This window comes from Molothrus aeneus, chromosome 5 (assembly GCF_037042795.1).
Source record: "Molothrus aeneus isolate 106 chromosome 5, BPBGC_Maene_1.0, whole genome shotgun sequence".
Lineage (NCBI taxonomy): Eukaryota > Metazoa > Chordata > Aves > Passeriformes > Icteridae > Molothrus > Molothrus aeneus.
The window spans coordinates 35363390-35507568 of record NC_089650.1 but is presented as its reverse complement, the minus strand read 5'-3'; the positions used below and the strand labels follow the sequence as shown (position 1 = coordinate 35507568).

Genomic DNA, 144179 nt, shown 5'->3' with positions numbered 1-144179 from the left:
TAGCTTTCAGAAAATATCTGCAATTAAATGTGATACTTTGAATTCATTTCAAAATACCTGACTTGGTATGGCACACTTCCAAAGATAATTTCATTTGGGTTTTTCTTTCTGTACCTGGGAAGAAAATGCTGAAACTTTCTTCTCCTAAGTGGCTTCCACTGAAATCAATGGAGCAAACTCAGAGGTACAGTCTGCTGAAGGTTTTTCTCTTTTCTTTCCATACACCAAATCTAAATATAGGGCCATTGGCTGATCATCTCTGCTAAGAGTTCTGAAAAGGAGCATTTCTTATAATCTTTTGTTTTCAAGTCAGTGGCTTGAGCTTGGCCATGTGAGTGGTGGTTTGATGTCATTCATGAAAACCATCAATTGTCAGTTATGGCAAAATCTGAATAGACTTTGTTGTTTTTTAATCTGGAATGGCAGCAAAAGGTTTTGTGATAAAAATCTCCACCTGCAGATGTGCTGAATGTCACCAGCATCAGTTGCAAGGAGCTGTCAGAATCTAACCCTCAATGACAATATCAGGTGAAGAGATAAAGTTGTAACTGTCATATACTGAAAGTTCTGTTGACATGAGGACCAACATTCCTGATGACCTCAAGAAAAGGAAAACAATTATCTTGTTCTGAACAGAAGAATGGTGAAAGCATTAACCTAAATAGCAGTGTCATAGTGAATTAAAACCAGCAGTCATGGTACTTAATTGTTTTTAAAGGTTACTTCAGGCAGGTGTTCCACCAGTTCTACAATCATAGCCAAGTTGAAATTCTCTCAGCAGACAAAACAGTCCTTCATCCGTGTCAGGATGTAAAGCTGCAGGAGAGAAGCCATATTAGTAGTAGGTAGGTTTGCAAATATCCATTTAAAAATAGAAATGTGCCGGGAAAACCTCTTTCTTTTGAAGAAAAGAAACTTATGCTGCAAGTTTCAATCTGGGTTTGTATTTGCATATACAAAAAAGTAGAGTTAACATTTTCAGAATATCCCAGTGGTCCCAGTTTTAAAAAAATTTTTTAATGGGTGAATCTCTCTGACTACACAGTGTCCAGTGTAGCAGCATGGTAAAGACAGACTGTGACTAATTAACACCCATTTGCAGAATTTCTGGGGCCACTAAGGCAAGTGGAAAACTATACCCCACCTTTTATTTGGAGAAAATTTGCCTCCAGTGTGGCATTAACTTCCCGCAGAGCATTTTCTCTGGTGGAAAATATCTAGATATTAAATATTCCATATGCAATCACCTGATGACGAACAAATCTAAATTTTCCAATTGAAAAGTATCAAATTTTCCAAATATTTTACACTTTTGTTGAAAAAAAACAAGACCAAAACCAGGAGAGTTTCAGTCTGCTCTGGTCTTATCAGAAATTAAACTTTGTAAAAATAATACCAGGAAGATGTCTGGGAATCATTTGGCATGTTAATTGAATACTGCAAACAGGATCCAAAAAGTCAGTCCATCTTGACTGCATTATCACAGCTGATACATTATTCTTAGCTTATAGAATGATCTTTTTGGGGATTTTCTCCATTTTTCAGTCTCTCCTTTAAGTGTGGGTCATGCTGGCAGCCTCTGTGAAGTTGTTGCTTTTTCAAATTTAGTAAAATTATTTGACATTTAATGTTTGATTTTTTCCCCCTCTGCTCCTTCCCAGACATAGTCATCCTCAAATAAACGATTTGCTGTTAAAGAAGATGTTACATTGGTTTCTGTCATAACATGCTGTATCTATCCTCACTTCAACTTTAAAATGTAATTCTAATGTAGCAGCTCTTACAGGTGATTTTCCTCCTAGTTTACATCTGCATTTGCTCCACCCCTGGTGCTCACTGAACACTGAAAACATCATATTAAGAAAGCTTAAAGAAGCCATATTTATCACATTTTTTCTGTCTATAAAATATTTAATCTTCAACAAATGATGCTTTTCTAATCCATTTCTTACATTCCTTGAGATGCATGGCTCATCTCTCAGACATCATTCTCATTGTGTTTTGAATTGGATTATTTAAGGAGCACTGATTAAGTCCCTAAAAGCCTTTATTGGCATACTGTCATTTCTGCTACACTCAGAAGTTTTCTTTTCTTCCTGGGCCCTTTGGGTAATCCCAATGGCAGAAAGGCTTATTGGAAGAAGGATGTGTGGCCGAAAACAAGACCAGGGCCCACATATCACACAGACAGCAGGATCATCTACCGAGGTTCCAGAGTAAAGGTTCTATATTAGCAAGAGCTTTTATCAACGTTTCTTATCAGAAGAACTCATAGGTGATCCTGCTATTATTTTAAAGCTAATCTAACAGTTTCCAGGAAATAGTGGCAGAAATGCCACATTTTTCCATGTTCCTGGGAAGTAGAGCACTTCAGGGTTTCAGATTTCTTCCTACCTCCTCACCAGGGCAAGTCAAATCTTTGATCTCTGGGTGGGAAGAATGCAGATTTTATGGCATGACAGTTTCTCTGAAGACTTGAATGCTGACTTTCTTTTCAGTATTGGCCTGAATCCATTAAACCATACATGAATGCACAATACTAGAAAATTTCCACTGCAGTCTGTTCTGTGGCTGAATCAGTTCAGAAAGATTGAAGTTAACAATTATTTCTGTTGTGTTTTGGTCAATAAATCTGCTGCTCCAGATTAATTCCTGGTACAACTCCAACACTGCAATGTGGAGAGATGCTGTTTTGTTTTTTTTTTTCCCTGAATTAAATTGTCTAACCAAAAAGATGACAAATCTTCAAAAGTACTTTGCTTAAGCAAGGCTGAAAATGTCATTTAACAAAGATGAATTTTAATTTAAAAGAATTTTAATTTAAAATCTACTGCAGGTTTGCTGACAACTGATTGTTACGTCTATCTATTCTGGGTTAAGACAATAATCATAAATCAAGGTGAAAGACAAGATCAGTTAAATAAAGCTACTTGGAAACGCTTATTTTTTCAGATACACCTTCCAGGGCTCCTAGGCAGTGCCTAGAATGCCTAGTCCAACAATGAACTGTTGACAACTGTGTGATGACTTGGGCAGATGAAGGAATGGCAATGAGTGAAAACTGCCCGGTTTCTCCTCTAAGTGCTCCTCTATTCTTCTGTTTTATTACTGCTTTGCCTCTGGCTTCAAGACCCAAGCAGAGCCAGCTGGAGTGGGCAGGCAAATTTACAGATGTTAACTCATGCCTTTGGCATTTTCTTTCACCAGAGTCAAGGATATCATCTGCAGTCTTCTAAAGGCTGATGTGTGGTTTGGAGATGAAAGATAAAACTTACCGGAGGATCCAGTGTACTGATTAATAACCTAGGACATGGTGCTTTAGAAAGTATACTCTGATTTTTTTTTTTTGTTTTCCCGAAAAGGTGGGAAAACCACTGTCTGCGTTGCCGAAGGGACTCCACACGGTGGGACAGTCACCACTAGGTGGCAGGAACCTGATGCAGCAGAAAACGTCTCAAAAATGCTAAACATGAGTGCTTTGCTGAGCAGCTGCCATCCAGCGATCAGCCCCACCACCACGCCAGCCATCAGCCCAGGACTCGTCTGGAGAGCCCGCTTCGATCTGAACAGTCTTCTGAATAATGGGGAAAGGAGGATGTGTTTGGAGCAGAACCTCAGTGTTGCCTCCTCCCCCCAAGCAAAAGGAAAATCCATTTCTCTATTTCTGCAGCATTTAAACTATTTAAAGCATTTTTTTTCCCCCACACTTGGAGCTGCAGTGATGTGGACAGTTAGGACCACATCATAAAAATAAGGTTAGCTGGCTGCCACGTCGTGGTCCCATTGCCTTTGGCTGTGGCCACACAGCTCACTCAGTGCCACCTTGTGTTTAGGCCCCATGGTTTAAAGTGAAATATCTCAGCAGTGCTTTGCCCCCAGGTCAGCACTGACCCTGCACTGCAGCTCTGGGGAGAGAGAGCTGCTCTCCTGCTGTCCTCTGAGCACGCTGTCAACCTGGAAAACTCCAAATTATTGCTCTCCAAATAGGTATTACAGATCCCAAGATAATTCCAGCTAAAACAAGTTATCCTCAAGATTTCTTTAGGGATATGCACTCTAGTATTCTGCTGATTTCTTATTCAGATTTGCTAGTATCTAATCCATTCCTTTAAGCAGCATTTCTAGGTAAATATGGTAATTGATTTCTCCTAAAATACAGAAAAGCTGGCCTTGCTATTTACAACAAAGAAGACTAAGAGCCACAGAAATACATTTTGGTTAGGTTTGCAAGTCTTGATTAAGCTTCTCTAACAATTTATTTCTACATTATAGATGTAGAAGGCACTTTAAAGAGAGAGAATATCTGCTTTAAATGTGGTATCATACATGCAGAAGGCACTCAAAATAAAGAAAATGAAGGCCCTTGTACTAAAGCACCTATGCTTTAAATGAGATTAAGTGCAGGATAAGATGACAATAAACAAAGGGCTGGATGAAAAGCTGGCAGTGGTGAACAGTCAGACTTAATAATATGACCATATCTTATTTCCTCCTCAGATTTTTTTAATACAGTAAATTTATTGTAATAGGATTTCTGGACAGCATCCACTTGAAAGCCTGCACAGAGGTTAGCAACAGAAGACTGCAAAAAAAAAAAAATGAGGCATGTCAAAAGATTTTAAGGAAGTCTGAGGCTGCAGGAAGAAAAAAGATCAGAGACTGTTCCTTTAAAAGTAGGTTTAACAATTGCCATTTCTTCACAGACAGCATACTTTAATATATTATTCTAAGTTCCTGAGTCATTTGTGTCAAATGTGAATTTGGTTTGGTTTCCTGGAAGTGTGATGCTACACCCAAACATTACAGTCAGGAGGTTATGCACATGAAGCCAGTCAGAAACTGTGAGGGTAAGAAAGAGTTCCTTACAGGAAACTTGATTTTTTGGCAGAAAACAAATTTCTCAATTTTGGCCAATGAGGTAAGAAAGGGGGGAAATACACTTTTATGTGTAACATAGAGGAAAGCAAACTATTTCTAAGAAAAACCATCATTTTGTTAAAGCCTGAGTTTTCATTAATACAAGCTTCAGTCATCAATTCTCAAACACTTCTAAGGCATTTTGTGTATTCTCACACTGCAAGTCCCTTGCCCAAGAAGTACTGCAATTTACATGCAGTTGTCAATTATATGCCATTTAGCAACAGATTTGTTGTGGATACTTAGGAACCCTGAAGCTTGAAGCTTGCACAGGGCAGGAGCTTGCTCAAGGGCCTTTGCTTGTAGCAGGATTTCAGCTCAAGGAGAGATGTTTCACCATCCTATTCCCCTGTCTGTGGAGCAGAGCTTGGTCTCACCCTATTTCCCATTGGAAGTACCCAGCCTTTGTGAGACACCCAGCTCCTCTGGTCCCACAGCAGTGACAGGGGCACAGGGAGTAGACCTTGAAACAGTACCTGCAGGGCCAATTACTGGGACTCAGTATTTGCAAAATAAATAAAACTAAATTTAAAAAAAAAAAAAAAGCCTGTCAGTTCACATCAGGGATGCACCATCAAAACTCTGCAAATGCAAAACATCCAATATTCACACTCTTCCTATCTAAAGAGGGGTGGGAATTTGTGCTGTTTCACAGACAATTAGTCTGTGCTATTTTTGAGATCAAAAGAGAGAGGCACTCGTTGCATCCAGACCCTGGAAAGTGCAGCCCTGGACTTCCTCATAGAAATCTGCTTTTCCCCTTTCCAGCCCCACCCTTCACATGCCCCAACCCAGAGTGCACAAAGATACAGCATTTCTTTTCTGTTCAGCTTTCCTGAGCAAAATGGCACATTTGTTAGTGTTAATCCTAGTACATTTGGGTCTGTGTTACAATGAAAAGAACTCATTTTGACCAAATCTTCCTAGGACAATTGCTGGGCTTATTAGATCTTTCCTCTGTTACAGCTAAAAATCTATCTAGAGATCAGCAACTGGAAATCTGTTGTCCCAGAAGAAGCAATAGGATCATTACTATTTCATATTCCTGAAGGAAAGTGTTCTCTGAGGTCAAAACATTGCATGATAGTGCAATGAAGGTGCTACACCAAACATCTGTACTCATTTCCATTAACTGCGAGTGCACTGGATCAGTATTCAAACACTGTCATTTGTTCTCTGCGATACCACCAAGCATCTAAAAACTGTCTCTAAAACCTGGGTGGTTAATGTGAACCAGGCATTTTTAAATAGATCAGCTGGCCCACCCATGATTATAAGCCTGAACATAAGGCAGCATGTTTTACAAGGTCAGTTCCAATTAAAGCTCCTCTCCCAACCCAAATATCTTTAATCTCCAAAGACTACTTGTATGCATCATTTCATTTATGCAAGTCTGTTGTGTGATTACTTCCAATTACTTCCCTGCCCACGTAGCTTTCTCACCCTCATCCGTCACGGTTAGGAGTACACACGTGGGGATGTAAGTGGCCCTTGTGTACTACAGCTGCTTTCCTCAGGTGCTCCTTTGCAAGGCAGCCTTCACAATGTGATTTAATACTTGAGAACCAGCTGGCATGTGGGGGAAGGGGAAGGAACTGCTCAGACGATGATGCTTGGTAGATCATGTTCCTGCTATTTTTGTTACTAGTTTCACTTTTTCTCTCTACAGTGTATTCACAAGCATAAAGTTGCAGAGTTGCTAAAAAGAGCACAGGAGAAGGGTTTTTGATAGTAAAAATAAAATGAGATTTTAGTCTTAAACGTGGATTAGTGTCAAAACTCCTGATCTCTACTGGAGGAAGGCTCAAATGTCAAGGGTAGATCTTGATCTTAATTCTCTGCATGGAAATCTGAAGTAGCTCCACACTTTGTCAAATGTTTTGGTGGAAACTTCAGTGAAAGCACAGTGTGAATCAAAGTGCCCAATCCAGGACCAAGAAGGGAAATTTGTTCCAGCCCATTTTAATTAAAAAATAAGTTTTAAAAATAGTAATACTTTAACATTTTTAAAATGTATTCTAACTTTAACAGCAAAGGTCAGTCAGGACACAGACCACTGTAGTATTTGAACAGAGAAGAAAGGCATCTGTCTCCAAACTCTACCACAATATACTGATTTCTTTCTTACTTTTCAACAGGCATAAGAAACGATGGGCTTCTGCAATTGTTCTATGCCAGGAAAGGGGAGTGATTCCGTCTGATTCAATATTTGAAAGCTTTGCATCAGCCCCACAGGACAAAGGAAGGTGGGAAGCAGCCAGTCTCCTGACCTGCATGCCCTTTCTCTGGGGAGCTCTGGCCCAGCACCAAGCTGCCACGTACCCCTTGGTGCATCAGAAGAGGAAGGGCGGGGAGGGAGATGGCCAAGCCTGTGGTGCTCCCATCCCATCTGTCATCCAGTCCAGTGGAACACTCACTCCTCAGGAGAGCAGAGCAGCCTTCGGGCTATAACTGGCTTTTCTGAGACATCTCTGCTCAGCTCGGGTGTGCCCAAAAATCAGAGCCAGTGGAGTTACAGCGGTATGCATGAGAGCAAATTATGGCCCTGGCTTTTTAGTCTCATTGTTTTGTGTTGGTGATGCAATATGACTAATTTGTTAGGAATAATAGTGCTGCACTCAAATCTGCCCCTCTCAGAAATAGATTCCTTGCAGGCTCATTAAGGGTAACTGTTTTAGGAAAACAAATGCAATTTGCCTTAGTTCCTGGGAGCAAAATGACTTTAAAGTAACAGATACTCCTTTCAAATTATACCATCTTGCTGGTGTATTAGGTGTAGTATTAGGTGGCATCATGCCTCATTTAAATAGCGCTCCTCAAAAAAAAATCTAAAGACATATTTTATAACAATATTATCTACCTTAAACCGACATTGCCTGCTAAGGCCTGGAGTTTGCTGGTGTGGGACTGTCAATGCAGTACTATAGAAATTATTGGGGTCTGTGTGCTCCCAGTTGGGATTGGGGATGAGTTAGGAAATTCTTCTATTTCTCTCTGGCTATTGTGTCAAGTATGTGAATTTCTGGCGAACTTTTCTTTCGTTGGCATAGAAAGATGAGGATATCTGTATTAGTTCACCTCACCCGAAACACAAGAGCCCAGAAAGGTTTTACCTGTGTGTGTCCTCCTACAGGTTCAGTCTTCATTATTTCTACAGGTATACAAATCTAGCCTTGGATGTTAAGCATGGGTTTCCTAGGAAAGGTGGTGATTGGAAGAATATGAATAAGAGTGTCATAAAATGGCAAATGTTCTGGTACAATATTCACTTCAAGATAGAAGGAATTCCTTTGAATATGGAAATATTTTTGAGAATGCCAGAGAAATTTTCCATTGCCCTTATAACAGTCGATCTGAAAATTCTGCCTCACTGCTTCCCATAACTTTTCAATTTGAAAATTTTTTAAGGTCATATTAAAAAACAAGAGGTACTAGTAAAGATACCTTGCTAATTTGGTATATTTATTACACATGCCTGCATAATTAATTTAGATTTTGAGGAGAAAATGAACAAGTGTATACATTTGAATGAAACAACACAGAATATATTTATCATCAAAATTTGCTGCATTGAGTATATTTTTTCTACTCTTACAGAACATCTCCAAATCATGTCTGATCTCTGCTGGAATTCATACAATGAGTAAATTAGCAGACAAACTGTACCTGAAGTGTTATCCCCAAAAACACACTTGTTTGGAGACCATGTGTGTGCTTACTTTCTGCAGGAGCTGCACATGTCCTGCAGAGTCAGTAGTTATACTTGTTATGACTAAGGTAGTAGGCCTTTGGAGCAGATGTTTGTATTGATCTGATTTCGAGGACACACATCACTGTAGTGTCCAAGTCACCTTAGGCAGCATATTTCAGGACTATGTATAAAGAATATTGATTTTTGGATGCCTGTTTCTAAATGGAGAAAATGCAACAGCTGCATCTTTCTTCTCCCTGAACTTGCATCTGATAGTTCTAATTCCTTCCATGCAGACTGGCTATAAAGCACTTTCTTATATTGTTCCCTCTGCGTGTTTCCAGTACTTGATCCCACAGAAGTCAACAGCATGATCTTCATGTGCACAAGATCAAACCTTGAAGATGTATACTAAGACCAAGGTGAAGGAGATAATTATGCACTAATCCTGCTTCACACTTTCATACTGAAAGCCCCTTTCTGCTAGTAAACTGTGTACAGTGCTTTGTCCAGATAAAAATACTTTGGAAGAAGCCATGCTGTTGCAAAGGATCAGACAGAAAATATCTGTCCCTCACACATTACCCCTACAAATTCATTCCTGATTCCCTGGGCATCATCATAGAAACAGAAAACAGAGTGAAAAAAAGAAACGGTCCCGTGAGAAGAAAATGTATCACAGCCTAGTCACTTAGATCTCAAGGAAGAAACAAAGATTTATGCTGTTATTGGCATCCCTTGCACCTTGGACACTGGTATTCAAGATGGTCTAGCTGAAAATTATGTCCTTCACAGATTTTCACAAGTGCAGCTTGCAAACATGAGCACAGTATAAGCTCAGGTTTAAATTGGCAGTAAGTTGTGGTGTGGAGGCTGTTGTGTGACGGTGGCCAGTGACACTTGTGAATGGCCACTGCAAGGAGTGAACATTGCACATGGCCTTGTGTGACACACTTTGCTCTGCTTCTTTGAGCAACAAAGGAATGGCCAGACTAAATAAAGTTCAAAGAGTGGGCCCAGCTCACCATGCAGAGGCATATAGCATATTTAAATTTACACCTCAAATTTTTATCCAAACTGCTCATCTAAGCTGCACTGATGGATACAGGGTACTTGCATTAAAATCTTCACCTTGTTGACAAATAATAGGCTATTTAAAAAGTCTTGCAATTGTAGCACTTCTGTTAGATGATGTATGACTAAGTTAGGTGATTATGGAGAGGGATTTGTTATGTTCTCTGTTAGTGTAGGAAACCCATCCACTATGCTTTAGCAAGACATATGGAAGGTTTTAAAAGTGCCTTTGGCATTGGGACCTAATATGAAATATATTGCAGCATAAAGTTCTTTCATAAAATGTATCCTGGTTTATCACAGCAACATTAGGAAATCAGCAGAGATTATTATTGTGAGCAAAAGGTGCCGAATTTGGCACAGCTTTTGATTGCCTGAATGGATCTATGCGATTGCTGCTGCGCTTAATTCTGTTTGTGACTAAATGCAAGTTGCTTTCTATGGGAACATGAATTGTGCCCTGTGTATTATTTACATGTGTTGAAAGAAGCATTGATATACGATAGGAGCCAGTATAAAACCACCAGGGGAAGGCTATTACGACACGCTGAACTCATTAGGCAAATTTATCTTGTATTATTTTTAGTAGAAGTCCAGATGACTGTGTATCCCCATTACATCTCCCTGAGCTTCCAAAAAAATTTAAAAGGCCTAAATTATCAAATTATTTGTCTTTAAAAACCAAGTAAGTTTCATTGACAATCTAACACAACTCTGAGGGGCCATGGAGTCTGCCTCTGTAGCTCAGTGGCTGCATAAGTAGGAAGACCCAGACCAAATCACACCTTCAGGCTGTATATCCTGCCTTCCCAACTGAATTAAGGCAGAGTTCCCCCTTAATTAAGGCAGAGTTACTCTGTGTGTAAGGAAACCCCTGCAGCAGAAGAGGTAGTACAGTAAAAGAAGTTGAAAGCTGGTCTCCAATAGAGGATGTGTGGAGTCAAGCATCCTCAGGCAGCAGAAGACATCCAGCCTGGGTTCACCACATCTTAGGAATGTTTGTCTTCAGGAGAAAGAAAGGAAGCAGAGATGTGGCAGCAAGAGTTCTTGAGCAGAGACATATGTACCACAGCATCCCTTAGGAGGACAGACTCCCTAATTGCAGTAGCTTTTATAGCTCCTCTGGCCAGGTACCTTATTGTCCTTCATCTCCATGAACTGCAATGGCTCAGAGCTATGACTTCAGCAGGTGACAGCTGATAATTTATGAAGCATTTCATCTTGGCCTGTAGCAGGGATTTTTCTATACTGTAGTGAAAATCAAAACTCAGTTGTAATGAGAACACCATTAGTATCTACACAGAGCTCCCAGCTGAACATCTCCCATTCCTCTGCACCAGTGCATGCTCCACTCTGGCATCACACTTCCACAGTCATCTTCCCCATCACTGGAGTGTGGAGCACCCTCAGGGTGCCAGCTAACCATCATCTTCTTCCAGCACCCTTTCCTCTTCTCCAATGCTGTTTGCTACATGACATTTGAAAGTAAAACAGGCAAGAGCACCCTGACTGATTAGGCTCTATCCCACTGGCTCCTGACATCTTTTCACTTGGAAAACAATGAGATACTGACTGTGGCTGGGGAAACTGGGACCTGCTGGGTGAGTTACACAGCAATTATATCCATTTCAGGATAACTCAGGTACACATCATTAGTCCTGGTGTATCATTGATTTTATTGAAATTAAATCCTGGAGGTTTCAGGCTTGGATGAAATGTCAAATATCAATTAAAACAAAAAAAAAAATCTCAGACATTCACAAAATAGATGGTTCCTGGAGATGCTTTAGTAACTCTTCTGCCCTCCCCTGCTTTTTGATCACCAGCTCCAATGAACATCAAACTGAAATCTGCCTCTCATAGTATAAAAATGTCATCCAAAATGGCTGCAAATCACTAATACTTCAACCTTACCTGCTAAATTTATGCACCTTAGCTATACACAGGGAGAGATAGATATGCTGTGCCAGCGCAGGTCAAGGACAACACGCTAGGTAAAATTGTAGTAGTAAAATTATAGTACATAATAGGAGATGCTTCTCAGGAGTCAGACAAGCTTTGACACAGAGGAAAAAATAAGGTAGTGCAGCTGATGCCTTTCTGTCCCTCCTTACTAGTGCTGGTGTCTGAGCTCTGTGAACCACTTGTGTTGACTGGGGCTTGTCTGTGGACTTAATGCAAAAGGCCATGCTGGCTGATGCTAAAAGCCAGGCTCTGGGCTGGAAGATCCCATAATCCTGTTCTTACCTCCTTGACTTTCCTGTGTTGGGTGAATGTGTCATCCAGACCCTTCACTGGGAATTAGATCCATTTGTTATGTTAACTGACCCAAGAAGAGCTCACTACACCACTACCACTATCATGCTCACACAGGAGAATCTGTGTCGGCTTCCAGTGCACAGGTGCAATCTATCGTCCACATCCTAGGAACAGCTTCTCTCCCTTCTTCTGCTCCTGCATGGAAGAAAGAAACAGTATTTTCATAAAGGACGTGTTAAACATCACTGATTGGGCTTGAGACATCTAGAGGGTGAACATTTAAAATACTCATCTTGTGCTTATCTTGTTAGACACTGTTTGAAAACCAATAGTTTACTAGCTGTGTTTGTTGTTTTCTCATTTAATTAGGGACTTAGCTCAACGTTCCAGTATCAACAGAGCCAGCAAATATTTAAATGAGATTGGCATGCTTATTTCTTCATTGCTTTGCTAGAGGGGGAGAAGACACTTTAGTGTCTGTCTTTCCATTTAATATTTTATAACAAAGCAAAAGAGTCATGTTATTTAAATTGTCCATGTGTGTGTTGAAAAGAAGGATGGTAGAAAGCAAGGCAACAGGAGGCTAAAACACCTTGTCTCTGCATTATATGGGAACACAGCTGGATTATAGCAAATTGATGTCCTAAGCAAAATACAACACAGAGTCCCCTGAGGCTTTCTCTGCTCCCCCAAGGACATGCAGCATCTCCACTGCTACACAGAGCTGCACTGACAGGGGAGTTTTCTTCTCTGGCAGGCAGAGGCTTACCCACCACCCACTTCTGGCACCATGCTGCCACCCATGGGGACATCCAACAGCATTTTCCTGGGCCAGGGTAGCGTGGCCTGAGATGTCATAGTGCTCCAGCAACACCTTCCAGCAGCAGTGCAGTTCTCTTGGCTTTTAAAGTTTGCACTTTAATTTGCCTTGGGCTGGTCTTCAGAGTGCCAGTGGGCTCAGGCATCATTGCATCCATTGTGCACTCATCCTTCATGGATTTTCCTTCTGACCCTGAGATCTAGAGATATGTATGAGATTCTGTTCAGATGCAGTCATGCAGCTCCCAGACAGGGAGACTGAGATTTGCACCCAGTAGCAGAGGCACCATATCTAGCATGGGGGCAGTTGGGAGCATTTGCTGTGGATCCATTTCATAGAGGGTGAGATGTACCCCAGCTATGAACAGAAAGTACAGGTGGCAGCAGTGGCAGACCCTTGCAAGGCTGGGCTTCCTTCCTTCATTCCAGCATCCCCCTGGCACACTGAAAGACTGGGAATGGAAGACTGCTTCAGATGTAAAGCATCCATTTGTATTTAATAGCTAGCATTGATTTCCAATTTCATATCTGCTGCACAGTAGCCACTGGCCACATTAAAATTCATCATCGTCTTCACTGCACCTTCCAATTCAGACTCTACCATCACCTTTAATGAATCAATCCATGTCAGCATACAATGTATATTTTTTAACTATTCTCAGTGACTTTATGAAGTTAAATCAGCTGGACTTTGAACAGCCTGATTTTAGTTTGTGGGTCTAGGAAGATTTTAATATAAAACAAACTGTTCAATTACATGTTCAACCTGTATTGAAAAACTTGGTATTGGACTACTCTCTGTCCTTAAACCACACATGTTTAATGCATGATAATAGTATTTATCCATTATCATGAAGCTTTGTTGCTCCTTAAAGCAACGTGGAAAACACCGATCGTCTGTGTTATTCTTTGCCAGTGTTTAGGTGCAGCTCTCTGCATTGGTCACTCTTTACCCAAATTATGAGCCTGCACCAGCCCAGTCTGCCCAGGAGCTGGATATTTGGAAGGATAAAGGGAACCCAGGTTTATTTGTTCCAGAAAGGGAAGCAAATTATTAGTTCATGGCTCTGTAGCTTTGCAGCCAGCATTAGGGTTTGTTTCTGTGTCAGAGGGTTGCCGACCTTGCTATCCAATGGCCTTGCTGGTAACACCAGCGGAAACACTGGGAATGTCAGTGATGCAGAAGAAGGTGACCTGGGGATTTTCCAGCCTGCAAAAAGAAATGTGGCATCTTCGGCCCAGGGATCAATAGAGGCTGCTGCTCGCTTTGTTCCGCATGACCTGGAACCACCCTGCTTTTTTCACCTTGTTTCAGGGCAGCGCTGAGGCATGTGTCAGTGTGTGGTCTCCTCAAAGGCTTATGCAAGGAAAAGGTTGAAATCTTCATTGCAAAGGATTGTGAAAGACTCTGACAACTGACAGCAGCAAACTCACTTGGTTGCTTGGTGCCACGTGTAAATGAGGTTTTTTGTTTGCAGAAGGGCAGCTCTGCTTTTATCATGTTCTCCTTCAAGAGATTAATTCTCCCTAGATTTAATGTTAGCACAGTGAGTCGAGAGATACTACTCATCAATTAAAAATTCAATAAAAATAATGTCATTACCATAATCCTTCAGACTGGGAAACACGGAGTCGAGAGCTGTACCATCCTGGCCTGTGACAAAAGCCCCAAAGACTGTCAGCTGTGGTGTTAATTGATTGGTGTCATTTATAAGTAATCTAACAATCCTGAATAATTTATTTTGCAGTGGCATGTGCTGAAAATATACAGCTGCCAAGATATTTGCACAGATTCAGGAGAAATAGTGCTAAACAGGGTGCAAGGCAAAGATTAAGATTCAGTGATCTTCTTAGGAGTACTTTATCACGTGCTCTGCTCTCCAGTGCTTTTATTACAGCAGTAGTGTATAGATCTGACAATAGGAATGTATAGACCTGGGTGGCCAACACTTACAGGCTCGATATTCTCTTTCACAGCAGATTGCCAATAATGAACTTTAAAAGCGAGGAAGGTGGAAGCCAAGCAGGAAATACACAGTGCTGAGGACAGCCCTGCCGAACCACAATAAAAATTGACTGCTGTGTTTCCACAACAAGGATGCTGATGATGGGAAAGAGTCGAATGATTTAATCTCTCTCCAGCCAAAATGGAATAAAAACTCTTGCCATTGCCTGAGCAGGTTTTCCAGGGGTCACCTCGTGGGGAGTGACTCTCGTCAATACACATTGTTTTTACAACTGCATGAGAAGCCCCAGCTGACACACTTTGAAATGAAGAGGAAGCACCCCAGAGAGCCTGAAGGACTGAAGAGTCTGGTAGCCAAAGCCAAATCCCTTCCCTTATGGATGCACAAATGAAAAGTTCATGTGAGCTCTTATTTGCTCAGGCAAAGCTGCCATTACAGCGAAAGGCTGACGATCTGGGCCTTTTTCAAGTCCACATCACCCCTCACCCAGGATGAATCCTACCCTCACAGGCCAAGCCCTGCTCCTTTTAATTTCTCTAAAGGGCAGAAGGCTTGTCCCTAAATTCCATTTTGCTGGAATGATTAACTGCATTTCTGGGAGTTGCTTTGAAAAATTGTGTATGTGCATTGTAACTGAACCCTAATGCATGTTTGCAAAAGAACATGGAACTCAACCCCAAAACACACAAGATGAAAGGATGGGCTCCTTACAACATCATTTCTGTGCTGTATCAAATTTTAAAAGTAGAGAGTTTTATTCTTGAAACCAGATTCATGTGGCTAGCTTAAAATTGCATTTGTACAAAACATTTGTATTTTAACAAGTGTGGCAGGGTGGGGGATTTTTTCCTGAACATAAGCTTTTGAAGTGAAATGATCATGCAGAAATCCTAACTTTCATTTCACAAAGTTTTTGGTTCTTCAATCTGCTCTTGGAATGGAGCCTAAAAATACAACCAAATATAACTAAATGCCTCAGAAAGTAGAATGGCAGGAAAAAGAGCATACAAACTTTTATTTTAAAATTCTTTTTTTTTCCTTCCTCCTGTCTTAGACCCCATTTTGGGACCAAGAGGGTGAACCTACTAACCCTGAGTACAATGAGCTCTGCCATCTCCGTGGGACTTTTCCATCTGCACTGCATTTTGAGAACCATGCTTGTTTGAGGAGAATGCTGACTGCAGGCAGCAAATCCCATTTTGCTCCAGAGAAGTTAACAGAGAGCTCTCCCTGACTTCAGTCAATGCTGGATAACATCCAAAGAGAGTGAGGGCAGCAGGGAATATACTTGTTGTCATTATTCATGTTGGTTGTGTAAACAGTGCTCACTTGTGACTGAGAATATGTGACTTTTTTCTATAATTTTAAGGGGGAAAAGACATTTACCAAGAAAATAATCATTACTGCACACTGCTCATTTTTTCAATTGCTCTGCATGTAAAAGCATGCATTGGTACAAATACAACTGATCTGGTTAAGTGTTTTTAATACACCAGGGAGTAAATTGTTTGGGATGAAAGAAATTCATTATCCACAGTTTGCAGGGCTGAAAGTCTGGCTGTTTTAATGTTACTGCCGAGTAAAAAATTTAAAAGTGCATGCTGTGGCAAGCTGAATGTGTCTTTAGATTCTAGTCTAGTACACTAAGCATATTAATTAGATTACTGCTCACTCTTTCAGTAGTGCTGAACCCCCAACATGGTTAGTCAGATAACTAAAGGTAATCAGCCAAAGAACAGACAATTTTCCCTAGATTATTTTTCCATTAATTTAATTCACAATGGGAAAATCTCATGGTTTCCTTCTAGAATAGGGATGGGCAAGGCATAAGTGGTAAAGACAGAATATCTGAAGAGGTCACAGATGAGCCCAAGAGCTGATGTATTTGCCCTGGAGGCGGGGAGTGTCTCAGGCTGTGGACTGCAGCAGTGTGTGTGCTCCCACTCCAGGCTGTGCAGGTTAGACCCTCTCCTCCCCCTGCAAACAGAGGCCTCCTCTACACAGCAAACACAGCCAGGCCTTACACAGACCTTGAGTGTTTGGACAAGAGATTCTGCGATAAAAACTAAAGGACCTTCTCAACTAGGCTTGCACATCAGCTTTTTTCTCTAGGACCTTTGGTTTTGTCTATACTACCCTCCAGCTTGTGCATGATAAAGGAGAGAGAGACATATTTATTTACTTACTTATTTGTTTGATTTCACCCCTACTTTGGCAAAGCTTCACGATTCAAAAAACTCAACTTGCAATATCTGAAGCAATTCCTCTTCATTAATACCATGGGAGGAACATCTTGAGAAATTAAATGTTTCCCACCTGGGCTTTTGTATGAGGCTGCTGCCAGATCCCCTTTGAGCCCTGGGGTCAAGACATTGAAGACAAATCATTTCCAGTTCATTTCAAAGCTTTGTGGGGTGGGATGGCCCATGGTTAAGCATACAGCTCTTTTTATAAAGTTAGGTTTGAAAGTGCTCAGTTAGTTGGCGTCAAAAGAAATTAATTTCTAAGATTATTTTTTTTTAATAGCCCCAGTCTGTCTTTTTAGAAAAGACTGGTTGTAAAGCTATGGCATTGCTGTGCACAGCTTGCACTAGAGATGAGATAGAACTGTAGAATTCCTATATAAGGTTTGTGACTGCCTTGGAAAAATTGTATCCCTGTCAATAAGGCCCTAACATAAGAGCTCCCTGCAGCTCTCTGCCTTGCCCTCTGCCAAAATGTGCCACCCCTGCAGCAGAGCTGGTTAGGAAGCTATGCCTGCACTGCAGGGCTGGGCTGAGGCAGCAGGGAGGGAGCTGGGCCAGTGCTGATTGCAGCTGACAGCAGCAGCCCTGAGGGGCCCACGGTGGCTGGGAGGAGCGGGAGAAGCCTCAAGGGAGCTGAGCCAGGAGCAGGACCCCATTGCAAGGCTGGGCTGGCTGCTCAGCCAGCACTGTCACCAACAGCTGCCAGCATCAGTCCTGCACTGGAGGGAGCTGCTCTCATAGTGAGAGGGTCTGCCTGCACCTCAGCTGCCCCAGTTAGCTGGCTGCTGGGTAACACAAACTGCAGATGAGGAAAAATTAGCAACATCACATCCACAGAAGTACCCACAGCACCAGCCCACCTTTCTCTCCTCCCAGGATGCCGTCCTGCCTGGTTCCCCAGGCTCACCCAGGAGCTAAATTAAATTAAGCACCCTACAGACATTCCCAGGCAGCCCCCGCAATTTTCTGTTTAGGAAAACCCTGCATTTCATCATGAACCCAGTGATGCTGCCCGAGCTCAGCATGTCCCTGAGTGAAGCCCTTTGCTGAGCTCAGGTGGCTTTGCTATCCCTGCAGCTAAAGGCACCTTGGCAGAGATGCTGCAGGGACCTGAGGTCACTGTGTATTGGTGGCACTTCCTTGTGCAGCTCTGGAGTTACTGCCTGGCCCTGAGTTGGGCTGCACATTCACATGGTGAATGGGAACAAGGGCTGGACAGAGAGTGTGTCTCTCATCAGTATTTGAGCCTCACATCTCTTTCACTCCCTTTCTAACTGAAGGGGATGTTTTGCACTTGCACAGAAGATGATAAAACCAATGAAGTGAAAAGCCATTAATTTGGATGTATCTTGTCTCAGTTTCTGGGTACCTACACAGAGGTGCTGGGCTGTGACTGACACTCATGGCCAGGAGCCGGCACCATTCCAACAAGCATCAGTGGAAAAGTGGTGCCTCACAAACCCTATCTGGGAAAACAGGCAAGCAAACCCAAATTTAGAAACAAAAAGTAGGGGCACACAAAGCTAGTAGTGATGGTAAAACTGAAGGAGGCTGTGTCTGCTAAGGGCTGCACTGGTGCTAAGCCTAGGGCTCACAGAGATCAAAATTTTTGTCATTTGTTTCACTAATCCTAGTTTGGGGGGTCCTTGGTTAAAATCAAGTGGAAAGCCTAAACATAAACAGGTGCAGAAGTGCTTCACATACATGCCTCAGACAGATTTTTTTTTCAGACCCATCCTGAGAAACTGGGTTTGGGCAAGCAGGGGTAGAGGAAGAAGGGTGTCCTTTCCCTGCTCATGCAGTATGTTCTCTAAGGTCTGTTCTTCTGTCTGCTTCCCTGAGTGTACTCAGAAATGCAGAAAGCTCAGTAATTTTGGTGTCCTGACCTGGTATCACTGCCAGTTTTATCTCCAGCCCCCTGCTCCAAAGGCTTTGGCATTTGCTATTGCCAAAGATGACTGTCCTGTCCTCTTCCCCTGGTCTGTCCAGCTGGACAGAAGGCTGCAGGATTTGTTCCTTCATGAAGAAAACAATAAGGAGCTGAAAATGCAGTGCCTGTTTGCTCTGTTAGTGCCAGCAGTGCCCCAGGGGGATGCCATTTCACACAGGAGAGTCATGTGAAAGCATGGCCCTGCTTCAGCCTGAAGCTGCAGCCCTGGCCCTTACCAGGTACTGACTACCTATGAGGACAATAGCAAAAGGAATTTTGTTTGCTGAGCTAATGACAGACTTTATTATAGAGCAACTGTACCATACCAAACATGTTTAATAATTAAGCAATGAGATATGACAAGAGGCAAATTCCAGCACAATTTTTACGTGCTTGGATTGTACGATAAGGCTGAAGGCCAAGGAATTTTAAACAGATGCTCAAACTATTTTGCATTTGAATCACCTATTCCGTCTACTTTTCCACACTCTTTAGCACAATGGTGCTATTCCATCATAAATATTGTAAGCATTAAATTTCTTATGGTCAGAGACCTTGGAATCTGTTCTCCAAGTGATATATGTGTATCACTGGCATGCAGAACATGGAATGCACCCCTTTGTCCATGATTAAGTCTGGAATTGATTTTCAGACCACAGTTAACAGGTCTGAAAAATAGGTTTGCTGATGGAATTGCTGACAGATTAACTACGTCGATGCAAGGGAACATCAGCTCAGTGTCATGGTTGCTAACTCTCAAATATTTTTCCTTACGCCTTAAAAAAGAAAAGAACTTGAGATTTTGAGACAATGCTTGTTCTTATGTGCTGCAAATTTGATAAGAGTTCTGTTTACTTCATACTTGTCTCTCTCCTTTAGAACTTGAACACATAATTATGAAATGCAATCATTTCCACAGAAACACCACACTAATGCAGCATCAGTTCTGAGACTTTAATCCTGTAAAATCAGGCAAAGACAGACTGAAGAGTCTCACAGTAGATTTAAAACAAGATCTTTGTGGTGTGTTTTGCAAGGACTTTCTTTATGCAGAGGACATAATACTGGGTAGTGTGACGTACTGTACAGCAAATATTTGCTTTTGAGATAAGCATGGAGGCTTGAAATGTCTTATGAGCTAATTGAAATGAATAAGGCTGAGCTGGAATTCAGGGTGAGATGTGTGTGGCAGCAATGAGGAAGCTGCCCAGCTACTTTGCCACTTCTTCTCTGAAGATCAAACCTCTGGTTGACAAGATACTGTAGCTTCGGGCTGCTGACCCCTCCCCACCTCTGCTTTGGGGAATCCATACCTGCTGGAATAATATAAGCCATTCCTGGTGTTTATAGGTTTACTAATATTTAAGAGTGTGTACTTCATCAGGACAATTAAAAGTAGAATTATGCTCTTTGGAATGGCTGGAATATGTTGTTCAGAGGAAAAAGTGCAAACTTCAAAATTAAATGTTGAACATTCTGTAATGTAGTCACTCACATATGTCTGTAATGTTCATTAGAGACACCAAAATGTAATTGTGATTCCTGCCCTCAAAAGCTTCCACTTGAGCAGACACCTGAAGTTTGGGGTGCACTGGAAACTCATAGGAGGCAGCCTCATCTCAAGGCAGAGCCACCATGCAAAGACCAGCTGTGGCCGTGTGGGAGGGGGGGGACACAGACCAAGCTGATGGTCACCAGTGCCACCTCAGCACTGGTGAAGATCTGATTACCATACAGAGGGGCAAGGGTGAGGAAAGAAGGCATCAATTAAGATGTGATCATCTGACTGTGTGGTTACGTATTTGCACATCTTCCTGTGTGCTCAGCCAGCTGTGTGTATAGAACATCTGGAGTTGTGAGGCAGAGTACAGCTGGGACATGGTCCTTTCCTGATTCCTGCAGATAATCAGCTTTTGCCCTGAGGCACTACACTTTGCGAAAATCTTCCTCAAATCCAATTTTAAACAGACTGTAAGATCATACTGCAACACTGGTTGGCCAGGACAGCATATAACTCCAGGCATGCTGTGTGCCTTGCAATGCATTTCACTGGCATAGTGAAGAAAGAAGGCAGTTATATTAAAAACAACTACAGCCATGTCTTTCTATGGGGCTATTCTTTATATTATATTTAGATATCTAAACTTTTATCATTTTCTTGAATAAGTAAGGGCTGTTTCAAAGAAGCTTGAGGAAAATGGCTGCATTTTAATACAGTCTAATTGAATTTTATGGTTATCTCTGAGGATTCCTGGTCGTAAAAGCTAATTAAATTATACTGATCTACATATTCAAGAACCATTCTATTTCTTACCCTTGAAAGAAAAAAAAGAAAGCCAACCAAACTGGAGGGTTATACTCATGATTAGAATACGTCAGTTTGATTTGCTCACTATTACAGGATATATTTAACTTTCTTGAACAAGTAACTGTCCTTATGAGTTTGAAGAATGTTGGTTAAGTGATTTCAGATCTCTCATTCTGCAAATGTAGAAAGATCTGTACACTCAATTTATAATTCTACGTTCGTTTCATAATTCCCAAGTGAAAAAGTTTAAAAAAAGGCAAAAGTAAATCATCTGAATCTGCATGATAGGGTCTTTTTATAAAGTAGACTTTTTTGCATTTTCTCCATTATCTTTATTATCTTTTTTTTAGGTGTCCATTTTTTAATTTTTACCTTTTAGTTCCATGCACCTCGTAAGAGATACTGACTTATTTGTATTAACAGTTAAACATAGGAGGCAACCTCATCTAATCTGTAAAAATAATACTGTAAAAAATTGCTATTTTTTTATCTGAACTCCTGTTCTTTTTCTGCATTTATTACCTGCACATTGCCATATTTCCAAGATATTTAAGTACCAAACAAACCAGATGAGTGCTGAGTAAGATTTTATGAAGCAGGCAATATTTCTCAAAGCCTTAGTAGAAGTTTAAAGCTATCTTTCAGCACCTAAATACCTTTCAAAACACAGCCTAAGGCAATAAGAAAAAATTCTCTCTTAGAATCATGGCCATTTGCCCTGACAGAAATTGCAGAAACCAGTTCCTCTAGAGTTGGTATTCATATATTTCAACCCTTTTATTTAGAGACCTTCTGACAAAATGCACCATACTGATCTATGCCTAAATGCCTTAATCCAGCTAAAAGCAGCACAGTGCACACTAAAGAGTGTTCAAGAATTGCCCAGCAGTAGCTGAGACTCCAGCGGGTTCTACCCACCATGGCAGGGGACATGAAATGCTCTAGACACCAGACTGAAGTGGCAACATCCTCATTCTGCTTTTTCTGTTATGAATGGCTGAACAGCTCTGACCATCTCTTTCACCTTCTGCTGTCTCTCCCCCCTTCTCTCAACTTCTGTGGCTCCAAGTATTCGGGGCACTGCTGTTACCATCTTGTTTGTATCTGAGAATTGCCTGGCAATGCAAGGCACAAGCATTGTCATTTCTACCACTTTCCCTTACTGCTGACCCACTCGTTTTTCCCAGCTCCAAGCAGCTTTTAAAAACACTCCTAACATGATTTTTAAAATGTTCATTTACTAAACATAGAGTAGTAACAAGAAGACAGCAACAAACCAATGCAGTTTGCACCAATAAGTATCAGCACCATCAAATCCCTCTGTGAAGACCCTCAGAGCTGTGGGAGTTTGTAATGAACATGAAAACCTAAAGATCTCTTCCAACTAGAAAAAAAGAAAAAGAGGAGCCAATTCGTCAAAAAAAAAGGAAAAACCCCCACCTTTTTCTACAATGTCATGCAAAAAACTTACCAGTGGTTTGCAAAGCACCATGAACTTTGAAAGAATAGCATGTGAACAAAAGGAGGTAAGGCTTCTGCTGCTTTGCTAATTTAACCAAACTGTGAAAGGAAATGGTGAGGGGCCAGCCTAAAGATTAGTCTCTGCCTGTGTTTCATACTGTTTAAGACCTTACTGAGCAACAGGTGCCACTTCTTTAACAGGAGTTGTTAACTAGCTATTAGCCATGTTAGGCTGAAGAACTGGGGTCTATGTTTCTTCAGCAAGGACAGACCAAAGCAAGAATATTGTGAAACAAAGAATAAGGACTCCCACTGAAACATGCACCTCTCACATTCTTGTCAGCATGCACATACAGCACCACAGTGGCACCACAGCCACCCACTCTGCACTGCCTTGTCTACTCTGAATTACATAAAATTCAGGATTCTGAGCATTGTCTGAGATGTTACTGACAAAAGCAGACATTTCCAGATGCAAGAGGTCCCTGTTTACAGAGACCATACCCAGCAATGCTTCTCTGCAATCCAGCTGGGGAGTTGCAGTCCCAGCTCCTGCCAGGGCTTCCCCAGGATGCTGCTGGGCCAGCACCTCCCTGCGGGGCCTGCAGGGTCCCACCAGGGGGACAGGCAGGGCAGGACTTCACCCCAGGCAGGGAGCAGGGCAGCCAGGGGCAGCTGGGCTCCACCAAGGACCCAGATCACTGGCGCCTCTGTGGAGGTGGAGAGGCAGGTCCAAGGGCCAGCCAGTCTAAAGGTCCTTGAGGGTCAAGAGGGTCCATTACTGGGCAAAGCCATAGGCCAGCATCACAGCTCATATGGAAGTGTAAAATCACAGGCTAAAATGGGGCCCATGGGCAGAGGTCTGGTCCCTGGAGAGGCAGGGCAGGGACAGTGAGGCTGTTAGTGCACCCACAGTGTTTATCAGTCAGGAAACCTTGCTTACTCTGCTCTCCTTGAGGATCTGGGGATTTTCCTGTGGTCTTCATGCCTTTCCTGTCTTCCCAGGATTTCTGTCATCTTTCTTGCTGAAGTCCTTGTAGGCACACAGATGCACAACAGAGGTTATCTCCTGCACTGTCCTTTTGCATCAGCACACCCTTGGGCATTCCCACTCCAGCCCCACTGTGACTTCAGTAGGGGTGGAGGTCCCTTCCTTTCTGCATGAGCTGGTAGCTTTTTTTAGGTTTATCTTGGAGGAAAAGCAGCTGATTATGCTCACAAAGTTTAACCCAATTCAGAAAAATATTAGCAGGGGTCAAGCAATCTCAGGTACGTATGTCTTAGTTGTATTTACCTAACAGCAAGCCCTTCAGGTTCTAACAAACAGTAACAATTCAAGGGTCAGGTTTCAGTAGTGAATTTGTGCACATAAAAAGAAAGTGTATCAGCTCTGCAAGAGGCCTGGTAATCCAGAATATCTTTGTTTTCACCTGGGAAATCTGAGCCCCAGGTTTGTCCTCAGCAGGGCTGAGCTGCAGGTGCTGCTGACAGTTGTAGCAGTGTGTGCTGTGCCTCTCCAGAGAATCTGAGTTCTCATCAGGCAGGTCAATAAATATGGCTGATAGATTTTAATTGACTCGTTTCACAGACCCATTACGTCCGTGTTCATAAATGGATCACTAGGGAAGAGATTCACAACTTTTCTTATTAAAAATGTCTGAAGCTGTTCACCACCACTTTGCCATAATACAGAAGGAAACTGCTCCAGACAGAGGTATTTCTTTTTAGCAAAGCTGCTCACCTGTGCTGTTTGATCTAAGGACAGTTATCTGGCATTAGCACACAGGATCTGATAAACAAGGGTGCATAATAAGATCAGAGCCCATGGTGCTGACAGCAACATGGTCCATCCACAAAAACTTGCACAGTGCTTAGTGAGCACCCAGAGGCCATGCCCCACTGATCATATTCTGCTTCTAATCTCCCACACACCCTCACCCACAATATTGCTTCACTTTTATGTCCTTCCCACAAGGCACCACAGTTTCTGTAACAATTGATTTTTGTGGCTCAAATGCATTTCTGAATGCAAAACCAGATTGCAAAAGAACTGCTGAGGCAATGGCAGTCACTGCTTTGGATTCCTGCACAGATATCTTCTAATGCACCCCTGAGAACAAGGGGAAGTGTGCCCTTCTAGCACAAGGGCTGTAATGTAACTAGAAAATTTTGTGATCTTCTAGGAAAATGAAAGTTTTACAAGTCATCAATTTACTGTCTGATTGTACAATGCCTGAGTGACAAGAGAGTACCAGTTTTTAAAAAGCAACTCATATTTGGAAACCTCCCTTCCTATTGGAATTGGGGTATACTGGTCACTTAAACAGGCTTTAGGAACCTAAATGCCCTTTAGGGTCTAGTGCTTGGATGCTTCTTGTCAGATAATGGCCAGCCCACAGGGATTAATGACATGGGTTTGACACTAAATTCATTAATCCTGAAACTAGGTATGAAAGTTATGGGGAGGATTCTGTGCAGGACAGACAAACCTCCTCCTCCTGCATCATCCAGGTGTTACAAGTACATCAAACCATGGTTCATCTCTCAGGAGCTCAGTAGCCCCTATTAAAATTCTGGTAGTGATCATAAGGATGTTTCTATGGAGACATCTAAATCCAGAAAAAAAATTTAATATGTTGACCACTACCATAGCTGATCTGTAGTGTGCCAGAGAGAGAAGAGGTCTTCATACCAGGAATGATGGTCTTTGTACCAGACCTTCTTTAAGTAGCACATGAGAAAGCAGCTCTGTCTCTCAAAACCCTAGAGTTTAAAGCTAGGAAAAGATGCAGCAGATAGGCAGAAGAGAAGACAGGAGAACAAATTTAAGGAAATGAAAAGGCAAATATTTGTCAGTCTACAAGGTCTCATGCAAACTTATGGAGATAATATGGAAAAAGGAGAGTTTTAAAGGAGAACTGAAGAGACATTGTGAGGCAGCTATGCAGATGTTTCAGGGAGAGCTTCTCTTGAGTGTTTGGGACAGCACAGACAGAGCATGCAGGCATGAGTTAAAGAGCCAGCAGGAGGCCATGGGTATTGGTACAGCCAAAGGCACAAATGGGCTCCTCAGCCCTGAAGGAGGTGGTAGGTGGGATGAGGATAAGCTGTGCTTCTCCCTGACCCCCAGCCAGGCACAGAGGGAAGGTACCAACAGAGACACTCCCTTAGAGCGTTACAAACACTGTCTGTTAACAACCAAAGAGCCCCCCTTCGTTTTGACCTGCTGTGAGTCAAAAATAGCTGTAAACTGAAATGGAAGCAGATGGACAAATAACTGCTGAGGAAGAGGACTCCATAAAAGCAGTATAAACACAGTGTCTTCCAATGTTTCTAAACCAGCTTTCTCTCTGCCTACAATTCAATAAGAAGGTACTGTGTGTACTCTCAGATGTTTGTAAAGATTTAACTACAACTTGAGAATTTTATTCCCCCATTTATCCTTTTGTTGTTTGTTGGTACTTATTTTCACAGATCTTCCTTACCACACTGGATTTTTTAACATTCAACACCCACTTCTTGCTTCAGCTGTACTTCTTTTATAGCAGTGTAACCACCTTTGCATGGTCGCCTGGTGTTTGTTCTCTGCTTTGTTTGGATTAAAAAAGAAGGACTTGCTCCTGCAATCCTACCAATTGCTACTTGAATATTTACCAGTACCAACTTGTAAATTCCTGAAAGTTTTAGTGAGTTTTGCATCATTGTTCTGATTATTATCTCTATTGTCCTTTATAAGGGAAAACTTGTGTCAGAGTCATCAGTATTCCACATTCTTCTAGCTCCAGAAACAACCTTGAAGTCAGGCCAGATAGATGCCTGGATTTGACCCTGTTAGTCTGATTATCCATGTGTCTGCCAGATGTCCAGGTTAAAGCATAGCCCAGATCATTGAAAGTGCAAGTAGGAGGGAAATAGAGTAGCAAGGGAGAGACATCCTCACCGTGTCACCCTAGGGACACCACATTCAGCACGTATTTTCAACCCTCTTGCAGAAACAGAGGTAATCTTCTCCCTGACACCAAAAAGGTCTGTGTTTGCTCTGAGGAGCTGCTGTGCAGGGCTGATGTGTTGGCAGGATGCTGTCCTGAAAAAAGTTCTCCTAAAGTTCAGACACAGACAGATTAAAAAAAATTGACAGCTGTCCTGACTACACCACTATCATCCACACAATGATCGTCAGCACTTTTTTTCTCCTAATTCTCTTTGTTATAGTCACCTTACAAGACTATTGGAACATACAAGCAAAACATAATCCCATATTATCCTTAAAACTTGTTTCTTCATGACTCTTTTGGACTAAATGATCTCTACCATCTGTGCAGTGCAGGGATATTTTTAGCAATTGTAAACTGTAGTGATGGGCCAGAAACATGCAGTGTAGTACATTCAGTCAGAATCTGAATTTGTGCTATTTGGGTCAACCACATGCAATGTGAGAATTTGTAATGTCACCTACATCAGCAACGTGTTTGTCCTCGGCTAAAAATCATATTATGTAGATTAAAGTACCACAGCTCCTGTTTTAAAAAACTTCCTGACCCATAATTGTGGTGACATGGCCATCAGGAGGCAAGGGCAGGATGGTAGGTCAGGAGGCTGGCTGCCACAAGCTCTGTCCCTTTAGTTCACCAGTAGTGGGTTGTATGAACTCTCTGGCAAGTGTACATACAAAGGCTCAAAAAGGAAGCTCACTCTCATCATTCTGTGTCTAAGTACTGATATTTAACTAACATTGCTTCAACTACAGGAGACATTTCAAGGGGTAGTATTTAAAAATGGCTTAGAAACTTCATGGTTTTCTGACCTATTGACAATGCTTTAATGTATAACCTACAAATATGCAAGAGGAGAAAACACATGAGGCAAAAGTAGGTGGTGGCAAGATCCTTCACCATGTTTCAGTCCCTTTACGAAGTGTTGACAACACAGAAAAAAAAAATCCACAGAGCTGGCAGCAGCAAATACTCCTTTGGGCAAAGCACTGCTGAAGGCAGTAGTAAAACCTGGACACTTGTGCCAATGCTGTCCTAGAAGAATGCTAGGGAGGGTTCTGGTGGGGAGATGAAAAGCGAGCGTGGCTCTCAGTTGTGTTTAAACTGCAGTACCTTTGAAAATCCAGTACATGCCACTGAAGGTTTACAAAATGTGAGTGCCCCCAGGCCTATGGCTTTTATATCACATTTCCTGGATATCCAGCACAGTATTTTATCCACAAATTTTGGAAACAACTGCCATACAATATTGACAAATGGCTGAATTATTTATTTCAAGGAATAAAGAAGAAAATTATCCAGACGGTATTGAAAGAAGACTGAGAGTCAGGAAGGCTGGGCTATGTCCTGGTTTTGTCTTTAAATGGGTGTTTAACTGTACAATTCTCTTAGCATACATGCACATTGCTATGTCCATCTTTTAAATTATAGTTCTCTGCTGATGAAGCTTATATAATTTCTAAGAAAGTAATTTTGATACCTGTATGACAGGACCTCTGAGCATGCATTGCATTATTGCTGGCTCATGTGGTCTGAGGAGACCTTCACTGAAATATTAAGAAATAATCTGATTGATTCTGCTTATGACTTCTTGAACTGAGCCATTACCCAAAGTAAGATGTCTGCTGATTTGATAAGAAGCCTTGGACAAGGTCCTAGACCTTTCTTTACTTCCAAGCATCTTTAAAAGACAGATGTTCATACTTAGGGATTTACCAAACAAGTCACCATGCTGCTGCCTGTGAGTCAGAGAACAGATCTTTTTCCAGGCTCTTCTCAGAGCTTGTTCAAGCATTGTCCTTTCAGTTGTGTTCTCACCATCTCTGTCCCTCTGTTGGCAGGCTGGGAGAGAATCATTATTACTTCCATCTCTAAAACATATTTCACTTCCAGAAGTGTTATCCAGTAGGCTGTCAGAGACTTTATCTGGGCCTTTCTTACAGATGATGAATCTCCTGAATTTTTTATAGAAACTCTTATTTTTAAACTTCTCTTTCATACCCTCCAGTGGGGTGCAGCCTTACACACAACATTTGTTTAATAGAGTGAAAGGCCGTTTTTACCACCTGCAGTATTCCTTCTGACTTCAGCAGTAATTTTGCTGCAAACTAAAATCAAAATTTGCCCTGCATTTAGAAAGGCCTTGACTTAGCTGCTAGTAGAGGCACCATTTTTCAAACAAATATTTACATTTGTGTTTTATTTGTCGTTGATCCCATGGGAAAAAATTAAATGTGTTCTTTTCCCAATTAAATCTGAATGATTCATATTTGAGGTTAAGAGTTCATTCTGTGATTTTTACTTGCTTTGCTATATTTTTATTGCTGAATTCATTATGTTGAAGAATCGTGCATGTCAGAAATAGTCAGCAAGCAACTTAATTAGGCAGGATATACATTTCTGAATGTCACATGGATGGTCCAGAAGTGTGCACAGACAGCTTCAGAAGAAAGCCAGCAGCATCAGAAAACGTTCCTCTAAACAACAGGGAACTTAGGGACAGATAAAAGGGGGCTATATTTAAAAATAACCTCCTAGCTAATCATTCTACCCATATGTTGAAGAGCTGCTGCTTTGTCATTTCCTTATGTTTGTTTAGTTTATATAGTAGTATATGCAAGGGGTAGATAGACTGTGGGTTGTTTTTCTAACTTCAAAACTCTGAAGTTTCATCTAGAATTTAAAAAGGGAATATTAAAGTTACTGTAAATGGGCTATTCTCCTGATTTTGAACAGTAGAGTCTTTCACACTTCTGATCCCAAGTAAGATGATTAGACCAGACACTCTTGAAGTTGTGAGTTTATTGATGCTCACAGGGCTCCCATGAAGGCAGAAAACCAAAGTGCATAATCCATTTAAATAAAGTTACCAACAAGAAAGTGCAGTTCAGGGAACACAGACAATCTAGGCTCCTCAGCCACAGAGCTCATGACAAAATCCTGCTGGGGCAGCAGGAAAGTCCTGTGCAAAGAAGTCTAGCAGGTGTGGGCCTAATCTTTGTGCCTTCTGCTCATCACCTCTGTTTTCCCAGCTGCAGATGCTTTTGCCTCCTTGATGCTTTTATACTGAGCTATTAATATTTGTTGATACATGCTCCATTTGAAAGTGTAACACTTTGTAGTTTCATTTATTTATAGAATTCCTTACTCTTGCTACAAGAAATGCATTTGTAAATGGATATTCCATTAACTGCCTAAGCAATCAGAGCTTTAATTTTGCTTTCAGTGAAGTTTCAGTTTTCCACAGATACAAGAACAGATCTGTATTCATGGCTGCTTTTGATAATTAAACCAAAACAAGAATAGCTGCCATTAATGTAATGCAGTTTTCCAAATCAATATTGTGGCCTCTTCCTCCCTGATCTGCTGAAATACAATTTCAGAAATGCAGAACACATGGCTGTTCATGGGGAGGGAGGCACAGAGTTCCTAATGTTCCCTCACTCTTTGGAAAAAGTAACATATAAATTGGTGGGCCTCAAAAGAGAGGCTGAGGGGAGCTGGTAGCGTTAAGCAGTTTTATAAAGCAAAGGATTTCTATCAGCTTAAGCCACAGTAGTGCCTGTACTACTTCTGTGCTGGGGGAAGGTTTATTATCAACCTCCTCCTTGCTTCCTCATTAGTTATTTTTGGCTCCAAACAAGTTCTTCATTCCTCTTTACCCAGAATGCTAGATTGCCATCACCATCACAAGAAGAACAATGGCAGCAAAGCAATGTGCATGTCTGGGAGTGCTCTGAAGAATGAACCTCAAAGATAGAAATTGTTACACTGTTTTAACAGAATTCAAAAGTTTCCAATTGAGCAACTGAGTTTATGTCATAAAATGTTATACAGGCAAAAACATTCTTTGCAAATACATTTCCCAAGCTTTCCCAAAGTCAGCTCATGCTGTGTATATTTCATCTTGTCATTAGGATATCTTGCAAAGTTCAAGAAGTAATATGAATGTTTCTGAAACAGTGAGGCCTCACATTGCAAAGCACAGTGTTAGAGAAGCACATAGGGGCCTATATTCCATCAGAGCACCAAATTCTACCAAACACTAAAGCTGCATAGACTTCACCTATTTCTTGGTCGCTGGGGTTTTTTTAAAAGAGAAAGAATTATGATAAAACAAAAATTTAATAAAATATTGCAATCAGAATTTTCAGGAAATATTTTCAATTATCAGGGCATGTTTTTTCCCACAAGAATGAATCTTCCAAATTCTGTGTAAATCATACCATGCATCTGGACTTCTGGGCATTTTCAGCATCCTCTAATCCAACAATTTTATGCATAGGTGGGATTCTTCTGAACACTTGTGTCAACTTTGGGGATGTTTTCATCTGAATTAGTGTAGTAAGATTTCTGCATAGCCAATCCCAATAGAAGAAGGAAAAAACAATTCTAAAAAATTTTTCTTCAAAAAAAAAATTGTAATTTTATCCCAACCCAGACATCTAAAACAGTCATACATCAAGCCCTTTTAAAGAACCTGTCTATCTGTTGATATTACAGATAGCCCAAGGTCCATAGTGCAGTCATAGATCTTTGTATTGTAGCTGACTGAAGCTGGGTGAGATATATTCTGCCCCATATGTCTTTTTGATTGTACAGGCTCTCTTGGAAGCAGACTCGGCAGTAGACAGTAAAAATACTGAGACATTTTTGTTCCGTAAAGCAGAAAGTTTGGTATTCCCCCAGCAGGTCTACTCACCATATGTCTTTACATTTGTTCTGTATCACAAAATTGACTTCTTGTTGCTTGGTTAAATACAACATTTTTGAGAAACTGACATATGGTAGTACCACACCACTCTTCAGAACTGGGATTCTATGGAGAGCAATGGGGAATTCTGTTTAAAAGCTGGTGTTAAAAGCTGTCCTCAAAAAATCTCAGCTAAATGGGGAAAAGAAGGGTTTTTTATCAAAAGCACCTCTCTTAAAATATTGGCAAATGACTTAACTACTATGAGTTATTTGTATCAGAAAATGCTTATAGCAGCTGTTGAGTATGGCACTGAAGAGGATTTGATTCTGTGCATCCAAATGCTTGAAAATTCTTTACACATAGACAGATGTTTAAGATGCAAATGTGTTAGAGCTGAACCTGTCATATCTAAAAAAAAAATCTTGTTTGCTTGCTGTTTTCTCCCCCTTTCAAGTAACATTCATTTCATTATTATTTTTATGTTCCAGGGTAAGGAGTAAATAATGTAATGGCAACCAGCTGTCTCACTGGCAGCGCTCTCCCTGCCCCCTGAGGCTTCCATACAGTCAGTAGGTGTCCCACACTGTGAGAGCCAGCAGAAGAGAGCTGGGGAGGGCATATTTGCACAGCTCCAAAAGGTTGAGATTATCTTATAAAAGCTTTCTGGGTGTCACTGTTTCTCCCTGGACTAAGTAACACAGGTCAAACCATACCACGTCCAGGGGCATTGTGGTGAGAAATATCAACACATTTTCCCCATCCTCTGGCATAATGCTCCCTACATCCTAATACTTCAGATAATTAGTGTCATCTTCAGAGCCCTCCACCCACTGCCTTAGCCACCCTGTGTCTGAGCTGAGGAGGTCTCAGCTGCAGGATTCTCCATCTGCACCGATCACACCAGACCTTGGGTTCAGAGTATCTGATCTCGTTTCACACAAGCTCCCAGAGCCCTGCTGGCATGCCAGCATCGCTGCTGAATCACCAATGTGTCTTAGTCAGCCTGCTTAAAACGGCACAGCTCTGAATTGTCTGACTGCCTCCTCCAAGCTGCATCTGACTTGGTGCTGGCACCCCTCACTTGTTTCTAGCTACTGGCTGGTCCTCATTGCTCGCTTCTAGCTACTGGCCTCATCTGTGAATGGGCACCCCCACACCCCTTCAGACACTGGGGTTCCAAAGGCCGTGCCCCTTCCTCTGGTGAGGTACCAGGGCTCTCCTGCACTTGCACTATCAGCCTACAAACCCTTCAGGGCAAGGGCTTACTATGTGTTAGGCAGTGACCTCTCCCTGTACCACATCATGTACATTTACAACACTATCAATTATTTAAAACAGCGCTGCCTTCAGTTCAGCCACATGCTGAGTTAAGCTCCATAGCCTTTGGGTAGTTTGCGGCAATTTGATTTTTCCTCCTCAACGTTCACAAATCTCTTGCTGCTCTGCAGCACTTGTTACTATTTGCTAAGGGAGATTATATGGTGTATTATCACTTGAGAGGAGTGTTTTGGGGGAGATAATGTAAGCTTTCTTCATAAAAATCCAGCTACACCTTCACAGCAATGGAAGCCCAGACCCTACCCCCAGAGGGGCCTTGACTTCATTAGCACTTTCATTTAGTTCAGACAAGTAATTATTAATATCAACATCCAATTCTAGCAAGTCTAGCTGGATGTGCCACAAGGTGACAAGAAGTAATAAACATAAAACAAGACAGACTTAGAAGAAGGGAAAATTTTCCTTTCACTTAACAAGGGAGACAAGGCAGCAACAGCAAAAAATGGCAATGCATGAGTAGCTGCTTTTTTTTTTATGTAATCTTATTCCCATACACTAAAATATTTTTTAATGCTTTTTCTCTTGAAGTGTTTGGGACAATTTTAATTATTTACTCTGGTTAATTAAGAAATTAAGTTCTGTCTCCTGAAATATAAATACCAGGATGTTATATGACACAAATCTATTTTTATTTAGCTCAGAAATAGCTAGAAATAAATGCAATGCCTTTCCCCCTAAGGTCTGCCAGGAGCCAGGGCAGTCTGTTGGTGAACTATCAATTACCCCTTTCTGCACATGGTAAACAATGAACTTGGCTAATCATGCCATATATCACATTCAAAGTCACCAAGAGCTTCACCATCAGCCTGAGGAGGTGACTTCAAGTAAAGACTCACTGGCAGCCTCCAGAGTCACTGCTCTTCACAAATGCCTCACACTTTCTACACATCCTCCCATCCATCACATCCCTCTTGGAGGACAGTTATTGCCAGTGCTGCTCTGAGGAGCACCTACCAGCACACGCAGAGGATCCTACAGCACTGGGTGTAGGGGAATGGGGAAAACTCTCACTGCTACATTTTTTTCTAGGAACAAATCTTAAAGTCCTGGAGGAGAAATTACAGCTGGAGGAGAAATTACAAACTTTTACACCTTCATCCCAGGAATCTGACTCTGGGATGCTATGGTAAGAGGCCCAAAAGAACTTAACCAAAATAAAGAGCAGAAACTGCAAATGCTGAATGAGATGGAAATAATTCTGAAATCTTTTACTTGTCCACAAATCATATTAAAAAGCTACTGAAGCATAGACAAAATAAGGCCTCTAAAGGCAACACTAGAAAACTACCCTTTTTCTGACCCATGGCTCAGATAGGAAGCCTGAGGCTAGAAGTGCATTCTGTTCTTCTCTAAGTTTTAACAAATCATCATGGTGTATTTGCCATTTTTCTATGGCTGCTCAAAAAGAGCCAGTAAAAACTGCCCATATATTTTAATTTTTTTAAATTTGTCGGTCACTGAAGACAGTGTTTACTCGTGGTCCAGCAGCTCAAGAAAGGGAAGCAATAGAGGAAGAGAAGTATAAACTTATGATTTATGTAGATTGCTGGTCTTCCACGCATTCTCCAAATCTCTTTTACTTGCCTATTATGCATAGTCTGGCTTCTTACTGGCCTTCTAAAAGATGTACATTTCAACAAGGAATTTGAGCAAAGGGAACAGTGACCTTAGTGACACCTTAAGGCAATAGCTGCAATAATCTTCTCAGATGAGCAAAATATACCTGCATATAACTTGATTTATATTCTACAGGATAACACACTGCTTTAAGAATGACCTCTTACATGAGCAGCTGAGCATCCTCTAACATTCAAAGTGGTTTTGTGTTAAAAGCAGCATTCAAGGCAAATAGCATGACCTTGCAGAGGTGACAGGGCTACTGCTGTGGAACGCATGCAATATCAACAGTCACCTGAGCCAACCAGCCCCATGTGGCTGCATGCCTAAGGCATTTGCTGGGTAGAGCCCCATAGCTGCAGCTAGCATGGAAGGTGGTTTATAACCTGTCTTTCCAACTGAGTTAATAAGCTTTTCCATTAATAAGATACTATGAACACTTTTGCCTTTGCTATAAAATGTGAGGTAAGAAAATAATGTTTCTCAGAGGCACAATGTGAGGTTAGCTGTGCACTGGGAGTGCTTTCCTCAAGCACAAATTCATTCTTTGTCCTGATTAGGGGTCCATTAGGAAACAACTGGATTTCAGTGACTCCGAGAAGGAGGCAGTTGCACCCCTCCTACCAAAACATTATCTTCAGGAGGGTTTCTATGTGCCCCTTTCCTCTTCAGGCAAAGTGATTTTACAGCATCCAGACTAGTGTTAACATAGTTAGCATGTGAAGCAAAAAGTGGTGGCATGGACAAAAGACTACTATGTGTACCCAGGATACTTGTACTCCAGGTGCCAGCCTGTGCTGTCATATCTTTACCACTTCATGAAGCGTATTAAAATTAATACAGGTAGCTCATAAATATGCCATATCTGCCTTGAGCAAATATTTATAGTCTGTGTAGACATATCCAGTTCAAAAGCCAAAAAAAAAAGTGGAACAAATGTCTATAAAGGCACTCTTTTGCTACTCTTTTTTCTCTTTTACATATTAGCAAACTAAGCTTCCTTTGTGGAAATTCTTATTATAGTCTTGCTTAGAATAGACTGGCAAGTGATGGGCTGAGTCATATTGGGTCCGATCTCCCTTATATGGCAGCAAAATAAGAATCACTCTGTTGAAGTTCCCTGGCATAAAACTAGGCTAAGTGGGATCAGAATTAGGCTCACAGACTTGTCCAAGGGTGTTATAGGTGCTGCTGGTGATCCATGTATTTTGGAGTTCATCGCCATCTACTTCTTCACCATTAGGGTGGAAATAATAGTTCTCAGAATTGAAGAGGAGCCCAAATCCACCTGGAAGAGTATACAACAAAATTATCTACGGCCTGGGAAACTGGTTTTGCTTTAATATAGGATGTATGAGAGTCTCTCAAACACACAATTGATATATGCAACCCATTATGGCAATCAGACTAAAAGCTCAAGAAAGGGTCACAAGATAATCCCTGAAATAGTTTTACTAATGCCTTACACTCTTTTTATTCTGACCCTCTAGGCTGCCATACAACTATTTAAAAATACTGGGGGATTCCTTGTGATTTCTCTCTGAAGCTGGTTCATGAATCTTGTAATCTGACTGGCTTACAAGGCCAGTTGTTCCCTGACATGTAAGCAACATTATAACAATATTGAATAGCAAATCATCTCATTTTCAGACAATTCCTGAACATTTATAATTGCTTCATTGCTATGAGTTTTGGTGGCAAAGACTGTACAAACTACTTTCCAGGGTGTATTCATTTCTAACCGTTTTTATTGCAGTCCCTGCTGTTCTTCTTCATTATTTTTATCCTCTCTGGGCCGTACACCACTTTGCTGAATCCAATGTCTTTTCTTAAAAGCCAGTTTTCCTTGCTAAGTTGTTAATTTTTTTTTCCTGGTGACTTTGATGTCTTTCTTCAGTTTCTCAGTGCATCCTCAGAACTCCAATTCATTTCAGGCTTTTATTTCTGTTGATGACTGCTCTTTAATTTACTACTACATATGCCAGCAATTTACAACTGTCTGATTTACTTAATTTGAATTTTTCACGCAATAATAAGTAAGACACTAAGTCGATGTAGTGCTATCAACCTAAGGTGAAAAAAAAAAGGGGGGGAAAAAAGGGAGGATACAAACCAACATCTTCAGTTGTTTTATGATTCTAAGTCTTTGTGCCATTTTTGGTCTTCTAATCTAAAGGTAAGGACAAAGATATGCAAATTAGAAACAACAACAATAACACTGAAGGGAAGTCCAGTGTATTTGAAAACATTGGTTGGTTTAGCAGTAAAGCAAATTTACTCATATTTTTCAAAATAGATTTTAAATTTCAAGCCAAAATGCTCAAGGCCATTTGAAACTCACTTTCAAGAATTGTTTGAAGGTGAACCCCAGTCCAACAATACAGCACTTGCACAACTGTGGGAGATCACAAAATGGGGAGAAAGCATAGCCGGGAAGGAGGAGAAATGAGTAAAATGTGAGGAAAGGAGGAAAGATGACTTATAGAATTATCCCACGGCTTCTTAAGCGCCCCAAGAATATAGTGCACATCCCACCTTTCCCCTTTAGCTCACTACATTTCACAAAAGCACTCTGTGCTTTGTAGTTTTCCTTGAAGAGCTTGTTCCCCTGAAGTTAAACTCCTTGTGAGGCTCTGACATACAGAATTGTTCTGCTCAGAGCACAAGGATCAGGCTTATACTCAATGTTGATGTAAACTATAAAAGCAGTGTTTTTAGTATGTGGTTAAAACAAAGAATGGAGAGTTTAGCATGTCTAAATTCACAAAGAGAAAACCGGAACATACTTCTAAGGGAAAAACATGTCGGACACTGTTCTCCTTGTCATGTTCATTCATAAACCCTTCATTTCTATGTAATTCCTTTTAAGTTCAAAGCACTGAGTTTTTTTAGTAAATGAGGCAAGGGGGAAATGGTGAAAACAGTTTCCCCGAGGAGAACTATTCCCCAGTTCTTAAAAAGTTTGAACATTTCGAAACCTTAGGGAGATGAAAGCATTTTCTATTACATTTGTGCTTTTCTTCCTGGTATTTTTTATTTTTTATTATTTTTACTGAATGTAATACAGCAAGAAGGAAATTAAGAGCTAATTCAGATCCATAACTGAGCTCCTGAGTTGGCTGACACCAGTCTCCTCTCAAAATGTTTTGAAAGGTTACCCACCATCTTTAGTGGTGTGGCATCATACTTCTTGCTGTCCTCTTATTGGGCCCCCATTCAGGTGTTTCAGGGCTTTGTAGATGTTTTGTACCTGTTGTGTGGAATATTGAAGAAAATTCAACACAAAAAAGAGCTAAGAAGAATAGTTTCAGTTATGTCCCAGATTTTTTTAAATGTTTCCATCTGAAATATCCTGGAAATGTTTATATATAGGAATAGACTCACAAACAGCAGGCAGGAAGGGAGCTTGGGAGGTCCTCTAATCCATCCTGTTAGCTACAGCAGGATAGACCATACCTATGCCACTTCCCACAGATGCTCCTCCAGCTTCCTCTTAGAGATCTGCTTCCTAGGACATATACTCCAATACTTCATTATCCTTACCATTAAAAACCTTCACTAATGTCCAGACTGTGCAATGCATGGGCATTATCCCTCTTAGCACATTTTTTCTGGTCTTATCCAACATGTACACAGAGGTCAGACAATTTCCTGCCCTCTCCCTGGCAGGCCTCAATGTGTCTGAAAAAAACCCACATTTGAAGGCTGACATCATGTCACTCCTCCCTCTTCATTTCTCCACAGAAAAAAACCTGCCTTTCCTCATAGTCTGTTCCCTCATTATTTCTTGAACATTGATCATTCTTGTTGCTCATCTCATGAAATTCTGCCGTCAATTCTGCCTTTTCTGAAGCAGGATATCCCAAAACGGATTGGGATCTTTTTCTCATCCACCCCTGTATGGATGAGAAAAAGATCCCACCCTTGTCAAACGCTTCCTCTCCAACTCAATATGGAATATCAATACGGAAAATTTTCATCAGTCACGGTAGAAACAAATAGTATTTAAAGATCTATTAAGCTCAGCTTTCAGGAAATTGCAGTTTGGCCTCATTGTGCCATTTGCAAGCATTAATAGGCATTAAGGTTAGTACCAGATACACTACTACAAGTGAATACCCCCCCAGAGGGAAGAAAAGTTATAGGTGCTGTTGGATCCAGACATGTTCCCCCCTTACACGCCATGTAAAGGCCTCCACTGTAGTGTCCCACCACTAAGGGTTTTTTGCATTGCAGAAAATCTGAGATGAGAGGGACAAAGTGCTGACCTGCAGAAACTCAGTTGGCGTTGGTACAAAATGATGATTGGATAGCAGAATTCCACCTTCAATCTTTCCATCTTTTACAAATATCAATCCAGTTCACAGACAATTAGTATAAAAATATTCTGGATACTAACTTTTAGAGTTAACCTCCAGAGAGACCGGTCAGTAGCTTTATAACGGGGATCTTGTGCTGTGGGCTTCTCTTGTCTAGCATTTAGGATTCCATTCAAGAGCAGTTCCCCTTTGTCTGCTGCCTTCATAAATAATGGATGCATCTTGCATTAGAGATTAGCAAAGATTGTTAAGCTTCCTTTTTTGCATGTGCAAGATTTGGTAGCTTTTGAAATATTGATATAGTTGTGCAATTTGGTGTACCTACTATGTTTTTAAGAAAGAATTTAAAAAAAAAGACAAAAGAGGAAAATTATGATATATCTAAAAAGCAGATACTCGACTCTCATAAACATCAGAAAATGTGATCCTTCCATCTTTAAATCTATGAAAAAATAGTTGCTAACTTTTGTAATATTCTTTTAAGAAGACTCTACAGAGATTGCTGTAGGTTTCAAAGCAATTATGGTAGGAGGTCATGAAAAGCCTTTAGGAAATGCTGCCAAGGTACTGTACCATCTAAAAGGAAAAACACAGTGCTGGAAACTTTTCAAATCTGATTGAGGGTAGATAAAGGAAGACAAATTTTTAAAGTCTTCTTTACTCGTTTCACTGATTTTATTTTTAATGCAATGGTTTACTATTACATCTTTCATCTGAAAACACATGTTTAGCCTCGATACTCCATTTTAGAAAAAATCCCCACAGATAATTCACTGCATGTTTTGGTGGGAACCATCTTTATCAAAACTGGTGACTTCTGTTTTTCATTTTGTGTGCATGCTACAATGCTTAAATGTCTAAGCAGCAACATTGTGCTCGTTGTTATGGCTCTCTGTATGCAGTGAAGTCCTGTTTCCAGCTCTCCAGCCCATCCCTTCCGCATATTCCACAGACAGGACTTGTAAGTACAGCTTATTACAGGGACGAGTTAACCAGTAATTTCATTGTGCTCCATGGCTAGGATCCCGAAATGCAGTCTGCCTAGCCAAAAAGGGTGGACAAAAATTGAAAGAGTGCATTAAATGGCCATAAAAGTTACAGGGTCTAATAATCCATACAGTTATGGCAAAATCATTGCTTGCATGCTGTGGCCAACTTGCCAGTATCCAGAGCTGCGGGAGAGAAGAACGGGAACAAAGGCCTGAAATAACCTAGCTAATGAAAATTGCAGGCAATATGGTACAGAGCAACTTGGTGCCAAAGCATTTGAATGGTTTCTGTGAAGTCAGCCAGGATGGCTGGTGCCACATTAGTGCTAATATGCCCTTCTGGAGCATGTTGGTTCCTTCAGGACCACACAGTTGGGGCCTTCTGTCCATGTTCTACATTGCAGGGATGCTCAGAGCCGGCTGAAAAGCACAGTGCAGTTGTAGGCAGGGCTTTGCAGGAGTTAGCTCAGCTCCAGCTGCACTTAGTACCTCAAACTTAGTGCCAGACTTGCTAAACTGAAGCTGGCTTTGTGCAAAGCCACATTGGGCCATGGGATTCTTGGACACCCAAGTTGCCTCTGTTCAGAGCAAGCTTCATTCTGATGGGATTAAGTAGTTCAGGGTGCAGAATGTACAAAAATGACTGAGCTTCTTCAGTGGCAAACTTATTTTAGATATAGTATAGCTATCTAACTGACCAAACTACTACTAACACTTACCAAACTACTGAGCCTGGTCAGATCCAAACTGCCTCTGTAATCATAATGTGATTTATCCTGCATGTCAGTAAGCAGTCAATGGCTGTCAACTGACTCAACTTTTTCCCAAACTTTAGGTCTTAGTCCACACTACTCTGTGAAAACAAGACGAGAGTTTCTGCCCTTGCTTTCACCAGTTGAGAGAACAACAGGGTGAGGAACTCATAACTCATGAAAGAGAACCAAAAAAATGATGGTTTAGCAGACAAAGGGTGGAAACAACAGGTCTGAGTTAACAAGGACTGAGCTTTCATGACCACACAGGGATACCACAAAAATGATCAAGAAAAGAAAGTTATTTGAAAGTTGGAAGGCAGGGGACAGGTACTCTATTCCTAAATGGATTAACTAAAGCATGACTGCCTAGAATAACATGTGCCTTTTTAAATAACCCATTTAGCAGCACTAGGGAACGTGAAGAGAGCAAGCTGAGACTGAACACATTGTTTTCTTTTGACTCTAAGGCAGACTGTTTGGACTGGAAGAGGATTAGAACTTGCAACAAGCTCTTCACTTTTTTAAGATTCATCAGGTTACACACAGTGTATCCAAAAGTGGCTAATAGCCTCTCCCCACAAGGAGAGTGGAAAAGTATGACAATATTTACAACTTTCTTCTCTTAAAATTTTGTGACCTCTATTCACCTTCCTTTCTGAGTTATCATTTGATTCCTCTCTTCTTCCCACCTTTCCTGTGAAGAAATGTGAAATAATCCACAGAAATATTTCAAAACATAGAAACAGGGACACCAATTCAAGCAACATCAGTACAGCCCAGGCTCTAGCAGTGAGCAGCAGTAAATGCCTAGAAAAGGATTAGGAATGGAGCAAGTGCATCATGTTATTCTCAGAATATCTACCAAGTACACAGCAATTTGTCGTTCAGTGGACTCCTGAACCAGATATGGTGATTTTGCATTTAATAACCACCAATAGATTCACCTTTCATTAAGTTGTCTAGTCACTCTGGAACCCACACTAATTTTACTCATCTACAGCATTTTGTGATGAGGGGGGTCACATCAACATTCTCTCCTCCATGGTTTTACTCAAAGTTCTTGGCTTTAATATATGAAGAAGATATTTCAGGAAATATTTCAAGAATTGACAAATAAATCTTTTACCTTGAGGTGGAGACAGATATGATTCCCCTTCAGAAGATCAGACAAATGTACCTCTGCCTTTACAGAAACCACCATAAAAATAAAAACCACCATAACTAAACCCAACAGTAGCATGTTTTTTAACAGTGAAAGTATTTGAATCTGGTTTCAAGTGCAAGGTTTTTGTCATGCACAGTTGAATCCATTAGAAAAGTTATCAAGAAGTAATCTAAACTTGGCTGCATAGTGGGACTGTGCAGATATATTGCTTTTTGATAAGTATTGAGCTGAATTTATACTGCAGTATGGCTAGACAGACTCCCATGGATTTTCATAATCAGCATTTCCTGTTTTCCACCATTCCTTCTTTCCAAAGGACACAGTTCCCTGTGCCATTCCTCATAATGTTCAAAGGAATTCTCAACAGAAGCGTGAATTCTATTGTATATTGAGAAAAACAAATCCTTTATGCCATTAGGTAATGGAGCATATCTAAAATAATACAGCACAAGCTTTAAGCTCAGCAAGAAAAATTCTTGTACAACTAGCTTACTGACAGAAAATGAAGCTGAAAATTTTGGCCAAGCATACTTCTGTATTTTCTTTAGGCCTGACTGTTGTGTTCAAACAAAGGCCTTCTCTTTCCTACTTAATATAAATGCTCCTTGTTTAAATCCAGAGTTCACAACTTTAAAATTTTTCCTAGGGAAATTGTTCTATTGGTGTTACTAATGCTGCTGAGAAGACCAAAAGGAAAAAAAAGTTTTCTAAAGCATTTAGGATTCTGTATTTCTATTATTACAAACTGAACCAGGGAAACCACTAAAGCACTGAGCTGACTTTGCACAGCCTAGCTGGCAATAGCCACTGCACTCTGCTGGCACACCCAGTTTTACCTGACATCATCCGGGAATTGCTGCAGAATGAGGTGCTGAGATTTGGACAGAAAACTCTGGCAAACAGATGGGAGTCCAAGATGCCCACAGGGATGTCACCTGATTTTGTGTAGGTAGATGGGATTATGTTGGGTCAAAGGTAGACAGGAAGAAGGGGAGACCGGGGAGAATTTTACCATGGACTCTTTACAGTAACCTGGAAGGGGAAAAGGAGCAGGAAGGAGGCAGAAACAGAAATTAGTAAGATGGCAGACATTCAATATGATATGACCCCGCATGGGACTAACTAGGAACAGAAAGGCTGGAAGCAATCCAAAATCCTTTATAAATTCCAAAATGGTTTCTCTGAATATCTGGGTCAAGAAATATAATAAGAAATGAAAGGGTCAAAGACTCATACTTTTGACTTTGCACCAGTACATCCAAGTATCTCCCCCTTTATAAAAGTCCACCTCCCCAGTGTATTGCTGCTTGCTGCAGTGGTCAATAGATTCTGGTTTTGCAGTTCAAGGAGGGCAATATCTGCTTTCTCTTTCTTTCCATGGACACGAAGGCTTGGGCAGCAGTGGGATGGTAAACAGCACGGGTACAAGCAGGAGAAGGGACAGAATGGCTCCATACGTTGCCAGCCCAGCAAGCAGGATTTTGCAGGGGAAGAGTGGGTAACAAGACCATAGGGCTGTTGCTCCCATGGCTGACTGCTTCTTGGCAAGAGAGGTGGGAGCTGCAAGCAGGCACAGGGCCACAGCTGTCCAGAGAGAACCAGAACATCCCATGTGCCTGTGAAGAAGAGAAAATGCCTTCAGTCGTTGCACCCCCAAGTATCCCACATGGGTTCCTGCACCCTCGGGTTGAGTGGTTAAAGATTTTGCACTGAGGAACAGGCACAGGTTGTTCTTCAGCCACTACATCATGCTGTGCTGTTTGCTCTAAACTTACATTCAAAACAGAGATGGACTTTTGAACTGCAGGCCCCTGGGGACACAGAGCTATGCACCATTACTAAATTTAGACACTTCTGAAGTGGAAAATGGTAAAATGTTTTGCAAATAGCAAACTTTTCAGGATGTAACACATAACAGTTGTTCCACACAGCCTGGCTTTACAAACAAATTATTGGAAAACAGGCAATCATTAATCTCTTTCTGGAAAGACATACAGATTCCTGAACTGTTCACAGATTACTTCAGATATATCCAGAAAGAAAGGCCTGATTTTTCATTACGGCTCCAGTAGCTCTGAGCATTTCACACTGGCACTTCTTCCTGGGAATTACTGTTCCCTGAGGAGGTATTTCAACCCTCTGCAGAAACAGATGAGTCCATCTAAACACTGCTGCATTTCTTTACAATATTCTTGAAGGGGTTTCTTACACTATTTTGTGATCTTTTTTTCCTTTTTAAAGCTGTATAGGTATCATCAAAATTGATAATCTACTAGGTCAGATAATTATGTTATTTATGGCCTTTATCGCCTTCAGTTCAGAGCATTTAATTATATTTTGAATATGACTTTTCTGTGCAACCTTCAAAGTCATCGTTACAACAGCGAAATAGTTATTATTTCTTAATATTGGGATATGTAGGTTTAATTAGGATACCTTTCGACTTCATTGGTCTTGTTGTAGTTTGTTTATAAAGATCTGTATGAAATCTGGCTTTGCATTTTTTGAGTTTTCTGTGAGAGCTCATCCACTGCATTGCATCACAACATCTGCTTCATGTAAACTTCTTGAAGGTCACCAGGACTCAGCATAGCAAGGAGTAACTAGGGGTTAGCTTGGCAAGTGGAAGCAAGCAAAGGTTCCTCTGCAGGACCTTCCTGACAAGGACTGCAGTCACTGCAAGTGATCTGTGTATTACCATGGATATTCAAAACAGTAAATCCAAATTACTCTTGGGACCTAAAAACTGGAATACATAAAGAGGAACAGAAAAAGCCCAGAGCTATGCTTCCTCCCTTAGTTTTCATTCATTAACAATAGAGAAGTCAGACACAATGAAATAAAATGTGTGTACTTAGACCAGATTGCTTTACTATTTAGATAACAGTTATTTAATAAAAAGAGGTAAAATCCTTTAAAAATTAGCATTTTGCCTCTCTGATACGGATTGATGGTTCTGAGTAAAACTCGGATAATACAGCTGCATAAATTATGAGACAATTTAATTTAAGATAACATGAAATTACATTGCAAGACCATCTCTTGGTTTAAGTTGCACAGCAGGACAAGGATTTCCTAAGACAAATTTGATAACCACCTGAGACAGTTTTTTCTTTTTTTAGTTGCCTAGTTACAGAGTTTGTAAGTATCTATTACAAGGTTAGCCCATTTGTGAGGCATCCTAAATATGTTACATCTGAAACTATAGCTTTTGCAACCAGAGACCCAAAAGTTTCTCACAGAAGTCTCTGATATGCATCAGGTTCCAAAAACCCCTACAGATTAAGATAATTTTTGGCATACAAAAAGGTCCAGTCTAGGCCCAGACAGACAAAGACCCAGTGTTTCTCCATGAGTTAGTCATTAAGCTTCTTTGTGATTCAATCCCCTTAATATTCAAAACAAAAGTACATTTCCCTCATTTCTATAAAGAAAATCTACAAATAAAAGAGTTGCACAGCAGAGTTAAGTACTATTACCCTAAGTAACTCAATTGCTGTATCTCAAATCTATTTACCTATCTAGCTATCTATGATTCATAGATTTCCTCTCTTTTTACTGCTATTTTATATTGGTTTGTACTTTTTGAAAACATTTTCAGTATTTTCTGCTGACGTGCTCCCGAATTTGCAAGGATTCCCTTTTTGGGACTCTGGTTTAGAGTCTGAATTGCCCTGATACCTGCCCCTCTCCTGAAGGTCACAAAGGTAACCTTGAAGCTGACAGCATCATCAAGTGGTGCAGTAATGCCTTCTGTGGCTGCAAATAGTCTGTGTCTAGCACAAAGGCCTCCCTGAATGTACCTGATCTGACCAGAAAGCCACGAGTGCAGGAGGTAGAGCCAGGCAGACCAAGGCCCATCGGGGAAGCTGGGACCAGACCAGTCCCAGCATGCAGCTGTTGAAGCTGCCTAAATGTCATCTCTTTCCTTCCAAAAATTGAAGGGAAAGAAGGTGCTGAATAAACCAAACCAAGTCCTGAGGAACAGATCCTAACCAAATGAGAGGTGTAATGTAATAAACTCTTCCTCTAATATAACCTTTGTTGAGAAAAATCACCAGTTACTTTCACTGTAAACTTCAGCAAGAGTCAGATGTCAACTGGCCATCACTAATTATCATTATTCATCCTGCTCTTAGTAATTCCTGAGACAGCTCTGCAGAAGCCCAGGTCAGGTCTAGAGGCAGTGTGTGCCCTTCAGAGGGAACTGTGATCACCTGTAGGCATAATGCTAGCAGTTTTCTCTTATTGTGTGTCTTTAAACCATAATTTAGATACCATACTGTTCTTCTCTTTTTTCCTCAAGCCAAGCATTGACCTCTGTCTTCCCTGCCTGCATTTTGCTAGATAATTAGCAGCTGCATGAACCATGCTGATGGGATGAAGGTGGACATGGAGAACTGGGAGCAAAGATTAAGGCCTCATTCTTTCACCTTGGAAACTGCAATTTGTTTCAGAAGAGCCCATAAGAGTTGCCATGGCACTCGGGGATTGTTTCTGTGTGTTGGGTTCCACTGTGTGGCGACTTACATAGAGCTTCTTTTAATTTCCTGACATTTTCACTGATGGGGCTAAACTATGAATTCTTAGATCCCTGAACTTTGCTCCTATTTTGTGGTTTGAGGTCATTTTATTGACTGATAATGATTTTATTATAAGAGAATTGTTTCTCATTAGCAGTCCAGTGACTGCTGAAGGTTTGTGCCTAGCGTAGATTACTTACTCCAGCATGGCCAGGTACTTAAATCAACTGGGCATTTTAGCTGTTTCAAATGAAGGCTGTTTTACTGAAGTCGTTTCCATTAATTTTCACTGCTCTCTGACAGCTGCTGCACCAGAGTTTCCTTTCTGTAATTAGTTACTGCAAATTTGTATATATGAGCAGACTTTAAATATGAAAGGTAGCTGACACTGGTGGTCTTGTACTAGCACTGCCAAAATGTAGTGCTAGTACACTATTCCCCCTGCTCATTTCCCTGCCCAGTAGGAAAATGAGCAGGGAAGAATGTGGAAGACTCACAGAAGTGAATTCCTGCAATGTGAAACGCCATGTGGTGATTTTGATCAGAGCCACACAGCAATCACGTGATGTGCAACACCTCCCAGGTGAGTAACACTGTGGTTCATCACAAGCAACCAACACTCCCTCACTCTCTCCTGGCCCCCTCTGTCACAAGGCTAACTTTGCTGCCATACACATAGCAGTCCAGATACACCATTTTTGCAATGAGTAATTGACCTAAAGTGCCAGTTGCAGAGTAAGGCCACAGAGAAGTGAGGCTGCCAGGCCAGACTAGCCAGTAGAGCTCTTTCCCTATTGACACATTTCCAGTGGACAAGTCACCATTGTCAGCAAGCAGCCAGCTTTTCCACTGGCAGTGACACCTTAACCAGGTCTCACCATTTCTTTTAGGCACTCATTTGTGGCTCCAGAGGACTCTCCCAGCAGTTCAGTGAAACTCCGTGTGGCTGCTCTGTGACCACCAGATTGAACAATAACATGGACCAATAGGAGTTCTCCTTGATTTCCCAACATAATTCACTGTGTCCCTCAACAACAGCTTCACCAGCACCAGTCATGCAGCAGTGCAGAGGAGGGAGAAGGCAGGAAGACAAAAGAGCTGCAATTTAATTAAAGCCATAGCTGACAGCAAAGAAAATATCTGTGGAGCCACCACATCCACACTGACTGCACAACAACTGTACCTCCTCTGGTACTTGTTTCTCTCTACAAACTATTTGACAGAGCCTAGTAAACCTCCTCAGGCTGAACATCTAACTTTTGAGATGGTTAAAGTCAGATTAAAAAACCCAATCCAAAACATCTCTGAGACTTTGCTGTGAAGATACCACATCCTGGCATCTTGTTTGCTAACCAGGTTATCAGATGCTTCATTTCTGATCATGCATCTCTCTTGGTGCCCCCTCACTACCTACTTTTTTTCCCTTATCCTTTCAAAATGTGTTTTGACCTTTTAATTTGCTCTTGCTTCTACTGTACTTGTTTTCTCCTTTCTTTCATGTTTCTTGTCTTCTCTTTTTTCCCTCCCCTGGTTTCAGCTTTACATTTCCGTACTTTGTTTTCAGCCTGCTGCTGCTGCCTCGTGAGTTGTCACAGTAACACCTTGTAATTAGCTGGTCTAGTCCTCATCTTCCTGTGGGGTAGAGATCTAATTGGCCTTTCAATTTCCCTGGTACTGCTCCATGGCCAGACCAAAGACAATGCCTTGGCTGTCCCTTCCCCTTCGTGCTGGAAGTCACCATTGTCCTCCTAAATCTTTCTTCTCCCTTACATCCCCATGTCTTCAGTGAGAAAGGCTGGAAAGCAGCTGATGTAGCCTCAGAGCCAGCCAGCTTTCTGCTTTGGTAACTCGTCAGAAATTTGCATTCCTCAAAACCTAATTTGGAGCTGGCAAGTCTGAAGGGGAGCTTCAGCAGTTGTGTGTGTGTATGAGTTCAGGCTGGTGTTGCTGGCTTCAGGGAGCTGCATGCACCAGAACCACCCTTGGGCCCACAGGACCAAAACCTCTGGAAGATGGAAATAGAAGTAATTCTGAGAAGTGAAATAAGAGGTGGCTGGAAAGGAGGCAGGAGGAGAAACAGACATGCTTCTCAGTGTTTGCCAAGAGACAGCTTGCTGTTCAATCTGGTTTGTAACCATTAGCCTACAAAGAGGTACTTCCCAGCTCTGCTGTGCCATAGCACTGAGGATTCAGTGCTCTCCAAGTTGCAAAGGGTCTGTGCACAGCCTGTTGTAACCAAACAGTGTGTCTGGTTGATGATATGTTTCCTCCAGGTACTACCACACATAAAAAATATCCCAGATTATTTAGCCCCATTAAAGAAAGCAATTAGTGTCTTCATTCAGCTGCACTGGCAGGCCAGAACCACTGTAAAGGAAATTCATCTCCAGGATGTCTAAATGACAGAGATGAACCCTGTACAATGCAGCTTACTAAAGCAGCATTACCTGCAGTACCTTTCATTACATTCTGCTTACACTGTACAATATTGGGTAACTTGATATTCCTCCAAGTGACATTTAGATTTGAACCCAGAACAAAGCTTTGATTGTCATCTTTTATGAAAACATTATGTGAGAATTTTAGGCCCCTATGTCACTTGATGTAAATCAGCTCTGTCTATAAAAAGCTTCTAAACTACCCTGAGACCTTGTAAGGGCCATGATTTTCTCATCTTTTTGGTGTGATTATTGTTCAGCCATTTATGTGTGACTGTGATAAACACACTTCTTTGGAATTAGTCCACTTAAAAAGACATTGCCATGATCAGCTTGGCCTTTTTAGCCCTTCTCGACCCTCACTTGGTAATTTCTCCTAAGTTATTTTAATAATGTTTATCATTACAAGCGTACTTAATAAGATGGTCTAGCTTTCTCTTCTCACTGCATGAAACACTGCTGCTGGAGTTTGATTTGCATGACCTAAATGATTTCTGCAATCACTGCTCTCCAGTTGTTTGTCCTGGAGGGACAGTGAAGGATTATACTCTTTTAAAAGCATTTCTATTTAGCAAATGCCTCATTTGCAATAAGACATCGGCATTTACCACATTCACAAAGCAGCTAATAAATTCCATTTCTCTTTCAATTTTCTTGCTTCACAGAAGACCAGAGAAAAAGATTGCATAATTGAGATCCAAGAACAGGTAATAATTTCTTACCATTAGCCCTCCAACTGCAGACATGTAAGCCTACTCAAAACAGTCTGTCAGCAGCTTGCACTATCCATCCTATCACAAGGACCCCACATGAGGACTTCCATATCCTACTGCATAAAAATGAAGGGAAGACCACTCTACTGAAGCCTTGAACTTCTCTCCCTCATGCTACTGTTCCTTTCTGCCTCAGTTTCCTTTCATTTAGGGAAATAAAATAAAAATAAAATAAAATAGAAATAAAACCCAGGAATTTAGCACCACAAATATTTTAAATTTGAAGACGATATTTCTTCTATTTGAGAGACTGATTCAATCAATAGGAATCTCATCATAGAATTAAACTGCTCCTAGTTCAGGCCCATATTTTTGGAATGGGGAACAGAAACAGTGTGGGTAGAGGTGAAGGGGTGTTGTTCAAGCCTTTTCCAGTTGATCTCCCAGATGGGCAATTCTCAGCACCACCAACTAAAGGAGGTAATACTCTCTTGGCCAGGAGCTATTAAGTCACTGCACAGAGGCACTGAGGAAGAGTTTGCTGAGAGGAGGAAGGGCCTGAATTTCCCCATCAAGCTGCAGCTGTTGTAATACAAGCGGCATAATTCTCCTCGTAATAGTAAACTAAATGAGACTTTGAGTTGATTAATGATCATGGCAGAAAAAGAACCAGCAGTGAAAGCATTTTTAAGTCACTGTATACCTTCCAGTCCAGCAAAGGATTCTAAAATAAACTTCATTGCAGTGGTTGCTTTTAAAGGGAGGCACTCACATTGCATTATTGACTGCTTTTTCATACAGGTCTTCACAATAACCACTAATGTCGTGTCAAAAGCAGAAATAATGGATTTCCACATCTTCTTGAAACTGCCTGTGTCTTTCTCAAAATACATGTTTCTGTAATGCCTAGGACATTGATATTGGACCTATTAGACTTCATCATAGTAGAAGGCATAATTATTTTATAATCCTTATAAGTACAATACAACTGTATAAAAATTATTTTCTTATCTCAGCTTCCATATCTGGTGATGCAACAGCATCCAGCTCCCCAGTTCTTTAATTAAATAGATCTGTTTCTGGCAAAGAGAAGGCAATTCTTTGGAGAACATTTGGGTTTTTTGTCTGTCATTGAATCCAAAAGAATCTCTCCCTCACCACCACCAGCAGCCTAGACTATTGCTCCTTGGAGCTCAGTACACTTTCCTCCGCACTGCCGGCCTGCTTTTGCCGTGGATAAAAAGGCAGCTGAGCCAGCAGACACTTGTTGCGTTCTGAGCATTCTCCATCACCCTCCACCAGCAGTGAGGGCAGCTTGGCTGCTGGCTGCAGCAGGAGCAACACAGAAGGCCATTAACAGAACAGACTTTGAGGTGCCCTATCAGTTACACACACACCCAAGCGCACACACTGACACTCACACACAATTGCACACACGCACATGGGAAAAGGAACAGTGGCCCAAGAGAGATAAAAGTAATTTATAATGCTTCCACCTTGCAGTGTCACAGCAAATTCAAGGACAGACAGCTTCCTAAAATGTGGCAAATGGCCATAACTGGAAGTCTCACTACTAGCAGACTGTTTCTCTGTTAAATTTGTATTAAAGAGGAAATCACAAAATCTGTTGTGAAGAAAGAAGAATCCCCTACAGAGCCAACCCTCTCAGAGCAGGTGAGGTGCACAGTAAATTGCTATAGCTCATGTAACATCAGGCAATATGAGGTGTCATTTACAAAAAAAAAATATATATATTTGGCAGATAGCTTCGGGTCTGTTGGCTGAGGCAGGAAAAGCAGTCAATACATGTTGGCAATATTTACCCACTTAGAGTGCTGCCAAATGTGAATTTGCAAGAATGTATCATCTGCTTTGAACTGATCTTTGACTTTGTCTCTTCATAGACAAATGTGAATTGAAACTAGAGTGATCCACATAACAGAAAAAGAGATATGGCAGTAATGCACAGGGTCACCCCTATTATTTGTTCTTGCCGTAAGAGTCACTGCAGAAAAAATTAGGTCAGATACAGTTTCCAAAGGGATTAAGTGAGGTAAATCAAATTGATAACAGAATATGAGTCTGAAAAAACTCAGTGTGTCAGACTAGATCACCCTCTACCTGGAATAAAACATAGATTTTTTTAAAAAATTGGAATAGAAATTTTGGATTTTACAAGAGAGAGTCCACATCTGGTACAGTATCTTCCTCCTGTTCTCTCACTCTCCCTTCTTCTCCATCAAGCCATGGCTTTTAGATGCACTGCTCCCCTGTCCCCAAAATACAGACAGAGGCCTGTATAGTTGTTATATGATGTGCTGTAAATGAAGAGTAGAAAAACACCAACAAGACACTAACACATCCCGTGGCAATAAAAACTAGGACAAACGTGACTTTTGGTTATTTGATTAGATTCCTTATGGATATTACAATCAAAGTGCTATGAAAATTTCACTGAAAAACAATCATTATTTCAAATATCTGGTCCTAATTAAAAGCACCAGAAATGTCCCACCAAGTCAAACTAATGATGCATCCTATTCAGTATTTTGTCTCTAGTGGAAGATGTCTTCAGTGGAAGATGCTGCTCATGGAGAGCATGTGAGTCTAGACACTTTCTGCATTCCATTCTTTTACATCTCCCAGCAAGAGAACTACTGTTGTGGCATGTCTGATGGTGCATTGCCTGGTGCTGTTAGCATGTTTACTGACATTTTATCTGCAAATCTGCCTCATCTCCTTTTGTCCTGCTGATATATTCCACCTTCCCAACGTCTCATATGCCTTGTGTAACACAACAAAGCCTTCCCACTCTCCATCATCTTTGCAAGGAAGGCTCAGCTGACTCAGAGACTGACCTTGGGCCATGAATGACAGCATGTGGGTCCCTTCCCAGAACAATGTCTTCCTTCTTGTTCTGCAACATTTCTTCTTCCAAGAAATAGTTTGAAACTGAAGAACTGGTTTCTGTGGAAGAGTAAAGGCAGGAGAGGAAAATTAGCCATTTGCAAGTTGCCAACAGAAACGTGGCTCTCCTATGGTCATACAGAATTATTTAAAAATTAAGCTACAAGCTTGAGACATGGAATAAATCAAAGGAAAAATGAAGTTGTTCTAGGGCTTTTGCTAGCATTTCTAATTGTGGAAAGAAATGAGAAAACTGTCAAATGGAATCTCTTTGATACAACTGCATTAAAAGATAATTTCCATTCCCCAGATGCATGATCTAACTCCTAATTAAAGGTGTGTCCTGAAGAACAGAATTTGGCCTTATGTGAATCTAATGAACCCAACATCTTTAGCAGGCCTCTCAAATACTCCTTTGTTCTTGGCTAAGTGTTCTACTGCACTGTTTACATGAAAGAAGCTGTACAAAAAAATGAGTCAGATTAAATGCTCTAGGGCCAGATTTCATCTGACCTTCCCGTGATACCCTAGTAAAAAATTAAAGGAAGGTCTTACAGAGGGAGTGTTTCTTTTTACTGCATGAAGCAGCAGGTATGCTCCCTCACTGGGGAGGAAACAAGGACTCAGGTCTAACTTCCCTCTGCAATGGAGGAGACACTGAAAAGTTGAGACCATTGTCGTTTTCCCCCACACAGCAAAACTAGGAAGAATACTGCCCAAGGTATAGGCTTATCTTTCAAAAACATGCAGCTTATAAAAGGATTGTGGCTTTCCCTGAAACTGTGCCTGCAGGGCAGAGCTGCATGCAGAGTGTGGGGCTGAAAGACCTATGGGGGTGGTTGATATAATTGTTGAAGTTGGAAACAAAATTCAAAATAAAATTAACCTTTTAATAAATCACAAAGCTCTACTGTCCCACGCAGGTGATGAATTCTAAATAATTAACAGCTTCTCTAAATAATTAACAATTTCTCTTACAATGCAGATTTATTTTTAATTTTTCCTGCAGTTGTACTGATATCACCTTCTACTGCATTTACTCTAAATGCCAAATCTGTTTATGTCCTTGGAGCACTAAGTTCAAGACCAACAAAACAACAGGAGAACCTATAGGTGTCATGTAGCATTCTGTAAGAACTGCTCCTAGGTACGAGCTCTGTTCAACAGAAGTGCAAAACAGATTGGGAGAATGACAGTAAAACAGACTTTGGAGGTGCTGTATGATCCCTGAGGAATAGAAAGTATTTTAGATGGGATTTTTTATTTCTTGACAGAACCCTTTAAATGTGCATGGTAGAGAAGGAGATAAGTTTTCAGCAGCTCAGTTAATAAATTAAGGTTCCAATTTACATGAACATTCATTATGAAGGACTGTTAACCTGTAGATATGGCCAAACTCTAGTCAGTGGCAAACCTGACAGAGACTGAAGTCCCTCCTCCTGATCACTAACAGCCAGCTTCAAAGCAGTTTATACACTACTGACTCTACCCCAGCTGCAGAGCAGCACAACCACCGGGCAAGGCAGAAGGCACTGACACTGCAGCTGTTAGATCTGATCTGCCCAAGCAAGCCTTGTGAGCTGGCTCACACCCTTGTGCCTGGGGTCCCACCCTGGGAAATCTGCTGTGCTTTTTATTTCCGTGGGCACGAAGCAAGGCAGCCAGATGGACTGCACAGCAATGCCTCTGGACACACACCTCACACATTTCCAGACCCTCCCTGGAGAGCTCCTGCTCTGATCTCTATCAGGACAGCAGGTGCAAAGCTCCCAACAGCCTGATCTCACAGTGAGCATGACTTTTCTACAAGTGAGGGATGAACACATGGCAATAATGCTATAAATGTACTGAGGGCATTCAGAAAAGCTTCTGTCACACTTAGGCAAATGATTGTCAAGATGACCATAATGGGCCATAGTGCCAAGATATCTTCTGGTCCAGAGGAATCTTCTCAGCAGATCGACATCTCTGATTGCAAGACAAAACCTTCTGAGCACAATATAGAACACATAGACTGAATAAACACAGAAAAACTACTGCATTACTCTAACATGGCAGGGAAAAGGAATAAAGTTCTCAGTACTTAAAATCCAACAGCCAGTTTCTTGCACTCATATTTACTATCAATATAAATATGAACATTCCTGCTGTGCTCCAAAGAGTTGCTGGTTAAGGTCCATGCATTTTTCATATGGGGCTTTTTCCCTAGCATTGCTGAGTATCTGTGATTCTCATACTTTACCACCCAGTAGGATGGAGCCAGCACCATTTTACACTTGGCCCACAGGTTCCTGTGAGTAAAGAGTACTCATCATCTTCTACCATTGCACCCAGTAATTATGTTCAGGATAATTAGCATCTGTATCTTAGAGACCTCCATCAAGACTCTTGTTTCTATTGTGGACTATAACTATTAGGTTGGATCTCAGTCTGGTATGAACTGGCATAGCACCCTTAATTAATATCTTTTTCTCTCCATCTGAGCTGGGAGGAAGCCTCAGGAATATATGTTGTTAAGGGATACTCAAGGCAGCTGTGAGCTGTAGAACTGAGTCTCCCAAAATGTGATTATAAATTCCTTGTGCACTCTGATCTCTGAAAGTTATAGTTTGGTCGTAAATAAGTGATCAGACCTTTGACTTGTTTAAATAGAGGATTCTATGTGTTGCATAGAATGAAGGTATCATTAAACTGCTAAACTTTGCACTGATAGAACCTTTTTTTAAGATAGAACAAATGATTTTCAAACCTTAAAACTTCACAGACAGTATTTATGGTGCAAGAGTGCATGGTCTGTATCCTTCCCATTTTAATCTGTACAATTCTAGGGGATTAATTTGTATCATTTTAACAAGTTTATGTATCATCCTCTTGCAACCAAAATACAGCGGCACTTCATGGATCAATGTCATCTTGAGAACAGATGAGGTTGTTGTTGTTGTTGTTGTTGTTGTTATTGTTATTATCATTATTTCTCTGTTTGCTGTAGCTATGGCCTGTTTCATGTTTGCTGCTGAAACATGACTACAGCCCACTGTAGCAGCAGATTTGTGTGCAGCCGGGGAGGGAGCTGGCAGTGGGAACAGGGAAATCAAGTCCCCACTTCCTTTCAGCGATAAAAGCTTCAGGATAAAATGTCTGTAAAGCCAAGTGCTACTGAATGAGGAGTAGAAGCAGGCTAGGATTGAAGTCTAGTATTTATCTCTTCTTACAGCAGATTTGTGAGTGCCTGCCCTGGAAAGAGGAGAGGCTTCAGAAGCCATCAGTGTTCACAAACCACAGTGTTAGAGCTGAAGGGTTAACGCCTTTCTGTGGTTCTGCGTTGTCTTTGTAAAAAGTAACTTCTGTCTGCAGATAAATGTTCACTACATACATCTCACAGTTTGTGGGGAAGCTATTAGCAATAACAAGGAGGTTTCTGTACCTCATAACATTTCTCTGGATTAAAGCAAGGTATGCCAATTCCAGGACAACTACTTTTTCAGGCACACATAATCCACTTCAGCTATTTTAGTTAATTTTCTCCTGGTAAATAAGTACCACTAGCAATGGCTAGGATGTTGATACAATCCTTTTATGATATTTCTCATCACATACAATTTATACTCAATTGTAATTATTATTATTACATAGCCCCATATAATAATTGCATATGGTATAGATATGTGTTAGTACATGTATGATGTTGTTACAATAATGTATTGTGTAATAATATATTAATTTATATAAACAGTTGTATAAATCAATGGTAAATATTAGTGTATATATTATTTGATACATATATACACAAGTCAGTGATGGGTACTTTGACACAGAATATCACAGTTTGAGGCACATATTAATAAAAATTTGAGGAATAAGAAAAAGGACTTGTGGTACAGATATTCTATCAATATCCAAATTGTTAATGATATTTTTGATGACAAGTTAGAATAAAACTACCCAAAAAAAGAAAATAGTAATCAACAATCAAGCTATATTTTCTTTTCTTTCCCCTCTAGAATGACTTTGATTTTTTACTGTATTCAGATAGATTCCAACATATTCAGGAACTGTCACCAGACCACTTGTCATTCATGGGGAAGTATAACAGAACTTGTATATTAGTAAATGAAACAGGACCATCTGATATTGCTAGTATAATATCAGCACCTTCTATTTAATTTAGATGCAATTAATCTGGAAGGACAGCAAGGTCCCAAGAAACCAAATTTCCCTAGTTTTACACAGCAGAAATAGATGCAATTTACTGGAATAGTGACCTCATTTATATGGGACAGACCTTCCAGTTGGAATTTCCAAGCACCCCAACACTTCCATTTCACCAAGCTTCCTACAGGGTATATACATATCTATTTTCTGTGCTGGAGTTACATGAGCTGTGAACTGCAGGTGTAGTGACACAGCGAGCACAGCCTCTGCACTTGAGGAAGGAGAATATCAGGACATTTATGAGAAGATTGGGGTGACATATGCAGGAGGACAAGATGATGGATGTGTAAAAAGGAACAAACACACTGAAGATATGAGAGGCAAAGAAGGTCATCTTCAAAACATTCCTTGTCAACAACATGCAGAGAGGGCAACCACAAAGTCCCAGCTCCAGTGGAGTTATCGACCAGTTTTGAATCCATGTGGTGGCTCTGAATGGCTTACAAGTTCCTGACTCCCTGGGTGTGTTGGCTGTGATGACTGCAGGCACAGGGATGGTGGCTTTGAAGAGCTGCTCAGCTGGGGAGGGCTGATACCTACCGGGGATGCCTCTGCTGAGTGTTGCAACATCCTAGTGCCACCCTCAGCTGCTGGCAGCTGTTGCTGGCACTAGCCAATACTCAGGCATAAATAAATGTCTTTTACTGTCTCTGCATGAGGTATTCAAACACAAAAAAGGGCAGGTAACTCCCTAGCCTATAAAGCTTCTGTGAATATATTGACATTTAACTACTGTGACTTAATCAAGATTTGTAAATACATCAAAATGAGCAAGTGATACACTCAGTGTCAATTAAAACAAGGGGATGACACAGCACTGAGCTGATACTAGCCAAAGATATTTCTTGATGATCTCAAAACCACACCTATCTACTGCTGATGCTTGGGGCACATTATTTCCATAGGCTCAAACAATTAGAGATATCCTTCTGAATGATGTTTATCTAACACTGCTTTCCTCACAGTAAAGACTGTTAATGCAGCAGTTGAGCAACTCCAGGAAGGCACAGTTATCCTGAGATAATCAGGAGCCTGAGGGCTCAGAGGCAGTCATCTGTGTTCTCTGCCCCAATTTCATCGGTATATTAAATTTAAAAAACCCCTCTATGTTAATACATCATGAAGGTCAAACATTGCATTACAAAGAAGGGTGGAAATTCAAAAATAGGATTCCCAGAGTAATTCTAACTAAATGTTTACATGTATATAGGTACAGTGCATTATCCCAAATATTATTATGTTGTCACTGAAAACCCATTAGACTGCAGACAAATCGTTAGGAAAATGCTGTCTCAAAATTGTGCATTTGTTTTTTTGCTTACATGTATATGTTCATGAAGTGCGTGGGTAAGCAAATAACCAAATCAATTTCCTTTTGGAGATGTATTTAAAAATTTTGTAATTCACTTACATATTATGCTATTGCTTATATGGGAGGGCAGAACTGAGGTTCATCTGTCCATCTTACAAATTCCATGTAACTACATGGAACCTGTTTTATGTGATACTGGCACCAAACTACAGGACACTGAGTATATAATATGTTTTTAATTGTCTTTTAGGGAAATTGTAGTTTCCATATAGGTTCAGCTGGAAAGCCTTTTGCCAGTGATACACTCTGAAAGAAAATGGGGCTGAGATTTATTAGCTGTGTTTAGGATTCCTAATTATGAACCAAGCTGCCTTGGACATATACTAGCAAACCTGGAACAAGCTGTAACAAGCTGACAGGAATCTATATGACAGAATGGTTCATGACTCTGTTGTGCACAGGTAGCTTATTATAGAGCATTAAAAAATATATCCCCAGAGTGTAACTTGGACAGGCTCAGCTTTTCATCATGGGTGTGGTCTATGTGGCATCGGACTGACTGCCCTCCCTACACTGGCATCTGAGAAAGCCATCTAATCACACTTGGGCTGGATAAGCAAAAATCCTGTGTAGGCAAAATTCTGAGAATTACTGGCCCTGTAAGTTGTTGACACTCAGTGTTCTCTGTACATTAAATACTGTGGGCAGTTGTGTTCACTTTCTGGGGTCCATGTGCCCTTGTGAACAGCCTAAACCATGCACAGAATATTTCTGAGAACTAAAATACAGTGTTATGCCTAGAACAGGGCAGATATAGGGAGAGTAGGAAATGGGCTAACTTGGGAAAGCCTGAAGCACCTCAGAATTTCTTCTTTAAAAGGAAGGATTACCCCCTGAGGACTTTTCCTCCATTACTGAATGCCAGAGAGAGAAAAAAAATCACTTAATTGATAAAAAGCTATTCGCAAGAACTGGTTATCTACAAGGCACTGCTCTTTCCCTGAATCTACTGTTATGCACCAGAATTGTTAATAACAAGGTACTAATCTAAGAGTGATTTCAGGCAAAAAAAGCAACAGTCCTCTCTTTATAACACTGAAGGAGCATTAAAACATGCAGTAAGAGTAAATGCTGATCTCTGAGCATGAATTTCAGTATTGTAGTGGATGAAAGGAAATTTAAATATCATTTTGAAGTTGATTATATCACACAACTCCACCCTAGAACTAACTTGAAGTCTTTAAAATACCATCTTAAAGCAAAAAGGGAGACAAGATAAAAGATAAAGAGAAGAAGGGGGAATGGAAAACTTGCCATTTTATAAAATAATGGGATTATGTAGAATAAAGGATAGACACAATTATAGGAATTAGAGAAAGACAGCATGAAACCCATTACTTGAATTCATTGTGGCCTCATTAGGGTCTGAAACTCATATAATTTGATGATTTTTTAAGGGAAGAATGGAAAAGGAAAAATGTACGTAACAACAAAAATTAGAAAAAACAGGGAGGAAAACTAACAATTCAGGTGTCAACACCATTAAAACAAATTAGAATTTTTATTTAATGTCACATCATTACAATCATGGCCCTGCGTCTTCTTTAATTTGAATTGAATTTGGAAATGCCACACAGGGGACACTAACGGGCTGCACAACTAGCATAGCCCATGGAGTATCACCTTAGCATGTGAAACACAGCACCAGGGCAACAGGAGTATCATTTGCACAGAAGGAAATGCAACACCAGGGCAACAGCTTCCATTCTGTCCCTGTCTTTGGTAGTGATTCACAGGCCTCCTCTATGCCAGCCTTCTCTGAATGTTAAAATCCTGTCTGGAGTTCAAATTTTATGCTGCTTGAGGTTGAAACAGAAGATTCTGTGTAGTGCAGAAGCAATTAAAAGTCTGGGGACTTCTAGATTTCTAGGAAAGGGAGAGGACAGCATTTTAATTTCAAATGCATGTTTTTATTGATAAAAAGTGAATATAACAACAAAGATAACTTATGTGAATAGGATATTGTGAAATCTTCAATTTGAAGTTCAACAGAACTGCATAGTACAGCAGAAGTAAAATGAAAGTATTCATAAAATAAATCTATAGCACAGATCTTCTATTCAGACTTCCAGGAAAGTTAAAGAACAAGAAGGAATTAGACCCCTGAGTCCTTCTAAAAGTGACAGCAGAAAGGGGCAAATAGGTTATAGGCCTACTAGCTGATCAACCACCCTGAAAGTCGGGCTAGAGGGAAGAAAACAAGCTGCAGAGTGTGATGAGAGTGAGCAAGAGGACGCAGAGTGGGGCATCACTGCATAGATCTGATGCCATCAATTATCACTGCACCCATACCACCCGAAAAAACATGTGAACTTTTCCAGATCAGACTGTGAACAGATATAACAGCCTGTGCCAGATGTAATGTCTTATCTGGAGATGGTTTGAATATATGCACTTACTCAAAATCAGTATTTTCCTGGTTTTACACTGGTTATTTAGAGGATACAAAATTTCACTAAAATATTTTCTTCTAACTATAATATATACCATTGGATTAGTAGTAAACACTTTAATGAAATTACTATTTCAGAGGTTTGCAATTTATGAACTTTTTAAGAAAGAAGTAAACCAGAAACTTTAAAAGAAGAAGTAAACCAGCTAAAAAACACACAATGCAGTCATTCTGAAAAAAAACCAAAAAATAATAACAGGAAAAAATTAATCTGCTTTTTGGCTAGTTTTAAGAGGCAAGGAATATGTTTTTTCCTTGGTGTAGACTTTAACTGTACTCATTAAGACCTCTGTCGTGATTGTAACATGTTTCAGTAACAGTTTTCATGGCCAGAGGAAAGATATGGAAGAACAAGGCCACATGTACAAAGAAAGCTAAGAAGAAAATGATCTAGCAAAGTTAAGAAATAAATTCTCCTTTCTGTGCTGTACATTTTGTTTTTCTAACCAAACTGAGTACCAAAAGTAATGAACTACTAATGTAAATAATTATTTTCCCATGAATGCTTTTGGCCCATTGTGTTAATTAAGGCTTGATTCTGAAGCAGACAGAAACAAAAAATAAAGCAATGAAAACTCACTTCCATATCTATGTCAGTGTAAATTCCTGTATTCATTGGGATATAATTCGGCTGCTAGGGAAAGCAGGACAAAAACACTGAGTATTTTTAGTCCTGTCATTGTTAAATATATTTGTTCCTGTCTTAATATTGACATGAACCAGAAGTGAATATATATTTTAAATATTGCACATCCCTCAAGGGCTGAATTTAGGTCCTGGTTTAAAGCTCATTAAAATCAACAGGAACCTTTCTTCTGTCTCCAGCAGTCAGAATCTGGATATAAATGAATATGCTAGAAACAAGTAGCAATGAAAAAAAATCAAAGAACAAAAGAAGGGTACAATAGTCAAAGTGTTGTTACTGACATTCAGTTATAATTATAAACACGTTTTTACGAAGTAAAAATTCTGCACTTTCATGCTCCCATAAAGCAGAATGAAAAGTTCCTACTTTCCCCATACTTGATAGCACTACCACCATGGACCCAGTGCTTTCTTTGATCAGGCTGTTCTATTTTGCTCAATGCATTATTCTGAAATACCTGGTCATGGTGTGAAGAAGGACATTGTTGGGAATAGTGCTGAATTATAAATGAGGAAACTGTTGGTTTACAACTTTATACTGACACATTGTGATCAGTCATCACAATGCCATTGCACCAAGCCCTTTTATGGAAGGCTTTGAAGAACTATCCAGGTATCACAGCAGCTGGTGATTCAGAAAGTAGCAACCTCCTTTCTGCATCATGCACTGCTTGAAGTGTTCTCCTGGAAAAGCAGGGAAGTGAAACTTCTGAAGCTTTGAAACTGTGAAAATTTGTGTGTGACTTTCAGCTTTTCTTGAGAAAAACAGACACCCATATCCTGGACAGATTCTCCTCCAGGTAATTACATTCATTCTCTAGTTTCAAGTAGATACATTATTCTTAATTTACACTTTTAAAGCACTTATGTTGCTCTGACAATCTTGTTCCTTATCTGATGAGCTGGTTGTCCAAAGCAATTTTTAAAAGTATTTTCCACAGAGGATAAAATAAAGTAGGCTTTTCCTTTTACTAAATGAATCCTAATTTTTAAGAGTTTAAATTCCTGAGCTCGGGACATTTTCTTGAATTCCTCTGCAATTCAGAGTACCGTGCTTTCACAACAGCTATGTTGTGAAACAGCTATTCCTTGCTTTATCTGAAGTAACTGCAGTGATATAAAAGTAGTATCCCAAAGACAGAAGAAAATAGATTAAAAAATTAGATCCCTGTAAATAAATGTTGACATTTACAGTTTAAATTGTAGTAGTGCCCATTGCCTGTTCTTCCCCAGATTAAAAAAACAATGGCAAATTTTGCACCTCAAAGCAGTTATCACTGGGTAGGGAAGGAGACAAATCACAAGATAAAGGGAGGATTATATTGTATGAACAAATAATAGGATTTTGGCCAAGGATAAGGAAAAGGGCTAGTTCAGTAAGAGATTTTTGGCAGATAAATTGAAGAGTCATGGAGCATCACTTAGAGATAAGAAAAAGCATTAACTCAAGATGGTTTGGAGGAGAAAGAGGAGCAAAGTGACAGAATTTTCCTCAGCAATGAGGTAAACACCTGGAAAGTGAAAAAAAAAGTTGAGAAAAGTCTCCATATTAAGTTTCAGTCAAGCTTGTGATTAAACCAATGTTTAAACACCTTTGAATTAGCAAACAGCAATACATCAAGAAGATGCAATGAAGAGACATTAAGAAGCAGAACTGCATAATGGAAGCTATGTCTGAAGGGAAGATGATGAAGAAGTAGAGCTCATAATTACCAGGTGAAAAACCTCAGGCTGAAGCTGTATCAACAGATACAAAGACACAGAGAAATTGCATTGAGTCTGGAGGGGAAGACACATCCCTGAAACATCTCAAGGTTCTATCCAGACAGACAGGTATTCCCACTCTGTGTGACTAAATCTTCTGAGTATGGAGAAAAAACAAATGAAAATCATGTTGAAGGATATAGAATGAAAAAAAAAATCTCACATATCTATGTCACAAAAATATGTTATTTTTCTTTAGTGTTGAAGAAGCTTTCTCTTTATTGTTCTCATGATCCAAAGCACATTCTAATCTAGTGACCATTCTTTACTGGAACAGCTGAGGTGTAGAGCTATGAATTGATCCCTTTCAGTCCATTCCCCTTAAACGATGAGAAATTTACTTTCCCTCTGAAAGCAAAGCATCCTATTAGGATTTACCAAATGGTGTTTCTTTTTCCTTCATGACAAATTTCTAGAAAAGCTCACAGCTAGCTGGCATGCAGCCAGCACTGTATTTCCTGGCACCACATACCCTTTTAACTTTAGAGTTTGCTGGCACAAGCCAGATCTGCATTCTGTCCCAGAGATGGCTGTGTTTCAGCAGTAATGAAACTGCAATACACATAGTGCCACATTCTTCACTCCAACACCCATGCAGTCCCAGTGAAAACAATGCAGGCAAAGTTAGGAAAATTGCATGGAGGTGACCAAGGCTGCCCTGCCAAGCTTTTGTTAAAGAATCATTAAAAAAATACTACTTTGTTTTCCCCAAATAATCTATTGACCCCCACCTTACTCCCCCACTAGTTCCACTGAACTTTTTAACAAGATTCGTCAGTATTTTCCTCCTCATCTTGCATGAGGAAGATCTTCATGAGGGGATCTTCTACATGCTCTTGTTCCTCACAAGAGCCATGACATTATCAGATGGCTCACTGTGTTAGTGATGAGCAGACTGAACTACCTCCAGCTAAGCACTGGTCATTGAAATAAAAGGGTTTTGAAGTACATGCAGGCAACTGGCAAACTGGGAGACAGAGGTTACAGCACAAAGGACATTACAGTGCTTTAGAAAGGTCTATTTGATGTTAAGATTCATGTGCATAAGCAGGTCTCTACTGCTTTTTGTTCAGTAAACAGGCAGCTGAGTATTTGACCTTCTTCTTTTAAAATTCCAGATCAATGCTCAGCATGGGCAGGCCCACTAAAGCAAGCTGATGTGTCTGCGCTGTTCCTATTAAACACAACATCACTGCAGCCACATCCTCCTCATTTCACCCAAACTCCTGGTTCTCTGGGGAGTTGCTCTATCACAGGGAAACCTCAGCACTTGTTCAGCTGCCTGAGGTAGAAAATCTGAGCAAGCTGAGCAGAACAAGCCCTGGGAAGTACTGGGTGAGTATGCCTTGTAAGCGCACCAATTGCTCTTTGCCAGTCACACTGATATGAGTAAAGCTGGTTTAAGAATTGAGCTGAGGATTAGCTAGATGATTCATAGGAAAATCCAAAATTAAGGGTCCAATTTACATTTAAACTATGTGGCTGAGAGAGTTGGGGAGAGGGAACACTTGGTCTCTTGCTTAGAATGAATCCTAATTGCCTATTTCTTCTGGCTACAGTGTTCAATCTCCAAACACGTCTATATTAAGCAAACCATATGTTTATATATGTGTATATACACTTCTTGTAAAATACTAAGTTCCAGTTACCCCTATGTGAAACTCAGAACACCAGGATCTGTTCGCAGAGGTTTACTCAAGACCCCCAAAGGCCACCTTCCTCTTTTCTTATTGTATTGCAAAGAGGAGGATTTGCCCCAGATATAAAACATATATTTTTATAGAACATATTGTTCTGTAAAACACAGAACAATTAAAGGCACACTGTAAAATACTATTACATTAATGACACGTATCTGTTCCTGGAACACTGCAAGTTATTTGTGATTAACCTAGTTCACTGAAGAAAGTTGTGAGGGCTGAGGATATTTATCTTTGTTCTTTTCCTCTGAATATTTCTGGTGCTGATAACAGTATCTAGTGACAGAAAAAATAAGAACACAAGTATTTTTCTGTCTGGTGAGCCAATATGCTACACAGTAGCAATAATTGCATGAAATGCTCTTCTTATTTTCACTTGAAAGTCTGTATTTCACCTATTCATCTCATTAATGATTTTTGTCCTGCATAGGATGTTTCTTTTGCTAAGAAAGGACTGGTTTCTATGGACTTGATTTCTCACAACCAGAACTCTCTTGCATTATCCATCATTTACAGGGATTCATTATCAAAGGACTGCACATGAGTTTAAGCTGTAAAAGACCAAGAGATTTGTCTGGACTTTGGAAGAGATTTTATGACATTCAGGATTTGCCAGCAACACTATAAAAGAAAAATATTTTTTGAAGTGTGTTGCTTTCTGGATGCCCTGTATCTCAATGAAGTCTTCCCTACCAAGGGCAGTTCATTTCCCTGGTCATCCTTTGACCCTGCTCTGAGCTTTAGCATCTCCCACAGATTCGCTTGAACTCATATGGGCTCCCGTTTCTATCTCTGTCCTACAAACAGAAAGCCACCGCTTCCTCCACACCCACTCTCCTTGCCAGAAGCCTCACTGCAACTTCCTGTCAGTTTTATACACGCTTGTGCAAGTGTGGAAGTGCCGTGGACTTCCTCAGAGCACAAGTTTTGTCTGAAAGCACAACGTTAACTCTTTACTTACTCAGTGTTTCCTAGAAACATAAATGCTCATTTAATCTTTATCAGCTAAACCCTTTGCAACTGGAAAATATAGGTGACATCGGGGGGACGGGGAGAAACATGATTTGCATATTTTAGGACTGAAATAACAGAAAAGCTAAGACGGTAATTTTTTGCAGGCACTGGAAATCCTGCTTTGTATCGGCAAGAATAATGATAAGACTTTTCACATCCAGAGGCATAATGGTCCACATAAAACCAGCAGTATGCGGCATCTCTGAAACACCCTTCACTAGTGGATCTCAAGACCTTTTTAGAAACGCAGGAAATAGTGCGCTGGCATTTACTTTTCCAGCTCTTTACGTTCTTAATTAACTTTAAGCAACCATGCTGTGCTTTCGGCGCACCTTTGAGCGGTGACTAAGCCACGGCTCCCAGCTGGAGCGCACAGGAGCTCCGGCGAGGGACGGCGTTCCGCCAAGGAAACCCCGGCCATCCCGGCCCCCTCAGCCCCGGCCCCGCCACCCCCGGCCCGGGGTGGGGCGGGGCGGCCGAGCGCGTGCGCGTGCGCGGGGGGCGGCGCGCGGGGTCAGCCCTCCCCGTGCCCGCCCCTCCCTCCGCCCCCGCCGCGCCAGAGCGAGGCTGGGCGTGCGGCGTCACGGCGACGGCCCCGAGCCGCGCCCCGGCACAGGCGGCGAGCGGAGCGCAGCGGAGCCGAGCGGAGCGCAGCGGGCGCGGCGCAGCGGGATCGGCCGGCGAGGAGGCGGCGGCGGCGGCGGCGGCGGCGGCGGCGCGCGGTCGGCGGGGAGCGGAGGCGCTGTCCGGTGGGTTGCGGAGGGCAGCGCGGGCCGGGCCGCGCCGCTGTGGCGGGGAGTGGCGTGGCGTCTCTGGTACAGGTGGCGGGGCGGGGTGGGGTGGGGGCGGCGGCGAGAGGGGGGTGGCGGCGGCGACGGCGACGGCGGGGAGCGGCGCGCTCCGAGGAAAGGGGCACCAGCCCGGAACATGGCGGAAGTGGAACCGGGAGCCGCCGCCTCGTCCGGCCTCAGGCGTGGTGGGACCCCGAGGGGGTGGGGGGAGCGGGGCGCTGAGGGGCAGCCGTCGCGGTCGGGCCCAGGGCTCGGCCCTGCCGTTCGCCGCCGCCCCCCGGCCGCCGATCCCCGTAGCAGAAGTTGGAGCGGAAGCGGAAAGTTGTAACCCCGCGGGTCGGGGCCGCGACGTGGGGCCCGGACGGCCGCGGGGAGGGGCGGGTGACGCCCGGCGCGGCCCCGCCGCGGGCGGGGAAGGGGACGGTGCCCGGCGGCCGCCGGCGTTGTCAGCGGGAAGTCCGAGGCGAGCCCCACCTAGTCCGGCCGCGGGAGAGAAGCCGCTCGCTCTTTCCGGCCGGTGCGTGGGGGCGAGGCGGGGGGGTCAGGCCGGGCGCGGCCGGCCGGGGCAGCCCGCCGGGGCTGTGCCTGGGGAGGCCACGGAGCGGGACAGGCAGCCAGCGCGGGGGCCTGCGAGTTCCCTTCCTGCTTACCGCAAAATGAAAAGGAAATGACAGGGATGTTCGCCTCGTCTAAACGCCCCACCATCACCCGTGTCAAAGCAAATGGAAGAATTTGACTGACACTTCCTGCGCCAAACCCGTTTACTGAGCCTGAGGTCCTGGTACCCTTCTGCGTGCGTTACTGAAGAGGTGGTAGAAGGAAAACAAAGTTTGAAGAGGGGAGAATAAAACCAAATCTGCCTGTTCTTGCATTGGCCCTAGATTACAGAAGAGGATGAGAAACCAAGGTTTTTGCAAAAAAGAATAGCTTTTACTCCTGTTTCCATCTTGAAGGCATGGATTATGCTGCTCAGGGTAAATTAAACAAAAAAAAGGGAAGTCTTTCTCTGTACTGCTTTGGGATACAATAGTACAGTTCCAAGACAGAGGGTATGTCACAGATGCCCAGGTTGAAAATCATACAGGTTGTGTATGTGTTCTTGCATTTAGATGTTTTGATTAATGTAATTGTAATTTTTCGCATATAACAGCTACATCTTACCCTGGCATGAGATGTGTAGATAGTGTATGACAAAGACTTTTCAGTACTCTTTCCCAGTGAAGTATATGTTGAAATTACTCTTATAAGGAAAGGAGTCAAGAAATACTCTTCCTTTCCGTGAATTATAATTAAAGGGCAGTGAAGCAATCACATTACCTTTAAGAATAACCATTCAAAAACAAGTGTATTTCCCTTTGGAAAGAGTCTCTTATCTCTGTGAAAAACTTGGAACATTATTTAAGTTATTACCTTTTGCATGGCTTGCCTTGATATTAAAATCATAAGCTTTTGGGAGGGGAAAAAACCCAACCAAACTTGGTAGAGTTGAGTATTTAAATTTTTATTATTCATTGCATCTTTTTTTTTACTCTTCCTCAAAATCTATCCTGTAGACTTCATTCTAGATAAAAACGAACTGAGTGAATAGTGGGGTATACTATTCACATTAAAGGCTTTGCAAAAATAAACTGACTAATTAGATGTGATGTTTTATTCCTTTGGTACATGTATGTTTCAAGGATGCTTCTTGTAGTGTTATGAGCTACTTCAGGTTTAACTTAGAGCTGTAGTGTAAAACGGTATTGTTTTCTGTACCCAAGTAACTGAGTTTGGAATTACGCTGTGCAGTGTAAGTGCCATGTATTTTTTTTGCAATGAAGATGATCGTACTTGGAGCACCTGTCTGCCTAGGGGTGAAATCATCTGCAAAACAGAGTTGAAAGACCAAAAAAAAAGTAAAGCCAGAACTTATATATGGGGGGAAACCCAATAGACTTTTTACTGTCTGTACCTGTGCTTCTATTACTATATATGTGCACCAGATAAGTTTTCTGAGTGGAATTAAAATTATGCTATTTTGTTCCAAAGCTCTCCTGTAGGACAGTTCATCAAAAATAAATCTGAAGTGAGCCATGACAGTTCTTTTTGTGCTGTGCCAGTTTTTGCAGAGTAAAACTGACTGTCTTTTTAATTGAGAGCCTTTCTGGAGCAGAGGCAAACAGATGGGAATCTAGGTGAGGGCCTACAAAAGGAGAAAGAAATTGCTTTCCATGGCTGAGGAAGGAAGTGTGCTGAAGGCTACACTGTAGCTTGTGATCTCACAGTAAATGTGACAGGGAACTAAAATAAACAGTTGTCCACCTATCATCTGGGATGTGGGAAGTGCAAGAGTCACAGAAGTACTTGAGTACTTGATGCTTACTGCTACCGTGCCAATGCTGTCATGCACAGAGCTCTGCTCAGGGTTAGGTACAGAGAGGTGCTCTTAAGGATAAGAATATCTTACTGATAAAAACGGGCACTCTTGTCCTTGGGTGTATGCTGAGAGGGTAGGCTCTCTTATGAATTGGCCTTTCTAAGTAATGCTTAGATGGCTTTCAGATACCTCCCTGACATTTGAGAGTGTTTGTCAGGTTAGGCTCCAGTTGGGAGTTTTAATCAAAATTGCTCCCTTAGTAGATCACTCAGCACGAGCTGTGCGACACAAGTTCATGTTTAGCTTGTGGTTGTGAGTGCTGCCACTCCTTTAGCTCAGAACTAATCCAAAAGCAGACCAAGTGCACTGTGTGGTGTCAGTGTGCTGAATCCCTGCTGAGTTGGGGCAGACTTCTGCTGTTTTCTCTTGCATCTAGGTCAGGTACAGGGATATTTTAGACAGCCTCCTTGTTCAGGGAGATGAAGGGAGTATCTACAGTAACTACACCTTCATATATCAAGGCAAACTTTGTTTTCCTGCTCAGATGTGGTTAAGATGGTGTGTTTCTATTTTTCTTGCATAAAGCAGGGGAAAAAAAAGTGGTTTTGTACTTGAATGCGATTAATAGACCTGTTTTCAAGCTGAGTTTTCAAAGTTGTTTAACAGTTGAGTGTAGTAGATCTGTAGTATCTTAGGGTATCTAATGTATGGCTTTTTCCTTAAGGCCTGTCATGCATGAGGCAACTGGGTGATACAGGCATAGTAGAGGTAATATTTTAGTGAAGTTATGGCAGTCTGCTTGTAGTAGGCAAATGCTATTTCGACAAAGTCAAAGACCTTGTCTGCTCGTACAGACTGTTTCTTCATGAAGGAGTTGAATGAGGTTACCTTCAAAAGCAGCAGAAGGTTATGGCTACTGGAAACTCTCATTTCTCAAGCTTTAGAATGTGTAAAGAAACATTGTAACAACTAAAGTGAAAAAGTTTTTTATTTTTATGTGTGCCTGCTCATGCCTGCTGTTGTGAGTTCCTGACATACTCATACTGCATGTTCTTCTCTCTTCTAACAGCAAGGAAAGGGAGGAAGGCTGTAAACACCAGGTTGGAAATCTGCCTATTAGGCAGGCAATTTTTGAAATATAAAATTAATTATTTGGGGGCCCTCTAGCTATTCAGGATGTTTCTTTTTCAGGAGCAGTGTTTTAATAGTGATTTTTACTACTGAAGCAGTAGAGTGAAAGTCACTGTCAGACCCTAGAAATATGTGTGTTATAGAATTACAGAAACTTTTTAGAGGTGAACCAGGAAGGAGGCATTTGACATTATTTTGTACACTGTCCCAGTCAGCACTCTGTAGTTATTAATCTAAGGACTTGATGTTATTTGAAGTAAGTCCTGGCTATGCAGCTACAAAAAGAGACTGCCGAGTAAGTCCACATGGTTAGCTCATTCCTGACCAAGGGAGAAAGGCTAGACCATAGTGCAGGGGTAGGACAGCCTAGCCCTTCTCATGGATTGGTGTTTGCATCCTGTGCCAGACAAGCAACATCTCATGTTTCTCCCCAGCTTGAAATTCTCTTCAGGAAATCTGTACTTTCTTAGATCACTTGGTATCATTCCTGCAGCTGTTGCAACACAGGAAGCTGGCCTAAATCTGAATGACTTGACCAGGTCTTCAGCAAAATGGATATTGTGTGACACTGTTACTCACTCATGAAATAATTTCCAATGTATCTCTAATTGTAGAGGTGTGAGAAACCTTACATGATTAAACTTTTGGGCAGTATTGAGGACCTGGAACAAGATAACAGTTCATTTTTATAACTGAAGACAAAGCAAAGCTCTGTCATTCTTTTTTGCTTTTCATAGAAACTAAGGAGAATGTGTTCTTTGCATCAAGGTTTGTTGACATTGAAGTGACTCTTACAAGCTTTAATTATAGCACTTATTATTACCTAATTTCAGTAGGTAATCTGGATTAAAAGAAAATATGTACTTCAGCATTTCTATTAGTATGGCTTACTCTATAACTTTCTATGACATTGTCTTCAGTTAAACTGAAATAATTTGTCAACACACATAGTCCCTGCAACTTTCTTTTTGTTTTTCTGCATTAGTTGTCTTAGCTTTTGAAGTCTTGTCCTATTTTTTCCCACTCACAGTCTCTGTTTCTGAAAGCTAACCAATTGTGCCTTCACTTGTTTTTATGTCTGCAGTGAAGAAAAGTTTCTTAAAAGCATGCTTCGTATATCAGGAGGAAGCAAAAAAGTCAGTACCAGCACGTCTCTGTCAAGGATGAGTTGCAGACACTTGTGAGTTATCTCTGTGGAGTTCAGAGGGGACGTACAGGAGATAGAAGGAGAACCTGTCACTAGGAGTGGCACTTCAGCACTACAGAAGTGAAAGCGGTTTTGGTAATTGCAGAGTCAGACCAGCTACTTTGATTTTTTTTTTAGCAGTTTCATGTATGGTCAGTATTTTTTATTTGAGATGAACGGACTACATGACAACCCAGATAACAGTGATTGTTAGGTTGTGAAACTGTACAATCCCTGTTTGCAGTTAATCAAATTTTTATAACACTTGGTCTAATACTTCCCCTAGAAGTGATTTGTTAGAAGACTAGTGGAAAGTTGCAAACTGTTGCAGAAGGGTAAATTGGAATGTGGAGCGGAAATAATCTCCATTGACGTGGAAGTTACCTAAAAATCTTACTCTCTGCAATACAGTGTTTAGGACTAGATTGATTTATTTATCAGGTGACAATTACTGTTGCTACTGAGTTGTGGAAATGTTCAAAGCCAGGCTGGATGGGGCCCTGAGCTGCCTGATCTAGGGGGTGGAATCCCTGTCTGTGCCTGGCAGAACTACATAATCTCTTAGGTCCCTTTCTACTCAAGCCATTCTGTGTGCCTGGCTGTGTTCAGGTGCGTGTGGGGACAGCCCAACAATGTACAGGAACCTCTGTCACTAGTCTTGTACACATGAAGCAGTTATGGGGGGTTGTTAGAATTTGTAAGATGCTGTCAGTAACTCTCCTGTGATCTTTCACCATGAAGCTACCTACAAGGTAACTAATTGACCCATAAATGTAGCCTACTTGGCTTCATATGATTGTGTTTTGGATAAAATATTGCTGAAGGATTTTCTTTTAGTTAGGAGAGTGTATAAATTAATACAGCTTGGCAAAATCTCGACTCTTGCACTTCTGGAGTTATATTTATGTAGTTAGTATGAATAAGGATGTATCATACTGTCTTTTTGTGACTCTTCTGACTTGTTTAAAATGGAGATTTGATGGGCAGTAGACATTCTGTGAGTCTGGTGATTTTATTCCTAGTCAGGAATATTTGTTATTTAGTGTCTGTTGTTTATATTGGTAGAAGCATACAGAAAATGCAGTGTTGTCTTCATAGGTTTTATGATGAGGACTGTCAAAAATAAGTTTGTGGCAAATGTGAACTCTCCTTCAGAATTCTTACAAATACAATACCAATCCATGGATGAATTTCCAAGGCGGTTTTATATCAACAAGTTTGAGATGCCTTGGACTTGTGTTTTCTGTGAGCTGTTATGTTCAAAAATCTAACCCTCTACCAAGATAAGTTATTTCAGAATGTGCCATGCTTCTAGAAAGTGATGCCAAATTGTCATCAAATTGTCACTTGGTGGAATCAAAGAGACTGTAGTAGTCCTGTGGCATCAAGGAGCACTGAAGAGGCAAGAATAGCTAGCTGACTGTCATGCTGGAGGATATCACTCTTCCATTTTTCTGATATATCCTTTTTGACTTAGTAGCAGATTAGATGGGATTTCACCAAAGAAGAGACCTCCTGGCACTTAATCTCTATGGGCATTGGGTAGGTTTGGAGACAAATAAAGAGAAGCTGTAATACTATAATAAGCAAGCACTTGTAGCTAGTTTTTTTTTCTGGATGCTTGGTCTTCAAATGTTCTTACTTTTGGTGTACTATTTTCTACTTGCTTTTAAATCTGAGTAATAGAGGGGGAAGCAAGCATTTCTGAATTACAGCTATGTATACCTGTACTTACTGTATGTCCTTAGTTTATTGTTACTTTTTCACCTTTCTTTATATTTGAGCTGCAATTTTTGTTTGCTTATATTTTTAATGATCCTCTGGTTTTTGTCCTAATCACCTTAAACCTTTTGTTTCAGGAATTGCCCAAAGCTAAATTGAGGTTCAGCCAGAGATCTTGCATAGAAAACTCAAGTGTGGTAGCTGAAATTCTGCGAAGACTGAGAAATTGAAAATGAGGTTTTACAATTAAGGGCTTTAGGCTGCTGTGTATGCTTGTGTTTGGCATCCTTTTGATCTGTGTGTTGCTTTTCATCAAACTCTTAAGAGTAATCTCAGAAGAAGAGTGCTGTATTAATATAAGTACAAATTAGAGTGACAAAATAAGACTATTTCATGTGGAGCCTGGAACAGAAAGATCTAGTAGGTTGTCCAGTTTTATGTTTGAAGAGCAAAAAAATCCTGAAGTCCTCCTTTTCTGCTGGAAATCTGGGTCCTAGTTAGCCAGGAAACAGGTGAAGAAGCACCATTAAGTGCACGTTAGTTTGAACATAATTAAGCTGCAGTAACCAATATTTTGAACAATGTGCAGTCCTGCTAACTAGTTCTGCTTCTAGCCAGAGGCAGGATCTTAAGATCCAGTTTACAAAAAGGTTTTTCAAAGACAAATATGTTAATTTGAAAATATTTGTACTTACAGGTAATGCAACTCTTCTGTTACTTAATCTTATTGTGAGACCACTTTTAAAATAAGCTATAAGTTTCACAGAGGAAACCTGAAAAATAAGCTATAAGTTTCACAGAGGAAACCTGAAGCCTCTTTTCTGAGCTGAATGCTGAATTTACTGTGGTGGAAGTGAAAATAAGGAATCCTTCACAGGTTTGCCTAAAAAGGTTGAAGTCACAGATCACAAGAACCTAAAGAGAGCAAGCATTTGGTAAACTGCAGGCACCTTAAGCAACGTGGGAATGAAAGACTGGTTCCCTAAGGATAAACTTGCTTCACTGGGGACAGTCATTCTTCTGCTTGGGCTTTGCCCCAAATACAGATTGTTTTGAGATGCTTATATTTAACTTGCTAAAAGTAAAACTCCTCAGTGAAAGATTAAGGATGTAGCGGTGATGCTCATTCAAGTGCTGTGGTGATTGTGATTGTCATAGCGTAAATAAGAGATGAGTCTCAGAAGACAGACGTGCAGATTTTGTTTAGAAAGGTCTGCCCATCCAAAACTCTAGAGTCAATTTTACATTTCAGTAACCTTTGGACATCTTCTGTTACCTTATCAATGTGTTTGATTTGTTGTGGGTTGACCCTGGGTGGACATCAGGTGCCCACCAAAGCTGCTCTATCACTCCCCTTCTCAACTATATGGGGTTTGCGTGGCCAAAGTTTGGTAGCATGTAGGCTATAGGACTACCTTCTGTGAGAAGCTGCTAGAAGCTTCTTCTGTGCCTCACAGATCCAGTCCCTGGTAGTTCCAAAGAAGAACGTGCCACTAGTCAAAGCTTGACCAATTAGAAATGGTGGTAATGCCTCTGTGATAACAGATTTAGGAAGAAGAAAGAAAAACGAAGTTACTGCACATTTGTAATTGCAGCCAGAGAAAAGCAGGGTGAGAACATGTGAGAGGAGCAACTCCGCAAACACCAAGGTCAGTAAAGAAAGAGAGGCAGGAGGTGCTCCAGGCACCAAAGCTGGGATTCCCCTGCAGCCTGTGGTGCAGCCCATGGTGATGCAGCTGTGCCCCTGCAGCCCATGGAGGACCATGAGGATGCAGAGATCCACCTGCAGCCTGTGGAGGACGCCCACACCAGAGCAGGTGGATTCCTGAGAGGAGACTGTGAACCCATGGGAGGCCTGTGCTGGAGCAGCTCCAGGCAGGGACTTGCAGACTGATGGAGGGAAGAGCCCCACCCTGGGGAAGTGCCCTGGTAGAACTTGTGATCCTATGGGGGACCAATGCTGGAGCAGCCTGTCCTTGAAGGACTGCACCCCATGGAAGAATGATCCATGCTGCAGCAGTTTGAGGGGTTCTGTTGCCCATGGAAAGGACTCATTGCAGCCATTTGCAGAGAACTGTTGTAAGTGAGATGGACTCACATTGGAGTAATTCGTGGTGAACTATTTCCTGTGGGAGGGACCCCGTGTTGGAGCTGGGGAAGGACTCCTCTCCCTGAGCAATGGGAGAAAGAACCTCTGATGAACTGACCATAACCCCCATTCCCTTCTCCCTGTGCTTCTGGGGAAGAAGGTAAAATTTAGGAAGGAGGGAGGGGTGAGGGGAAGGTGTTTTAAGGTCTTAAAACCACATTATCCTGCTCTGATTTTGTTAGTAATAAATACAGTTAATATGTCTAATACCAGCATTTTTTGCCTCTGATTGGATTTGTTGAGTGATCTCTTCTGGTCCTTACCTTAACTCATTAACCTTTCATTATATTTTCTCTCCCTTGTCCAGGGCAGAGGCTTGTGGTAAAGAGTCTTTGGTGGGTGCCTGGCATCCAGCCAGGGTCAACGCACTGCAGATAGAAAAAATACAGCACAAGGCTTGTGGGTCAAGATAAGGACAGGGAAGACCTCTTGCCAGTGTTGTCATGGGGATAAAATAGACTCAGCTTGGGGAAATCAGTTTAATTTATTGCAAATCATATAGGATAAGATAATGAGAAATAAACCCAAATCTTAGTAACACCTTCTTCCCAGGCTGAACTTAGCTCCTAAATTTTCTACCACCTCTCCCTTAGAGGCGCCGTGGGGTAGGGAATGGGGGCTACAGTCAATAGCATGTACGTGTTGTCTCTGCTGCTCCTTCCTCAGTAGAACTCCACACACTCTCCCCTGCTCCAGTGTGGGGTCTCTCCCATGGGAGATAGTCCTTCACAAACTTCTCCAGTAGCAGTCCCTTCTGGGGGTGCAGTCCTTTGGGAACAAACTATCCCAGCATATTGTTCCCATAGTGTTACAGTCTCCTTCAGGCATTTAGCTACTCTGGCCTGGGGTCCTCCATGGGCTGCCAGTGGATCTCTGCTCCACTGTGCACTTCCATGGGCTGCAGTGGGACAACCTGTCTCACCATGGGCTTCAGGGGAATCTCTGCACAGGCACCTGCAGTACCTCCTCCCCCTCCTTCTTCACTTTGGGGTCTGCAGAGTTGTTGCTCTTGCATATTCTCACTCCTTTCTCTGCTGCTGTTGTTCCCCTAGCAGTTGACCCCTCCAACCCCCTTCTTAAATATGTTGTTCCATAGGTGCTGCTGTTACTAATGGACTCAGCTTTGTCCTCCAGTGGGTCTGTCCTGGAGCCCATCTGGCACTGGAGATGGGGGAAGCTTCTGGCAGCTTCTCACAGAAGCCACCTAGCTAACAAAACATTGCCGTGCAAACCAAATAAAATTTGACTTGTAGCAAAGTGAGTTTTGAGGTATGACAGGTTTCTCCAGAAAATGGCAAGCTTTTAAGATGCAGAGGAACCAAGAATTACGGTCTAAATATGAACAAGAGTGATCTTAAGAAGGTTCAAATACAACCTTGTGGAGACTTGATTAAACAAGTTTAATCCTCATTAATTTGGTAACTCGGTACTAAAGATCTAGTTCATGTAATTGAAAGTGGTGTGGGGATGAGTGTAATTCAAATTCATTTGGTTAAAATTATTCAGTTTTTTGTGTAGGTGTCCTCATGGGAGAGGACATGAGCTCAGGCTTGCAAGTGTGAATTGCTTACCTTTGGTGTTAATGCTCCTAACTCACATCTTTCACCTCTTGAAAATTTGTGGCCCATTAAATCAGAGTTCTGGGGGTGCTAAGGTGCATCAGCTGCTCACAGAGCACGTATAGAGCTATAGCAGTTCACAGCTTTGCATGCAGATATTAGCTAGAACTTCTTTTTATGTAGGCTGTTGGTTTGTTTTTTGGGTTGGATTTGTTTTGTTGGTTGGGTTTTTTTGGCAGGGGACAAGGGGATGGGGAATTGTTTTAGTGGGTGGGATTTTTTCTGTGGGGTTTAGTTTAATTGGTTGAGCGTTTTTTTGTGTTTATGGTTTTTCTTAAATATCCTCCTCTGGAGCTTGTAGCAACTCAACAGTTGCCTAAAGAACAACCAAGTTGTTGCATCTCCATATGGGCAGAGGTGAGAAGATCAATGTCTGCAGTTGCCATCTTCTAGTTAAGGTTTGCTTGTGGGTTGGACATTATCTGCGGAGCAACCATCCCTAGATTCAAAGTGGTACTGCCTTGCTGCCAGAAAGAGAACAGGATTTTTTTTTTGCTTAGGTTTCACCCTCTTCCATTAAGCATGTCAGACCTTTTAGAAAGTCATGTTCATCAGTGGATTCAGCTAATGAAGTTAATTGTGAAAAGAAGCAGTTAAGGTTGAACCTCTGTCATTGCACAAGTAGCAAAATCATGTGGCAGAAAATAGTGGTTGTTGTTGCTGGGTGTCAGTGTATGCCTTTTTTGGGTTACCCTGAGGAAGATGTCTGAAGCTCTAACAAAAGTACCATTGGTGAAAATAGGTGTAATTTGGGTGATTTTCAGTGAGGCTTGTTGCTCATGTTCAAATACCATGTTTCTCTTAGGGAAGTATTAGGAAGTATTGAGAGTTAAAACAGACATGAGTTACAATTACTTGAGACTTGAACTGGTATGGTTCAGTTATCATGAAAGAGATAATTTTATTCCTGTTAATGAATGCTAGTAGTGAGTAGTCTCAATTTGCATAGAATCAGTGTCTTTTCAACAGATAAAACTTCTAATCTTAATTAAAATGACATATGGGAATTTGTAAGACTTCTCTCTGGCTACCAACCTGATTAGTAATAGAATTACTGTAAATTGTACTGCAGAAGGATACTTTGTCTATAAAGGGCCTACACTAGCTGGATTTAAATGGCCAGTAACAAAACATCATATAATGATGAAGGAAATCTTTATATCTGTGTCTTGATGATGTGTTCATAATCTAAACAAACCTGAATAAAACCCAAACTTCTTATAGTGAAGATAGTAGAAGTAATGATATGTTGGCATGCAAGCTCTGGTGTTGCCAGGGGTATATATGTAATGTGTATGTTATGGAGAAAAATAGAGGAGAGGCAAAAGGTGATCCTGGAATTGCAGTTAAACCCAGCATTGGCTTAGGTCTGTGGAAGGAAACCCGATACCAGGCTTTACTAGTTCAGCAGCCAGTGTCAACAATCAAAGTAGAGCTAGGATTGCCAGATATTAAGCAGATACCAGATGGAATTTGAGACTAGGTCTTGCTTCTGAAAGAGAAATTAAGGTACCCTTTTCCAAAGAAGAGTACCTTAAGCCAGCTGGCAAGCTTAAAGTAACTTTCAAACTGCACTTACAAAAGAAATATCTTAACTCTGAAAACTTCCATGCCTTACTTGTAGTCCTGCTGGATATTACCTTGTTTTGAAGCTTGAAAGATAAAATTTAGTGTAACAATTATGGGGACAAACAAACAGTTACATCTGCTTTTAATCAGGAGCATGCATATCTCAGGTAATGTTGTGTGTACTATGATGTGGCAATCCATTAACTTGGAAAAATTGTAGAGCTAAATACTGATCCTTCTCTTAATGACAGCAGAGCCAAATTCACAGCATCAAATTGCTGGCTCAGTTCTCAGAACTTGCTTTATGGTTGAATATCTAGCTTATGCATAGCCAAATATTGTAATGTAGTAATTATGCATTCTCTGAATTGAATATACTTGTAGTATTTTTTTTAAATATCTGTGTTGTTTCTGTTTATTGCCTGCCTGGATTTTCTTTGCAAGCATAAAAATTACTTGCAATTCTGTTTGTTCAGGAATTACGAGGTTATAATTTTAACTGTAAGTCTGACTGGTAGGACATTCACAAACAATTTTCCCGGGGATGGTGACTATCTGAAAGGAATAGGGAGAAAATGCAAGATCGTTGCAAACAGCCACAAAAACTAAGAATATACCTGATAAATGTTACAAATTGCATTTGAAACTTAAATAGATTCTATAGCATAGGCTTTATAAAGTACTCCACGTTTGAATTGACACGTTAGAATTTTTGCACAAAGTTGAAACTTTAACTCAGTAACTGTTGAAGCATAGCATATTTTTAGTAGCATAAGAATGTTCATTACATCACTTGCTTTGAAAATGCTTTTTATATTTTGTGTGAATCTACTGCAAGTTGCACATGATTGCTAGTCTCTCACATCAGGAAATTTTCACCTTGAGATATCAGGGACTTTAAGCAGGCTGCTTTTACCTTTATAACATCCAATAAGTTTATGTTCAAATTTAAGATCTAGCTGGGAGTTAACTTTGACTTAAGAAAAAAAATCTGATTTTATTCAGCTATACCAATTATAGACAGTGGAGCTAGCCTCACAAGGTCAGATGCTGTTAGCTGCTTTTGTAGAAATGGTCCCTGTGTGCAGTATTAATCAAGGTAGCTCCCTTCAGTGGAAGGAGGAAAACTTGGTTAAGCTTTCTCTGTGTAAGTGTCCCTGTGGGCTGTTCAAGGAGCAGGTTAAACCTTAGTGCCATGTTTGTGCTGCAGTAGCTTGTTCTCAGGTCTCTGGCTGTTTCTCAGGTGGTCAGTATGATTTCATGTCACTGAATAAGCTTAACCACCCAGCCAGCTTTTTGAAAATCCTCTGAAGGTTGTCTGACATCAGTTAAAATATTTGAACATAATTGAACAGCTATTTTTGTCCAAGAAAAATTACAGTATTAGTGCCCAAAAGATACTAGCTGTTCAACTGACGAAATACATTGTCAAGACCAGAAACTATCAAAAACAAGTAAAAACTAGAAATAAAAATTGCTTCTGGCTTTGTTTACTGAACAGTTGATAGCTGTACTTACAGGGATCTTGAGTATGAAAGTCTTTATTAGATCCCGATCAGCTTTTCAGAACTGATTTCTGAATAATGTTTTTTATGAATTTTTATAAATGTGTCAAAGTCAGCTCTGGAGTAGTTTAATTTCTTTTATTAGAGGTACACTTACCCTGTTGAGTAAGGGTTATCTGAATTGCTTTAATTTCTAAAGCCTCTAAAAGTTGGTGAAAATGAACAGGCTTCCACTTGGCTATGTTGTCAAAGTTCTGCTTATGCCCTGAAATTATTCCAGAGGGGTAAGAGATAAGAATTTTGGACATCTCACGTGTAAGTGTTCAGGGAATACTAAGAACAGCACACATCATCTCTTAATTAGTTGTTTACCTGAAAAGAAGGTTCTAAACCAGGAGATTAAAAACATCATGGAATCTGGGATGGTTTGGACATCTGAGACAATTCCAGTATCAGAAATGAGAAACATCTCTGAAAAGACATAATCCTCTGAGTTTGGCTGGTCCTGTGACTGAACTAGTGCTATTTTTCCAAATATCTGACCATTGTTATCTTGTTTTGTCACAGGACTAGCATCCCCTTTCTGAGAAAAATATTGGATGTTTTTCCCTTAGCTTTTTTTCTCGCCACTTCTAATTCTAAGCAAGTAAACCAGTCAGTTAATTTGTTTCATCTGTCAATCTAGTGTTTGACTCTTTTTTTTTTTTTTCTCATGCAACTATTTGGGATTAATTTAGGAGTGCTGTTCTCAAGGTGGTTCTAACAAAGTCTCTTTTCCACAGAGGTAAATACTCTGAGGCAAAAGAATTAGGAAAATTTTAGTGAATACAGTGCAACCAAAATGTCAGGGTCTGAACAAGAATCATGGTGTCTATGAAGCACGGAATAATCATGATCCCTTCTGAAAATGATAAAGCTTCTGGGAGGGCCAGTTTATTTAATTCCACACCTGAGCAACTAGTTCATTTAAACAAGTCTTGGGGATATCTTCAAGTAAGTGACTGTACTTAGTTCATGTCTTCAGCCTGGGCTGAGGTCTACTTACAGCTTCATGTGGCTTACTATCACTTGAAAAAATAGGGTTTTTAGCTTTTCCATCCCTTAAATAACAAAGTTCAATCAGAACCCAAAATTTGAAACTGAAGGAATTGAAAGACAGCTAAATAAAAAATAAAAAACCCACCCCACTTTCACAATTATCACATCAAGCCCAATTACCAATGGTGTATGAATTTCCTTGAATTCTTCATTGAGTGGTTGCTTTTTAGAAAAGCTTTATAAGCAGTAAGTGTGCAGTTTTTTTTCCATTCACCTCTATAGTAAGGTTACTTATTCCTCAGCTTCCTTAGCATCATCTTTGGCTTGCATTTTTCTGGAGACACGCTTCACGAAACTATTGAAGAAAATGTCTAGGAGGCACTTTTTTCCTGGTTTATCTGAGAAGGACAGAAGCAGAAAGCAAGTTCCATGTTTACAGTCCTTGTCAGATGTGAAACTTTTGAAGTGCTGCATTTTCAGTGTCTTGTCCTGGTTAACCTTTCTTTCTTCTATTCTAATAGGTTTATTCAAAGATATGCTGCTCATCCTTCAGAGAGAATCTTTATTGGGAATAGTGTCCATGTGCATATCAAGTGTGTGCATGTGCTCTTGTAGTTTATCAAGTACTTTAATTATGCCATGAAGACTTAGAATTAATCAGTTAACTTAATACATTCATTAGTACATTCTGCACTAATGCACTAAGTACAAAAGGTAATATGAACAGACTAGTGAGAGAGGCACAGATACAGTGATTTTATGGAGTTACATCTCGGGAAGTACAGAAGGCAGTTCCTGGGGTGTCACTGGCAATTAATGGAGACAGTCTAGAATTGAGATTTGTACTTTTGAGAGATTGTATACTTAAGACAGCATTAGAATCAATTTTGTGATAGTGCTGTTTTTTGAAGAGTAGCTTCCCTCATTTTCTCTAGCTGAATCTTACATTAAGCATCTCCACAGTTCAGTTATGTCAGATATATCTGTGCATATAAATACTCAACTCAGCTGTTAAAAGGCAGTACCTGCTAAAATTAAATGAAAAAAGAGGTCTTATTTTTTGCATGCTTCCTATCTTCTTGCACTTTAGCGTCTGCATAGGGGCTATAGTTGACAGTATTGTCCTGTCTAAAGATAGGGGAATGGAAAAATGAAAAAGCAAAGAAAAGTTGGCATTGCTCTCCCTTCTTGCAGATCAGTCACCTTATAGGTAGACAGCCTTTAAAGCAAAATTTCTCCCTTAAAATAAACTCCATTAAATGAAGAGGGGGATTCGAACAAGTTACTCGTTATATCTGCTAGGAATAAGTTTAAACTTACTTTGATTTAACTGTTGGATGGTTCGGTAGATACATCTCAAGTGTTCAATAAATCTGGGGACATCCTGCCTATCTGTTGCTCACTTATCCTAGTATCTTTATTTTTGTTATGCCTGTTCAAGTATAATCATTTTGTATCCCCAAAGTGGTCTCCAAAGTGGACTACAGACAGATACTGTTGTTGTACTTGACCCTAACTTACTCTACAAATGCCAGCCAGACATGGTGTTTTATGTCTTAAACCTCCTCTTTTAGACTTTGTCTTCTGCTTTTTCCCTCACTCATTTGTCATTAATGAGTCAGAAGGAAATCTTGCTGGCATCCAGATAAATCTGGATACATTATTAGTTCCAGAGTCAAGCATTGTATCAACTGAAAAATAAAGTAAGAGCATGATTGAGATTTAGGATGCCAGCAGTTTCTACAAGATCTGATATGGAAAAATAGGTTTGATCAAGAGCAGAGCCAGGTCAGGTTAGCTGGGAGTCGCTGGAAGGTCAAGTTTGGGAAGGATCAGAGCCAAAGCTGAGTCTGGGGCATGTTTGCAGCCATCAGGCATACTGGTCAATGAAAAAGTATGTGCTAGGCTTTAACAACATCAAATAGTGTGGCAGACTGCAGTGTCCTGCGTGATCCAGTGGTTTCTTGGATGAGGAGGTAAAGTCCTGCAAGCAGAAAAATTTTCTTAGGAAAGCCCTTTTAGCTAGGAGTTGAAGTTTTCTTTTCTGTTAGAAAACAGTAAGAAAGGTGGAGTGACATTAGTACTGTTGCTCAAAGGCAGTGGGGTGGTAGATGTAAGTGGCAGCAGGCTATAAGCAGGGAGGGAGCAGGTGCTTCTGCTGCCTGCCGTGTTAGGGATGTCCAGGTTGGCTTTCTCAAACTGCTTTAGAGAATACATTCATTTGTGTCCGTTCCAAGGTGTAATGGCAGATGATAACATCAGTGCAGGGATGCCAAACTACCTCTATGCTATATGGGTGTGTGCATATATTAAATATTACTGTGTGCTCTTGGTGAGTTAAAGAGTAACTGTACAAATGACAACAAATTGTCATGGGGAAAGAAGTTAGTATTTGTATTGTCCATTGCCTGAGTTTGGAGTGAAGGTCAGAGAAATGTTTAACTTCTAGTGCAGTATGGCTTTGTCCTCAAAGATCTTAAAAAGCTTTTTACTTAGGCATTCATTGATTAAGAAGATTGCCTAACCACACTGTAATGCTGTCTATATATGCTTTGTGTGCCACCACTTAAAGCAGGAAAATCAGCTCCAGAATGTTGTACAGTGATTGGATATTTAGGGTTGAACTTTCAAATCTGGATGCTGAAAGAAGCTTCAGCTTGCATTAAATTCCGGAATTGCTGTTTCAGAGCCAAAAATGAAATTGGCAGTCTCTCACTAAAACCAAGTTAGTTTATTTCAGGATTTGGAATTGTAGATAATTGAGTAAGAAAAAGTCAGAAATAACTTAAAACAGATATGTGGTACCTGCTGCTGCAGTTCTGTTACTTTTAAACTACTGTCAGCCTTCATTATTGATATCTCCATATTTAGTTAACTTCAATCTGAGGACTGAAAAATTCAGCTTAAACTTTTCTTTTAGAGACAATGAAATTGCTGCAGTTCACCCTGATTACTGGGATTTCCACTATGTTTTTGTCATTCTAGTGATACCCTTATAAAAATAAAAGGATAACTGAATGTTTGTTTTAAATAAATGACAATAATGTAGTTATAGGCTTAACTTGTAATGAGTTTGAGAGGTGCCTTTCAGGACAGTTGGAAACAATCCTGTTTATGGAAAGACTGGACAATTTACAGATTTTTGGATCTAACAGCATTTACAGTGGTGCAACATAGATGAAACTTGTGATGTGAATGGTTCTCGTGATCTGTGTTTGCAAAAAATTCTGTAGGGAGGGAAAGAGGTTTTTTAAGTAAGGAGTGAAAAGATATCCTTCCTATTAGGTGTGAAAATCACCAAAGAGTCTCAAAATGTATTGGTAATAGAAGCCTGTGGAGACAATTCTTTTGCTGGACATCAGGTCAATTATTTCCTTAAGGCTTTCTTCTCATGTTCCTTTTGTGAGGGACAGTTTAGATAATTGAAAGATTATGCATTTGCATGAAGATATAGGACCTCGTCTCTTGATTTCTCTGTGTTCTGACAATCAGTAGATTTAATCTGTGATGGTAAAGGCAGGACTCTACCATGGTGGTTTAATTTCTGTGTAAATCATCTTAGCATTTTGTGCTCAACACCTAACAGACGGTGTTTCAGAAATTTCAGAGATGCTGTCAAATTACTGCTGATGAGATGGGTGTTTCTTACCTTACTTTCCCACTGCTTACCTTTTACAAACACCTGAGTTGGATCCTTGCACTTTCTCTTTTCCCTGGCCTGTAGATTATTCATTAATTGGGGAGGGTTTCATCTTTCTTTGGGGGTGGAGAGGGGAGAAAACGGGTAACTCAATCTCGTGCTAGAGTCCCTGCAGGAAAGGAGCTGAGATCTTGCTCAGGAAAGCAGTAACAGTCCTGCTGGCTCATTGCCAGCCAGACTGCAAGAGGTGGTGTGGGTTCTTGAGCAGTATGACCCAAAGACATGTCCCAGAATCTGTGGTCTTGTTTTGGTTTGATGGGTCAGTGTCCAATAAAGATGAGAAAACAGATCCCATAGTTTGCTGTTGGTAGCCACACCAGCTAGTGAAGCAGATCTAGCTTGTAGTCTCAAAATACTATTTTAATTGCTTCCACTTACTCATTAAATAAGTCATAATAGATCTAGTGGAATATTTAACAGTTTTCAGACTAGGGAAGGCATTTTTTTGGAAAGTGATTTCTGGGATCCTGCTGTTCTTTTTAAGAAGTGTTTGTTTGCTGGGAAGGAGAGGTTTTAATTTTCTTGTAAAAGTCTTTGTGATTCTTTGTTTAGTGCTTAAGTGTTTCAGAATGATAAAATTCATGCTTAAAATTCATGCTATCTCCTCTTGTATAATTATTTCTTATGAATAGTAACTGTTAGCTTTAGTATAGTAGGGTTTATTTGATATTTATGGGAGAACCAGTAATGAGGTAGAGAAAATACTTTATCTGATGGTTTGCAGCATTTTACTGTGGCTGCATTAAGAGTTGATAGTTAGAAAAAAACCTGCTGTATTAAAGAAGTTAACTAAGGAACTTTTATCAAACCCTGCTTAGTGAACTGGATTGTGGTGTCATTATTGTACTTCCTGCATATGGGTCAAGGTTTAATCAGACTGGTGTTTTGTGTGTTTTAGGTATTGAGGGTGATTTATCTCTTGCATCATGCGTGAATACAAGCTAGTGGTTCTTGGTTCTGGAGGTGTTGGAAAGTCTGCTCTGGTAAGTACGAGGCAGTTCAAGTATGATTTTTTTAGGCTTATTGTATTTGTTTTCTCGAATTCATTCTCTACTAATGTATATTTCTTTATGTAAGTGTGCACAAATAAATATAAGTGTTAGTAATGCCCAGTGAAGCATCATGGCCAGTAGGTAGATCCTTTACTGGGTGCATCTGCATCCATTGGTGCATTCTCACAGGCTGCTGTTGTTGTATGGGTTTGGTTGATGGTTGATCACTCTTGTGCAGTGAGGTGCAGAGCTGCAGCATTATGGGGGTGTCTGGTTTTGACAGATAAAATAGCTATCTAAACTAGCTGTGGGAAATGAAGCTCCTTTGTGAAGCTCTCAAGGGATATGAACTAGCTTGCCCCTCTAAGTCCTGTCTCTAGAAAGGTCTTCAGGGTGCTGTTTGCGTAGTGTCTTTAGCACTAATATTTTTATGCAGATAGAAATATAGATTTGCGTGTTGGTAGGAAGCTTAATGTGTTTGCTGTATCCTTTCTGTGAGAGTAGGTATATACCTGTGGCAGGTAGATGATTAAAATGCATGAGCTCGTCTATTTACAATTTAATGATTACAAAAAGTTTTAGTCTGACCTGGCCTAGAATTGAAAAAGTTCACAAAATATGATATTCTCAGCCTACCTAAGAACTTGGCATCTTTTTATTTAATTGTGCACCTTACCATAAAGTAAGCTCCAGAGCTTACCCACTCCCTTGAGTAAGAAGTATTCTCTTGTGCAGCAGTTCATAAAGAAAAGCTTAAATCATGTTAGATTGTGAAATAACATTTTCGTTCATCTTTGAATTCTTTATCTCACTGCAGCATTTCTGGATTTGAATGTGCCTGCTCTGACTTGGCCATTGAGTCTTAAGTTCCATTTGACTTGTGCTAAAAACATCCTTCGTGCTAGGTACACAGGAACAGCCTACTGAGTGTAGTTAAGACTAGTAAAAGCTGGCAATTGTTTTTTGACTAATTCCTGTGTTGGCAAATAAGTAGCAGAAGATGAAGTAGTTCTAAATACAAATGTAAAAGCTGTGCAGCTGTATTGTATCCTGGTCAACTAGAAACTAATACTGATTTCAAGAGTTAGGCAAACCTGAAATTGATACATGCTTTAATTCTTAGCTTCCATGTGGCGGTGGATAAAGGAAAGTGTAGCATTGCTTCATCTAACAGTTAAATAGGCATACAGATCTAACTTTCTGTTGTTTCTTACAATTGTAGTTATGACAATTGTTTGATTCACTTTAAAAATGTTATGGATAACAGAGTATATATGTAGAACAGTGATTTGTGTACAATGTTTACAAAATATCACTATGTAAGAGAATCTTACAAGAACTTTTGTGTTGCAGACTGTACAGTTTGTTCAAGGAATATTTGTTGAAAAATACGATCCTACGATAGAAGACTCCTACAGAAAGGTATATACAAAACATGTCTCTAATGTTAGAGCTGTAATACATATTGTCAAATATTTGACTCACTGCTTGAAAATGGGTATGCCATATTAAACCAGATAACAAGCTTGAAATATAAATGTTCTCCTAAAGTTTGCTTAAAAGAAATAATTCAAGACTAACATTTTAACGTTTAAGCATAATATCTTTCTGGCTGATCAGTAAAAATGGTTATTTCATTGTCAGAGTTGGGAACAGGGATTGCAAAAAAAATTTTAAAATTACCACTTTTCAATTTTATAATATTTATTATTAGTTTGTGTGTTAGTATTTCCAGGTAGATTTGGTCTTGGAGGTACTACATTGCTTTGCTACTAGAAAAATAGCTAAAAACAACTTCACACCCTTAGAACACTGGCATCTATCATACTGTACACATAACAATTTAAATGATAGCTAGATATGCTTCCATTAGATGGGTTGTTGTTTTATTAATAAGTTAACACAAGCCTGTCATAAATGAACAAGCATTTACAGCAAGTGGCCTGTTAGTTTCTCTCTTTCTGTCTTCAGCATGACAGGCTGAAAGGTCTGATTCTGCTTGCATCATCTTGAATCTCCATATTGCTCACTCTTCAGTTTCACCTGAGACCACGATTAAGATTCCAGACTAAGATAATTTATATCCAAACTGCTACCATTAACCATTTAGTGCAAGAGATAAATTTTTGGCTGTGTCAGTTTCTTAACCTATCTGTCTTTTTTAGCTGAATTTCTTTTCATATGCATTAATACTCTGATGTTGCTCATCGTGTGGCCAAAAAAATGTTGGTGTATATACAAGGGAGGCAAGATGGACAAACCCTAGCTGAGAATGGGCAAACTGCAAGACCTCCTCCTTCAGCACTGAGCAACATTTGTATTGGAACAAAGGTGGTGCATTAACAACTGTTGCAGCCTACCGTTGCAGTCACCAGAATCTTTTCTGAACAGAAAAGGAATTAGTGAGAACAAAATAATCATTTCAAACCTCTTTTCTTTGACCTTATTTGATCTTAAACTCCAAAGGACCTCTTTGACCTTAAACTGTATGTTAGAAAAACCCAAGTCTGTCTTAAGTATGGGGGCTTCCAGCCAAAGCTAGAACTGTTATTAAAGACACAATAATAATAATAATAAAAATGCTACTCTGACTAGTTCCAAATTCTATGTTGACACTTTTTCTGTATTAGAGAAGCAGGAATTTTTGACCATATCTCAGTGTTTAGTGCAGGATTTTGATGGGTCAGGCCCAGTAAATTACTCCAAAAAACATTCACAGGCTTATCTAAAGTAAAGTGTTTCCTTTGTTATATATTTACATTCTTTAGGTCATAGTAGAATCATGATGTTTGCTGAGAGAATTTTTCCAAAGACTGTTTCCATGGAGCCTAAAAAAGTAATGCCATCTTAAGAAATTTTGCCGTTTGCTAGCTACATTTTTTTTTGTTTTGCTGCTAATAAAGATTTATGCTATTCCTTTCAGGTTTGTTCCTGAAATAACTAGTAATAACTCTGGGTATTCTTCTTTTCAAATCAGCCAGATTGTTGAAGTCTTGCTAAAGTCTAGACAACATTTTATGTAGTCATTTTCACCTTCTCACTATGGGTTACAATTCTAACTTGCTTCTTGCCTTCAAAATGTATTGGTTTGGCAGTTGAAATTCTGTGTCACTTATGTTAAATGTAACTTTATAATATTTAAAGTTGAGAGGATGTGACTTGTTCATCTAAATAATTGAGCTTGATGTCTTGAAACTTTATGCCTTGGTTTACTCCCCAAATATTTCTTCATAAAGTTAATAAATGTTGCTTAATTAGCTGAATAACTTCAGCAACAATACCTGTTAAAATAGTGATTTTTTTTTAAGGAATCACAATCCATAGGGGACAGGGGGGAGGTGTGAGAGGAGGGGAAATACTCCTCTTCCCTGTCCCCAGCTCAAATCTAGTTATAGAAGAACAGCTGTTCTTCTTATGGAAGAACAATTAAACTAGTGACAGTGCATAAAAGGAGAAGATGTAATCTGTTAATTAGGAATTTTACATGCAAATGGAAACAAGAGAAGTTTACCAATAGCTTGAAAGAAAAAAAAAAATTAAAATGTGGTTAGTCTGCTTGAAACAGCTTGAGGGCACTTCCATGTCCTTTGCTGCCCCTAGGGCCATTTCTTTGAGATTATGTCCAGTAGATAGAGCAACTCTGGAATGAATACAGAAATTCTGCTGTCTTCTTAAACCTTCCATTCTTTGCAAACTTTTCCAAGCTGGGTCACTTTTCTAATTAGTGTTCCTAAAGGCTTGTTTTTGGGACACCATTTTTGGTGGTGGCTGTTTAATTGTTTGGTGTGTACTACTTACTCTCTTGTAGATGTAAATTACTATTAAATGAGCCTTAGTATGCCAGTCTAGTTTTCTGGCTTTCACTTGTACTTTTCTTTCAATCTGTGATGATCCCTGAAACAAGTGGAAATTAGATGTGCTAGTTGCTGATAACCATCATTACAAATTTAGCAGCCTCCTTTTAAATAATCAAAAATCCCTAATCACTTTGCAAAGTGGTAGTTGGCTGCTGACACTGCATTTGAAAATGTCACTAGGGCTCTTTGAAAGGCTTCTTCCTGCTGTTTTCAAAGTGTATACCCAAACAATCTTCTTAAGCCATTATGTTGCTTTATGCATTATGAATTTACTTATAAAAAACATCACACAATTTCTGATGTCTTTGGAGGGGAGAATTGCAAGGGGAAAAATTATAACCAATATCTTTCTCTCTTGACAGCAAGTTGAAGTAGATGCACAACAGTGTATGCTTGAAATCTTAGATACTGCAGGAACGGTATGTAAAGAACAATTTTCCTAAATACTGATAATACAGTGTGTTCTAAAGTAAACTTGAGTCTCACAGCAGAAAATTATTTGCAAGCTTCCCATGAGCTCATATTCTGTAACAGGGGAAAGAGATAGAGCATTTTAAAAGAGATTGTGCTCTTGTTTTGTTTGTTGCCCAGAAAAAAATTAGGACCTACTGGCCACTGCGATTTGATTTCTGTTGCTGTAGAGAATATGTGCTTTCTTCTGATGTCCTTTTTCTTTTGTGTGTGAGATGTTCTGTGACATTGGGATAAAAATAGTATTGCTTCCGTCAGCTTATAGGAGCTCAAAGCACAGGGGTTATGCTGACCCTTTGCATACTGGTCAGGTTTTGCTCTGACTAGTTCCAATATTACTGAAACCAGTAATTTCCTTTATTGATTCCAATGAGTTTAAGCTCAAGATTTTTGGAGTTTAACGTGTGTTCTCTGAAGTGTGGCAGTAATCTGGTACAATTGGGTGTGAAAAGGGATGCATTCACTTTATGATCCATTTTAAGGAACTATCAGGATATGGAGAAAATGTTGGTGTGTGAGGAGAGGTTCAGGAGCAGTTTAGCTTCTGTAATCTACAGATTACAGTGTACCTTCTACTGTACTTCTCTCCAGTGAAATTACTGTAGTTTCTCTAAACTAGACCTAAAGTTTATAGCAGTTTGTGCAAGTAAAATGCAAATTGAATGCAACATCTCTTTTTTTGTAATTACAGGAACAGTTTACAGCGATGAGAGATCTATACATGAAAAACGGACAAGGTTTTGCATTAGTATATTCCATCACAGCTCAATCTACATTTAATGATTTACAGGATCTAAGAGAACAGATTCTTCGAGTCAAAGACACTGATGATGTAAGAGCTCTAAAAATTTTTAATATTTAAAGTTTTCCTTAGTGTGTTGCAGTGTACACACTGTGGTCAGGTGGTCTTCAAGTTTTAAGATGTATGAACCAGTAGATGCATAGTACAGGAATGCAACTCTTAAGGTAAACTGGAGAAATGTAACTTGTCATGTGTTATATGGACAATTGTTTAGTCTTTATTTAAAATAACTTAATTGAAACTGGGTATAACTTTATTCATTAGTCTGCAGCAAGCATTTCTAAAACAACTATTGTTGCCTTAATTACTATGAGTGAAGTTTTCTGCTCAATATCCCTACTGTTTATGGTATTTTAAAAGTGTAAAATTTTAAGTTGTAACCTTAAAACTTGCATGTTATGTAGCTTTTATATTTTGTCTGTCTGCTCGCAATTAAGTTCGGTCATCCTACTCCCACACAATTTCTATTATGCATCTCTTAGCATTATTAAAGCTATAAAGTGAGGTTAAAACATTATATTTTATCAATTATTAAAGGAACCTTACAGCAGTTGGAGGAAGTTAATGCTTGGTTCCCTAATAAAGGAAAAGAAGTATTTCAAGTGTGAAAACAGCAGTAAGAGTGTGTTTTTAACAGAAACACCTTGTAGCTTTTAGCCTTCAGGCAGAAAAACTACCTTCTTGAAGAAAAAAATAAGCAATAAACAGTTTATAAGCACGATCATATCATTTAAACTGTGCTCATGCAAACTTTGATAACTTTGATACATTCCTTACTGCATGCATCTGCATAGGCTTCTGCTGTCAGCAGACACAGAATATATTAACCATTTCAGTTTCAGGGAAGTGCATTAAGACTTTTTTAATACAAACCACTTTGCACTTCCTTGACCATAAACACTTGCAGGTCTTGCCTATGTTCAGCAGATTTCTTCTTGAAGCAATTTATTACCCATTACCACAAATGTATCTCAGAAGGTTAATATTTAAGTTTCCCATCCACAACCTACCAAGTTACAGCCTTCTTTGCCATGAAATTAGTTTTGTACAATAAAATCAAGGTAAATATCATTATATTTAAAATCTTACTTTGTGTGTTATATTTACACTGGTTAGTAGCATTTTTGGAGGTATTTCCTTAGAACTGTATTTTTTAGAAGGTACTGCTCAGTCCTGAAAGGCATTCTATAGTATCAGGAGAAAGATAGTAAGCTTCAAGTTGCAACTCCAGTTACCATCAGAATTCACAGAAAAAGTTTTTCTTATGCCCAAGCTTAGGCATGACTTGCTTTCTCAGTGGGGGGAAATTAAATGGTCAAAATATTGTAAACCTTTTTTCAGCACTTGAATCTGTGAGGACTTTAGCTATGTCCTTAAATTAGTAAAAGAAACAAAGGGGGGAAAACAAAGATGATGACGTTTTCTTGCTACAAAGGTCAATTCAGCATTTTCTGTAGTTGGGAATGCTGGTAAGGTACCATGTTCCTTTTCTCTGTGTGCTGTAGCTTGCTAATAAGAACTGTGTGATATGCTGAGAGTAGGGGAATGGTGAAAGGAGCTTTAGCATCCTTCATCATGCTACCCAGGACAGGACACTGTTTCCAGGATTTTGGAATTGGTAAGAATCATTATACCAGACCTTGATTATTCTGAAAATCAGGATCCTCTAAGGAATCAGATGGCTTTTAGGTGTGCATTTACACCGTGCTGCTATAAAATTGTAGTTGTTTCTTTACTGGCATTGAATTGTTTTTTAGGTGCCTATGATTCTGGTTGGCAATAAGTGTGACTTGGAAGATGAAAGAGTTGTGGGAAAGGAGCAAGGTCAGAACCTAGCAAGGCAATGGAATAACTGTGCATTCTTAGAGTCTTCTGCAAAATCAAAGATAAATGTTAATGAGGTAAGGCATTTCACCTGTGGTGGGGAGAGGTGTCGGGGTAGAAGAATGGAACACTGTCCTGATAACTGTTTACTGTTTGTCAAACAAAAACTAACAAAATCATGAAATAATATTCACTACAAATGGACAAAACTGTACCCTGTTGTTATGAGATGTTTATGTTAAGGGATATATTTAGCTTTGACATGGAATTTTTTCAAATTATATTGATTTTAGTGTAATTAGTGTAATTTTCAAATTATCTTGGTAATAATTTAGGATAAATATTTCCCTCATGTTCCATTCCTTAGTTGCTACAGTCTCTTATCAATTGATATTGTACTGCTAGACTTCTTTTTTTAAAGACTTTTAAGAGAGTTAAGTCACTAAAACTACTTGATTTAAGTTACTCGGTGTTAATACTATTTGAGATAGTAAATAGAAAAACTATTGAATGTTTTGTTAAAATTAGCTGCTCTCTAAAGTAAAAGGGATGCAAAAGCCTCTCTACTATATATCTACTTGTTTATTTAACAGGAGCTAGACAATTAATCAAATGCATGAAATTTGGGGATTTGCCATAATGCATGCCTTTTTATCCAGTGGGGGGTGCCAGCATGAGGAATGGGATACAAAAAATTTAGAAAATGAATCTGTGTTAGTATTTACATTTCTGGAACAGCTTGAATTTTATGATAAATCCTACAGTTCATTAGGTCATCTGGAAAACATTGTTGGCAGCATCAGTGAAGTTGAAAGGGCCTCTGTGCTAGACTTGCAAGTAATCAAAACAGTATGGTGGTTTTAACACAGCTGATTTTTAAAATAAGTAATGTGTGTTTAATTAGGTGGGAATTTCTGGAAGCCACTGACTTTTTTAAAAATTTGAATTAATCACCATAGCTGTATAAAATTCATACACTCAATGAACTAGAACTTGCAGCAAATCCTATAAGCCCTTGTTAGAACATTTGCTGCTTTGCAGTCAGTGCTTAAGAAAGTGCCAGGATAGCTTTAGTATGAGGGCTTCCTTAGTTTATGAGATGTAGAAGTAATTGGAGCAATGTCAATTATGAATGAAACAGATGCTGTTGAAACGTTGTATGTTGATTTGTTTTAAATTAGCCTTTCAAAAAATCATGTTCTCATTAGAATTCTAGGAGACTCAAAGTGTGGGAGTCCCATAAATAAGTTACTTTTCTAGAAAATTTTATGCTTCCGTCATGCTGTAGGTCTAGACAGGTGGAATTAGTTCTTTAGACTTCAGTATTTTTTAAGTTTCTGGATAAGCATGATCTCCTTCGTATACAAGAGACTATTACTGAATATGTAGTGTATGTGAGTTACCATGAAAAATGTGTAGTTAAAACTTACTAGAATTTTCTTTAAAAGAATATCCTAAGAGTGATTTGAGTTAGAAGAAAGCTGTGACCTGTTTCTTGACCTTACTGCTAAACTGCAAAGTAATACTATACAGTAGTTGATCACTGTGGCATTTTTCATGTGAGTTCAGATGAGTTTGCCCCAGAGATTAAATAGCTGTGGGTTATAGATGCCTTGTCAGTTTGCTTCATTGAAACTGTAGAATCCTTGGCAGAAAATTATCTTAAGCAAGGAAAAAAAACCAACCAGTTATTAACTAAGTATACAATTTATGGCTTTGTGGTAACTAAACATTTTCAGTGGTCCTTAAGTATGTGAGTGCATTATGTGTGAAAATTCAAGGCTTAAAGTTTTAAGAGAAGCTTCCTAATATCCATAATCAACTGATTTCTGTCTTTTCAGATCTTTTATGACCTTGTGCGACAAATTAACAGAAAAACTCCAGTGCCTGGAAAAGCACGCAAAAAGTCATCATGTCAGCTACTTTAATGCATAGCTGTACTGTAGCTCTGAGCCAGGTAAACATTTTAAATTTTTCTGTGCATTATGGCTATTCAAAACAAGCAAAGCAACAACTAATAAACCTTAAACAGCTCTGGTAGCTGATGCAGAACAGCATTGAAAATTATTGATTTACATTATCATAGAAATGTTTAAAGGTCTTCCTTTTGCCATTTCAAAGTCAGAACTACAAATATGTGCAAGACACACTGGTCACACTAGTCTGGGGGGGCTTTTCCTCAAGCTTTAAGGTTTTGGTAGAGCTCAAATTAACCATGTTTCCTCTGATATTTCAAAGCTTTTGGAAACATGGTTTTCTCTTTTAAACCTGTTGAAATCTACTGTAAGAGCTCAGTTATCTGGAATGCACACACTACAATATTGTAGTTTGCATGCTGGTGTCTCTTTCTGCTTTGAACTCCTGCATATGCTTGTGTGATGTCATAGGAATTTAGCTTCCTTTCTTGAGACTGTGGATATTTTGGAGGCCAAATGGTAATTAGTATATTTGGATCAGAAAGGTTAAGTGATCATTGTAACACTCCAAATATTTCACCTGAAGCCATTGGTTACTAGACCAGTTTCTTACTTGGTTGCAGTTGGCTAAATTTCAACATGACTTAATATGTGCACAAAGAATGGTACTGAAGGATAAAGCAAGCTCCAGCCTGCTTTTTAAGCAAGCTTTTCCAGAAGTTAGTCAGGAGGCATGGATTTTTTTTCTGCAAATTTTGGGGGGGGTTTCTGGGCAGATTATTTTCCTCTTTCTATCTCCAAGCCTTAGTATGAGCAGAGGTCCATCTTGATTTACCTGACATCATCAAAGTTGGCTATTGCCTCCCTTTCTTTCAGTGTTACTGAGCATAGAGTGGTGCAGTTACTTCAGTGCTGTGATCCATTATTTTGTCATCCAGGTGACCTATTGGATGTACTGAAGGATCCTAGTAGGACAGCTCACTGTCAGAAATCGTAGGCTTTTTATTCATAATCAGGTAGTGCCGTATGTAACTCTTTCTTGGTATATTAAAACCTCCTCAGTTTGAACAACTTAGATCAGTTAAAAGTAAAACTAAGATGGTTCCAAAAGCATTAGCTGAGAGTGGCAGAAATGGTCGCTCCATTTCCTTAACAGGACTTTTGATTCAAGAGCTTTGATCCTTCAATAGTGTTTGTTTTCAAAGCCATGGGAACTGTCATGCTGTAAGCAAAACTAGTCCCATCAATCAAATATTACTTCCACAGTGCAGCCTGGATTCCTCTGTGTATCCTAATCCAGTTAGCATAGTAATTGAGATAGTGTGTTATTTTTATGTGTACAGTAGAAAGTGTATGATTAGAGAAGTGTTAAGGTTGTTTTCTGTTTGTCAAGAACGTTGCTAGTTCCTGCTGTAGCTGTCTTAATTTAAGAACAAGGACAAATAGTTGTTACTAATGCTAATGCCTTGTTTTGTTGTTACAGGTCTGAAGAACTGTTGCCCAATTCAACAGTGCCAGCATTCCAACTTTATTAAACCTACCAACATCTTAAATGGACTTTCCTGTGGTGGTACCCTTTAAGAAATGGATGAAAGCTACATCAGTTTGCACATTCTATCACTTTCCAGTGTCATGAGAGATTTTTACTTCTAAATATTCTGTGTATGCAACTGGTAAAACCAGAGCCTACATCCAGTATTACTGATAAGAGACATTGTTCATCCACCAATGTTGTACATGTATGAAAACTGTGTACTGTATACTTCAACAATCCCCACTTTCTATTGGAGAGTACAATAATGTAAATCCTAAAAGCACCACTATTTTAGCATAATAAAAGAAAGTCCAAAGAGCTCCTATATAGACTACTCCAGATAACTTTGCTTCATCGGTATTTGTAGCTTATTGTAACTTTTTTAAAGAAATACAGGATCATCATCATCATCGTATTGTACAAAAGCGCTTTGATTAACACAACGGCTATATAGTTTTTTAATTTTAGGAAAAACCTGTGGAGACAGTGACCTAGTCTTTAAGAGTCCTTTCAGTATAACGTCTGACTAAAGACATGGCCTTTAATATCTGTTGGGAAGGAAATGTCCAGACTTTTCAACCTTTTATTGTATGTTTCCTTTTCCTTGTTTACATAGGGAACAATGTTTATAGTTGTGTGTACAGTGGGGGTCTACAACAAGAAGTGTATATTTTAAAACAATTTTTTAATGATTTAACAATTTTTTGTAAATCATTTTTGGGCTTCTGCAGCTGTAGATTCTCACTGTGAATTCCCTTGCTTGCTCATGCATAAGTGTATTTGCAATACCAAATATACAGGTTTAGTACTTTTGCCTGTTAGTGATTGTTTTACATGTGTAACGTTTTGGTTGAGATGTTAAATGGTGGAAGAGTACTGTGGATGTGAATGTGGGAAGTAATTTTAATCATGTGTAATTGGTCACAGGGCCTAAGTTGCAGTAATTAACTTTTGCTGATTTATTTAACAATGCCTTGTTGCTTTGTATGCATTAACGTTTGGGTGTAAAGATTGTGTGTATATCCAACAGGGAGCCACAGTATTTAAATTGACCAACCTAATGTTACAACTGCTTGGAGGTGGCCAAATGTAAACTAAAAGCCTTAATTAAAGTGGTGCAATTTTGTATGACTTAGCATCAGTAGTTCAATAAATTTGGATTGCCATGCAAGGGCTTGCATTACAGTTATACTACTTGAATGTTTTGTGTTTTAGTAGTGCTAGTAAATATTGATTTTTAAATCTCTTGCACAGTGCAGATTCATACATCTTAGGATGAAGAGGAGCCCCTATGTCTTTGTTTTCTGACAAATACATGCCATAGATATTTCTTCTAATAGTATCCCATGTGTTACTGTGAATGAATTTCTGACTGAATGAAATTCCATTTATTTCTGGACTTGGAATATGCCAAGCTCTAAAAAAAGGAAACGTCTAACAAAAAAATACCTGTCTTCAAAGGTTACACTATCAGTGGCTGTTTTGGATACTTGAAAATATGTTGCCTGTTATTTTCCTCCTTTCCAGGGAGAATTAATTGTTTAAATTTACTTAGTCCAGCAAAAAAAAAATTATCTTGGGAGACAGAATGATTTTTCTGCATGATACCTGCATGAACAAAACCTTATTTGTTTGGTTTTAAAGAAATCTGCAGAAGAGCATTCTTGCAGTACGGAGTGTAGAATTTTGCCAACTTGAAATCCCTGTTAATAGTGTTGGACTGAGGAGTGAAATGCATGGACTGTAGATGATTTCCTGATCTTGGCCATGCTGCTGGAAATTAATGTCACACCCAAATCCTTGGTACCTCCTGTTTCTCTGGCACAGAATTATCAGAGAGCTTGTTCTAATTCATTCCTGCAAATGCAATCAGATTAGGTTAGCTAATACTAGTAAGCTTTTAGATAGTTTATGTTGCCCAAAGTGAATTAAGAAGCCCAGCTGATCCTTCCTGCTGGTAGTTTCATCAGTCATCACTATTGTTTAATGTAGGCAATATACTTCTACTGTGCAGAGACATATTTAAGATAGAAATTCTTTTTCATTTATCATTAGAAATCTTAAGATGTGATAATCCCCATCCCGCTTGGTCCCCAGAGTAAGGAGACTGGAGCACTAGATGCCCTAGTTCTTTTTTCACTAGGTACTTACCTTCTTTGGTGAGCTAATCAGAATTTTTCTTCCCTTTATTTCCAACCTCTGCTTATTCAGGGCTTGTAACACTTTTATGTCCTGGCTGTCCTTTTATTGGTCCTTTTAATGTGTTTCTTTTCCAGGCAGCTGTACAGATAGCATTGGGTGGGAGTAAGAGAAAATTCTTTTGAGAACATCATAGAAGGGGCCTTGGTCTGGTCTTGGTGTCCAGCCAAAGAATACTGTTGACAGGGAAGATCAGGCTTTGTCCTGAAAAGCTCTGTACTGAAGCATTCTTGGTGGTTCTGTTCTTCAGCATTAGAGGTATTCAGTTGGATCAAACCCTTAAGGAAGTCAAATTTTCAGAATCTCTAGGCTTTACTATCTAAATGTTGTGCTAAAGAAGGGAAATATGTTCCTCCATCCACTGTATTTAGGACTAATTTCAGATGTGTAAAGCCAGCACATTGTAACCCAGGTAACACCAAAACCCCGGTATTCTTGAAAATTTAGGCAAGCTTCAAGGGAGCAGTGTCCCAGTTGTTACAGGGAAGATGCTTGACAAAATGTTGTTAATGAAATTATGAAGTGTAAAGAAAAACACATTAGAATTCTCTTCATGTCTAAATAATTGTGGTATGAAAAGCTGTTCCCACTGAGGAAGTGAGGACCCAGTTCCCCATGGGAATTGGAAGTATGTAAGCAGTTACCAATTGTAGAAAAGAATCCTGTCTGCTGACACTTTTGAGCAAACTTACGTATCTTCATGACAATTCCATTATGTACCAATGCTTAAGAAGTTCACACTTGAACTACTTGTACAGAAACTGAACACTTCTCCTAAAGCTTTGGATGAAAATATGCATAACTCACATTTTGAGAACTAATGCAAGCATTTTGCAAATTTGCTGTTAATACACATGTGTAACTGCTTGTAAAGTTACCTTATGCTTACAATGCACACTGCTTTATTTTCTCTCTAATCTGAAACTGATATATGTCAGTATTTAAAGTCTGAGCCTTCTATAGAAAAAGTAGTACTTATGTCCTGAAATACAAAAGTATTATTTAATGGAATTGCACTCTTCATATTAGGACTCTTTCCTTGCAATATAAATTTCTCTTATATCTTACCTTATCCTAGTGCCCTTTTCATTCTCAAATTATTCTGTGAAATGAATGTTAGTTGCCTAACTTAGAAGACAATTTGAGACATGGCAAGATGTTTTCAGATGTCCAAATGAATTAAGTGTAAGCTCAAACTACTACTGCTCTCCTCCATAAGAGACTTAAATTCTGGAAAAGTATTGTGGAATTAGATATTACAGTTCTTTCATAAGATGTACTGATTCTGTCATGCTAGAAATTAAAGGTGGCAAGAGTTTGAAATTGGGATTAAATGTTTTAAGTAAATTTGCCATTTTCTTACAGGTCAACAGTAAAGATGAGAATTTTTCTTCTTTTAAAATGGTGTCAACAAACTGGATGAATCAAACATAATGAATTTTTTTCCCAAGTTTTCTAATTTTTGCCAGTTTTGAAAAGAGCTTAGTTGGGAAGAAGTATGGCCACAATACTGCACTAGTTCTAGACTTCAGTTTAGACATATCAGCAGTAGAAAGTTTTATACTAGATGTGAATGGTCAAAAATAGCCTATGTACAGCTATGTAGCACTTTTTAAATTGTAATCTGATGATGTGGCTAAGTGTAGACAAAAAGATTTTGTTCAATTTTATACTGCTGTCCCAACAGCATTAGGCTATATTTCAATTTATTGCTTTTATTTTGCCTGTGTGTGGGGAGGAGAATAAAGACAAATAAAAAGTTGATTAGGTATATAACAAAATGCAGTTGTAAGTTGTTCTCTAAGGTAGCATTAGAGTACCAGAGTTACTAAATTAGGTTTATATTTCTGAATCTCAAGCACATTATGCTTTTCTTTCAATAGCTTATGCACAACTTGAAGATTTCTAAAACTTCATCTATATTTTCTATTTTATAAAGTAAACTCTGGAATGATGCTTATATTTGTGGAAAACTTTACTTTCTGAGTCTTGAACTAAAAGACAAGCAAAGTTGTTTTGTAGTCTTGATTTTGTTCACAATATTTCAATATCTGTTCAAACAACGTATAAATGTGGATTTTGCTGTGGTTTCTGTCTTTGGGGGTTTGGGGGGTTGTTTGTTTGTTTGTTTTAAATAACCTCCAAAACCATTTATTTTCAGAAGTTTGAGTTATCAAGCAGAGAGTGACTTCCTGTTTTCAAAGAGTTGTTCTTTAGGGAGAGATTTGTGAATGGATAAAAGAATGTCTTTGCACTTCCACTGTACTCACTTCACTCTCAAGAGATCCTAGTTCTGCCAAACAACAAGCGCTACAACTTCATTGTTTTAAGAAAGTTTACTACCACCAGGATTTTTTTTCTTTGAAGTTGTGACTGAGGTGAACTTCATTTGAGAATCATTGTCATTTCTTATTAATTCATGTAATGTCTTTTGTTTACCGTGAACTTGGAGGTGGGGGCCATTTCTGCAGTCCTGAATACTGAGTGAAATCCTAGTGGACACTACAGTTCCTTCTTTTGTCAGTATACTTTACCTTTTCATACCATGTGACATTTTAACCTTCCAAATCTAGTAGGGAGGGCTCCATAGCTTCACTCCCATACTAAGTACAAAAAAATCTCTACATGTGAAATTCCAGCTCTTATCAACTGGGTTTACTGCTTGTAATGCACCCAAAAGCAACAAAGACCATTGGCAGTACTGTCATGATTTTCAGACACAAATAAAATGAGCTACAAATTTGTCTCTTTCTTTTTCCTGTTTAATTAAAAAATGGTTTTAGCTGAGTTGCCTCAATAGAAAGAGCATGAGAATCAATTTGTTTTGGTAAGAACCTGGGCAAACATTTTGAAGGTCAACATGTATTTAAATACTAAGCAATCACATGAACACGTTACTTAAATTCTTGAGATTGGTTTTTTCAGGTTTCTATGCACTTAAATAAAAAAAATTAAAATTTACATACTTCCAGAAATGTGTTTCAGCTAAGAAAAGATGGGCTAAAACATGAACTTTTTTACTTCTCTAACATAAGGGCAAGGTATAGTGTGGTTTCCAGTTTTCTTTGTACCGAGTGCAGTTGTGCTGCTGTCACACATTGCACTTGAACTTTGTTGAGCTCTTGCTTTTGGTAATTCTGAATTAACAGTTTTGTAAATGCAGATGATATCTATGCAGCTTAGCAGGGCATTAAGAAAATTAATTTATGAACTGTCTTAAAACATGTTTTGTAAAGGGTAATTGGAGTTTTGAGTTAATTTACTTGTTTGAAGTTCAGGATATACTAGATCAAAATTAGCCTAGTGTACTGCATCCTGTAGGCTCTGTTAACTTTGCAGAAAGGTACTAGGAAGCAGAGGAACCTTAGGCATTGGCAATAAATATGCCAGGTTTCAGTGTTAATTGTGCTGGCTGCAGGGTCATCTTTGGGTGTCCTGCCTCTAAGTAAGGAGCATTGCTACCTCCCTTGATATTATGATAACAACTGGAGTTAAGATTAGTCCAAATATGTGAAATTTTAGGACAGATTTAAGAATTTTAATGATAAATTTGAATTTACAGTCCTTTATATCACTGACTGAATAAAAAAAATGCATTCTCTTCTGCTTCTTGGAAGCATAAGATGCTTTAATGAGATTTTCAGTTATTTTTTCTTCATTTTTACCCCTTATTTCCATCTTGGTAGCTAAATATGAAATGGGATCCCAGTCAAAAAGTACTGAAACACACCTCTAGGTTTTTATCGAGTTCCCCCTGGAGCCTCTAAGGTGTTTCCCCAGTCTGCACTTAGGAGAGGCTAAGACAAGTTCTCTCAAAGGCCCCAGTCGTTCGCATACTTTTACAGGTTTGCCGGGTTGGGGATTTTTTTCTTAACGTATGCATCCTGCCCTCTTAATTTCAGACCTATTTCCTTTGCTTTGTTCTCATCTGTCATTGCTTTGAATAAACTTGAGACGGCACACAAAGGAAGCATCGGCTCTGTCATCATTACATTTCTCACTTGTTTACCTTCTGCCCTGAGGCAGGGCTAGCCTGAGGGTGTGAGCTGTTAGCAAACGATTGAACCAGATACTGATTTGTGCATTACTCTGAATTTCCCATTGCCCTGGAGACGATAACGCTACGCTGTTTCAGAAGGATATGTTGAGAGGTAAATTCTATGAAATATATAGTACCAGGATGTAATAATTCCTTAAACACTCTTTTAGTTTTCTGTCATCATGAAGGTTGTTGCCTTTGCTTGTGCTTTCTTGATAGTCTTCAAAATAGAAGGGCAACATTTTTTTGTTTTTTGGTGGTTGGTTTTTTGGGGTGTTTTTAATCCAGCAGCACATTTCCTGAGTGATAATCTACTCTCCATAGGTCTACTTGCATTTCTGCATACCCAGTCTTCATCAGCTTCTTGTGAAGCCTTCTGAAGTTAGGCTCTTTGGCAGCTTCAGTGAAACCCTATGCTTGGGCATCACGGAATTTTATCAGTATCTCAAGCAAGCCTGGAGGACTTCAGACTTGCACTTCTGCTGCTTTTTGCAGCTGTTGTCAGGTGTATCCTTCGGTCTAATTTGCTTGAAGTATCCCACTGTAGCTGTAGCCCTAAAAATACCCAAGTACTTGCAAGTGTTTTTCAGAAGCTGCCTATGTGAAAAGATTCGGTTTGGACACTTTCCGTTGTCCTAGAGCGCAAAACGATCCACGGTCAGTTGCACAGTCGTTTGTGCTTATAAAGTAGTAACAATGTTTTTCTCTAGGTAAAAAGTATTAGGTAAGAAGTTAATTTAGGGAAGGAAAGGGAGACGTAATTTCATAATTCTGTTAAGTTTGTCCAGCCTTGAAGAGTTGAGTGATGCTGTGTGGTGCTTGCTTTACCTTTTATGTTGGTGTCTGTAGACTGAGTCATACTGGCAGAAAGGGGAAAGAAACAGACACGCGTTTGCAGCCTGGTGAAAAACCCGACACTGCAAAGGCCGGGACGGCGGCTGCTCCAGGCCAGTGTATGAAACCCTTGGCGCGCTTCATGAGCCCTTCATGAGTGCGGCGAGATAACCCCAACAGCACCTGACACTTTTACACTACGGGGCTTTTTTAAGCTCTGACCCTCAACGCGGGCTGACAACGGAGAGCACCCGTTGCGAGAGCGCCGCTCCCGCTCGCTCCCCACGGGCCTGCGGGCCCCAGCGCGGCGCCGCCGGGCCCGGGCGGGCGGGGCGCATGGGCGGCGCGGGCGGAAGGCGCCCGTGTCCTTCCGGGCCGCGGGCCGGCGCTGGCGGCGGCGGGAAGGCTGAGCCCGGGCCGAGCCGCGCCGGGGCAGCTGCCATGGACAGGTGAGGGGCGGCGGCACTGGCGGCAGCCCCGGCCCAGGCCGCGCCGCGCCGGCCGTGAGACGCGCCCCGGCGGCCGGGAGCGGGTGCGCACAGTGCGGGCTGCGAAACGCAGCGGGCCTGCAGCGGCTTCTGAGCGTACCGGAGGGGCTTTGTCAGCCGGGAGCTTTAAGTCAGGCTGTTGCTTCTTGAGTTTATCTTTGGATTCACCGGGAGCCGAGAGCTGCTGAGGGGTCGCGGGGCCGGGCCTTTGCCAGGCCTGCTGAGGCGTGGCCGCGCCGCCCCCACAGCCCACCGGGAGCGGCTGCTCTGCTCCCAGTAACTGGGATGGGTGTTTTCCCTTCCGCAGACACGTGAGCTTTGCTGGTCTGTGATGATTGCGTTATCCGGGGGAAAAAATGATGTAGTGAAGTCATGCCATTCTTTCAGTTTAATTTGTCAGTTCAAAATTGGAATTTCCTACTGTTGCATCTCTTCCTAGCCTTTTTTCCCCCCTCTTTTTAATAGTAAAACGTTAATTATGGTGTAGGAGGAACAAAATCTGGGTTTTCTCGCAAGCTCGTTTTCCTGAGCTAATAAGCAGCGCTGGATTTCTGCAGAGGAGGCTGGACATTAGTACTAAGATTGGAGATGACTTAATGCTTTTAAGTTTCCTGGTTGTGGAGTTACTTTGGCATGACAGTAAGACCTTGGATGTCCTACTTGAATTCACTTGCTTTTTTTCGGTCTATGCTGCTGTTTTGTAGAAATGGTTTTGAAGACGTGTCATCCCCCCATGATCCTGAGATGGTCAGACCTGGACGGAAGCAAGGCTCTCAGAAAAGAGTTTCTAGTATCCTTTTTCTGTAAAGAATTTTTATCTTTTACTGCTGTGTTCACCAGGTGTGTATATTTTTAATACTGCTTAGATTTTCATGGGTGTATGAACTCAAGTGGTTTTCCACCCAGAACTATCTGAGAAGTCTGTGCCTCCATTTCTGAGCTTTTGGAAAAGAAAAATAAGTTTCCTTCATTATATCTTAATTTTATGGTTGTAAGCTTATTTGCAGGTATTGTAGTATCAGATTATTATGATGATCTAGTGTATCTTAACTTTCCATCCACTGGCATAGCAAGAGTAGTGCACAGACATAGATTTAAATTTCCATAGAAATTTCCCCCCCCTGCTTTTTTACAGTAAGGAATCCCCCTCACCATGTAGTTTGACAGCTAAGATAGTGGTATTTTCATGGTTGTGATAGCAAAGGAATCCAGTACATTTGCTTGTTCTTATGGGTTTTGCATCTAAAATAAAGCTAATGAGATATTTGCCCTGATTATATTGTGGCTAAGAATCAGGATGTTTCTGAGTGCTATTAGCACAAGCCCCTGAAACTTTTATACGACTGCTTCTTAGTAAATCATACCTAGAGCACTGAACCTGGTTACTGATGGGAAGAAGAAAAGTAGAGCAACAGAGCACCTGGAACTGAGAGAGGAAACATTTTAAGAAATGCATTCAGGCTCAGATTTTCTTGTTATGGTTGATGTAGGGTGAAGCAGCCCCTCATGGGGCAGAAGGATTCTCTTTGACCTGAGCCACTGTGAGGAGTCCCAGACTTGTGTTCATATTTCTGAACTTCACTTTGTGGTGTCCCTTTTAACCTTCCACCTTTTAAGGTTATGATGAAACATTTTATGAAACTGTTTTATTTTGAAAGTCAAGATGTGTAATTTTCATAACATTTGAGTTACGACAAAATATTTTTCCTTTCCAAGTAGTCACATTCATTTAGAATAAATCCAAAAGTGTGTTTAGGAGAGTGTTTCTTAACTAGTTGATTAATCAGTTCTTACATCCCTGGATGACACTATTGGGAACATGACACCCAAAAGCCAGTTTCTTTCCCGGACTCCTAATTCATTACTTCACCAGCCAGGTAAGACTGCTTGCTTGTTTGCTTACAATTTAGTTAAATGTTTTATGTGGTTGTACTTAATAATTAATAACAATCCATAAGAATGACATGGATGTGCTGTAATCCAGTGAAGGCCCACAAAGTTGGTTAGTAGGTTAAGTATCTGACATATGAGGAGAGACTGAAAAGAACTGGGATTGTTTATCCTGAGAGAGAAGTTGGGGGATCTTGTAAATACATATATAAATATTTGATGGGAAGGAGTAAAAAAAAAAGCCAAATTTTTCTTGGTGCCCTGAAAAGTCAAGAGGCAATAGGCACAACAGCATATACAAGGAATTCTGTTTGAACATTAAAAAACACCCCCTTTTTTACTCTAATGGTAGTTGAATGCTAGAACTGGTTGCCCAGACAGTCTGTGGAGTCTCTGTCCTTGGAGATAAATAAAGCTGGACAAGGTCCTGAGCAATCTTTTCTAGTTGACACATCTTTGGGCTGCCTTTTGCTTTAAGGGTTTGGAGACCAATTTCCAAGAAAGAATGAGTGATGATGTGCTGCTCTTTATGCTCACGTGTGTTTACAATGAGCTCTAGTAGCTGAAGGTATGTTTCCTGTTTGGTGCATATATACAATCTACTTTCAGGCTTCTATCTGCACTGCATAAGTACTTCAGTCCCTGTTAAAATTTCTTTCAGAATTTCTGGGTAGAGCAGAGTAGCTTTAAATACTTTTTCTTTTCAGAAAAGCCTCTTTCTCTTTCAGGTACTGCGTTGCATCGCAGCTCCATGAAGCCATCAGATATGTCTGCCATCCTGGGAACAGGAGGGAAATCTCCTCTTATTCTACCAAATTCTGGACTTTTTGGCAGTCTGTCAATGGTAAGATGGTTAGAGCATCTTTTTCTCTTTTGTCCCTGTGCAACATAGGAAACTCCAAGTTCAGAGTTTCTGTGTTGTTTTGCTCCAAAGACAAACTGTGAGTGGTACAATCTTGCTAGTACTGCTGTTGCTGTTTACTGCTGGTGTGAATTATTACTGTGTTGTTCTTTGAGATGATGCAATGAGGAATAATAGAGGTTTTCAAGGACTTTCCAAATACACCATGTGTGTTAAGCTAGTCCTCACAACATCAGTTTGTGACTACAAAAATCCTGACTGTGCTTTTTTACAAATTCTTCAAAGATAATTGTTTTATGTTAGCAAGTTAAAACTTTGGGATTTTTCTTATTTTAGCATTCTTCAGTATTAGGCTTCACTAGAGTGCTGAAGTTTAGACTTCAAAGAACAAGCTCTTCTGATGGCTTTTTAGATGAAGTTGACTAGCTTCTACTTCAATGTCTTTGGAAAAATACTGATTGGAAAAGTTATCAGTAGGGACCTCTGAAGTGTCTTATCTCCATTTATTTTTAAATTAACTCTAAAGAAGTTAAGGTGTTTTTCTCTATCTACATTTTAATTCATTCTCCTTTTTAGTTTCTTTGGTTTGATATAGGCCATTTGTTTCTTCATAAGTTTTCAGCTTCTGGGTTGATCAGTATGTATACAGAGCTCTTACTGTGTCCTGGGGTGACTAAATTTGCCCTAAACCAGACACACTGGTAACTTTTATGGCATAGTTGTACCTTATCTAAAGGCAGTTATTTCAATATTAGTTTTTTATGATTCTCTGTTTATATACCATTCATATAGAAGGCAAAAATTTATTTTCATTATGTTCTTGTTGTGCTTTCAGTTGGATGAGAGTAGCTGGACAATGGCACTCTCGCCTCAGCAGAGAGGGATGTTTGTAAATGCAGAAATGTCCAATCTGACAGAAGATGTCACTATGAGTGCTGTCTTGTTACGTGAGGATGATCCTGGGGAAGCTGGTGAGACAATCTGAAGTTTTATTATTAATTGATCCCAGTTCTGATTTGTGGGTATAAATATATGTGTCCTTTTTAAAAAATTTCGGTATTATTTTGCTGGTATTTCTTAGTCAAAAACAGTCAATTTTTAAAAGTTCAGAAAATTACTCTGTTCCAGTTTATTGGAGTTTTGTGAGTTTTTGCTTTCTATGGAGCCTGTTCTGATGGAGCAAAGGTGATGCTCTAGTGATGTGGGAAGCAAACTGGATTAGTTTTGTGGAGATAGACAAATGAGTTTACTGTTGAAATTCTTGCAGGTGGTGTACTTACAACAAAAGTTTTATAACTGAGATAGCCCATAGCTTCTGCAGATCTTACTGTCTTAGCTGATAAATATTTCTGACTTTGTGAGATAGTTCATATCATCATTGTACTCATTTAAATTTGCAAAACTGAGATGTCATCAGAAGGATGTTTTTGTAGTTCAGTGGGGGCTTTTTTTACCAAGTTGTGACTCACTAATATGGCTGTTTCTTCTTATATCTGTCCTAGCTACTATGAGCATGTACTCTGACTTTCTGCATTCCTTTCTGAAGCATACATCAACTACCATTTTTGATCTTGTGGATGAGTATGAAAATATTTGTAACAGTCAGGTAAGTAGCTACTTAGTTTTTATTTACTTTAAGTTCCCTTCTCCAAGCAGTGTTGCTGTGAAGTCACAGTGCTTAACATACATACTTTAAATCCTCCAGCTTATGAGTTGCTGAACACTAGCATTGAGTAGCATCTCACTTTCCTCAAACACTGCTTTGCCATGGTGTAGCTTGCTGAATACTAAAATTGTCATCTGGTTGCTGTTCCACTGAAAGTGTCAAGTGGCAATAAACACTAGCAGATGTATAAATGTTTTTATTAATAAGATGGATTAAAATGTACTTATTTCTCTCAGGTGTAAATAAATTAAATCATCGTATTATTTTATAAATAAAATCATCATTTGAATGGGTAATCAAACCCATTTGTTGGAAAACATTCAGGATAGTGAAAAGATTGCTGTAATGGCTTAGGAAAAAAAATAGAAAAAATTCAAAAAAATTAACTCTGGCAATATTAACTCTATATAAATTTATTTCTCTCAGGTGAATATATTGGGGAAAATAGTTTATCGGGCAACTCCTGGACAGCAGAAGTTTTCCAAAACTGCCAGTGTCTTGTGGCTTCTCAAGCAGGAGATGGTAACATGGAGACTGCTGTCTTCACTTTATAGGTAATTCCTTAGAAAAGCACAGTACTGCATTTTTGTACTGAGATAACTTTCTTGGACAAATTTTTTAGGAGTTTATAAATATGGAGTCAAGCAATTAAGCTTAATTAGCTGTTTATTAAGTTGTTATTAAGTTTAAAAGCTGTTTATTTAAGTAGGTTCTGATATATATGCCTATTCATTATCTGTTTACAGAAATGAAAGTTGTAAATAGGAGTGTTCTTATTACCTTTGCAACTTCTAGCATTTTTAAGAACATTTTTGTAAAGTTTTATAAGCATTTATGTGTAGATATTTGCTAAATTTTCTCAGCTTTTGTTTTAATCTTTAGTGTTTTGCATTTTTATTTCTAGAGACAGAATACAGTCTGCACTGGAAGATGAAACTGCATTTGATATCACTGTAAGAATGGACTCTTTTGGCATTTTTTATAAGTGATATAAGAAACTAAATAAGCAAAATATAGGCTAAATGCTTGTGTTTTACTTTTAGACTCTCAAAGTGGCAGTCACTTAAAATTCAATAGTGAAAAACGAGACTGGTTTTTATCAAGACAATTACTAAATTTTTTCATCAATTGTGAAAAGTGCATCTAAATATTTCATTCTAAAGAGAGATTGCTAGGGTAAAAATTATTGCAAACTACTCTTTGTTTTGTTTCCTTAAATATCCTGAGTTGGAAGGGATGCACAAGGATCATTGAGTCCTGCTCCTGGCTCTACACAAGGCAACCCTAAACTCACTAGAAATAACTATTTATTTATTTTTAAAATCTGCTTTAGTAGCTGTGACATTCCCATAGATCAGAGATAGTTTTGCTTTGCTTAAAAGAAGAATGTGGTCTCTAGCTGCCTAGCCTTTGCAGTCCTGATTCCAATTTACCTGAAGAGAAACCCAAATTTTTTAGCATTCCTGTTAGAGCTGTAGTCATCTTGTCTGTGTCAATACAGTGCTTCCAGCCTTTGCTGCCAGAATATGCTTAGGAAAACAAAACAATAAGTAAAGTGACTCTGCCTTTGTAAAATTTATGATTGCAGATCTTTCTTCTCAGTCATAAAATAGCTTCCTCTACAATTCCCACTGCTAAGTTGTCAGTGTTAATCACTGTTGTGCCAAAAATACCCAGTTTCCTCCTACCTGTGTTTTTTAGGAAAACAAATCTTCTGTTCTCTCTCTTTTTACTGAAAATCTAATGAAAGCTAAATTAATGCAGGAGATCAAATAGAAGGATCAGGGCTCTGGGGTTGGTATTTTTTTTGTTTTTCACACTTTTTGATGTTAAATGTGTGTATGACATTGAAAAGTTATTTTTTTCTTTTAATTTAAGGTAGCAAATGGGATTTAAGATAATATGCAGGCAGTCAAGGAATCAATGAATCTACTGTGTGGAATCTTTCTGTTTATTTGTGAATTATATTTGTGAATTATATTCTAAGTCTCATTTTTACGGTTTTTAGTGCAACTGGATGTAAATGATCAAATAAAGCAATGTATAAGGCATTTATACATTGGGAGGGGAAATACAGCCTATTGAACTTGTAGCAACTTTCTGAATTAGTATGTGTTTGAGTTGATATTTCTGGTTCTGTGGAAATTTTCTTTTCCATGAAGTTACAATCAGCTTTTTCTTAAATAGGCTTTAACTGCTAGTGAAAAAACTACTGTAGACAACTTGTTTCAGAAAGATTCGCTTGTTCGACAAAGTCAGGTATGATGGAAAGTTTTTAATGTGGGAATGAAAATAGATTAAATGTTCATAATACTAATGCTCTGTGAACTTTTGGGGGTTGTTTCTAATACTTTTTTTTTAACATTCACTCAAGTGTGTGTGAATTGTATTTATAAAAATGATGCTCCTTAGTTGCTGAAGATGAGAAGGATTTTTCTGGGTGTTCTGCAGAGGATGAAAGGCTGAGAGCTGTTCCCATTTGCAGCATCTGTTACTGTTGATGGTGATTGATAAGCTGTTAAGTAGCACTGGATTCAACTGCAGTATTCACTGAGAAACAGACATAAAGTGCCAATCACCTTCATTTTGGATACTTTAAATGCAAGTGGAATAGTCTTCTGGAACTGTCAGCCTTTTGGTTGCTGCTTAGATAAGAAGTGGATCCAGAGATGAGAGAAAAGTAGTAAATGTATCATTTGTTACATGTTTGTTTTAAAAATGCAATTTAATTTTATTCCAGCTGGTGGTGGATTGGCTAGAGAGCATTGCTAAGGATGAAATTGGGGACTTCTCTGATAATATTGAGTTTTATGCAAAAACAGTATATTGGTGAGTTCAGACTTTCTTTGATTATACACATTTTCCCATCAAGCATAAAATTCACAGACACAGAATCACTCTTGAAAAGAAGTGGTCTTTTTAGGTTGTTCATTTCATTTCATTTAATTCCCTTCTTTTCTTATAATTCTTACATATAAAAATTGAGACTTCTTACCCATCCACTGAAGTAAATCTCACAAGTCAGTGAGTGCCTTTTGGGAGGCAAAGATGAAAGGAAAAGCCATCAAACCATTGTAATTTAATCTTTGTCTGGCTTTAGTTTTTGCCCAAGTTCTTAATCACTTGGTGTCATTTACCCTTCGCCAGAAGCCATTATTGTCACCTGTATTATCACTGATGGGTTTTATGGCAGAATGGACCAAAGATTACCTTCCATGCTAGATGCCTAGAGTAAACCTGCTTTTAATGGCTGGTGAATACAGGCTTTTGGAATTATGTATTTATCCTCAATTTCTGCACTAGACTGACTTTATAGTAATGATAATGGGAAAATCTGCTTATGCAGAAGTCAGTTAATAGTGGAATACATGAATGATTGAAATAACAGATCTTTTGAAAGAAATCAAATATATGTGCATTAGTTTTAATATTGTACTTGTGAAATGTTATGTTTTCACAACACTAGCATAGTTCATGGATATATCAGCTAAACCAAGTGTCTGTTCTGTAAACATATTCTATGTAACAAAATATGTCTTTCAATATTTGTGTTCCTCAAAGATGCTTGCTAAAGTAATTTTTCTGTAAAACATTTCGCTGCTTTCAGGGATAACACACTCCACGCCCTGAAACAGCGACAGTCAAGTACATACATGGGAAGTTCTCGTCCTCTGGTAACAGAGTTGGTAAGTATTATATGAAAATAAGGCTTGGCTTCAAAATGGGCTAGAGAAATATGCTATCTTCACAGATTGCCACCAATTCTTAGATAGTTGTGCTTTCTAAAAGTAGTTGTTGTATCTAAAAATGGCTGCAGAAATTGTGAGGCAGAGCACCTCAAAAATTCTTTCATGGATCACTGTGGACTTGTGTTTTCTTTCAGCAATCACTTCCATACCCCCACCCCCCGCACAAGTACTTGTGATCTATTTGGCAAAGTAATGGCTTTATTATGACTAAAACAAACCTGTGCTCCTAAGCAGAGAAGCTTCTGAAACTCTTTGGGGAGACCTTGCAGATAAGGGAATGCTGTCTTTATGCAGTAACCAGTACAATAAAACCAAGTCCTAGTGCAGTACTTGGAGAGCTCTGTAATAAAAGCTAATAGGAGAGAAGTCAAGAAAAGAAAGGGCCATCCATTAGAACAAGGCGATGAGCTGCCTCAATGACAGCAAAGCAGCCATAGAAGGCTAATTCAATTGGGGAGTGATCTGAAGTATTGATTGGCTTTGGAAAATCACTTTGGATTACATAGAAGCAAGTGCAGCTGTTGTGAAAAACCTTCTCAGATAGAAGGTGAAGGAGGAGAAATAGTCTGGTAGGCAGATAGAAGAGCAAAGGATGTTTGAAGGCGAGAAGAGCTGGAAAATAAGAAATTTGGGGCAAAAAACAAGGCAGTGGAGTAAATTATTTGCATTGACTCTTTCTGATAGGAACAGTGACAGAAGAGGAATAAGAGAAATTCGAGGAAAAACAAGTATCATGCTCAATATTACATGGGTTGTACAGATTGTTGTGCCAACGTGAAAAAGTGACTCCAAATTATAAAACAGGGCAGAACATTAATGGAAGAGACATATAGGTATTGTGTAGATGTGATGACATCTGTTGTATAGGTTGAGTGATGACTTTTTTCTTTGCAGGATCCAGACGCTCCTATTCGACAGAAACTGCCACTTGATGATTTGGACCAAGAAGATGATGCAAGGTTGTTGAAGTATCTCTTCACTCTCATCAGAGCAGGAATGACAGATGAGGTAGTAAGTTTTAATGAAGTAAAAGCAAATAAGCTGTGTACTAAAATGTCTGTTTAAATTTGGCTTGTAGTGATTCAGTTTTCAATTTGTTGTCAATACTGACTGCCAAATTAGCATTGTAATCAAGCTTGCTTCTAGTTAAATAATTTTGGGTGTAGAATAGGTGTTATGGAAAAAATGTAGTTTTGGGTGTTTGGGTTGTTTGATGATATTTTTTCACTGTTGTGTTTTGATACTAAATACTGCCAAGACAAACAGACAGAATGCTTTAAAGGGCTTCCTAATTGTGTCTCTAATCATCAATGGATTATCAGGTGTGTATACATAATGACATTTGAGTAAAGGGGAGGAAAGGGGATTTGAGATTCTCATGCCAAAGACCTTCAGTGAGGACTATGGGTACTTGCTCATATTCTGTTCCAATATGGTGCATGTGTATTCATTTTCTGATGGTATGGAACATGAGCATACTGCTGCAGGGCATTGTGAGTAGAGATTTACAGCTTCACTTGGGATTGGGAAGGCTGAGTGAACTGGGAAAGTAGATGACTGCATGAAGACAACAATTAAACATATAAGCAAAAGGGCTATGCTTTACACTAGACTTACCAGAATGATGCATAACAGCTGTTTAGCTAACAAAGATGAGGCTGTAGCACATGTCTTACATTGCTGTAAATACTAACTGAAGGTGAAAAAAGGATGACATTTACTTTGAAATCTTTCAGTTGTTTTGAGTTTAAGATCCTCTGTGCTTATTTTCCACATAGTAGAATCTCTATAAAATTAACTGTTTTAATAATAATCTCATTTTTAAAGAAGCAGCTGGATGTTTTCCTACCTTGAAGTGTGTTGCTGAGAAAATGCATTATTTTTCAGGCACAGCGCTTATGCAAACGATGTGGTCAGGCCTGGAGAGCTGCGACTTTGGAAGGCTGGAAATTGTATCATGATCCTAACATAAATGGAGGTATCTGCTCTAAAGTGCATTTGAAACAGATATAAAAATACTAAGATCTCGTAGTATCTGTTTGTGGCAAAGAGAAATAGCTCTTTATTTTCACCTGATGAGCCTTTTTTGTTATCTGGAATATTTTACCATGTCTGTTGAACGTGTAAAAAACTAACATGAAATTATTTTACTTGAAAGTTCATTGTATCCATATACACATGTTAAAGCCACTTTCTTTCTCAAAGTCAGACATAATCATTAGGAAGTAGATGTCTCAGTGTTTTGTACAGATCTTCTCCACCTCCATATATTAACTTGGGTCTGTATTTTCTTAACATTTGGCTTATGCCAGCTAGCACACATTTTGCTGCTTACAGACTCAAATTGGACTATATCCCCAGCTTCAGAAAGGTGTAGTAGGACTACAGTTCAGCAAATGTAAATGCAGGAGAAAGAGATGCTTTTAAAATATTTGAAAATTGTAAAGTACCTTTCTCCTTGGTTCCTTGCACATGGTTCCCCATTTATAACACAGTACCTTGCTGCTTCTCTCTATGTTCAGTACATTGCAGGATTTAGCAAGGAATTCAATAATGAGTCTAAGTGTTGTTTATAGCTGGGTGTGGAAGGCTTAATGTTTTCTTTCTTTTCAAATCTTGATAGCCTGTTGCTCTTATCTGCACGCCACACCACTGTCCTAGCTTTTTTTTGAGTCTGCCTACCTAAGCTGTTGTTACACAGGTATAAATGCCCATGCAGATGTATGCAAAATAGCAGCACTGAAGCAGTGACATTTTTAAATATGAAAGATATAAAAATTCTTTTTTTCCCCTTAACTTTGCTTTTTTTCAAAAGTAGACACTGTAGCTATGTTACAGCCAAAAGCATTATTTTTTAAAAGCTAGATAGCAGCCAAGTTTTTAAATTACTGTAACTTATAGATACAGTTCACCAAAACAGCCAGAAAAGCCACCTTGCAGTCCAGACAAAAGCATCAAAATGCTTTAGGAAGAGTTCTAAAGGGATTGAAATCAGGTTATGAAATGAAAATAGACTTTATCGCTTTTTAGACGATACTGGATTCTCTTTTCTTAATAACATTTTCTCTCTTTTTCATTTCCCTCTCTTTTTTTTTTTAATTATTCTTTACATGTAGGAAAAGAGCTGGAGCCTGTTGAAGGCAATCCATACAGGTGCATTTGGAAAATTAGTTGCTGGCGCATGGCTGAAGAGGTAAGACAATGCTGCTATTTTTCTATTAATACATAAATGTGAACTTTTCTGAATTCTGAAATGGGATTTTTAGTAAACACACCTACTCTGTGTTTGCTGCCTAGAGGATTCACAATTAATGCCTCTAAGAGGATTTCTGAAATATCATTTATGCATTGGGAGAAATCTACATAATCAGCACCACTTTTTCAGGAAAAGTCAGACTCTTTTTTCTGGTTGAAAGTAAAACCACTGATACTGCCTTCATCTTGAACGGGAAAGAAAATGTTGCTTTCTTTCCAGGTCAATGTAAATTTTTCAATTAAGTTACAAGAGGATGCTAGTGAAGGGAGTGTCACTTGCTATTCTTATTTTGGATTTTCCAACTTTACTTGGAATCTGTTAGATGGAAGGTTTTGCAATGGATTAATCTCTAATAAAATTTAAAGTGACTAGAAAACTTAAATGCTTTGTAATTTAAAGTTTGGATGTTTTTACTGTTTCTTTTAGGAGCAGTTTAATAGATATGAAAGAGCAATCTATGCAGCCCTGAGTGGAAACCTCAAACAGGTATGTCAAGCCCCCTAGTTAAACAGTGTTTGGTAGTTGTGTATTTCCTTTCTGATATGTGCAATATCATCAGAAATATTGCAGTTACTGGTTTCTGTACTTTTAAAGATCTGGTAAACAGAACAATAACAAACATTGCTTTAGTAGACATGCTCTTTGTAGCACTGACATGTCTTAATTAAATATTACAGACTTCTCAGTCAAGGAAAGGCTGCTGTTAAAGGTGGTTACTACACTGCTTTGGTGCCTGAAAATCTGATCCTAAATTATAGTTGCTCAGTTTGGGTTCTTGTGTTTCTCCATCTCTTGATAATTTTTACTCTTTTTTTCATATGTAGCTTCTTCCAGTTTGTGATACCTGGGAAGATACTGTTTGGGCATATTTCAGGGTCATGGTGGACACTCTAGTCGAGCAGGAAATACGAACCTCAGTAGTAACTGCAGAGGAGATGGAAGAGCTCCCTAGAGATTATTTAGAAACAAAGTAAGTTTCAAGTAAAATTATGCTGCTGCTACACTCCACAAATATCCTGTATGGAATCTCTGTAGAATTATTCAAGGTAACGTTTTTTGTCTTTTCTCCCTTGCTTTGAAGCTGGACTTCAGAAAAAGTTTTTGAAGAACTTCAGGCAACGGACAAAAGGGTATGTAATAATTGCCATGTTTCTCCTCACTGCTTACCATTTTTGATTATTCACTGGGTTCTACTTTTTACTGCACTCTTTAGGGAAATGCTCAAATATGCACAATGACTAATTTGTTTCATGTTTTCTATCCCCAAAATAGTGTGATTTCCAAATTCAAATAGATTTTTCTTCATGCTACACCCTCTTAAGAGTGAAAGTGATACAGGTTTTATGTTGCCCTCCCCTGTATCGCCAAACTAGCTGGGTGTGCTAAAGGAATAGATGGCTGTCAAATGTTGTCAGACATACAAAGCAGACAGACAAATCAACTATTCAACACTTCAGTAAAATGTTCCAAATCGATTTCATTCTATTTTCTTCATAGGAGATTTGTGTGCATATTTCAGAACAGGCCTTTCAAAATTTAAAAGCATATTTGCTTAGACTGTGATTCTCTGTTACTTTTAGCACCCAAAATACTCAGTTCATGTAAGATGGGGATACAAAACTTAAAGGTTATTTTGCAGTGATTAAATTGAAACTACAGTTACTTTTATTTGATGGAATGGACACATAGCATTTATCATATTGCTAAGACAAAGAACATGCAGTCAGCTACAGATACACCCAGCTGTATTTGCCTTTGTAACATAGTGCAATCCTCACCATAAAGCAAATTTAGATTTGGATTGCATTTCATGCATTAATGTGTTGATTCCTCTGGGGAGAGGGTGGAATTTCTTCCTGAAGTAACTTTCACAGGCCTTTTCTTTAAGGATTTATACGCATTGTTGCTTCTTCTGTGATTTTTGTAAATCTTATCTGTAACATCATTGTTTGTTCTCTTCAGAGCAAAAAGCCCTTGGAATTGGCTGTCTTCCATGAAAGTATTAACTGCACAGATCTATATTCCAGTTCTTTCTTTTAGTTTGTCAATGTTCTTTAATTTGATGCCGAGACAGCAAGTGCCTTTTCTCTTGCTCTTTATGAAGGATACCCTTTGAAATAGGATAGCTTTTTTCCCCTGAGGAACCTTTGCTTTATTTATAAGTTTGTTTTCTTCATACATTATGCTAGAAGATTTATTCAAAGTTTGAATTTTCTTTTTTTTTGTCTCCAGAGGGTTATAGAGGAGAATCAGGAACACTATCATGTGATTCAGAAATTCATTATACTTGGAGATGTGGATGGTAAGCATTTCTCTTAAATGATGTTTTTTTTTTTATTGTCAACTGACTACATTATTTTGAGGAACCTTTCCAGAAACTTCTGTATGAATGGATTTTTAGAAGCGCACAGTAGGCAAGCTCTGCCTTAAAGCTATGCTCTAATCAAGAACTGTAGGAACAGTTTGACCTACAAGGTAGTTTTCAAAGAAGTAATGAAATAGTGTAAATGTGTCAGGATACATGCCAGACTGTAGCTATAACTTCTTCTGAGAAATGATGGGATACATACAGTACATTTTTAAGCCAAACAGCTACACCTTTCCACAGTTGTTGCTGTTCTGTTTTGTTGGACTTCTGAGACTAAATTACATTTGTTGAATAAATGCATAATTTGGAAATATTTCTTGGGTGTTTTTTTCTTTTTCTCCACGGTATGGCTAATGCAGACGTTTCCTTGGTGGTTATAGGTTTGATGGAGGAAGTCAGCAGGTGGCTTTCCAAGGACAGAAGTGTGCTCCCAGGACACCTCCTTCGTTTCATGACACATCTTATTCTGTTTTTCCGCACTTTGGGTATGCAGACCAAGGTCGGTTCACTTGTACTTGATCTGCTGTCATAGCAGTAGCCAGTCTTGGAAGTAGAAATTATTTTGTGCAAGTACATGGACAACATAGAATGATGGTAAATTACTGCCAGGCTGAGGAGGAGCTGCATGCTTCAATAGTGTATTTGTTGATCTTGGAGCAAAAGGAGAAAAGAGCATCCTCCTCCCTTCCAGCTGAGCTTAAAAACTGGGTTTTGAGGATGGTGGATTTTACTCAGAAACCCTTTGTTGAGAAGGTCCTTGGTCAAACTTCATGTTAGGCTTATTCATAGCAGCCAAGATGTCTTAAATATAACCTGTTCTTATAGACAGTTGCTGGAACGGTACCTATTGCTGCTGTAAGCTCATAAATGCTTCTGCTTGAGGTAATTAGAACCAGCTGAAACTTTCTTATTGTATCCAAGTATAAAGAAAGTATAGCCTACTACCTATTTGGCCTATTTATGCTAAATACACAGAGGGGTGACATAGCTGTAGTTACTCATTTTGGACAATATCACAAGTAATTTGGGGCTCTTCTTTTCTATTTTAAAATTTAGAAGCTGTTGTGTGTCAAGTAAGTTTCTGAATGTAACCTCTTTTGGGAAAACACAAATGTGTGTTTTCATTAGATGATTTAAATACAGCTCTGAGTTACTGTTTATTCATACTTCCAATCATTGCTTGAATTCCTTGTGGAAGTCTGTTTTGAAGTCAGTTAACATTTAGCTAAATAAGAGGAATGTGTGTGTGTATATGTATACATATTAATTTTTTAGCCAGACTCAAAATTTTATGGAGTAGGTGTTTAAGCTAAAGGGCAGTAGAACTAGCCATTAGCATATGTTTGACAGAGGGTACAAAACACGTGTAATTTCCTACATGAATTCCATTGTGGGAATTTATAACAATTGATTCTGCCTTTACAGGTTTAGAGTAGATGAATTTATTGTATGATTACTCAATCAACCCTCAGTAGACTTCACAGGAAGGAGCCAGAAATGCAAGCTTTTATGGTGTTTATTGTATATTGATTGTATACAGCTCATATAGATAAATGCTTAGATGAAGGTCTTCAATTTACACATATAAAATTAAAATTATAATTCATGACAGCAACAAACACTTGAGTCTTGGCTAAAGCAATTTCAGGTGCTCAGCCTATAGTGGTTGTTTAGTATAGGCTATTCCAGATGAGTCAGGTGATATTTATACCCTGTTAAATTATCATTTTCCATAATAAAACAGGGCATGTATTACACTGCAGTAGTAATCTGTGTACCTGACATTTTGTTTATTAATTTAAAAAATACGGTAAAATATAAAGTTTTTTAAATCCTGTAAAAAGTAACATTCCAGTTAGACCAAAGGATGTATTATCCAGTTGCTGAAAAAGAAAATCCTTGGAACATTAAATCTTTGAATCAGAAGACATGCTTTTTTAATCATGCTCCAAGAGAAACAGTTCTTCCAGTTGAGCCTGTTTGTGTAGATTACTGAAGCAGGAATAGGCAAATAACCTTGTGGCTGTTCTAATAGTGATAGCCTGTCAAGTATCTTTTATTTTATTTTCCACATTATCTGATTTAAAATTGAATTTATATTTGTTTGCAATAAGGAGGAAGTTTCTGTTGAAGTCCTAAAGACCTACATTCAGGTAAGCTTTCAGAAATATTGTTTGTTTTCTCTGATGTGATTTAGATGTAAAGGAGGAAGAAAAGCAGACTTAAGGTTACAGGATGATAAGAGCTATGATGCAGCTAACACTGTTTTCTCAGGAGATGCATGGAAGCTTGCCTAATACACAAATTCTCTGTCAGCAGTTCTTAAATGAGACAATTGTATTGATCCTTGTTTAGAAGTTGAGTGGAATCTTGCTGTGTTAGAATAAATTAATCAGAAATTGGTTACACATTTTTGGGTGTACCCAGTACATGTTTTTATTTAAGTGTAAGCACTTTGGTGTTTACACCAAGGAATATAGTATGCGTATCTGTAAATATATTTATATATTAGTGGGTATCTTCTGTATATTTGCTTCTTACATATTTGCTTCTCATTCTGTGTGTTTGGTTCATACTGTGCAGCGGTTGGTGTCTGAGAAGCACACAGATTTAATAGCCTTTTATGTCAGCCACCTGCCCCCAGAGCTTGCAGTGGCTCAGTACGCTTTATTTCTTGAAGATGTTACTGAGAGCGATCAACGCCACCATTGCCTTGAGTTAGCAAAAGAAGCAGGTGAGAGACCCTGATGGTCCAATTATCATTTTATATCCTGGGTTATTTTGTCTTTCAGTAGTTTTTGCTCTAAAACCTAGCTATGAATATGACACTCTTTCCTTCCCCTATTATTATTTTTTTCAGATAAATAAAATTAATTTCTGATCACTTCTTCAAGTAGGTGTATAGGTGTGTTTTCATTAACCTGGAATTAAACTAAATATCACTGCTTCTGGGTTATGTCCAAATACACCAGGAAGTAAAAGTCAGCTGCCTATCTCAAATATATGCTCTGAAACTTGACATGTTCATATTATTTCAGAGAACTAATTATAAAAGTACATACTTTTTTGTGGCTTTAGGAAGGTTATGAGTATCTTAAATTTTTTGTCCAATTTATAGTGCTTGTTCTTAGCCATGGTAACTTTCTTGCATTAATTGTAAACTTCCTTCTGGGCCTGTACATGAAACTAGAAGGGGATTACAATGAAGCAGCACACTGTCCATTGCTTGACAATGCCTCTGTGCTAACTCAGAATGCACAAAGAAGCAGATTTCCTGCAGATTTCATGTCTTAACTTCTCTTCAGTCACTTTTCAATCATTTTCTTTTAAAATCAGCTAAGGTTTTAAAAATAACACATCCTGCTTAAGCATCTGTAAAAGAACTATTCTGAGCTCTTCCTGGTACATTCTTGTCAAATCATAGTCTTGCTGTCAGAATTGTAGGAATCGGTGATCTTAGCAGATATATCTATATGCTGTCTTCAGCACAGATTGAAAAACTTATTGGTTGTCTTATATTTGGTATTCTGTGTTATATCAAATCTCATTCTTGTAAAATATCTGCAATAAATGAGATCGTGCAAAAGCTTGTAATGTATTCTGACAGTGTGTGTTTGAACAGACTGATAAGAATTACCAGTAGTAAGGAATAAGATCAACAACTAGAGTCTGAAATTCAATTTTTGTCAAGTTTGAATTCATGATAGTTCTTACACAGCTCACTTTTAACTCAGGTCTGGATGTTGCAACCATAACAAAAACCGTTGTTGAAAACATCCGCAAGAAGGATGCTGGGGAGTTCAGCCACCATGACCACGTGCTGGACACAGGCACAACAGAGGTGAGTGCTTTACAGAGCAGATAGTCCAGTTTGCAATCAGCTACAGAGTCTCTGACCATCTATGAGCCATCTTTTTCTTTCAACAATGGTGAAAATTGCCTTGAAAAAGCCTAGGAGGGAAATGTACTTTCCATGTGACCAAGTGAGGATATTGCACAAATCTGTAACTCTGTTTCTGCTTTTCCTTGCTCTTGGGTGTGTGCTTACCTGTATACAAACATTAAGTGAAGATAAGGCCCTTGAAACGACTGCAGCACCCTATGCTGTAGGTGGGAGTAGGGTGTTGTTGTAGCCTCTGCAGTTTATGAGGATTAGTACTTTGGATCTCAGATGTACCTTTTAAGATGCTGAAGTGGCATTTTTAGCTACAGCAGACACTGCTTTTGCTGACAGTTTCCTTGTCACTGCTGTTGACCATTGGTTGTATCCAACTCAGCGCTTTAGGGACAGCAAGGTAATGTTGATAGACTCTATTCAAAGTACTGCTTAGAAAGCAACTGATCGTTTGCAAATGTGTGGTAATGTTTTTGCTGTTTGGTACAAAGTTTAAGCTCCCTAAGACAAAAAGGTAGTTTATCTAACAAGAGTTCGAAAACTGTGGTTGCAGGCTGATGGCGCCCCTGAAGATTATAGCAAGAGCTCCATGAATGTACCATGTTGGTACAGTGTATTTGTATTAAAAATTGAGGAAAACACATCATAATCCATAAAAAATGTTGAGAGATGATGCTCTGAATATCTTGGGAACACTTCAAAATTAATTTTTTGAAATTATTGCAGATGGCAGAGGTTTTCTAAGCTTTTGAATAAAGTGATCCTTGTTACTGTGTTGCAATGCTTTCCAAACTTGTGTATTTCCCTGACCAGATCTAATGTGTGTTGCATCAGCTGTGGGCTTGAATGGTGATGAATCTCTGTGTTGTTTTTTACAGGCGGATCAGCTGAAAATAGATGTAATTGACTGGCTCGTATTCGATCCTGCACAGAGGGCAGAAGCACTTAAACAAAGCAATGCAATCATGAGGAAGTTCTTGGGTACTAAGCTTCACAAATACTATAGACTTACTTTTAAATGTTGGTTTTGTTCTCATTGGCTCTTGGCAGTACATTTGATATAACTGGATCTAGTCTATTAAAAAGCATGGGTTTGCCAGCTTAAGAAGATAAGGTATGGAAATTGCAAAGCTCTGATACCCAATTCACATTCTCATAGCATCCAAGAAACATGAAGCTGCAAAAGATGTGTTTGTGAAGATTCCCCAAGACTCTATAGCAGAAATATATAACCAGTGGGAAGAACAGGGAATGGATACTCCGCTTCCAGCTGAAGATGACAATGCTATCCGGGAACACTTATGTATTCGTGCATATTTGGTGAGTTTCAAATATGCAATATTCCAAGTTATTGTTTAGAAATACTGGTGACTTTGCCTTGGTGGTGAAACTTTAGCTTTGTCCATTTGATTTAACTTCTGATTCTTTGATTCATTAAACCTGTGCATGCAATGACATTATGGTTATTAGATGAGTCAAAAATACCCAAACACTGTTTCCAATGCAATCCAGGAAGCCCATGAAACCTTTAATGAATGGTTTAAACACATGAACTCAGCTCCACAGAAGCCGTCTTTGTTACCACAAGCAAGTTTCACTGAAAAAGTGGCCCATGAACATAAAGAAAAGAAGTATGAGGTAGGTGGAAGTCCACCTTATTTACTGTAAACTTTTATGTTCTTGCTTTAGAGGCAGTCTAGTTCAATGAAAGAAAGTAGAAGACTGCTATTTCATATTATTTAAGGACTGTATTATATACTATTTTTAGTATATAATACAGTCCTTAAATAATATGTTGAGAGAGTATGAGACAACAGAGTTATAAGGCAACTGCACAATAAATTCTGGTTTTTTAATGGCTCAGCCTTACATAAAATACTGTAATAGTAAATATTATCGTGTGTTGATTGTCAGTGTTATTAATAAATGTGAGCGCTTGATTTTGCTGTTCTATTAAGTATTATCACCTTCTGTTTTCTAAAAGATGCTGCAGTTTTGTTTTGAGTAAAGTTCTTTTTGCAGGTCTGGTCAGTAAAAATATACCCTATTCAGTTAACATAAACAATTGTTTTATAAGCATGGCAGAATAGGTTGTTTACAATTATCTTCCTCTCATGGCTTTGTTTTTGAACAACCTGTCTGACTCTGTGGACAGGGCATTAAGATAGGATGGAAATAGTTGCGAGCAGCAGGCTTTTAAGTTTTAGCCACTGACTGAAGATTCTAATTTGAATTGGAGCTGCACTGCCTGTTGCAGACTGTTTTAAAATAGCCTTGGAAATTATCCTGTTCTGCAGTAGTTTATTTTTTGTTTCTTTGCCAGATGGATTATGGCATTTGGAAAGGCCTCTTGGATGCTCTTACAGCTGATGTTAAGGAGAAAATGTACAATGTGTTGCTGTTTGTTGATGGAGGATGGATGGTTGACGTCAGAGAGGTAAAATGAATTTTTATGTCATGACACAGACCACAAAGCACAGATCCCATATAGTTGTACCTTTGTGACATTTAGTTTCATGTGCTCCTGTTCAATTTGCTCTGGCCTTGCTGTGAGCATTTGGAGCTTGCTCCCTGAGTAACCATGCAGATCACACTTGACAGTCCACTCCAGGCTGCTGAGGCCAGTTTTCTGCCTCCGACAGTACCAATTGCGTGGTTATGCTGAGTTGCCTGTGGAAGGTACATTTTCCTAATACTGACGTGTTACTTTGCTCTGGTAAGGACGCCGAGGAGGACCCTGAGCGAGCACACCAGATGAGCCTGCTGCGGAAGCTGTGCCTGCCCATGATGTGCTTCCTGCTGCACACGGTGCTGCACAGCACGGGGCAGCACCAGGAGTGCCTGCGCCTTGCTGACATGGTCGCCTCCGAGCGCCACAAGCTCTACACGGTGAGCCAGGCAGGGCTGCAGCAGCCTGGCCTACACTGAAAGCTCTGTGGGCTGGCTGTGGAAAAAGCTTCTATATAGAGAGGAAGACACCATATGTTCCTTAGCATCATAAGTTTGCTTGATCGCTTCCCATTCACTGCAGTAGTAAAAGGTTTCCTTGTGTTATGACTTAAGGAATCAGAGTTAACTTTGAAATTTTGGGGATAATGACCACCGTTCTGACAACCAGTTCTGAGTACTGCAATTACTAATTTTTGGATGGGGGCTCTTGAATTTTAACCTCATGATCTTAAAGGTCTTTACCAGCCTAAATGATTCTGTGATTCTAAATTTAGCTGTAGTATTGTAATTGATTTCTTTATTTCCATTACATTTCAAAGACTATATAAGCAAGTTTTGCTTTAGAGCATTTGGTTTAGCCATGACTATCTTTGCCTCCAAATGCCTAAAAACACCCCCAGAATGAGACAGAGCTATCTTGAGCCTATGTTCAGGTTTTGGATGCTGTGTCTAACCTCCCGTGCCTTACTTAATGTCCTTCTGAAATGCCTGATGATCACACTATCTTAAAGAGAAATAATCAAATAGAAAAATTAATTAACCACCACTTTTTTTAATCGATGCTGTTCATTGCAAATAAATATAACTTTATGATGTTTGGTTTTTTATTATTTATTCTCAGGTATTTTCAAAAGAAGAACTCCAAAAGCTTCTACAGAAGCTGAGGGAATCTTCTCTGATACTTCTGGACCAGGATCTTGATCCTTTGGGATATGAAATTCAGTCATAAGTTTTCATGCAGATACTTTCAAAAACTTCTGAGCATGGACATTCTGGTTATTAACAAAAACAAACAAAAGACCCCAACAGAATCATTACTTGGACAAAGTGTTCTCTTCTTGTGGGGTGAAAAACCCCAACCTTCAGATTTCAATTTAAACTTGAAAAAGTATGACCAACTTCAGAGATGTTATTTGTTACACAACCTTTTTCATATTTTTTTTCCTAATAAAAGTGCTTGAAAAAGAGAAAATGTTTGTTCATTCTAATCTAAAATGGCATTATATAAATTTGGTGATTGTATGAACTCCTTAATATATTTGCTACATGCCACAAAGACTGCCCATAGACTGCATGGATACAGGGAGAAGGAAAGTGAGACTGCCAGGTGTATGGAGAAAGTAGGGAAGAAGGGACACACTGATGAAAAGGAAAACCAAAAAGCAAAAGTGAGGGGTTACTTCCAGCCCTTCAGAAGAGAAGGCAGCCTTGTCCTGTTCTGCTGTACATGAAGGAGTTGCTACAATGCTGATGAAATCCTGAAGCAGAGGAAAGATGATCATATGTTGAAACCCCCCCGTTTGAGATTTCGTAGTTTATTTTGAAAGTTTGTTCTGCCCCCGTTTACATGTGTAAACACATGTTTAGCTGCCTTTCCCTTAACAAAACAGAGTGCAGAGGACACGTAGTGCAGTTAGGCAAGGACTTTGGCTCCTTCACGCGAGTCGGTGTCTCTTGACACCTGGCAAGGAACGTACTTCGTGCTGTACATCTGTGCGCACAAGGCCGTGTGTGTGGAAATGCCCAGTCCCGTTGTGGAGCGGTACTCGTGGCTTGGAGCCGGGGTGCGTTTCTGTGCCTCGGGGCTCTTGGGCAGGCTATGGGGGCGCACACACACTCCCACTCACACACGCAGGGCCGCCCCCAGCCGCAGGGGCCGGGCGGGCGGAGCCGCTCGCAGCGGGCGGGGCCACCGGAAGGCGCGAGCCCACGTGTCCCGGCGGGCGGGCGGAGCGGGGCGGGGAGGCGGCGGCGGGCCCGGCCGGTGCGCGGGCGGCCGCCGGGCTGCCTCAGCCATGGGCTGGCTGCCGGCGCAGGGCCGGCTGGCGGCGGGGCTGCTGGTCAATCTGGCCGCCTCCATCTGCATCGTCTTCCTGAACAAATGGCTGTACGTGCGGCTGGGCTTCCCCAACCTCAGCCTCACCCTGGTGCACTTCGCCATCACCTGGCTCGGCCTCTACCTGTGCCAGGCGCTCGGCGCCTTCTCCCCCAAGAGCCTCCAGCCCGCGCAGGTGCTGCCGCTGGCCCTCAGCTTCTGCGGCTTCGTCGTCTTCACCAACCTCTCCCTGCAGAGCAACACTATCGGTACCTACCAGCTGGCCAAGGCCATGACCACACCGGTCATCGTGGTCATCCAGAGCGTGGCTTACGGCAAGACTTTCCCTCTGCGGATCAAGCTGACCCTGGTGAGGAGGCGGCGGGGCCCGGGGGGCGGGGAGGGGCAGCGCTGAGGGGCAGCGCTGAGGGCGACGACCCCGCCTAAAACCGCCGTGTCCCTTCCACAGGTCCCCATCACGCTGGGTGTTTTCCTCAACTCCTACTACGACGTGAAGTTCAGCGTTCTGGGGATGGCGTTCGCCACCCTGGGCGTGCTGGTGACCTCGCTGTACCAAGTGGTGGGTAACGGCGGGCGCGGGAGCCTTGCGGGGGTTGGGCTCCCTTGGGCATGCTGCCCCTTGCTTCGGTCGCCTTTAAGTAGCACCCAGCCCCCCAGGAAACCTTCCCTGCTCCGTTATTTCTTTTTTAAAACGCCCACCAAATTATGATAGTCCACCATAACTCCTGATAAATTAGGAGACAAACTCCTGATCGTCCTTGCTGCTAAAAATTGGGGTGTCATCTTTAACGTGAGCGTTATTTTCAAGGGGCGAAGATTGCTTTAGCGGTAAAACTCCTTTTTTTCTAGAGGGAGCAGATGTTCTCCTTGCTGAAGCAAGTGCCTTGCGTTTGAGCTTCCTCCCTAGAAAGGATGTTTTCCAGTCCTTCAATCCCATGGTTTATCCTTGAGCTATTTACATTTTATCAGTATCCTTCTTCAGTTTAAACTATATACATTCTAAGGTGTTTTTGTAGAGGATGGATTAATAAATAAACGCACAATACAACCTTCCTGGATAATCATGATTTTAAAAATTGGTATGTCCAAGGACTGCCTCAGCCCTTTCTGCTGTAACATTGTACTAATAGCTCACCCGATTTGTTATTGACCATGACTATAAGAGCCTCCTAGATTAGAAACTCCTGTCATGTCAATGTGATAGATTTAAACGTGAATTTCTTTTAGGAGGCGTATTGTGCCTCAAAAAAAAAAAAAAAAAAAAAAGTGAGGCTCTTTGGCCCGTAGTGTGTAAGATGATAAATAATGGTCTCTTGACCTGTTTTGGGGCAGGAGGAGGAAAGAGATGCTGCATGACATTAAACTGATGATTTGTGTACTGGAGAAATAATGTTACTTGGGTAAAATTATCTAGATTAAAAACTGTAAGCAAGTTTATATGCCAGAATCCATATTACCAGTTAATGTGATTTAAATAAATATTAAATGTCAGTTTTCAGCACAAGAGAAAGATGTGTCCTTTTGGCTGTAACATCTGTCTTCATAGCCATAGATAAGTAATATTTCTGAAAGCATGCAACCTTAAAAATTGAAGTTCGAGTCAATTATAATCAATATTGAAATGAAATCCATTAAATCTGGAATAAACTGACAAAAGACAAACGTGTACTGGTTTTGTTAGCTTGTATGTACAGGAAAATGAGAAGAAAGGAGCAGAATCCAGTGCCTGCTTAGGAAAGGATACTCAGGTCCAACACAGGCAGGATCTGGAATTTATAAAATAAAGGGGAGCTGCTATTTTCTTCCCAGCTCCTCAACCTACTTGTTCTTCGTCAAGTATGATAATTTACTCCCAGGCTATGTGAAAAGGAAAGTTGAGGCACTCTTTTCACTGCCCCTGCATACAATTTTCTCATGGCTTTTTCATTGAAAGAGACAAACACATGGGGCCTCCACTGAGGCAAAGGTGAGGCTCAACAGCCTGTTTAAGTAGTATTGTCCACATGAGACTCCCTCTGTGTTAGTGGGCAGTTTGCTTTTGCTCAGGTTTTTCAGTTTATGGGGTTTTTTTTTCTCATGTTTAACAACTTTCTCTTTTGGTTTTAGTGGGTAGGTGCTAAGCAGCATGAGTTGCAGGTAAACTCCATGCAGCTGCTGTACTATCAGGCACCGATGTCCTCAGCTATGTTGTTGTTCATCATACCCTTCTTCGAGCCAGTCTTTGGAGAGGGGGGAATATTTGGGCCCTGGACGCTTTCTGCTGTGGTAAGGCTTTTGTTGACTTTATTTAAATAACTATCACTGGTGTAGTTAAATTTGATAGTAAGATCTGTTTCTTTGTGGAACAGATTTTTGTACAGCTGTTGTCTGTGGTGAGATGAGAGGGACATGTGCAGGACAAAAAGCCCCTTGCTGAGTCTGCCCCGCTTCCTCTGAGAGGAGCGAGTCTGTCAATTGATTTATCTCCTTATTCTTGTTTCTATTTAGAGGGCATCTGAACAACAGGAAAATCTGTCAAAATCCAGAAGCTTCCCCTAGTGTATGAAGTGCTCTATTTCTAGCTCTGACTGTCCACTCAGAGAAGGACACTCTCAACTTCTCTTCTGTGGAAGGATGCCAACATTGATTGTTCTCTAGAATTAGCAGTTTATTTTCACCAAGGAGACTATAGTTTCTCTCAATATCCTTCTGTCCAAAAAAGAGCCAGTAACATATTCTTACTACTGTTGATTGTGCCCTCAGTGATGGGTCATTTCTTGTAGCATTGTATTTTATGAATGGGATAGCAAGTATTCACAGTAATAAAATCAGATATTTTGCTAAAATAGTTTTTGTTGTGACCATAAATTAGACTTTATCTCAAAGTTAAAGTATACAACCTCTATGTGAATGAGTATCCAGATTTTCCAAATCACTCTTAAATGTTCACCAAGAGTAAAGGAGAAAAGGCCTGTGGCTCTTGTCAGTGTATATTTATGGATGTCATAAATATACATGTCACTGAGCTGCTTATACACATCACCAGTGTCTGTACTGGTTTGAAACTGTTTCTATTTTTGTTCTCCATATGTTTTTCTTGCCTGATATTTTGCATTTGAAAGTAAATGAAACTAAATAAATAACCTGGAATGCATCTATAAACTGCCAGAAGCATGTCAGATTACTGACTGTGTCCATTAATCCGCAGATAATGGTACTGCTGTCTGGAATAATAGCCTTTATGGTAAACTTGTCCATTTACTGGATCATTGGAAATACGTCACCTGTCACGTATCCTTTGTAACACTGGTGGTTTCTCCCGTTGCCAGATTCATTATGTTGGAATTCATTTGGGCTGAATAATGTGGGAAAATGGTTCGATAACCTTCCTGGTTTGGGATTTGCATAGGTAATGGGTCATTCGCTGACCTTCATACCTGCAAGGAATATTAACTCACGCTTTGGCTGCCTTGAGCAAGTGTTGGCATGTCCATCAGACTGCAGTGAAAAGGGGTGAAAGGCTTTAGGTGGGGGTAAATACAGCCACAGAGATCTGTATGAGAAAACTGTATTGAGTTGAGTCAACACAGTGTACCATTGCGTGCTTTGGGTGGAACTAATGAAAATTCCAAGTGTTTCTTTTTACAAAAAATAATACTGCTATTGGCTATTATCCTTAACAGATGTCTAGGTATAACATGTTTGGACATTTCAAGTTCTGCATCACCCTTCTGGGAGGGTGCCTCTTATTTAAGGATCCATTGTCTGTTAATCAAGGCCTTGGGATTCTGTGCACACTGTTCGGCATTTTAGCCTACACCCACTTCAAGCTTAGTGAGCAGGAAAGCAATAAGAGTAAATTGGCCCAGCGTCCATAGAGCAAGAGTTTCTGAAGACTGTTGTGAAGGAAAACAAGTATTTAAATATGCATTGATTTTAGAATGCGCAAAATTGCCTCATCCACTTAGATCTATGGTTTTAGTTTAAGTGCCAGGATTGTTATTCTGTAACTAAACCAAACAAACTGAAGGATGTAAAATTCTGGGGTTTTGCCATCTCAGTCTGTCCTATCGTTTTCATTAAATTAAAACACTAACTTGAAAGAGAAAAAGGCACACTTCAAATTGCTGTGGAAATTGTATTGAAGTAATTATATTTTTTGCATACCAAATGAGATCATGATGGCTACAGTTATAGTACAGAGAGAGAGAAAGAAAAAGAATCCTTTCTCTGTGATCAAGCCAGTATTGCTGTTGTGAAGACATTTGGAGACACTTTTATGCAGATGTTCTGGTGTGTAGTGATGCTTCCTCATTTTTGTCCGATGAACAATGAAGAGGGAAACATATTTTGTCCAATCATTTTTAAAAAAAGGCTGCCAGACTCATTCCTATTTCTTGTATATCCTTTCTTATCTATGGCTTCAACACAGGGATAGATTTTTAGATGAAGAAAGTAGATAAAATTACAGGTGAAGAGAAAAGCAGAAAACTTGAAGCCACAGGCCAAGGTGTGGGAAAGTAGGAAATTGGATCTAAACAGTTCATCTTAATTTTTTCTTTTAATTTGTCAGGACATTCACGAAGTAATTGACGTTTTGAAAATGTTGTTACTGCTTTATCGTTTTCTCTGTGCCAAAACCAAGACTTTACACAAGATCTTGTAAATACTACCTGTGAGCCTAATAAAATCTCTGGTTTTGTGGTGGTAACCAAATGTTTTGCAGCCCTTGCACACAGACACCCATGCTAAAAAATATTTTCAAGAAGGCTTTGGAAAGGCCACCGTCTTTAATGGGTGTGAAGGCTGCCCAATTCTCTCTCTTGCCTTCAGCACCACCTCCCTTGCTCCCACGCCTTTCCCCAAGAGTTACCTTGGGTGGGATCTGCAGGTTTGTCATCGTCTGGGGGAGAGGCCCAGGGGCTGGCTGGACAATGCTGGGTGTGAGGCAGCATTTCCTCAACAGACAGTCCTGGGAAATGTATCTGAATGACTGAAGAGTGCTAGGTGGGACCAGCTGCTCTAATTAAGAAATGCTTTGAAAATTTTTTTGTGACAGTATCAGGCACTTATTTTGACAACGTGGATGGAAGAAGTTCAGTGCTGTTCTAGTTAAAAAAAGGAAAGAAAAAATAACTGCTTTCCGTAAATCTGGTGAGAACATATGTTCACTAGATTTGCAGGGTTAGAATTTAATTGCAGTATCTTAATCCTTACATGTTGGGGTTTGTTTAGTCTTTGTCTACCTCTATCAGATTTAAAGCGGGCAATTGTATGGACAAAACCAAGTATTTAAGTTGTGCAGCCACTGACAGAAATAATATTTAGTTCCTCTAAGTTTTTTACAATAGAGGCAAGAAGTCTTTGTGTTGGAAACAATGCAGCCTTTCTCAAGCTTGTTTATTTATTCTGTTACAGAGTTCTTGATTTAAGAAAAAGTTATTCCTCTGTGTAACCTAAGTTTTTACGTAAAACTCTATATCATTTCAGAGCTACAAATACCTGAAAAATTTTACATCTTTACCAACTGTTTCTTGGACATTGTACTGGTCCAAGAATAATTTTTTTAGTACAGTTTTGTAGATCTGTATAATTAGTTTAAAAATACAGCCTGGACTACTGAAAGATGTGTTCAGATGGTCAAGCTCTGGATGCATATCCTTCAGTATGTACACTGAGAAAGCCATTTCCATTAATTTGTGCTGTGCACAAGTTCTTTTGAGATGTAGATAGACTGCAAAGAAACAGCTAAGAAACAACTGAATCACATGCCTGTATGACAAAAATATTTGAGATGAGATGGATGTAAATATATATATATATATATATATGAAGTAGTAGAATGAACTAAACGACCATGCCTGGAAATACAAAAGACTCCGTAAGGAGAGGAGCAGATCTGCAAGAGAAAGTTAAGAGCATCATTAAAAAAGTACATTATAAATATAATCTGGTGCTTAAAGGGGTGTGTGTGTGTATGAGTCACTTAAGTGATGTGATATTTTTTCATGCATTCAAGAACTCTCTTTTGAGATTTACTTCTTGTATCTAATAAATAAAGTATCTTGAACTTTGTCATTTGTTTCAAAATATTAAATCCAGGATACTTGTGTAATTGTGGGATAAATAGATCTTTGTATGTATTGTTTCTTTGGATAACATGTGTAGGGTGGGAATAAATTTTTAATCATTTGTCTGACTCCTGCTTATTGCAGAAGAGAGGAGTTGTTCTTGTCTTTTTTTATCTTCTGTTTGAGTTACATAACTTTGGGGGTCTAGGTGTGTATAAGACAAAATGGTACCACATGGATTTCTGTCCACATGAATACAGCAGGGAGTTTGAACTTTTTGGACTCATGGCACAAATGAGGAAAACTAAGTCCTGAGGGAAAACCAGAGTCTTACAAAAATTACTGATACTTACTTGTTTATTCTGGTTTTCACTACGTGGCTTGAATATGTTTTCCTGCTAACTATGTCTGTTTCAATCAGTTTTGGCTTTTCTGAAAGAGAAATCAGAGACTTGCCATCTTCAGCAACGTGTAGTCATCTCGCTGTGTGAGCTGTTACAATTGAGGCTGTACCATACATGCCCCAGTGTTTGCTTTCTGCTTTTCATTTTACTTTATAGTCATACTTTATATGACTAAACTGGTAACAGGGTAGGCTTTGGTCCTTTTCTGCCATGCCATGCTTTGCTGCTATACTAGCATTGTTTACTTTATAAAGCTACCATTGATGTAGTTCAAATGGAACTGAAGATACCCAGATGGCATTTAAAAATGAGAGCAGATGATTCTGGTTAAAATGTGAGTGACTGGTGGCAAGTTATCTAGACTTGTCCCTAAAAACACTTTAGACCAACATCCACAAGGTTCTCCATTTTCCCCAAAGCAGTAGGAAGTATGTCTTCATTTAAGAGATACTCAATGTAAAGCTTTGTGTTGCCTTTAACTTTAGTAGCTTGGCTCTTGTTTGACAGCTTTTGCATAGGGTTTTGTACAACTGGCTAAGTTCTCTCAGGCTCTGGGGCAGAGTGCCAGAGGAGTTTTCCTCTAGATGGGTGAACAGCTACTCTCTCAGGCTTGAGGTTGAAGGAGTGTGGTTTGCTGCTGTTACATGTATGAAAAGGAGGTTTGTCTTGCAGGAAGTCTACAGCGTTCAGGACAGAACTGCAATTCAGCAGGACTGTATCCTCTCTCTGTCTCATTTCATGAAATGAATGCCCAGCAATGGCCTGGGGCTAAAGCAACATTAAAACTTTGTATAGGTTACCCTAAAAAAAGACAGTATTTTATTAAAATTTAAAAAAAATATTACTAGTAGTCAATGCTCAATAAATATTAAGGTAAAATCTCATTTTTATAATGTCTTATTATATAATGAGTTTCAAAAGAGTGGTTTTTAACATTTTGGAGTTGAGCTAATGTCTAACCCATATCTAGTTTGTCAAATTTGCAAAATCTGTCCAAAATGCTGGATTTGATAGCTGGCTGTACATCTTGGTACAGTTGGGCTGCTGAGGAGAAGCCTGCCCTTGAGCAGTACTGGACACTGCCACACTGTTCAGGTGTTTATAGCAAGGACTAAGAACATCTGGCCTGAAATTCGCCAGTGTACTTGGGAAAGGAAGAGGACTCATTGATTGGCAATAGCTTTTTAACGTCTGCTTTTTATGTTCCTGCTTTTAACAATGGGCTTGCAGGTTGAGGTAATTCAGGGAGCAGGACTTACTTCCTCCTATCACCTTTCATACTGAGATTTTTCTTACAAGATGTCAGTTTTCTTCCAGTTAAATAGTTATGTCTTACCTAGATTATGAAAGAACCAGAGTTTGGATTAAAGACTTGCAGGTGTTTGTGTTGTGAGTTTTTTCCCCTCTTCAAATTTTATTTTAGGCTTTCAAACCCAAATTCCCTGTTTAACAAGAAAACAAAAAGGAAAATTTTTTAATAAATTAAAGGCTATTGTGTATATATAGTGGAAATATGTTTTGCAAAAGGATTTCACTCTTCTAATTTTGAAGATGCAGTTCTTTGCTTTTCTACTGTTACAATCAAGCAGCCGAAAAGAAGCTTTGGCTTTTCTGCTTCATACAAATTCAGTTTCTTCCTGCAGGTGCTCTCCCTCTGATCACAGTGTCAGCCTTCTGTTTGACAGCTCAGTTGTTGCAAAGATGATTGGGATGTCAGCTGCAGAGGGTTAAGAATACAAAGGAAAAACTATCAGCAGGAGCTGATATAATCTTGGGTGATGAGAAATTATACTGTAAGACATAGAGACATCTCACCAAACAGGCCTGTGCTAAGCAGCAGGGAGAGGCGCGGGTTCATCTCCAAGCAGGTATTGCAGAGAATGCAAGAGGTTAATTTCTTACGTTCTTACTGTGCTGTAGTAGTTGACAAATCTAGTATAAAGTAGTTTTTAATAATATAAAATTGAAAATATAAGTGCCATAAAAAAAAAAAAGGTAAATTCAGACAGTATAAGATCTTTGCCAAGCTTGTTCCACAGCAGTGATTAACCTTCCTTGAGAGAAAGGAGCTATTGTTGTTTCTCCCCTGCTCCAATGATGCTGGGCTTGCTGAAGGAGGGTTTGTGTTCTTGAAAGCTGCTCTGCTTTTTTTCAGCTGTATCAGCTGGTCCAATGAAAACATATCACCTCTCCCTGTAGGGCTTGTCTCACTGAAGCTGATGTTTCTGCTTACATCCAGCTGATGTGGATCGTTCTCCTGTCTTCCTTCTGTGTGTAAAACGACCTGAAAGGTCTAAGGGACCTAACAATTCTGCTCTATGATTCTGTTGCCCTGGGGAGTGGAACATACTCCATTGCCTTGTGTAGCTGCAGTGTCCAGTCAGCAGCAGGGAATCCAGCCCAAGGGGTTATAGTTACAATCTACAGTACAAGGACTAAAGAAGGGAGAAATGTGATCCCTTTTCATTGTTTTAGTTGCCACACAGTTTCTAATATTTTCCAGTTTTAATCTTTGTAATTTCCCTTTAGTAGGTGCATAAGTAAACTCCCTTTACTGCTCCAGTCTGTCCTTTCTGTATAGTTATGATACAGTTTATGGAATTCTGGAATTGAGACAGAAATTGTATCATTGCTCACATAAATACATTGACCTCCCCCAGTATTGCTGATTTTTTACATAGGGGCCCTTGTCTGCCTTCCAGTCCGGAAAAGCTTATTTGCCTAAAATACAGGAGGAGTCAGGTTAACCTGAATTAAGAGGTGATTAGTCAGCTCAGGAGTTGCACGTGCCTTCCCAGCTGCACTTGCTCAGTGTCAAACGGGCACAATGTGCTGCCTTGATAATGGATAGGCAGGAACAGACATGGGCAGATTAAACATAATGTAATTAAAGTAAATTACATATTTAGAAGCAAGTAGGGGTAACAATCCAAAGGCTGCTTGGAGGATTGGCATTGCAAAGATGTTTTCTGATCTGTGGCTTCACTGGAACATGAATACAGGCCATTCATTTGAAGGTATGTGGTTATATTCAAGGAGTTCCAAGAAGTCCAGCACGGTTGTGTGGGTAACGCGCACATGCAGGATGCACATGCAGGCTAAGCAGTGTGTCTGCAGAAAAGAGCAGGATTATTTTTAGAACCATAGATGGCTGTGTCTCATCCAGGAAGTGCAGGGAGGAGATCTCTGGTTGAAGCAGAGCATAAGAATGTAATTTTTAATTACCTTGGCACAAAAAAATGTTGTGTTTTATTTTCTTACTAAGCAAAGACTGAGAAGCAAACTCATTTAAAGGAGCTGTGTTCTGAAGAACATTGAATAATGATAGATACTGAGATCATAGAACAGAGGTGGTTGTGATTAAAGGAAAAAAAAAGTGAGACAATGGATTAAGAAACAACTGACTAAACAGCACATACACATCTAGGCAGGTTTTTAAATATAAGGTCTAAGTTTAGATGCTTAACTCCACAATTAGGCAGCTCAATAACAGGACCAGAGCTGTCAGTGTGAACTTCTTCCCTTTCAAGAGAACTTGATAGAGAATGGCATTCACTCAGCACTTCCAGAAAGGAAGCTGATAGTTGTCAAGTTTGACTTTTTTTTTTGTCTCCAACTAAATTTGGTATCCTATTCAACCAAGAAACCTTGGTTGTTTCCTTACTTGTTCTATTTCCTTACTCTGCCCACAATGTTTTTAATCCTCCTTACTCTGGGGAAAAGAAACCGTTTGTGCACTTTATTTTCTAACTAGAGTGACTGAATGGGTTTTGTTTTGCAATACACCAAAGTTGTGTATTAAAACTTGGATTAAGATCTTCTTAATCAAGCTTCTGTCTCTGAGCTGAATGGAAAAAGCCTCTCCAGCTCCTATTATGCAGCATCAACTGTTGTGAAATACATGCTTCTCTCCAGAGAGTGCAAAGCAATATTAAGGTCTGGCATCCAAAGAGGTTTACTTGTTAAGTGCATCTCTTGTGGTGGTTAGTCAGAAATTCGTTTCCTATTTGTTAATCCAGTTGAGAGAAGAAACTGACAGTGGTGATCATACGCCCTTCAGGAAATTATGATACATTTCTGAAAACACACAGTCTTGCTTTTCTGACTGTTAAGATCGTCCTTCTGATCAGGATTAACAATGTACCAATGTTTTTCAGCTAGTATAATTCCCCAGAGATGCAGTAGGTTTTTTTTCCTCAAACAAAACTTTTCCACAAAGCATTTTCCAGTTCATTAATAACTTTTTCTCTAGTGGGATAGACGTGTAAACCTTCATTCTATACCCCTGAACCTACAGTCTCAAAGAGTTCCAGCTGACAGCAGTGTGAATGGACACGTGGGAGGTTGGCACTGAGCTGGGGTTGCTGAGCACCTGCACCAAGTTAGTTTTACAGAAACAGATGCAAGTTTTCAGAACCATACCATCCAGTATTTGGATGTCATTTAAACCTCATTTTGGATGCTGAAGACAGAAATGTAAATTCAGAAACTTTGAGAAATTAGCAGATGTAGTTGAAGACATGCTCCTAGCACGGATTATATGAGATGGCAGCATCAGTGGAACATCATGTTCCTGCTTAAAGGCACGTGTCTCCCCTGGACCCAGCTTGGGCTTTTGCTTCTGCCCCTTGACCTGTCTGAATTGGGAAGATTATATGGCCCTCTGCTAGGCAGAATAGCTACGACTGGCTGTAGAGCCTTCCTGTGCGGGCAGGCAAGTTTCCGTGCAGGGAGAAGGAGGAAGGGTGACACCACACGGCTAGAAACAGGATCGAGGGAAGCGGGGCGGGAGGCGCCTCGTTCCTTAGTCCGGATGTGACGTCGGGCCTCAGAAGACAGGTTTTGAAGGAGGAAGTGTCACACACAAACGGAATGGTGAGAAAACACTCTTTTGCATGTACAGCTACCAGCTTCTCAGACGGAAGCCCTCAAAGAGGTTCTTAAGCACTGAACAAATTTATGAGCCTTTAAGTGGTCCTGAAGTCTGGGAGACTGGCTCTGCTCTGAGCCTCAGTAGTTTGCTTCCAGACTCTGCAGCCTCCTGTGGACTGGCAGTTCTCTATTTCCCCCTTGTCCCCTGTATAAAGGGAGGATCTTTGGAATGTAAATTGGATGTTGATCCTATTTTTCAGCGTGCTTTATTTAGCTGAACCAGTCTGTGCTACATCATCTGTTTGTGCTTCTTGGATAGCTTATAGTAATTCATTGGGTGTTACACAAATCACGAATCACTGGGATATTACTTATAAAGGCTGGTTAATTTTCTAATCAGTTACTTGTCCCTAAGCAAGCCAGGATTTAAATGCCTTTGAGTTAAGTATTCTCGGCGTTTTCATTGAGTGTAAAAGTACAATAAGCAAGTCCCCTCATCTTTGGAGCTTCCTTTTAAAAATTAATGTAAATCAGGGTATGCAAAGATGTCTGAGGAAATTATTTTATGACGTGATGTCCTTATTGTCTAATGAGATTTAAATTTGGGGTGGTAGGAATGACTGAGATGATGAAAAACTTACTTTGCTGCAAAAGTGTTTGGCAGGATTGGATTGTGGTAGAAGCCAGAGACACTGGGATCTAAAAAGGGGCTGTTTGCACTGGAAACAGCTGGAACCAGAATCTAGTAAAAATGGAGAGTTGATATGCATATATAAAACAAATAAAACCATACAGTTTTCTTAGTTTTAGCCCAATCATCGTTTTAGTATTGCATAAGATAATTTTATGGCTGCATGAACTGAAAGGACTCAGTTGTGTGTGAAGGTTGCCAGTGGTGTGTACCAGTACTGCTCCCCTGCTACTTCAGGCTTCTGTTTTTCCAGAGCCGATTGTCCTTTTCCTGTCTGTGTCAGCAAAGAGGAATGTGTGCCCATGCCGTGGTCTCCCTTGGATACAATCCTTGGGGTATCAATTTAACATGCCAGAGTGAGAACTGAGAGATGCGGGTAGTGATCCTGTCACTGAGACTGCGGGGAAAAACAGAAACTCTCCAACATCTCTGCACTGTTAGAGAAGCAAGGCAGTACTATTCTGGCCAGGATGTCATTTTGGCCAGGATGTGCAATAGAAATTATTTCATCCCACATACTTGGGTTGTGCAGCGAAAATCATTCCATCACAAATGGTTTCTCACCACACATTTCACATATTCATACAGACTAATCCCAAAGAAATTCATGTTCATTGGTCTTAAATTACACAAATCTTAGTATTCTGTTTCCTGTTACTTATTTATCCCTTTCGGTGCTAATTTGGTCCTCATTCTTTGGTTCTCTTAGCGATCTTTTCCCTGACCAGGTGTCTCCTATCTCCCGCACCGGGACGGGTCATGTTCGTTAATGTTTGCTTCTCTCCTGTGCATCTTCTGGCTACTCCCAGTCTGTAGATGTTGAGCTCATCAGACCCACCCGGTGAACAGCATCTTTTGAAGAGAAACTTCGACTTCCCTCCCGCTAGGCAAAGGCGAACTGACTGAAGTTACATTAAAAATGTTAAAGTTGTATCATTTCCAACAATCCCTCCAACATAAATTGTGTTGCTAAGGCAGTAACTTTTGTCACCAAGTCCCAACAACAGCAGAAGGGAGTGACGTCTTGTTTTTTTACATCAGCTTTCACAGAAAAGAACAATTCCAGTTTGAAGTACAGAGAAAATGAGTTAGAAAACACAACGGCCAGCAAGTTACCATCCGAAGTGCCTTGGTAGTATCAACACAACTCATCTTGCAAACGTTTTGGCTCCTTTACAACACAGGAAAAGCTGGCTTTGAGGAGCTAAAGTAATTATCAGTGATAAGACATGCACTCTTTGCTTCTCCCTGTGTAACACCTGAGGGAGACTTCTGGGAATATGGTCACAGTTCTAACTGGTTTATCAACCCAGGTGACTGATACAGGAGATAACATTCAAGGTATGGTTAGATGATAAGGAAAAGACCACTGAGGCTCCCTGCCTTCAGAAGGAGTTATTTCCCATTTCCATCTCCATTTCTCTGCTTCCAGCTGCGTATCCCTGCTGCTTTCTTTATGATGTCTTATGAGTTCTTGATAAAGCAAGCTGACATACTAGCAGCAAATACAAGTAGATATCCTGCTGTTGAATCAGATAAATCTGTGGTCAAAGGAGCCAAAGCCAGTTCAAAGAAATACTTGGCTAGGAATGCACAGCTCCTGGCAAGGCCATTGTTTCAACTGGGCATTGGATGAGCTTGGGGCATTCTTTCGGTGAGGTATTTGATGGGTCCAGCTGCATCACCAAACACTACAACGAGGCTGAGGCAATCCAACACTACACTTCTTCCATCAGTTCTCCCCATCAGTTTGCAGCCTTATGTGAGGAGACAAGGAGGAGAATGGAGCACCTCTGGCAGTGGTGTGCCCTGAAATCAGCCAAGCATAATGTAATCTTCCTCCTAGTAATGCTGATAAAACAGCTGAAGCAGATCCCACCTTTTCCCTGTCTACCTGTCTGCTGCCGTTCCAGTGATGTCCTGGGCCAGCTGCTGTGTAGCTGCTTGGGACTGCCCCAGGGAACTTACCTACAGAAAAAAAAATTGCATTATTTCTCAGGTGTGCTAGGTCACTTTATCCACTTTATACCATAGGTGTACAAATAACAGAAGGGGCAGCAAGAGGATGCAAAAAATGGCTGGGAACAGATGTCTCTGAAGTAGCATGCCATCAACCCCTTTACAAAGGGATGCATGCTGAGTCTTCATCATCTTCCCATTAAACACAACCATTTTAGTGTGGCTGTGCAGCTGAGTAAGCCCCACAATTGCTATATTTCTTGAGCAGAGCAGATTATGTGGCTGATTAAGGATCAGAGAGATGGTAAGACAGGCCCAAGTCAAAGACTCCCTGCAGCTCTACATATACACCATCCAATAAGAAAGAGGAAATTACATATTGTGATATCCTCTGCATTTGAATGAGTTAAAGATCAGGATTGGCAATTACCTGCCAAAGAGGATAGTCCGTATTCCAACAGACTCTCTTCAAAAGAGATGGGGGAAAGTAAGTGTTTTTGAAATATTTTGAAAATTGAGAAAAAATATTCTGAAAAGTTGAGAGTCTTTTTGAAACTGTATTTTGGCATGAAAATCAGATCTGTGCTCTCAGATTTCTCACTGCAGTGCATTTCAGGGTATGTTTGTGTGAGGCTTCTTTTACTTATGTGAGCAAACTGTAGCCTATCCTCTGACAGCAAAGGCATGAGGCAGTAATATCTTCAGTCCCACAACAGTGGATTTGGGATTTTCCCTTGTGAGTAGCACTACATGGTATGTTACTCTCTAGGTGTCCTACCCTTTGGCCTTGGCTCATAGGTGAACAACATGTGGTTAAGATAAATAAGGCTGGTCAGAAGTCAAAGCCCGGTGCCTGCATATCTCTCCCAGGACACAAACAAACGCAGAAGAAATTGCCAAATTATTTTTAAACTATAAAGGTGATTTAAACTAAGGTGCTAGGATAGATATTGTAAAACCAGCTGAATGAAGGCATTCCAAAAAGTCCTTGCACTTGCTTTTTGTGGAGACAAGAGATAACCAAGGCATTAATGCTTCAATGGAACCAAACAAAGCACAGAATCGTATTTTGCATGGCTTCATAACGTGCAGTCAGAGCTTAGTTTGTGTCCTACTTTTCCAGTGGCATCAATGGGTTTGTGCAACTTTTATGCATTAATTCAAAGAGGCTTTTTGGGTGCTGTAGGTGGAAAAAAACTTTTTCTGCACCAGGTGGCGCAACCACCAGCGAAACTCCCCTAACACACCTCCTGCCGAGGCCAGCAGGGCGGGGGCTCTGAGTCCCAAGGCTCCGAAACTGCAGTGGTGGCTGCCAGACCGGCTAATGGGAATCAGGGCAGGTAGCAAAAAAACGAGTTTAATGGCACACACAGCCTTCAAAAATTCATGTACCATTTGGCTTAATACTTCCTTTCTTCAAATATTGCCTTCCTGATAAAGACTCTGGATGTTATTCTGATCTGTACTGCCCATGGTACTTAGAAAAGAGATTTCAATTGGAAAGGCAGCTGGAGTGGGGGATTTTCCTTAACTTTGCTATTTCATATTTAGAAAAAAAAAATCTGGTAAAAAACCCAAGTCATGGACTTGGACAAGAACTACCTGTTACTTATTCAAATGTGTCTGGTGCAGATGGCCCCATCACAGTCCTTCTCAGGCTAATGCATGCCGCAGACTGGAAACAGCCACCAGCTGGCTTTCACGTAGAAGCTATGAAAAATTAAAATTCTACAATGAAAGAAGAAAAGCAGAGTGTGAAATATATGGATATTAAAGCACTTTTAAAAAGGAGCAAACCCTCTTGCTATATGCTTCTTTATTGATCCAATTTTACAAACATTTTCACATATAACTACCAAAAATCAGGACACATAAGAGTAATTGCAGAATAGTTTGTGAGCTCTTTGTATGAAGCGACTTCTTGTATCTCTAAAGTGTGTATGTGTATATATATATAAAATACACTGTGGAAATATTAACAAAATCTGAGAAGCAGAAATGACATGGAGGAGAGAAGGATACAGGAATGTAGTACTGGGAAGAAAACTCTGTTGGAAGTAAAGCAGAGAAAATCAGAGATGAACATGAAAAAAAAGCTCAAAGTGCTGATCATCCCAACCAGTGTCTGGCACCTGAACTGCAAGACACCTAAGTTCCCCTTCCTTAGTGTTTCTTACTGCAGATGTGAGAATGTAAAACATGTGTTAGAGCTTTTTATTTGACCCAGGGGGAAAACATGACATTTTCCCTTGATTTCTGTGACTGTCATGTTCCAGGGCCTTGGAATCCAGCTCAGAACAAGCAGGTAAACCATTATTGCTGTTGCAGTGGAACTGTGTTGCATCTCTGTGGGTCACAAAACTCCTCCCAGGGCCGCTCAGTTCTACACCAGTTCTGAGTGTGTGCTGAGGTTACTATTCTCTTGCTCTACAGAGACAACTGTTTCTGTTTCTATTTCAGCGTCATGATGTGCTCCTTACTTACATGCTGTTGTTTCATGTTTGTGTTCAAACAGGTACTAACTCACAGGCAGGCAACTGGGCACTGTAAAACACTTCTCTCACTTGGCAACAAGTTATTGCATGTCAGCTCCTGGTCCTGCAATAACTGACTTGTGATCAGGATCCACCTGAATCAAGAGAAGGCATATGGGCAAAAAAAAAAAAGACTGGGTAAACAATGTGGTTTCTCAGAAGGATGACTTGGCAAGAATGAGGGGGATATTTAATCTCAAGGAAACTCTTCACAGCAAATCTACTTTCAAAGCGGGCTTCGGAATATACATCCAAGGTTGATAACTTAGCCCTGTTTGTGATGGCAACGAACTAGTGGAGGGAAACTACTCAAATTAGCATTGAGGGTTTCAGGTCAGGCTATGATAATAATGCCTCTAGTAAATGTTCCAAACTACTTGTCTAGCTACTTGCACTGTTTTTTACCTGCATGTGCTACAACTGTACGCGAAAAATGCTACTGAAGAAGTTGTGCTCTCAAACATAGAGAGCCAGCAGAAAGGTGACTTTGTAATTCATCAGTAAATCAACTGTATTAGGAAAGGAAAAGGGCTGAGGTTTTGTCAGGAATGGATGGTTCATCCTGTGTCAGGTAAAATCATACACCAGTCAGTAAGACTGCATCAACCAAATATTAAATTGTGGAGCAGACCACAAGAAGGTATGCAAGAAAGGTTGTTATAGATGCTGCGACCCAAAGCAAAGCATATATTGTTTGTATAAGAGGCAGCTAGAAAGCAAGAATGGAGCATGCAGAGGAGATGTGGGCAGCTGGGTTAGCAAGACTGGGACAATTCTGGGAGATAAATGATCAGGTACATAGAATGGGTCTCAGTTAAGAAGCTGGTTGTGTAATAAAATACCTTCTGGGTTTTGTTGTTAGAAACAAACAGTTCAACTAACAGTCAGACATTTTAAATAATTTTTTGTCTTTTCTTCCTCTAACTTCTAGACTGCAGCCTGACCTGAATAGTACTTCAGGCCTGACCTCATCATCAGCTGTAGTTCTCTCCAGGCATAGCATTCCAAACAGACTGGATTTGGATTGCACGCTGTGTTTGCTCTCAGCTTCTCCTGGATCTAGATTGTCCCTGAATACATTTCAGTTTCAGAGTGAAAGATACCTCAGTGTTTCACATGAGTCCTATTAGCCTGAGGACACCCCACACACCCTTCTGGGCCACTCCCTTGAACAGAAATGTTTTTTTGTGCTGGACTGAACAGCACATTTGAATGACAAATGAACACTGAATTAAAAGAAAAATTCTAAACTGAATTGGCATCATCCTAGTTTGATTACATAAGGCAGATGAGCATGATTATACTGGGAGTTTTCTGATCTAATTACATACAATCAAGTATTTCTAGGAAAGGAGATATCACTGGATTGTTTAATTTTCACAGTTTAGTAAAGCAGGATTTGGTCACAACCTAGTCACATACTTCACCCCTGCTTAAGAAGAAAAACCTGTTTCTTCACTCAGTGATGTGCTTAACAAAAACTGTTTGACAGTAAGAGGAATCTTTTCCTGAGATTTCTCCCTTTTAGTTCTTTAGAATTGTTCCATGAGATTCTTTCAAAAGAAGACTAAACAGAAAACTTGAGTGGGAAAAAACACCCAACCCCTTCATATTGAGCAGAAGTTCAAAATAATTGTTTTGTATTTTTGCCAGTTGGCTTCCCTTCTGAAGGCATACACTATTGTTTTGCTTAATTGTGCTTGTGGCTGACTGTGCTGCTACTAAACAGGAATCAGATTTGGGCAGACAGATTACCAAGCTCTCCCAGATGGATGAAGGAATAAATACACCAATTATACAAAAGTAGAAGAGCTGCTGTTTTCTGATGTGGGATTATTCTATGTCCAGGTGGTTTTGAAGCAGCTGGAGTTAATGTGCTGGAGAGCAGACACACCTGAACTGAGTCCATGTGGGAGGGAGGTAAGAGCTCATGAACAGCTGCCAGAAATTTAGCTTGTAAGCATTAAACAGTAAAATGTCTACAGTTAGAATCTGAGTTTATATGGAAAAGGGTTTCATACAATGTTAGCTAACCACAATGTAAAGTGGGTACCTCCAGTTAAGACAGCTGGGCCTTAACTACTCCAGGTTATTTTCTGTAGCATTAGAAGTAAAGTACACAGGTGTAGTGACATCTCCTTTTCTTTTTACAACCCTCAAATAGTGGAGAAGACAGCTCTTGTAACTACAGA

General features: G+C 39.8%; 3 protein-coding genes across 3 annotated transcripts; all 3 read left to right on the top strand.

Annotated features, from left to right (window-relative positions):
* Positions 1-65958: 65958 nt before the first annotated feature.
* RAP1B (RAP1B, member of RAS oncogene family) lies at positions 65959-100388 on the top strand. The gene is made up of 8 exons (XM_066550059.1): positions 65959-66032; positions 84948-85032; positions 86395-86463; positions 89261-89317; positions 90061-90201; positions 91929-92072; positions 93837-93952; positions 95395-100388. Exons 2-7 carry the CDS (start codon positions 84976-84978, stop codon positions 93921-93923), a joined length of 555 nt encoding a protein of 184 aa, XP_066406156.1. The 5' UTR covers positions 65959-66032; positions 84948-84975; the 3' UTR covers positions 93924-93952; positions 95395-100388.
* A 2465-nt stretch (positions 100389-102853) lies between these two features.
* NUP107 (nucleoporin 107) lies at positions 102854-124613 on the top strand. Its single transcript, XM_066550539.1, has 28 exons — positions 102854-102966; positions 103710-103795; positions 104793-104882; positions 105624-105739; positions 106593-106728; positions 107260-107363; positions 107850-107977; positions 108328-108376; positions 109611-109682; positions 110164-110252; positions 111031-111109; positions 112067-112180; positions 113060-113150; positions 114289-114365; positions 114855-114914; positions 115253-115398; positions 115510-115558; positions 116661-116730; positions 117177-117295; positions 118911-118949; positions 119380-119530; positions 120531-120637; positions 121570-121672; positions 121851-122011; positions 122204-122329; positions 123015-123128; positions 123413-123580; positions 124263-124613. The coding sequence occupies exons 1-28, from the start codon at positions 102854-102856 to the stop codon at positions 124368-124370; spliced, it is 2865 nt and encodes a 954-aa protein (XP_066406636.1). The 3' UTR covers positions 124371-124613.
* Positions 124614-125394: 781 nt separating this feature from the next.
* Positions 125395-131648, top strand: SLC35E3 (solute carrier family 35 member E3). The gene is made up of 5 exons (XM_066550251.1): positions 125395-125826; positions 125926-126036; positions 127584-127742; positions 128665-128747; positions 129148-131648. Exons 1-5 carry the CDS (start codon positions 125437-125439, stop codon positions 129332-129334), a joined length of 930 nt encoding a protein of 309 aa, XP_066406348.1. The 5' UTR covers positions 125395-125436; the 3' UTR covers positions 129335-131648.
* Positions 131649-144179: the final 12531 nt, after the last annotated feature.

What these genes read in the sequence shown, in the direction of transcription:
- RAP1B (XM_066550059.1), top strand. Translation starts at nt 84,976, where the DNA reads ATGCGTGAATACAAGCTAGTGGTTCTTGGTTCTGGAGGTGTTGGAAAG. An exon ending in GTGTTGGAAAGTCTGCTCTG is followed by an intron (nt 85,033 to 86,394) that starts GTAAGTACGAGG and finishes TTTGTGTTGCAG; the next exon opens with ACTGTACAGTTTGTTCAAGG. An exon ending in GAGTCAAAGACACTGATGAT is followed by an intron (nt 90,202 to 91,928) that starts GTAAGAGCTCTA and finishes ATTGTTTTTTAG; the next exon opens with GTGCCTATGATTCTGGTTGG.
- NUP107 (XM_066550539.1), top strand. Translation starts at nt 102,854, where the DNA reads ATGGGCGGCGCGGGCGGAAGGCGCCCGTGTCCTTCCGGGCCGCGGGCC. An exon ending in AATCATGAGGAAGTTCTTGG is followed by an intron (nt 121,673 to 121,850) that starts GTACTAAGCTTC and finishes ACATTCTCATAG; the next exon opens with CATCCAAGAAACATGAAGCT. An exon ending in AGCGCCACAAGCTCTACACG is followed by an intron (nt 123,581 to 124,262) that starts GTGAGCCAGGCA and finishes ATTTATTCTCAG; the next exon opens with GTATTTTCAAAAGAAGAACT.
- SLC35E3 (XM_066550251.1), top strand. Translation starts at nt 125,437, where the DNA reads ATGGGCTGGCTGCCGGCGCAGGGCCGGCTGGCGGCGGGGCTGCTGGTC. An exon ending in TGACCTCGCTGTACCAAGTG is followed by an intron (nt 126,037 to 127,583) that starts GTGGGTAACGGC and finishes TTTTGGTTTTAG; the next exon opens with TGGGTAGGTGCTAAGCAGCA. An exon ending in GGAAATACGTCACCTGTCAC is followed by an intron (nt 128,748 to 129,147) that starts GTATCCTTTGTA and finishes ACAGATGTCTAG; the next exon opens with GTATAACATGTTTGGACATT.